The 144,179-nt window shown below is 35.4% G+C and overlaps 4 protein-coding genes across 9 annotated transcripts in view; 1 reads left to right on the plus strand and 3 right to left on the minus strand.

Moving 5' to 3' along the window:
- Positions 1 to 13,416: 13,416 nt before the first annotated feature.
- On the minus strand, positions 13,417 to 53,355 carry bahd1 (bromo adjacent homology domain containing 1). 3 transcript variants are annotated; one of them, XM_051133688.1, is made up of 7 exons: positions 53,143 to 53,355; positions 30,312 to 31,871; positions 19,234 to 19,607; positions 17,088 to 17,247; positions 16,933 to 17,012; positions 15,748 to 15,839; positions 13,417 to 15,653 (listed from the first exon to the last, which is right to left on the minus strand). In XM_051133688.1, exons 2-7 carry the CDS (start codon positions 31,849 to 31,851, stop codon positions 15,470 to 15,472), a joined length of 2,430 nt encoding a protein of 809 aa, XP_050989645.1. In that variant the 5' UTR covers positions 31,852 to 31,871; positions 53,143 to 53,355; the 3' UTR covers positions 13,417 to 15,469. The 3 variants fall into 3 exon arrangements, with proteins under 3 accessions (XP_050989645.1, XP_050989647.1, XP_050989646.1); XM_051133690.1 differs by lacking the exon at positions 53,143 to 53,355 and adding an exon at positions 36,601 to 36,803; XM_051133689.1 differs by lacking the exon at positions 53,143 to 53,355 and adding an exon at positions 36,439 to 36,594.
- A 2,969-nt stretch (positions 53,356 to 56,324) lies between these two features.
- ivd (isovaleryl-CoA dehydrogenase) lies at positions 56,325 to 74,112 on the minus strand. 3 transcript variants are annotated; one of them, XM_051132924.1, is made up of 13 exons: positions 73,996 to 74,112; positions 68,927 to 69,072; positions 65,442 to 65,531; positions 65,290 to 65,341; positions 65,016 to 65,185; positions 63,924 to 64,017; positions 61,998 to 62,128; positions 61,733 to 61,829; positions 61,553 to 61,646; positions 61,384 to 61,465; positions 57,715 to 57,819; positions 57,512 to 57,584; positions 56,325 to 57,068 (listed from the first exon to the last, which is right to left on the minus strand). In XM_051132924.1, the coding sequence occupies exons 1-13, from the start codon at positions 74,072 to 74,074 to the stop codon at positions 56,935 to 56,937; spliced, it is 1,347 nt and encodes a 448-aa protein (XP_050988881.1). In that variant the 5' UTR covers positions 74,075 to 74,112; the 3' UTR covers positions 56,325 to 56,934. The 3 variants fall into 3 exon arrangements, with proteins under 3 accessions (XP_050988881.1, XP_050988880.1, XP_050988882.1); XM_051132923.1 differs by lacking the exon at positions 73,996 to 74,112 and adding an exon at positions 71,538 to 71,667; XM_051132925.1 differs by lacking the exon at positions 73,996 to 74,112 and adding an exon at positions 69,171 to 69,239.
- On the plus strand, positions 71,707 to 90,093 carry itpka (inositol-trisphosphate 3-kinase A). Its single transcript, XM_051132926.1, has 7 exons — positions 71,707 to 72,419; positions 78,099 to 78,198; positions 78,886 to 79,099; positions 83,060 to 83,264; positions 85,166 to 85,264; positions 86,582 to 86,653; positions 88,835 to 90,093. The coding sequence occupies exons 1-7, from the start codon at positions 71,973 to 71,975 to the stop codon at positions 89,036 to 89,038; spliced, it is 1,341 nt and encodes a 446-aa protein (XP_050988883.1). The 5' UTR covers positions 71,707 to 71,972; the 3' UTR covers positions 89,039 to 90,093.
- A 5,253-nt stretch (positions 90,094 to 95,346) lies between these two features.
- ltk (leukocyte receptor tyrosine kinase) overlaps positions 95,347 to 144,179 on the minus strand; it is a 72,556-nt gene continuing 23,723 nt past the window's right edge. Inside the window, exons 2-29 of one of the 2 annotated variants that reach the window (XM_051133958.1) lie at positions 138,485 to 138,571; positions 135,181 to 135,330; positions 134,841 to 135,066; positions 130,361 to 130,500; positions 130,003 to 130,143; positions 125,952 to 126,101; positions 125,177 to 125,277; positions 123,935 to 124,095; positions 122,320 to 122,414; positions 121,176 to 121,256; positions 120,766 to 120,940; positions 116,756 to 116,906; positions 116,517 to 116,648; positions 116,096 to 116,252; positions 115,330 to 115,512; positions 112,595 to 112,693; positions 111,509 to 111,661; positions 111,312 to 111,425; positions 104,671 to 104,857; positions 103,241 to 103,331; positions 103,083 to 103,147; positions 100,862 to 100,991; positions 100,012 to 100,109; positions 99,758 to 99,850; positions 99,563 to 99,664; positions 99,292 to 99,426; positions 98,567 to 98,657; positions 95,347 to 96,338 (exon numbers count right to left, since the gene is read on the minus strand). In XM_051133958.1, coding sequence (XP_050989915.1) covers positions 95,370 to 96,338; positions 98,567 to 98,657; positions 99,292 to 99,426; positions 99,563 to 99,664; positions 99,758 to 99,850; positions 100,012 to 100,109; positions 100,862 to 100,991; positions 103,083 to 103,147; positions 103,241 to 103,331; positions 104,671 to 104,857; positions 111,312 to 111,425; positions 111,509 to 111,661; positions 112,595 to 112,693; positions 115,330 to 115,512; positions 116,096 to 116,252; positions 116,517 to 116,648; positions 116,756 to 116,906; positions 120,766 to 120,940; positions 121,176 to 121,256; positions 122,320 to 122,414; positions 123,935 to 124,095; positions 125,177 to 125,277; positions 125,952 to 126,101; positions 130,003 to 130,143; positions 130,361 to 130,500; positions 134,841 to 135,066; positions 135,181 to 135,330; positions 138,485 to 138,571 — 4,457 coding nt within the window. In that variant the 3' untranslated portion in view covers positions 95,347 to 95,369. Of the gene's footprint in view, positions 96,339 to 98,566; positions 98,658 to 99,291; positions 99,427 to 99,562; positions 99,665 to 99,757; positions 99,851 to 100,011; positions 100,110 to 100,861; positions 100,992 to 103,082; positions 103,148 to 103,240; positions 103,332 to 104,670; positions 104,858 to 111,311; positions 111,426 to 111,508; positions 111,662 to 112,594; positions 112,694 to 115,329; positions 115,513 to 116,095; positions 116,253 to 116,516; positions 116,649 to 116,755; positions 116,907 to 120,765; positions 120,941 to 121,175; positions 121,257 to 122,319; positions 122,415 to 123,934; positions 124,096 to 125,176; positions 125,278 to 125,951; positions 126,102 to 130,002; positions 130,144 to 130,360; positions 130,501 to 134,840; positions 135,067 to 135,180; positions 135,331 to 138,478; positions 138,572 to 144,179 lie in introns of both variants that reach the window. The other variant, XM_051133957.1, reaches the window with a different exon arrangement.

Raw genomic sequence — 144,179 nt, forward strand, 5'->3', positions numbered from 1 at the left:
CAGGTACACTTCAGAAGAAATGAGAACCGAACTTCACATCAAAATGGCACGTTTATGGATGAATATTCAAAGGGAGTGTGGGCTGAATATTGAGTGCAGGGAAAAATTGATTCAAAGCTAATTACAAGAAAACAGAGGAGGTCCTCGTGGGCTTTTTGTAGAGCCTGGCTAGTTTAAAAGATGAAAAGTAAATTGGCATCTGACAAAGTGAAGAACAAGCCTCTCAACAAAGATGCTCACCAGCAAAGGGCATCAATTATGGTCCATCTAAAGCGCTCTCTCTCTCTTCACCCCCAAGTTTCCTGTCTCTCGATCTCCTGCAACATGTATTTGGAGCTTGCCCTACACATACTAATACCGGGTCTTTTTGCAGCATAAGCTGTGCTAGATTGCTAGTGTCAACATAGTGATTATACAGCTGTCTGCATGAGTATGATTTTAACAATAGTCAAAACTGAATAAGGAGCTTGAACTCCAAATCTTTTTTACATTCTTTCTCTGAACTGCTGAATCATGGACTTCAAGGATGTTTTTACAATTTTCCGAAATATAGTGCTGGATTTGACAGAACTGAGTAAAATTTGGATAATTGGATGAATAACCAGTAATTGCAGTACATTCATGTTCATTTCCACATGGATGGACAAGCAATCAAAGATTCATGGGTGCCGACTTTGCCTTAATCAGTGCAAGCTGAAACAGCTATTTGCTTGTTTATCCATGCAGAAAAAGAAAAAAGACCAAACCACTGCAATGGTTTATTCATTTTTCAAATGGTTTATTCATTTTCTATTTTCAGTCTACTTAGTATGACACATCATAAGAAGAAACAAGAGTAACTAAATTACTTCCTGACATTAAACATAATACACATCATATGGGCTCTTCCTTTACTGTCAAAAGTAATTGGCTTTGGAGAAGATGATGCTAAATGGAAGTGTTTTCCTTGGGTCATTTCTACTATGCACTACTTCACATCTTATATTTCTTAATATAAAGATGGAAACTATTTTAATACAGGAGAATTAGGAGAACATAACAGTGTTTTTAATTTTATTATTATTATTTTTAAATCAGTTATTATTTTGTTATCTCTACATAGTCACATCATTATTTAACATCCTTCACATTGCCAGAGAAAATTGCAGTTAATTTGTAACTTTTGTTACATTTTTTCTAAGAAGTTTCAAGGTCATTTTATAAATTTTATAAAAATAAGTTTACCAAGAGCCATTCTTTTCTGTATATTGAAATTACCCTGGTATTACAGGTGGAATGTAAAGACGTAATTATCTATAAAATTACAACAGAAACCTTTTTTCGTTCAAAATGTAGGTGACTGCATAACAAGACCCTATAGCGCCCATACAGTAAGTGCACTGATTCAGTCCATTCTCATGTCAGCTAAATGTTACACTCTGCTAGACAAAATGCATTACTGTCCTTCTTTTTTGTTCCACCCAATTCACTGTCCATTTGAGAGACAGAGGCCACTCCCTGCAAATTCCCATATGCAAATGAGGCCATCAGTGCGCTTCAGAAAGTCATTTCAACGTCCATTTCTGACCAGCCCCGTTTTGTCTGCAGTGTCAGGCGGCTTTTATTAACATGTTTCGTTCCTGCTTCACAGGCTTTAGCCTTGATGAATCCCTTCTCATACCAATTACAATGATTTCACTTGGCAGTCAGTCCCTGAGATTGAAGAAAAGGTCTCCATAATGGCTTCAGATTAAGACCTGATCTGTAGGAAAAGCAACGAGTGGCTGAGCTCCAGTGGCTAACCCATTTATGTCGACTCGTTATCTGCGACGGCTGGAGGCTGCTCTAATGACTAGTCTACAGTTGGCGGGGAGAACGAGGGAGTGACCAAAGGCAGGAGGCAATGCTTATCAATCAACACTTATTTGAATTAGTCACTAGCAGAGCGACAGAGGTGATACTTTAAAGCATGCAATGCCACATGAGCTCTACCATATTTTCTGGAAAATAAGTCACACCTGACTAAAGTCACACTGGGTTAAAACTGTAATTGTTGAGAGAGTAAAAAAAAGTTGCATTGGTAAGTCACATTTTATTAATACATGTTTACAAACAGTAGAAACACCATATACATGTATTTTATGGTATGTTGAAGTCATTTTGAAAAGTTTACGATCATAATTACACTATCTGATCTCATGACGAAAACGTGGAAAGTTTTCCGCAAGGCGCAAAATACGTACCAATATGTACATATCACTGCAGATTCCATCAGAAATTAAAGGAGTAGTTCACTTCCAGAACAAAAATGTGCAGATAATGTACTCACTCCTTTGTCATCCAAGACGTTCATGTCTTTCTTTCTTCAGTTGTAAAGAAATTATGTTTTATGAGGAAAACATTCAGGATTTCTTTCCATATAGTGGACTTCTACGGTGCCCGTGAGTTTGAACTTCCAAAATGCAGTTTAAATGCAGCTTTAAAAGGCTCTAAATGATCCCAGCCGAGGAAGAAGGGCCATATCTAGTGAAACGATCAGTCATTTTCTAAAAATAATTACAACTTGTATACTTTTTAACCTCAAATGCTCATCTTGTCTAGGTCTGCATGAACTCTGTTTTTTCTGTTTCAATACAGTTAGGGTATGTCGAGAAACTCCTATCTCATTTTCTCCTCCAACTTCAAAATCGTCGTACATCGCTGTTTTACCTTTTTTTGTAAAGGGCGTTTGACCTTTTTTGCATGTTCACTTCGGAAAACACTGGGTTGGCTATAACGATTTAGGAGGACGATTTTGAAGTTGGAGTAGAAAATGAGATGGGAGTTTTTCAACATACCCTAACTGTCTTGAAGGAAAAAACAGAGTTCACACAGACCTAGACAAGATGAGCGTTTGAGGTTAAAATGTACAGAAATTGTAATTAAAAGAAAAAAAAACGATTGTTTCACTAGACCCTTCTTCCTCAGCTGGGATTGTTTAGAGCCCTTTGAAGCTGCAATTAAACTGCATTTTGGAAGTTCAAACTCAGGGGCACCATTGAAGTCCAGTATATGGAGAAAAATCCTGAAATCTTTTCCTCAAAAAACATTTTTTTTTACCACTGAAGAAAGAAAGACATGAACATCTTGGATGACAAGGGGGTGAGTACATTATCTGTACATTTTTGTTTTGAACGTCAACTATTTCTTTAACACTGGAGGCAGCAAAACAGCAAGCACTTGTGATCGTTTTCGTTCAGGGTTACAGCTCCATATGTTTCACTTGCTCGGTAGCTCAGCAGGCACGGAATTAGACTTAGGATGCAAAATCCTTGGGTACGAATCCTGTGAAAAACATGACAAAACATTCAGCTGAAAGAGCTGAAAGATGAGAGATCAAAAAACAAGCTAAAACGGGAAGAGTTATAGCACCACTCAACAGACATTTCAAATCAGAACTGTGGTGACACGTACAAAACCAATGTCACATAAAACGTAACATATGTATGTTCATCTGTTCCAGGGGAAAAAAACAAACACTCTTTTAGCATCACTCAGTGGACATTTTACATAGAATATGTCACGAAACTTACATGGTGCTACGTATTTTGCTTCTTAAAAAAAAGTTCCCACAGGTAGGTTTTCATCATGAGATGGAGCTGTAATTATGAATTTGTCGTGGCGTTCATGTGCTATAAAGTCCTATACGATTTTTCATACTTAAGTCCAGAGTTTCCAAACTGGTGTTTTAATATACAGTTTTATGCCAAAGTTTGGGAGCCCTTGCAGAATTTGTGAATAATTTTAACGAAATAAGAGAGATCATACAAAATGCATGTTATTTTTTTATTTAGTACTGTCATGAGTAAAATATTTGACATAAAAATGTTTACATATAGTCCACAAGACCAAACTAAGAACCCTTGGTTCTTAATATTGTGTGGTTACCTGGATGATCTACGACTTTTTTTTTGTTTTGTTATGGTTGTTCATGAGTCCCTTGTTTGTCCTGAACAGTTAAACTGAGCACTGTTCTTCAGAAAAAAAACAGCAGTTTTCCAGCATCTTTTGTATATTTGAACCCTTTCCAGCAGTGACTGTATGGTTTTGAGATCCATCTTTTCACACTGAGGACAATTGAGGGACTATTTAACTATTTAACTAATATTTAACTATTAAAAAAGGTTCAAACATTCACTGATGCTCCAGAAGGAAACACAATGCATTAAACTTTTTGAATTTGAAGATCAAGGTAAACTGTACTTAATTTTGTCTTTTGGGAAACATGCAAGTATTTTCTGTTGCTTCTTTTTGGAATTTTTGGACACCTTCATCATGTTTTCACCCCCGGCTCTTAATGAATTGTGTTTCCTTCTGGAGCATTACTGAATGTTTAAACCTTTTTTAATAGTTGTGTCCCACAGTTGGCCTCAGTGTGAAAAGACGGATCTCAAAATCAAACAGTCACTGCTGGAAAGCGTTCAACATTGTCCAACATTGTTTTACCTTTTTTTTGTAAAGGGTGTTTGACTTTCTTTGCACGTTCACTTTGTAAACACTGGGTCGGTACTTCTGGCCTACGTCATGTATGATCCTTTCCAACATGATTACATAATGCGTGACGCCGAGCTAGTGTATATAATAAGTATACAAATTTTTATTTTTTATAGAAAATAACCGATCGTTTCACTAGGTAGGACCCTTATTCCTCGGCTGGGATCATGTAGAGCCCTTTAAAGCTGCATTAAAACTGCATTTTGAATCCTTCAACCCACTGATCCCCACTGAAGTCCACTAGAAAAATCCTAGAACGTTTTCCTCAAAAACCTTAATTTCTTTTTTGTAGAAGTAGTAGTTTAAAAATCTGATTTTTTTTTTTTACAGACAAGGTACATCGCCATCAGACTCAAAGCCCAAATGACACAAACTCACCTAATGTCATAATTATGACTTCCTAACTCAAATACAAACTTTCCAGAAAGAATCACTACGGAATAGTCCAGTCGCAGTTCGCTTCAGATAAAAATCTGTCTAAAATATGGTAGTTTTTAAAACACTGACTCATGAAAATCAGAGAATGATGGAGAAGTTGAGTCTATTATACAAGCATTAAGAGGATTTTTCATTTAAAATGCACAAATGGAGTTCAACAACCGAGCATCTATGACACAGCAGTGGTTAAGTAGCATTGAGAGCATTGATGGATAAGGTATTGTCCCCTCTTTCTGATCAACAGCAGGGTAAAGTAAAACGAAATGAAAAAGGCCTGTTAGTATTTCATTACTATGCAAATGCGTGACTCATAAGAGTTCAGTGACCTCCAGCACTAGCAGCTCATGTTCAAGGTAGAGTTGCTACTAGATGGAGATCTCATTTTCATGCAGCACCAGAAAACTGTGTCTGGTTTACAAACACTCCGGTCACTCTCAGCCGCACTGGATGAGGTAAGAAGAAGCCAGCAGGGAAAAAGGCTTCAAATGCATTTTTCAGAAAAAACAGACAGTTTCTCCTCGACTGGAGATGACAAATAAAAACAATGATTTGAGGAAACAGCTCTACACAGGTGCTATCATCTGAAAGTCAAGAACTGCTCTTGGGTGTTGTTCTTTTTCCTTTTTTTCACTAAACAATAACAATGTAGACGAATGAATGATTTGAGTGGAATTTATTTTACAGTTGTATCAGTATTTTATATTAAAAGGATAGTTCACCCAAAAATGAAAAATCTGTCATTAATTACTCCCCCTCATGTCATTCCAAACATGTAAGCCCTTCATCTTCAGAACATAAATTGAGATATTTTTAATGAAATCCGACAGCTTTCTGACCCTCCATAGACAGCAACGCAAATACCAAGTTCAAGGCTTAGAAAGGTAGGACATTGTTAAAATAGTCCATGTGACATCTGTGTTTCAATCATAATTTTTAAAGCTACTTTAAATAAAGTAAATCCAGTACTTCAGTAAATCCAGCATAGATGTGTATTGTGTTGTATATCTAGTAATTATATGCATACTTACAGTACATCATGTTGTATGTGTTCAGATGAACAGTGGGCCACTTTCAGTTTTATCTCACTATTAGTCATTAGTATGACTTTCATGCATCATGCTTCAAAACTAAGACAGGTGCAGTATATCTAGAGTAAAACAGCTGCAAGTCATTTCCTCCCTGGCAACATCCATCATTTTGCTCAATGACACTCTCAAGCTATCAGAAGCATACTGATTTTCCCCACTTAGAGATATATCACTCTGTTCCTCTATGCTTTCTGAACATTTATGGTAGCGCTGAAAGATGCAGTACTTCTGTATAGCCAAATTCAAACCATACGTAAAATGAAAATATGTATTTTTATATTTTTAAATATAGAGAGCTTTATCTATTGAACATTTTTGAATTGTTAAAATTCATTATAAAACCATACACTTGTCTGTTTGGGGGAAATGCTGCTCAAACTTTTAACCATTGGTTTTGCCTCAAACGGGGAAGCGAGTTCTGTGATCGAATGGACCCGGGAATGCGCTTTTCACGTGGTCAGTCACATGATTGTCTGCTGTAAATAAAATAGCGCTGAAACTCTATTATAATTGTTAGAATGGTCACGGATCACCAATCTCCATGTAAAACTGATTGTGCAGACCAAATCGTAAGTCATAGAGACTTGAAACTTGAAGGGATTGTAGTACTCACACCATCAACAAAGTGACCAAGGATCACCCCAAGTGGCCTGACGGAGGCGCTACAGTGAACAAAAGTACGAAATCACTCATAACTCCTAAACCGTCAGTCGCAGGCTCGAGTTTCTTATGTTGTCGGAATCCTTGGCGTACGTTGGACAAAACACCTCAGATTCAATCGTGAGCCTGGCGAAATTTTCGGGTATTTTGGATTTTTTTAAAAATTGTTTTTTGTGAACTAGTCCAAGGTTTTCCGCCCGATCGGAACCAATATCAGTAGTTACCAAAAAGAAAAAAAAATGTAGCTTTCGACTCACCGTCGCAAAGGACCGCCAAAACATTTGAAAGGGGCCCTATAACTCCTGAACGGAATGAGATATCTCCGTCAAACATTTTTTTCAGAAAAAAATTGCGGAGCTTGGCCACTTGGTGGCGCTACAAGAGGGGAAAACAAACCTAAAAAAAACGGCTGTAACTGCGTAACTATTTGTCCTACTAAACGAAAATTGCTGTGCACAGTCTTGGTCCAAAGTGCCACAAGTGTCTATAAGGACATTTGCATATCTTAAAAAACATGGCCGTCATTGGTCAACGAAGTTTAAGACTAGGTTAACGGAGGCCAGTCGTAACGAAACTCGTTGGGCCTGTTCGACTCACGGCCACAGAGGTCTGAGAGAAATTTGAAAGAAATCTGCCACTGGGGGACAATATCGCATTTTTCAAGGGCGTCAACTATTATATGCCACACAGTTTTTCGCACATACACATGATATTCATATCATACGATAAAACTCCTCATTCTGGACAACTTTGGACAACCACTGCTATCAATCAAATCGCTTGTTAAATAACTGAGAAGATGTAAAAAAAAAAAAAACAAACAAACAAAAAAAAAATCTACTTTTGCAAACTAGTCCTAGGTTTTTCACTCAATCTGGAAAAAAACACTGCAGTATAATTCTCTGGACTCTCTAGGTCAATAATTATCAAACAAATGTTGAAATTTACCCTTTGGGAAGCTATCACAAGGTCGTTTAGAAAAGGGGTCTGCCCAAATTTACCCAAAATCCTATAAAACCTAAAAGAAAACTCAAAACTTCACAAAACCTGCTGAACACATGCAACAGGTGATTTTAAACAAGCATGCAAAGTTTTAAGAGTATTGTACCACAGCTGGCCCAAAAATAGTCATAACAATTAAAAAAACATCATATTTCTATAGCATATCGGGATTTACCATAAATGCTTTTTAAATAATTGACTAATGCAGCTATATTTTATTCTTATTATTGTGTAAAATTTAGTTAAACGTATTTGCTTATTTTATATTATACAGGCCTAATCCTATTTATTGATTTAAATCTTCTGTTTAAAAATAGGAAGAAAGCCACACGGGTTGTATAATTACACACAATATAGTTACATATATAATTGTATATAATACATATTTTTAATATTATTCAAATTGTACTTCATACCTGCAATAATAAAGACCCATTTCTAATGTTTACGTGCTTTTCTTCTCTTCAGGATTGTCGAGTCTGTTGTTTTTCAAGCGGAATTTGGCTACTGTTGCTTTTTTTTCCCGGGTGACCACCTCAGGAACGCATTAGGGCTAGTTTTGGTCTAGTTTTGAGTAGCAACTTGGGCGGGTTTTGTTATGAAAACCTCGCAAACCTGACTCCCACTCACAGTGGTGGAGCAGTTATGAAATATTGTTCTTATAAATACGATTCAAACAGTGAATTTTGAATCAATTTCTTCTTGTAAACTCAAAGACGTGGATTCGGATGGCAATTAAATTACCACATGACCTTGGTGTTTGTCAGAAAACAGTAGGTAATTCGGCCGGGGATTTTTACGTGGGTGGTGAGAGATAAACACTGACATTCTTGATTCGGACAGCAATAAATTCACAGATCTCCTCTGTAAATTCGTTCCTATGAGAAACAAAAAACGTTCGACTAGGGCTCATGTTTACACATTCTACCCAACCTATCAGGATGTTTTCCTCTTTTACAGCATACATTTTAACTAACAGGTGGGGACAAGTGACTCTTCTTATTCGTTCATTCATTCATTATTAATTTATTCAAAAACACTGAGAAACAAAACATACCTTCACACTGCCCTGAAGGCGCAGACAAGTGGCAGCAGACATGTTTGTCAGATTCGTGTTACCCCAGTCTCTTGGCGCTGGTCTGCACTTTTTTGCCGATTAAACATGTTCAGCTGATTCACTCAAAAACACCACTTTATTCCGAAACGAAACACCATACTGTGGGTTGCTAGGAGACACAAAATGGTTGATTCTTCTTTGACTCCGTTGACAGAGCAAAAATAGACTAAATGGGCTACCATACTGAGTGTAAAATATAATTTACTCAGTATTAACTACCTGTTTACTGAACTGTTGCATAAAAACTATATTTAATTTTTTTTTATTTTAAAAATACATATTCTAGAATGTTTTTTTTTGTATATATAGGGTTTCAAACCAGTGTGACTACTGTATATTTATAGAAGTTCCAGTTAAAATTTGTTTACAGAGGAATAAAAAGCACATGAAAAAGCATTTTTGTCCTTATGCATCTGTTGTCTCTCTGAGATACTGACACTGAAAGATCAAGAAAGGAATGAAGATACTCTGCTGAAAAAAAAAAGACAGAAAAATGCATATAAATGTATTTTGTGTGAACGTAAATAGCCTGTAAAGCAGAACAGTCAGAGGTAATACTGGAAACACTACTCCTTTATGATTTCATTTACTCTCTCACCCATTTATAAAGCTGCTGATGTGAGCAATGGAGATATTTTTCGCTTCTCATATTCAGAGCCTCTTTTTTTTTTCTTTTTTTTCTTTTTTTGAGGCAGTCACTGATCTCATTTGGGGGGGACTGAGCAAAAGGTTCACCATTCGAGACTCTCACAACGATACGTGAGATGGAATACAAAAACTGATAAGCGAATAAATCAGATGCCTCATGAATATTTATAATGCTGCTTACCTGCTCAATTAACTTACAGATTTAAATGCCATGGAAACATTTTGAATCTCTAGCTGTGTGCATTTGGTTGATAAGGGATGAGTTGCAAAATTTGATTTTGTTTTCTTTCGTGTTCTTTTATTATCTAAGATTTGATTACAGCTCTGAAATGGTTTGTAAATACGTTATGGGTTTGTATGCACTGGACTGTGAATAAATAATACAGCTGTGTTAGTTATGCATGTTAAACATCTGCATTTTATAATCATTTGTTTGCTTGCTATGAAGTCAGTTCACGTGTATTTACACATATGCCTAAGAACATTTTATTGTTGAAATGTATTAAATATTTGCTGCATCTCCAGATCCAAATACAGCATTAACATGTCTATATGCTTTCAGATCAGTTAGTAAACAGACTAGATTGAAATGATTAAAATAGATAGCAACTGTTGCTCTTTAGGGTAAACAGCAATTATTCTGTAAGAACCAATGAAAGCATTTGTTCATTGGACAGATGGCAACATCAAAATGTGCTTATCTTACGACATTAGCATAACTGAAAACCAAAACATCATTATTGCTTCCCAGACATCAAAATCATTTTTCACATGGATCATTAATAATGCAAACAAAAGACTGCAGAAGAATCTAATTTAGCTCATGGTGTGAACTCCATTCAGTCTGTGCGCTGCGCTCAGGTATATTAATGAACAAAAACCCATACTGAATTCACTAGAAGTACACGTATATTTGTACTCGGAATACATAGCCAATGCTGTTGCCAATAATGTCAGCAACATGGAGATCTGATTTAGTAAAATCATTTAAGATGCACCTGTAGAACAAAGCATGATAAACAAAAGCCTTTCTGGCCTAAAACCAGTATAAGGAAATAAATAAAACAGCTAGCAAATTTTTCCATCTGCTTGGACATACATTTAAAACTGGTCACCATGAGGATTGAAGAATCCAGGTAAGAAAATAAATCCACAAGTGTATTACACTGTGGTTGAAGGGCACTGAGAGTCTATTTCAAAGAGGAAAATTCATTTCAGAAGTCATAAAAATGGACAGCTTCAGTAGGCTACTATTATGACTATTAAAGAAACAGTTCAATCAAAAGTGAAAATTAGCTGAAAATTCACTCAACGTCAGGCCATCCCAGATGAAGACCAGTTTGTTTCTTTATCTGAAAAGATTGAGAAATTTACTTTAGCATTACATCACTTGTTCACCAGTGGATCCAGTGTAGTGAATGGGTGCTGTCAAAATGAGAGTCCAAACAGCTGATAAAAACACTAATCCACATGACTCCACTCCACTAACATCTTGTGAGGCGAAAAGCTTCAAACAAGTCCTCTATACAGTACGTAAGATTGCTTTCTTTCTCTGAAAGAAGTTGTCTCTAAACAAATCTAGAATCTACAAAATGTTAATTATTTTACCAAAATTGGGGTATATTTTTTATAATATTTTTTATTTAGTACTGACCAGAATAAGATATTTCACATAAGAGGTGGTTTACATATGAAGAGTTTAGATGCAAAACCAGCTAAAAGCCATCTTGGTCAAAAATGAGATAATGATACTGAGTGAATGCTCCTGACACATATTATACATCCATCAAATACTTTTACTTCAAACTTGCTAAAATACCAGCCTCAGCCCAATCAGAAGTACCGGTACTTACATAGAAACCTATACATCTGAGCCTGATAAAAATGCATTTTTTAAAGAAAGACGTCAGATGGATTTAGCTGGTTTTGCATCTTAACTCTTCATATACTCAGGAGAAAATAATAGTTGAATTTATATTTAAAAAAAATGACCCTGTTCAAAAGGTTACACTTGATTCTTAATACTTTGTTGTTACCTGAATGATCCACTGGTGTGTTTTTTATTTATAGTTCATGAGTCTCTTGTTTGTTTTGAACAGTTAAACTGCCTGCTGTTCTTCAGGTCCCACAAATTCTTTGGTTTTTCAGCATTTTTGTATATTTGAACCCTTTCCAACAATGACCGTGTGATTTTGAGATCCTTATTTTCACACTGAGGACAACTGAGGGACTCATATGCAACTATTACAGGTGGTTCAAAAGCTCATTGATGCTTCAGACGGAAAAACGATGCATTTAAGAGCCGAAAACTTTTGAATGGAATGAAGCTGTGCAAATTTCTCTTCTTTTTGCCTAAATCATATTTTTTCCATTTAGTACTGCCCTTCAGAAGCTACAGAAGATACTTACATGTTTCCCAGAAAACAAATCTTTAAATTCAAAAAGTTTTCACCCCTGGCTCTTAATGCATCATTTTTCCTTCTGGAGCATCAGTGAGCATTTGAATGGTTGCATGAGTCCCTCAGTTGTCCTCAGTGTGAAAAGATGGATCTCAAAATCATACAGTCATTGTTGGAAAGAGTTCAAACACACAAAAATGCTGAAAAACCAAAGAATTTGTGGGACCTGAAGAATTTTTCTGAAGAACAACAGGCAGTTTAACTGTTCAACTGTTGTATGATCCCTCTTATTTTGGTAAAATAATTTACATTTTGCAGATTCTGCAAGGTGTATGTAACCTTTTGACCCTTAACTGTATTTTGTATTATGGATTTTGATGCGAGTGGAAAACAAGGAATAGACTTTTCCACTCTAGGAAGCCTTGTTATGGATTATGGACTAGTACTTTAGCCAGATGCAAAGGCTTAAAGTTAAAAACATTTTAATGATAGATTTGTTTCCAATAAATATGCAGCTTTTCATTTCACAATACATTAACTGATAGACTGAAGTTGTGTGGATTACCTGTGGATAATTGTGATGTTTTTAATCAGATGTTTGGACTCTCATTCTGACAGGATCCATTCACTGCAGAGGATTCATTGATGAGCAAGTGATGTAATGCTACATTTCTCCAAATCTGATCTGATGAAGAAACAAACTCATCTACATCTTAGATGGCCTGAGTGTGTGTAAACGTTCATAAAATTTAGATTTTTGGCTGAACTACTGTTCTAAAAACAGTTAAGCATCTCTAAAACAGTGAATGGTCACATTAACATTAAAGTGCTTAAATGCTTTCCTGTAGCTCAACTAGTAGATGGGTTCAATTTTAAGGGAATGTAAATGCAAACCATGAATGCACTGTAAATCACTTTGGATAAAAGCCAAATGCATAAATGTAAATACATCATCTTACAACCAATCATTTGAAATTAAAATGCACAGCATTTATATGGCAAAAACAAGTGTTTTTGTTGATCTGCATTAAAAGAAAACATGGAAATGGTGGATGTTACTCAGTTATTATAAAGTATTTGCAACATCTCATTTCTCTCATAAGACCAAGTTAGTGCTGTCGGGCAAAAGAGGGTCAAGGTAGGTTCAGCATGACACCCTGTGGTAACTCTGTACCAGTGCAGCTTGTGTTGTCTTAACTATATAAAAATATACACCCAAAATGACACTGTCAATTAAAAATTAAAAAGCTGTTCTCCATCAAGTTTTAGTCTTAAATATTCATCTAATACTATTAGTAATGAGGTCTACAATGATTTAATGTAGATTACAGCACACAACAAAGCCTTCAGGAAAAATATGCACACAACTGAGAAAACCTTCATTATGTAACATGGATTTTTTATGAAGCTTTCTGACATAGTTGCCTCAGGACAACTTTGAGAAGCTGTTAACATCTCACAATCAGTGTTAAATATGTAATTATGTGCTTTATGCTTAATTTGGATCGATGTCAACACATCAGAAGTCAAAGAACTAAACAAACGAGACAAGTTGATGCTCATATATTATTTATTCCTTTTAAATATTTTCCTCTTATAATATACATTTCTATCTTAAATAATACAAATGCGCTGTGCTAGATCTATTATTTCAAAGAATGCCCAGTACTTCCATGCTGCACTGAAATATATATATTTGTATAGACACGCTCGCCCACATACACACAAACAGCCATTCATCAAAGGAGCAAAGAGCTTGGAATTCATGGTCAGTTTTGTATACAGAGGAATGAACATAATCCTCTCCTTCTCTCCTTATTTTGGTGCGCAACATGTTGCCATCCAGAACATTCTGCTAGAGAAGTATACATTTCAAAAATACATAATTTTCACACAAACAGCAACCATTAAGGAGTCTACTCAACCACACCGCCAACCAAAGCAAAACGAGCTCTGCTTAAATGTTCCGCGAAACCGCTATGGCATTAACACGTCTAAACTGGCATATCTGACGCTAGGAGATGACACTTACTGCGATAACTGAGAAAAAAAACAGAATGGAAGATCAAGACGAGATTATTTTACTTCTGTTTTTTGTATATTTTGGTCAACACTACTGAAGTTGGGCATGATATATATTTATATATATATATATATAGGCTATGCAAAGGGAGTATAACTATTAAACGACAAAAATCATATCTTCATCACAATGACAAAATTACTTCTGAGTCCGACTGATTAATATTCACTCAATAACGTGAAAGGAATGGATTCAAGAATACCTTAAAGGGTATGTCTTTATGTAAAAAAAAAAACAATCAGGTCAGAGTTGAACCTTTTTTGAGACCCTGTGAGTACTTGAACTCTTCCATCTCCTCAATAAAGAAAAAGTCCAAAACAAGGAAGTGTGACGGTCAGCATATAGTGCGATCAGACAATCATACTGATGCTTTTTAGCACAGATAACAACGTGGTGCAAAACAAGCAGGCCAAAAACGTGAAGAGGCTTCAGGAAAAACAAAACCAATCAACCAACCAACCAGTATTTCTTCACATAGCAGACTGTTAACTATTTAAAGGCACAGACAGACCATATAAAACAGCTTTCTCATATCGTAATTAGCGATCTTGTAACAAAACTACCATGTAGGACGAGAAGCAAAGGGCACACGTTGAAAGCAGGCCTGTGCGCGCGAGATAAAGTTTGTCCATTCACATTTGTAACTGACAGTTAGCGAGTTCTCGTATCTCTTTGTACACGTACAACAAATACACAGTATTTTCCTGCATCGGAGATCAGTAGCAGGTGACATTTTGAACCGAGTCAGCATACGTTTTAGTGCAAACTAATGAAGTTGCGAAGGTGGATGTTAAGGAGTGGCGTGATAACCTTTGGTTTGCTGGGAAGGCAGAAAACGGGGAAACTCTGTGTCGGATATAAGGCAAGTCATGATGGGCGACGGGAGGACGAAAGCTCGTTACTCATTGGTCGATCGACAGAATGTTACGTTAACCAAATGCATTCTGGGATATTTGGTCCGCCACGATAAGTCTGTGATCCCCCACACCCTGTTACGATGATTAATGAATGATCGGCCGTTGAACTGATTGGTGCCTCCTAAAAGACGGAGCTTGTGTTCAATTCATCGAAAAATAAATATTTTAACCTTCAATCTCGATTAGTAGGTTTAATAAGGGTGCGTTTACTACCAAAGAGAGAATATTAGAGCTCTATTCCATAATTCAAGGTCATTCTTAATGTACCTGCATTAATTTCTTCGTCTTTTTTACACTCACTCAGCAAATATAAAAGATAACTGCAAAAATAAATACTCAAATTCATGGAGTGAAAAATCACATTTTGGCGATCGGTACCTTTGAACTCAAGGTATTTGTGCTCAGAATGCCGTTCTACAAAGTCACACGGGATATAACAGTTGAAGCTTTTTCACTTTTTCAGAAGTGCTACGCCGAGAGCATTTATCCTAAAGGGAAAACGGAAAACAACAACTCCCTAAAGACTTGTGGCCATCCAGTTGATCGGGCTTTGATTGTGTCACAACGTTTTGGATTCTGGTTTCAGTGTATGGCTCCATTCAGACCTACTGCAGGTTTTTCAGCAGACGACCGTAGCGGAAGTCGTAAACGTGACGGCAGACGAACACCAAGTCGGGGTCGATGTCGTTGGGCACGCAACGATGAGCTGGAATTACATAGCTGGAAGGAGGGACCAGGGAGCTACGTCTGGGAAAGCCCTCCTCACGACACTTCACCAAGGCACAAAATCTGAAACATTCAAAATCACATTCGATTTATATCAAGGATACGACGTGATGATACATTTGACACTTGCAATGAGCTGACAAATATGACTGCTCACCTACAGTACTGTGCTAATGTCAACACATAGCACTTATCCTCGATACATGCCACACTGTTTTCATCCTGATGCCGAGATGCGAAAATCTCATTCTGGAAAAAGTCACACACCATCAATATTTTATATTCAACTTAAGGCAATCCATGCTATAAATCTATTGCAACGAGAAATAAAAGAAAAAACTTTTACGTCTTTTAAAACGTAATAAATCAAATATTGATGCTGAAAGATGCAGGCGTGTATAAATATTCCCTTTATGAATTACAATACATACAGTTGAGGTCAGAAGTTTACATACACCTTGCAGTATCTGCAAAATGCTCTTTTTTTTTTTACCAAATAAGAGGAATCATACAAAATGCATGTTATTTTTTATTTAGTACTGACCTGAATAAGATATTTCACACACAGATGTTTACACATAGTCATTTTTTTATTTTGTTTAGTGATAGTTGTTCATGAGTCCCTTGTTTGTCCTGAACAGATAAACGGTCCACTGTTCTTCAGGAAAAATCCTTCAGTTCTGACAAATTCTTTGGTTTTTCAGCATTTTTGTGTATTTGCATCCTTTTTACAATAATGACTGTATGATTTTGAGATCCATCATTTCACACTGAGGACAACTGAGGGACTCATATGCAACTATTATACAAAGGTTCAAACGCTCACTGATGCTTTAGAAGAAAGCATGATGCATTAGGAGGGGGGTGAAAACTTTTTAAATTTGAAGATCAGGGTAAATGTAACTTGTTTTGTCTTCATGTTATATCTTCTGTAGCCTCTGAAGCACCAGTGAGCGTTTGAACCTTCTGTAATAGTTGCAAATGAGTCCCTCGGCTGTTCTCAATGTGAAAAGATGGATCTCAAAATCATACAGTCATTGTTAGAAAGGGTTCAATTGTTAACCATGCATTTTGTATGATCCCTCCTATTTGGTAAAATAATTTACATTTTGCAGATTCTGCAAGGTGTATGTGAAGTTTTGACCTCAACTGTATACAGTGTTCATAACGTGTTTGAGAGTACTGGGAGTCATTTGTTTGTCCATTTCAGTGGTTTACTTGAACACAGGAAACTTGTGCTGCCTACTTCCTCTATGAAACTCATAATCAAAGGAAGTCAAATGTTGACACTGCTAGTCCCCAGAGGACCACATTGCTGTGCCATGAACAGTTCTAAACTCACCTCACAGTGCATGCTGGGATTGCGACCCCCCTGAGTGTGTTCTGGGCGGTAGTACCAAAACAAGCTCATCATCAGCTCTCCTGAAAGTAGGTATAACATATTATGAGCTCTTCTGTGACTTTCATTGAGAAAACAGTATTTAGAGTAGAACTGACCTGACTCAGGGTCTTCCCAGAAGGCAGAGACTTTGGCCACGTAAGGCAAGGACTTCTTCCTGGGACCTGAGCGCAGTAGCACTGTGTCTCTGACCCTGATCACTTCTCCATCTCTCTGCACTCCTTCATAGCACCTGCGCAGGGATGTGGAGTCCTCACCCTTAAACGAAATGAAAAATATAGTTACACATTGTATAGTATGACTTAAGGCCACGACACACAAAGCCAACTTCAAAGAACTAGCAGTGACGAAAGCCGACGGTGTTGTCACCACACGTCGGCAACGTCTGGACCAAAAAACTGTGCTTGAACACACCGCACAGACTACAGCCGACTGCAAAATAACACATGCATTCTGCGCCTGCAATATATATGCATCATTGAAAAGGAGAAAGCGAAAAAAGGATATACTCTATATATGAAACGTAAACAAAGCAGTGCTTGATTACCATTTTGAATAACAGTTGAATATGTTGATAACTTTATTCATTTAAAACAGCTCATGTTGTTATGAAAAAATGCACATTGTGGAATGCCTGGGTAAGATCACAGCCTTCTGTTTGTGCCGCTGTCATTTACATGCTCGTTTTCATACCCTTTCGCTTTAATTCTCGGGCTAAACTGAACATCCAATCAGAGCTCTCACTCTTTATGATGGCCTTGATGGGGATTGACAAACTGCCACGATGTGTGGAACAATTTTTGTGGTAACCATGACAGCATTTTATTTTTAATAGAATTTTTTGTAACATAAATGTTTTTTTACTGTTACTTTTGATCAGTTTAATTAATCCTTGCTGACTGAACTGATTTCTTACAAAAAAATCTTCCTGACCCCAAACCTTTGAAAGGTGTGTGTAGGCCTATATTAAAATTTTGCACAAATATACTATGTGATACTATGGGGTGGGGGGGTTTGCTGTAGTGTGTCTGTAGGAAATATCAATTTACAATTCCAAACATTCCTTTTGCCATTAATTGTAATAATCCAGTAAGATTTTTGTATGGACAAGGAGTCTGACAACAGCCAGTTGTCAAATCGGAATCAAAAAAAAAAAAAAAAATCGAATCAAATCGGAGTAATATTAAAAATGATGCTGGCACTTCCAAGCTTTAGAACGACATAGGTGTGTGTTTCTCTTCATCAGTCCAAAACAGTGTGAGGCACTTTTTATTTTGGATGGATGCATTTTATTGGACTTGTTTTGGACTGATGAAGAGAAACTCTCGCCTATGCTGTTCTAAAGCTTGGAAGTGCCAGGATCATTTTTAATATTACTCCGATTAGATTCATCTGTAAGAAGGAAGTCATATACACCTATGATCCCTGGACAGTGAGTAAATAATGGGCTAATTTAAATTTTTGGGTGAACTAACCCTTTAATAGAAAAACTGAGAGACAGACTAAATCCAGAAGAACTGGAATATTACAATTAATGGCAAAAAGAATGTTTGAAAATGTAAACTGATATTTCCTACAGACACACTACAGCAAAAGACAGAAAAAAACTAGTTTAAAACCTTTTGTTTTTACTGGTGAAATACTAACAGCCTAAGACTTTTGCACATTAGTGTGTGTAAATATATGTTTACCAAGATTAGTATACTCTTTCTTTTTTTGTTTTTAGTACTCTATTTGACAAGGCTAGGACAAGGACTAGTATCCAAATGCCTAAAGAGCAGCACAAAGACGTAGTAAATGCATGAGTCAGCAGCGTTCTAGACTAAATAGATTGTCTGCTGAATCCTGAAGTGTTGTGTATAAACATTTCAGAAACTCTCAATTTAATACAGATGTTCTAGCTCATAAAAACACTAAAACGGAGAAATAAATAAAGCAGCATGATGCAAACATTTTTAAAACACAACTGCTCATTGTCTGAGGTTTGCCTACTGGCTATTTAAAATATGAAATATGTTTAAAAGCACCTCACTGGAATTTAATAATAATTCATTTCCAATGAATTCAATGTTTACTAATGTCATTTTGCAAGGGCTGTTCTAAGGAAAACACCCGGGGCATCAAGTCATTCATCAGATATAAACGCAAATGCTTTCAATGAACTGCCCTTTAAGTCATGCTCTAGGCACCGAAATGTCTTTTTGTGCTGACACCATCCCAGGACAGCGCAACTCGAGTACGTACCACAATGAACACTTCCTTTTCTGTTGCCACACCAACAGGCAGCCAGCCGTTTGTTGCCCGGCGACGGCTGATCTTAGACTGCTTGGCAGCGCCGCTGCCATGGCCCGCTCCCAGCTGGCCATCCTTAATGTGGGGGCAAACAGCAGAGTCCCGCACCCCAGAGCGAGAACCGCTGGGCGGCTTGGCCCTCTGAGGGCATTCCCGTCCCACTCTAATCTGCACCTGGGGTCGACCGGCATCGGGAAGAGGCGTCTGCAGGTGGGGCACTGACTGGGTGGGTGGAGGCACACTGGATATGGGGCAGATGGACAGAGGCAGGGCAGAAGGCATCGTGATGGATGAGCTGTGGTCATCCAGGGGGTAGGAGTAGTCTTCTACAGGAGCAGAGGAAGCAGAAATCATTGGTTCATAAAATTCTCAACATGCATTTACGATCATAAACAAACACCATATTGCATGTAATACAACACGGCAGACTAATGCAGTCATAAATGAGTCAGTGTGCCAGATGCTGCGTGGTCAGATGCAAAACTAGAGGGAGCCTCTAACCACAATTACATACAACCTTGAGGGGATTGGATTTTATGACAGGAACTACATATCAATTTGGAAATGTGATAATTAATACATAATTGAACTTCCAACATAACAATGACAGTGCATTATCAGTCTCCTAACATCAAATTGCTGGGTGCCGTAAGGTTTGTGTAGGCATCTGAGAAACACACATGACCAAATTGGTGGATGAGCCAATCTTGGGAAACCTCCTGTCAATTGCTTATGCGGTTCCCATAGTGATGAGGAAATTCGAGGTGCGAGCCTGGTAATACATGGAAAAGGGACAGGAAACATGCATTTTAGGGTCTGTATCTTGGCTCAGAAATTAAATATCTACCACTACCACTAGGACTGGCCGATAAAACGATATCGATAATTATTGCGATTTAATTTTTATCAATAAACCGATTACACGAGTTTGATAAATGTTCAATATAATGTTTAAAGTGGAACGGAACAGCGCTGCTCATTTAAACCGAAACCATTCAAACAGAAGCGTGACACTAAACAGAGCTATGAGATCCAGTATGAAGTGCTTGAATTTAGCGAAGAACACAAACGACGATTTAAACTAGTTTAACGTCATATGAAACAGTGCTGAAAAACAGCACTGATACTGTCAGAAGGCTTTTCAGTCTATAAATCGTCATCATTTACCATGGATTTATTGTGGTAACACTAAATGCACCATGGTATTGTGACAGAAATATGAGCTATTCATATAGAATTTTGTTACATTACTAATGCAGACATGTATTAAATGTACTAAAGGAGTAATAGAATGTAATTACAGTATTTTTTGAGAATAAGCTGGAGAGTTTGTGCATTTATATTAAATGTATTTAGATTACTGTTTTTTATACAAATTCTTAGAAACCATATATGCACATTTTACCATGGTATTGAGGTGCTGTATGTGTGGTTTTAACTGTGGTTATCATGATCTAAATGTATGCAGCTATGGATGACCAATGGATAATTTTAACAAAACTCAAACAGTAAGAATAATTACATTTCACCATATAAAAATTATGTTGTTACAATTTTTACAGATGTCACTGTTTTTTGATTATGAACAAATCTACATCTGCATCCTAACTCAAGGTACTAATACTGTCAACTCAAGCTGCTGTCAAATGTGCATTTTTTATGAGTCAATAAAAGTAATATTAATACTGAAGTCAAGTTATGCTTCAAAGCCAGGCAACACAAATCGGTTTCATGATTTGAAACAACATAACTAGAAAAATTGTATTGTGATCATTTTTTTGCCATATCGCCCAGCGATATTACGTACTCACTTCATGCTGTTGTAAAGCTGTACTGTGTCCTAATGTTTATTCATGAAGCACAAAAGGATATCTGTTCACACCTATATTTTTTATATACAATGACAAGTTCATTGTGACCACAGACTGTCAAGTTCCAAAAGGCAAAAAACGCACTATAACAGCACAAAGGAGTCCATACAGTATGTGTCATGCACTAAAGTATTCTTGCATATGCATTTCACATGAGGGTGAGTAAACAATGACAGATTGTATTTCATCACTGGTTGAACTACAGATTCACCTCACTTAGAAATGCATATTTCTTACGTAATGTGTTACTCAGGAGAATATATCTTTGGGTGAACCATTTCTTTAAACTGCCTAAATGTGGGGACAAACTGTGGGAAATGCAACTGTGCAATTTTAAGAAATCAAAAGTGCATAGTTGGGAACTGTCAAATTAGGAGGAAAAAAAGATTTAATTTGAATACCATTTTAAGTTTTACAGCTCATAAACAGACCTTTAAAACTTTAAAATGTACTCATTAAAATGTACTCACCCTAAGGCCATCCAAGATGTAGATGAGTTTGTTTAGCATTACATCACTTGCTCACCAAGAGTTAGAGAAATGGTGCCATCAGAATAAGAGTCAAAACAGCTTTTGTCTTGTGAAGTGAAAAACTGTGCGCAAGTGTTTTGATAAAGAAGCAAACTCATCGAAATCTTGGGTGGCCTGAGGGTGAGTACATTTTCATTTTTGGGTGAACTAGTCCTTTAAAATGTTTTCTAAATAAAACCAAAATAATTCAATTTTTAAACTAGAAAGTGAGCCAAGAAAAACTTTAAGTTGGCTTGAGAAAGCCGGACCAGAAACTTTTAAGTTCGGATGATTTTCTGTTTGAAGTTTAAAGTAGTTTTAAAAGGTTAAAGTTTGAATGCAGTCTGTCAGATAGCTAGATGGATAGATAGATATCAGAGATAGCACATTTTTAACATGATTAACAAGTTGTTAACATGTTGCTAGTTTGTTTCTAGCATGATTAACATGTTACTAGCATGTTGCTAGCATGATTAACAAGTTGTTAGCATGTTTTAACATAATTAGCAGGTTGTTAACATGTTGCTAGCAAGTTTCTAACATGATTAGCAATTTGCTAGCATGTTTCTAGCATGATTAGTGGGTTGTTAGCATGTTTCTAGCATGATTAGCCAGTTACTAGCATGTTTCTAGCATAATTAGCCAGTTAACATGTTGCTAGTATGTTTCTAACATGATTAGCAAGTTGCATGTTTCTAGCATGATTAACAGGTTGTTAGCATGTTTGTAGCATAATTAGCAAGTTGTTAACATGTTGCTAGTTTGTTTCTAGCATGATTAACATGTTACTAGCATGTTGCTAGCATGATTAACAAGTTGTTAGCATGTTTTAACATAATTAGCAGGTTGTTAACATGTTGCTAGCAAGTTTCTAACATGATTAGCAATTTGCTAGCATGTTTCTAGCATGATTAGTGGGTTGTTAGCATGTTTCTAGCATGATTAGCCAGTTACTAGCATGTTTCTAGCATAATTAGCCAGTTAACATGTTGCTAGTATGTTTCTAACATGATTAGCAAGTTGCATGTTTCTAGCATGATTAACAGGTTGTTAGCATGTTTGTAGCATAATTAGCAAGTTGTTAGCATGTTTCTAGCATAATTAGCAAGTTGTTAGCATGTTATTAGCATGGTTAGCAAATTATTAGCATGTTGCTAGCATGATTTTAACATATATAACATGTCGTTAGTATGTTTAAACTTGATTAGCATGTTGTTAACATGTTACTAGCATGATTAGCCAGTTACTAGCATGTTGCTAGCATGATTAACATTTCGTTAGCATGTTTCAAGCATGCTTAGCAAAGTTACTAGCATGTTGCTAGTCTGTTTCTAGTATGATTAGCATGTTGTTAACATGTTACTAACATGATTAGCCAGTTACTAGCATGTTTATAACATGATTAGCATGTTGTTAGCACGTTTAGAACATGATTAGCAATTTGCTAGCAGGTTTCTAGCATGATTAGCAGGTTGTTAGCATGTTTCTAGTATGATTAGCCAGTTACTAGCATGTTTATAACATGATTAGCATGTTGTTAGCACGTTTAGAACATGATTAGCAATTTGCTAGCAAGTTTCTAGCATGATTAGCATGTTGTTAACATGTTACTAGCATGATTAGCCAGTTACTAGCATGTTGCTAGCATGATTAACATTTCGTTAGCATGTTTCAAGCATGCTTAGCAAAGTTACTAGCATGTTGCTAGTCTGTTTCTAGTATGATTAGCATGTTGTTAACATGTTACTAACATGATTAGCCAGTTACTAGCATGTTTATAACATGATTAGCATGTTGTTAGCACGTTTAGAACATGATTAGCAATTTGCTAGCAGGTTTCTAGCATGATTAGCAGGTTGTTAGCATGTTTCTAGTATGATTAGCCAGTTACTAGCATGTTTATAACATGATTAGCATGTTGTTAGCACGTTTAGAACATGATTAGCAATTTGCTAGCAAGTTTCTAGCATGATTAGCAGGTTGTTAACATGTTGCTAGTATGTTTCTAGCATGATTAACAAGTTGCTAGCATGTTTCTAGCATGATTAGCAGGTTGTTAACATGTTTGTAACATAATTAACAAGTTGTTAGATGTTTCTAGTATAATTAACAAGTTGTTAGCATGTTGCTAGCATGTTTCTAGCATGATTAGCAAGTTGCTAGAATGTTTCTAGCATGATTAGCATGTTATTAGCATGGTTAACAAGTTATTAACATGTTGCTAGCATGATTTTACCATAATTAACATGTCGTTAGCATGTTTAAACATGATTAGCATGATGCTAGCATGTTTCTAACATGATTACCATGTTGTTAACATGTTACTAGCATGATTAGCCAGTTACTAGCATGATTAGCATTTCGTTAACATGTTTCAAGCATGATTAGCCAGTTACTAGCATGTTTATAACATGATTAGCATGTTGTTAGCATGTTTAAAACATGATTAGCAATTTGCTAGCAGGTTTCTAGCATGATTAGCAGGTTGTTAGCTTGTTTCTAGTATGATTAGCCAGTTACTAGCATGTTTCTAACATAATTAGCCAGTTGTTAACATGTTGCTAGTATGTTTCTAGCATGATTAACAAGTTGTTAACATGTTTGTGGCATTATTAGCAAGTTGTTAGATGTTTCTAGCATAATTAGCAAGTTGTTAGCATGTTGCTAGCATGTTTCTAGCATGATTAACAAGTTGCTAGAATGTTTCTAGCATGATTAGCAAGTTCTTAGCATGTTGCAAGCACGTTTCTAGTATGATTAGCATGTTGTTAACATGTTACTAGCATGATTAGCCAGTTATTAGCATGTTTATAACATGATTAGCATGTTGTTAACATGTTTAAAACATGATTAGTATGTTGTTAGCATGATTAACAAGTTACTAGCATGTTGCTAGCATGTTTCTAACATGGTTAACAAGCTACTAGCATGACTTTAGTTGCTAGGCTTGGCTAGTGATAGATGTAGTTGGAGTTTAACTAGTTTTGGCTCATTTGAACATTCCGTCAATGTAAGTCTATGGGATTTTTCCCAATTTTAATCGTCATTTTTAGGAAAACCGTAAGTCTGATCAGTTAGAAAAAATATAGCACACCCGGTCAGATCAGTCTGAAGATCTGGGCTGAGTTTGGAGTTTGTAGAGTTAAAGCTCTAGGACGAGTTAGAGTTTATCCTTTTAGTCTCAGAAGAATAAAAACTATAAGTTTAAGTCGGCTTTCCCAAGCCAACGTAATTAAACTAGAAATCTGGTGAGGCTGCCGAGTTTCAGTCATTTTAAAAGCCGTTCAGTCTAAATGTGAAGTCAAATCGGTACAGGGTTGGAGGTCAGTGAGTGGAAGCACTGAGTGACTTTTCTAAAATTATTTCAATTATCTTTTTTTAATTACTTTGTTACTGCCCCACTGAAAAGACAGAAGAAGAATGACTTTAAAATAGCTGATTAACCTGTTGTTGATTTTAACCTGCAGCAGGACGGTCTCCCTCAGGGACCTCTCTAATGCAAAAGATCAGGTACGCAAGACAGGTCTATCAGCGCTATCACACTACCAATCCCCCAGAGTTTTGACATCAATGAATAGCAAACGCAGAAATTTCATTACAATCTGGAATCCTGAAAATCCAACAAATGCAACAAGCGTAAATTGAACACCAATTCTGAACAAATCAAACAGCCCTCATATGCAATGCACACAATGACATGCGGTTGGAGCGGTAATCACCCTCTGTCTATACAAATAAAGGATAATAATACATAAGATAACCCTGTTCACAGTGTTTAGCCTCTGTGGACAGAGATCGCTTTTAGGGAATAATGCAGTCATTGTAGCTTCAATCAAGCATGAAGCGTTATTGGAAGAAAACTTCACTTCTCCCTATAGTATATGGACCGCTTTAATCAATTTGCACTCTCCAGCTTTTAGTACGCACAGTATTGAATTGTTCAATACGGCAGATTGTGTATTTCAAGTGTAGAGCTTTGCACTTTAAAAATGCCACAATTTGCACATTCACTTAATAGCAAAGCATATGTACCAGCTTTAAAGTATTTATATTAAAAATGCTTCTGCTTTGCTTGTTTGTCTTGTCACGGTAAAGTCATGCTGTACCTAAAGAGAAACCCACCGAGAGTCAGATTACTGTCTCATTAGCGGAGATTACGGAGAGTGAAAAATTACATTGTATAACCCAGCCGAGTGGTTAAAAACCAACAAGGGAGCATGTCTGCATAGGTCTCTGCCTGTGCCGGGGTTCGCAAGCGGCTGCGAGACCACAGCTGCCACCTCACAATGAACAGACAGTTCAAGTCTCCTGCCAACAAAAATAACCAGCACCCTCCCCACCTGTGGCAATTACTCACATTCGAACCAGCAGCAAACAGACTGCAGGGAACATGTAGCTACAATGACATGGCTGGGGAAGGGAATTTCATTTCATTTGACTCCTATTCAAGCCGATATTTTTTTTGTTTAAGTCCTTGACGCGACCTCAATGGGGTTTCTCTTGACATCTCTTAAAGGAGAAGCCAACTTCCAAAACCAAGATTCACATATAATGTACTCACCTCCTTGTCATCCAAGATGTTCATGCATACATTTCAGCATTTTTCGCCATATAATGGACTGATATGGTGCCTCGCTTCTGAACTTCCAAACTGCAGTTTAAATGCGGCTTCAAACGATCCCAAATGTGGTTGTAAACAATCCCAGCCGAGAAAGAAGGGTCTTATCTAGCGAAACGATCGGTTATTTAAATAAAAATAATATAATTTATATGCTTTTTAATCCCAAACGCTTGTCTTGTCTTACTCTGCCTGGACTGTTTTTTTCTGGTTCATGACAGTTAGGGTATGTCTGAAAAACTCCCATCTCATGTTCTCCCTTAACCTCAAAATCATCCCATATTTTGCTGTTTTACCTTTTTTGTTAAGGGTGTTTGATCTTCTTTGCATGTTCACTTTGCAAAGACTGGGTCGGTACTTCTGCAGCGATGTAGGATGATTTTGAAATGATTTTTGAAGTTGAGGGAGAAAATACGATTGGAGTTTTTTGACATACACTAACTGTCTTGAGCCAGAATACACAGAGTTCAGTGAGAGAAAGGCAAGACGAGCGTTTGAGATTAAAAATTATTTAAAAATTTTTAATAAAAATAACCAATCGTTTCGCTAGATAAGACCCTTCTTCCTCAGCTGGGGTCGTTTACAACCGCATTTGGGATCGTCTGAAACCGCATTTAACTGCATTTTGGAATTTCAAAAGCGGGGTACCGTATCAGTCCATTATATGGAGAAAAGTGCTGAAATGTTTTCCTCAAAAAACATAATTTCTTTAGACTGAAGAAAGAAAGACATGAACATCTTGGATGACAAGGGGGTGAGTACATTATATGTGAATCTTTGTTTTGGAAGTGGACTTCTCCATGTCACTGTATTTGTTGTGTACAACTTTAGATCAATCACTTTAGAGACTGCGTGAGCTCATTCACAAAGACGTCTCAGTCAAGGTTGAGGATACAAACATGGTATAGAATGATGAATGTGGAAATCAGTCCATCCACATCAGAGTAAGAGTTTCTCTACAATTCAGTCATTCATTATTTTATATATTAAAGTGACTTTTAAATAAAATAAGTCTACACATTTTTCTAATCTTTAAACTATCATTACAATATATTTTTCATTTTGTTTATTTAATTTATAATAATCACAATAAAATCATGATGATTATTATTGAATTAGTCAAAAACAGTGGGGATGTGATGTGGCCTATTAAAGCTTTTTTTAAAAAAAAAAAAAAAAAAAACACTGAAATGGTTACTGAAAGAGGTGTCTTGTAAGGGAGTTAGATCTTGCAAAAAACAAATATAAACACACAATTTCCCCCTCCCCCCCCCACAAATTTCACAAAAATCTTCTCTCCAGCAAAATCACCCCACTAACCTCAGAATGATTAATTATTTCCAAATATAGCTATTCAGGTCTAGCAAACCTAGTGAAAAATTCTGTATTTTTTCATAAACAATACATATTGGAGAAAAACAAAAATTTTGGTGTTTAAGAAACAATTTTTATTATTATCAGTGGGGAAATAAGTATTTCTTTGTATTTTTTGATGAATATAAAGTTCAAAAAACACCTCAAAGCGTAGAAATCTTTATTGTCACTTTTAACCAATTTTGTAAATCCTTGCTGAATAAAATAATTAATTATTCCATTATAAATTTAAATTATATCCATATAAATATTAATCTTACTGACCCTGAAATTTTGAATGGCAGTGTATATATTATATATAAAAAATGTTAATATCCCACCTAACATTAGTTTTTAAATATACTTTTACATTGCAATATTTTTGCATTCAATCTTCAAATTAATGTAGAAACAAGAAAGACAGTATATTTTTAATATTTGTTTAATTTCTTTTTTTTTTTTTTATGACTGAAGGTCAATATTACTGATGTCTATAGGAAATTGTTCTTTTTTTGTAATATTTAACCAATGACTATAGTCATTCAACATTACAGTATATTTTATTTATATTTAATTTTATTTATTTATATTTAATTTAATTAGACTAAAAAATAACTTTAAAAAATAGCAACTTTCACATAAACTTATTATTTACCTGTGCCCTTCAGCAAGTAGGAAATATACAAGTAATAAAAACACTAAATTCTAAATTAAACACTGGTGAATCCTTAAAGCTACAAAAGTTATTGATTTCTTATTTTTTTTTTTCTTTTGTTCTTTGATTAACAGACATCACAACAGCTGGGTTATTAGCTTATCTGGCTGCTATTACTTTAAGAGCTGCCACCACTAAACGTGATGCAGATCTGACACTTATGCTCGTAGTTTCATTCACGCTACAGCACGCGCCGCCACATTCGTGCGTGCCAGTGCTTGAAGTGGGCTGGTATGCACCGGTACGCAGTACCGGCACTTCTGTTTTTTAGCCTTTTGCGTACTGGCACTTTTTCGTGCGTACCGGCATTTTGACATGTTTCTGGTACTTACAGTCAAAGCGTCATTACAAATAACACTACATAAATCACACTACCAAGAGGGGTCATCTCTCATCTCGACAAATCACGTGAATGAATGCAAGCGGAGTCTTGGCTCCCTCAGGGGTTGTCAGCAGATCTCATGAAAGTGCATATCTATAGCACGATTTTCTGTTTCTATTTGGCGTTCGCTACTTTGTATCCGCAGAAATTGACTTTGGCATATGATACGCAATAAGTAGGACTGGGTAGGTGTGGGGTAGATGCGTATCATATGCACACGAAAATTGTGTATTATATACACATCAAACACATGCACATCATATGCACACCAAAGTCCATTTCTGCATATGAATAGCAATTATTGATTGATTGATTGAGGCACTATACATAGATTGTGAATTATGAATTTCCCACTTCAAGCACTGGTGCGTGCAATTTAAGTGCACATGCCACGAGCACAGTATAACGGCTGACAGGACAGATAAATCCGTTTTACTGACATATGGCCTGACAACATCTCATCTGACGTAATTCACTGTTCAGAAGCTCCCTCGTCACCTGTAGTTTCCTGCTCATCTGATGAGCACCTTACGCTGAAGTGAAGTTGGAGTAAATGACTGAAAAGTCTCCTGTTTGATGTGGTCGTAAAGACCAGTGTCTAAATAAATGCAATTCTTGTCAAAAAAAAAAAAAGAGGAGACAGAAGCAGCAGTTATGAGTGTGGTGGCCAACCCTAGCTCCGCCCCTGCATTAACGGTGTAAAATATTTTTGAAGGAGAAGTCCAATTCCAGAACAAAAATTTACAGATAATGTATTCACCCCCTTGTCATCCAAGATTTTCATGTCTTTGTTTCTTCAGTCATAAAGAAAAGTTGAGGGAAAAAACACGATTGGAGTTTTTCGACATACCCTAACCGTCTTGAACCATAATACACAGAGTTCAGGCAGAGCAAAACAAGACGAGCGTTTGAGATTAAAAAGTATTTAAATAGTATTTTGTTAATGAAAATAACCAATCGTTTTGCTAGATAAGACCCTTCTTAGTCGGCTGGGATCATTTAAAACTGCCACTGGGATCATTTGAAGCCACATTTAAACTGCATTTTGGACGTTCAATCTCGGGGGACCATGGAAGTCCATTATATGGAGGAAAATCCTGAAATGTTTTCCTCAAAAAACATAATTTCTTTACGAATGAAGAAAGAAAGACATGAACATCTTGGATGACAAGGTATATGTAAATTTTTATTCTGAAAGTGGACTTTTCCTTTAATGCCATTAAACTGGAAAGATTTAAATGAAAAAAAGTTTAAATATGGGCCATTTTAAACCTGAACTTAGCATTTAATATTACAACAAAACAAATATATTAGTTTACCTTTGTTGCACTTTGTCTGCTTGGCACACACATGCACGCTTTATGAAATGCTTCTTGCTTATTTTTTTTTTCAGTTGTATCAGATAAAGCACTACTTAAATATAAAATGTGGGACAGTTCGCCTACTACCACTTTCTCCTCTGTACTTCAATCATAATCACAAGAATCAGAGTTAACAGCAAGCAATCTCTTTCAAGCTCAAAGGCTCAAACTTCCTTATAAAGTTACAGTTTTTCAAACTTTCATTTCATTTTCCATCCTACCTGTTTCCATTTTGTGCATGCAGCTGGAGCATCCCGCGTTGTACGAGCAGCCCCTGTTAGCGATGGGTTGCGTGGGTCTGTAGGCATAGCTGCTGAGCCTGCAGGCCTCTCCGTAACAGGTGCCCACAGAGTTACAGTACGCCGGATGAGGGATCCCCGTAGGATGGGACACCGACGAGGGCAGCAGTTTGGGTCTCTGGACCCCGCTAGCACACATAGTCAGCGGGGGTACGGACGAGGGCGTGTGGCTCCCTGGATTTGAGGGAGTCCCGTGATGGGCGATGTGGACGTAGTACCCGGGGTAACAAGGATAAGGATGGGCACCGATGGGCATTGCTGGATGCGTCAGGGTGTGAGGAGAAGGGAGAAATCCTTTTAGAGAATGCTCATCGGTTTCCGGAAAGGTTTTCTGGTTGAGGAACAGGGCTAGTCTATGGCAGTACTCCACTGATCTCTCCTGGGAGCAGCAGTAATAAGATTTCACATCAGTCTCTGTTTTCTCTTCCTTCACAGGCTTGAGGGGATAGCCAAGCATGGATCTGCACTGATATCCGGGGCTAATAAAGCCATGGCTTCCTGTGCTACCGTCCCACAATGCCTCAGTGTGGAGGGCTTGCTTCTCGCAGAAGCTGCAGCATTGCTGCGATACATTCAACTTGGACTGACAGGCCAAGTTGTGTTGCTGTTTACGTGATTTCAGCGGTAGCTGTTTCCCTCGCACAGCTCCGCCGCTCGGTTTGCCGTCCGTTTTACCCCTGCGCTTCACTCCCGAGGATGTGCTGGTCAGCTTGAGGAGTGCGGCCGCATTCAAACCCGCCAGACGTTTGGGAGCAGGACTGTTTAAAGTCTGCAGATCAATAGCGTCAGACTCCGTCTTTGCTTTTTTGGCGTTTCGACATTGTTCGGGCTCTCCGGTGCAAGCGCGCTTCCGGTTGTCTTGGCCTTTTCTGCAACAATCGTTATCTTTTGTTGTGTCTTTAGAGAGTGAAGTGTCTCCTTTTGTCTGTTGCTGCTTCTTTGAGGGTTTTGATGTCTGCTGGGGGTCCTCTCTGTCCAACAGCAGACTGTTAACGGCTTCTGCGTTTAAAGAGGCCAGCCGCCTTTGGCGAGGTTCGAGAATGAATTCTGTGCATAAGGCAGATTTATCAGGTTTCACTTTGCTTTTTGGTTCAGGCGCTGACCGGCAAGTCTTACAGGCTTTCTTGCGGCACTTGCAGATTTTCGCCTTCCCCTGCATTTCCTTCACCTGGGCCTTCATGGCAAGTTTCCTACTCGTTTCGCTCTCATCCAAGCGCGTCAACACGACACAGCAGTTAAGCGTGCTCACTTCACCCAATCCATGTCGTCCCCTGAGAGGGTACAGCTTCCGGTCTCTCCCAGTAGTCTTTCCTTTGATCTCCTTACCTTTTCCTCTTTGGGTGGAACATCTTTTAGCCTTCTTTTCTGGCCAAGTTCTGTCCATAGTTGCCTGACAGCTCACCTGGTCCGCAGATTCACTCTTGTATCCACATAAAGAGTTCCTCTGCCGTGCATGGGTCATCACACTCTGCCATGCAAAACCTATAAAGGAAATATCAAGCATTGTTAATTTGTAATTTCAAAGCTGTAACCGCTATGATTAAATATATGGTGTGTACAGAAGCCAGTACGACTTTCATAACCTTCACTAATTAATATTAATGCGACCGGCGATGTGAACTAATGTGAAAAATCAGCACAAATGTGGCCTTATGTGCCACCTTAATCAGGTCGCTGGTCTGGCAAGAGTTTAAAGAATTTTAATTGGGCAGGGACAAACACGGGCACTAAACTGTAAACTTGCGTAGGTGTAATAAACATAATTTTTTAATGAGCAGATGCTGTTTTGGCCTTTTGTAACCAAAATCTTTTAACTTGAATACATAAATGCATTAATAATCTCTTACATTCCTGGGATTTAACCTCAATGCACATACTGACATCACGGCTCAAGAACTGATTACATTCATCTCTAACAGACCTGGAAGACTGCCATAATTAGCCTATGCTCATTTCTCAAGTGAATGATGATATAATTGCTAAAACATATACAGAGAGACTGCAAAACATAATATTATGACATTGCATGTAAGTATGATTGATGTGAAAGTACCACAAAGACTAAAACTTAGGTCAGCTATTCCTATTTACACTATGACGTTCAGTGTAATTTAAAAGTATAGTCCACCCAAAAAATGAACAATCTGCCATTGTTCACTCACCCTTGTGTTGTTTCAAAGTAAGCCATATTGCTTTATTTCTTCTGAAAACTACAAAAAGGGAAATGTTGAAAATGTCCATTTCCAAATACAGCTGAAGTAAAAAGTTTACGTACACCTTGTAGAATCTGCAAAATGTTAATCATTTTACCAAAATAAAAGGCATTATACAAAATGCATGTTATTTTTTTTATTTAGTACTGACACGAATAAGATATTTCACATAAAAGACATTTACATACAGTCCAAAAGAGAAAATAAGTGTTGAATTTATAAAAATGACCCCGCTCAAAAGTTTACATATACTTGATTCTTAACACTTTGTTGTTACCTGAATGATCCACAGATTTTTTTTGTTGTTGTTGTTTAGTGATAGTTGTTCATGAGTCCTTTGTTTGTCCTGAACAGTTAAACTGCCCACTGTTCTTTAGAAAAATCCTTCAGGTCCCACAAATTCTTTGGTTTTTGTGTATTTAAACCATTTCCAACCATGGCTGTATGATTTTGAGATCCATCTTTTCATACTAAGGACAACTGAGGGACTCATATGCATCTATTACAGAAAGTTTAAACACTCACTGATGCTTCAGAAGGAAAAACGATGCATTAAGAGCCAGGGGCGTAAACTTTTTGAATTTTAAGATCAGGGTAAATTTTACTTATTTTTTTCTTCTGGGAAAAATGTAAGTATCTTCTGTAGCTTCTGACGGGAAGTACAAAATGAAAAAAATATGATATTTCAGCAAAATAAGAAAAATATACACATCCTGATTCTGTTAAAAAGTTAACACCCCTGGCACTTAGTGCATCGTTTTTCCTTCTGAAGCATCGAGTTTTTAAAAAAATAAAATAATAATAAAAATGATTCAGGTAACGACACAGAATTAAGAATCAAGTGTACGTAAACTTTTGAACAGGGCCGTTTTTATAACTTCAACTATTATTTTCTCTTGTGGACTATAAATGTCTTTTATGTGAAATACCATATTCTAGTCAATACTAAATAATAAATAATATGCATTTGTATGATCCCTCTTATTTTGGTCAGATAGTTAACATTTTGTGTTTGTAAACTTTTGACAGTGAGCAAACAATGACACACTTTTCATTTTTTTGGAATTCCTTTAAGAGACAGTTGAACAGAGACAGCTGATTGGTAAAAATAACGTAGTCTGAGTGCCTCTAGTTTCTTAAGTGCCATTTAAATTGCTGCTCTCCAGAGAAAAAGTCTTTGATTTGCAATTTTTATGGGACATTAAGGTAGAATTCCTTTAAACTTGCAGATGAGAAATAAAAGTGCTATTCAAGGACATTCATCAATATCTCCTTGCGACGACATTTGCAAGGAGATATTGATGAAAGGCAAGTCAGGGGTCAAACACACACCAAGACATACGACAGTAATTGGGCTCCATACGAAACTTAACACTAACTGACACAAAACACTAACTGCTTTGACCTATTGACAAGTTCCTCTTCCTTTAAAAGGAACAGAAGTCTTTGCGGCTTTCCAGCTGACTCTGAAGTTTGACCTAGCAGCTATTATTATTCGTCAAAGACATCTTTTAATGTTTGATGCAGTAATTTCAGATATGCTTTTGCGTTTTATGTTCTGTATTATTAGTATCACTGTGCTCCACCATGAAGACAGAACAGCTTTGAAAAAGTATGAATGCTACAGGCTTGCTTGGATTGTGTGAATAGATTCATTTATTCATGTGCTCGGTTATTAAGTTTGACAGCTGCTGTATTTGAAACTCCATCTGTCAAATAAAAGAGGTCATCATAACCATCAGTCAACCTCAGACGCATGCAGCGCTCTCCTTTACAACGCGCAGAGCAAGTTCAGCACCCGTGAAAGAAACACTTTTATGCACATTCCTAAAACCAAACACTGAAATATGGACACAAAAAGGCATCCAGCATAATTGACAACTGTAGCATTCTCTCATTTCAGCAACAATCCTCTTCAGCTGTCCTACTGCTCTCTACCATTTAAAATCATTCAGCCATGCCAGATAAAGAGAGGAATCATTCTGCGGTTCAACTAACCACAAAAGTGACTATTTTAAAAATAGTTTGCAAATAGACCAACCCTTATACTAAAAGCAAAATAACTAAAAATCAACGATTACAGTAAAGATCAATATTTGTGATCCTGGACCACAAAACCAGTCTTAAGTTGCACATGTGTATTTGTAGCAATAGCCAAAAATACACTGTATGGGTCAAAATGATCAATCGTTCTTTTATGCCAAAAACCATTAGGATAGTATAGATCATGTTCCATGAAGATATTTTGCTAAATTCCTACCGTAAATATATAAAAACGTAATTTTTGATTAGAAAAAGAACTTAATTTGGATAACTTTAAAGGCAATTTTCCTCAATATTTTGATTTTGCACCCTCAGATTCCAGATTTCAAATAGTTGTATCTCTGCCAAATACTGTCCTATCTTAACAAACCATACATCAACGGAAAGCTTATTTATTCAGCTTGACACATTTATCATTTTATGCTCACATCTATCATTTATCACATTTAGAATGTAAGGTTTTTTTGGTGGTGGTCCAATGATTGTTACAACTGCGCCAAAAAAGTGCATTAAAAATGCTTAAACATTGGATTTCCATTGGTTATCAATATGAAAAAAACATTTTCACACTACCATTAAATAAAATTCTTTCTCGAAAGCCTATTACTTCACTTCTATTGCTCGTATAAAGACCATTACCGCAAATTAATCCTACAGTGTGAGTTCACAAATGTGAAAAGCTTTAAATAAACTTTCCAAAGTGCCACTAAAAACTAAACCAACAGTCTGTAATTCGGTGAATGTCACAAGTTATTGATCTGGAAAGATATGGGGCTCATAAAATAATAGACTAACTGCTGGTCACGTACAATTGAGTGACACAACACAAACTCTCCAACGAAAGGTAGCTGGAGGATGAATTGTTGGCACTATATTGTGGAAAATTAGAGGTTCCCTTTCTGGTTTCAGGAAGGGTGAAGGGAAATGGGCTGCTGCCCATAATTTACCAGCGTTCCGGGTGTTTTTTCGGGTTGAGGTATCAGCCCATGACTTTCTGGCAAATAACCGGATAGCCATCTGGCGTTTCGGGCGTAAAACGAAAACATTCGGAAAAATGCGTCCAGTCTGCGCTTTAATAGACGGGAATGCGGTTTAACGTGATATCTGACGTTTAGAAGTTGCTTTTTCCTTCGTGCAATCTGGAATTTACCCCTCACTCAGTGTGTACACAAATAGATGTTGTTCTTTTCCTCCTACACTGCAGATATGGAGAACGGGAAGGTGTGGACTGAAAGAAAAGAAAGAATGAAACACATCTGAGTGAAATGTACAGCGCGATTAAAGTAATCCGGGATAAAGGCGGCAAACGCGTGCTGGAGGTGTATGATGATGAGAGGAGCTCGCATGGCTCATAGGGCGTATCACACAAACACACACACACGCATACACACACACACACACACACACACTAAAAAAACAGCGCTGTTCGACTCACACCCTACGGTTTCTGCCACCGCATACCTCCCAACTGCGAAACCGAACCAGCACGACCAACTCGAACCCGAGCAATAATGTCAGTGCTGAATATGACACTAAACGGCCAACCGTGAGAATCCAACGCCGAAGCGGAAAGCGCTCGGTCGGTCCCTGCCGAAATTTCCGAGCTTCGCGATGGTATCCTGAGCACGATGAAAGAACAGTTTCACAAGTGTAACTACAAAGCGCCTCTCGAATCGAATTCGTACAGCAGCGATTGCGGATCATGTCATGTTTCGGGCTATTTCCCCACCGAGAGCGAGCGCCAGAGAAAAGCGCAGAACCAAGATAAAACAGATTAGTAATCCTTCATTTACCTCGTCATCCACTCACTCCGCTGTATTCCCGATCAAATAATCACATTCCGCGAGCAACGAGGGTCCTGTTGTTGGGCTATTACAATGATATCGATGTTCAACAGTGAAATGAAACGAGGGGAGCACACACAGCTGACAAGACACGTTTAATCGGTGACCTACTTCCGAAGTAGCGTGCTGCTCGAGATAATATTCATGCGCTGCATTCGCGAAAGCCGCTGCTGCGCTGGGACGAGGTCTCGTTGGCATCACTCAGGTAGTTGAGTGATGAAAAATGCAAAAATGACAGCCGTCGGCTGAGGTTTAGACCCCACCGCTCCGTCAAACTCACTGTTGGTCAGTGCTTGATCGCATGCAGTGAGCAAGTGCCTTGCTTGGATCAACAGCTATTACATAATGGACTGCCTTGGACTATCTGATCATCAGCAATACTCAGAAACTGGATAATGAAATAACTGCCCAAGGATAAAAGTTTGCATGAGGTTATCAGAGCTGTCTAGGCACGAGTTTTAGTTTTAAAAGATGTATAATTGCTCACGTACAGCCATACTGAACTCCCAGTGCTTCCAGGAACAAACCCTACTTCCCTTATTCAAATCTAATTCAAACAACTAGTTGGTTTTTGACGAGGTCATTACAGAATGCTAGTCAAGCTTAGGTCCTTGTCTCTTTAATGCATGTGAAAACACTCAGGCTAATATGAGCATTCATAAACAAATCACACTGGAAAAGAAGTGCAAGTCAATGATTTAGTGTTCCTATATAAATATCAAAGGGAAATGAGTACTGTTAAGCCTTTCATTTGCATGCTACATTGTTAAGTTAGGTTTACACTACCAGTCAAAATGAACATTTTTAATGTTTTTTTAAAGAAGTCTCTTCTGCTCACCAAGCCTGCGTTTACTTGATCCAACGTACAGCAAAAACAGTAACATTTTGACATATTTGTACTGTTTAAAATAACTGTTTTTTATTATTATTTTAATATGTTTTAAAATGTCATTTATTACCGTGATTAAAGCTACATTTTTCAGCATCATTACTCCAGTCTTTAGTGTCACATGATTCTTCAGAAATCATTCTAATATGTTGATTTGCTGTTCAGGAAACATTATTATTGTTATCAATATTTAAAACATTTGAGTACTTTTTTTTAGGATTCTTTGATGAATAGAAAGATTTTTTGGGGGGGGGAAGAAATGATAGAAATGCTTTAAATTGATCAGAAGTGATGATTTCTATTTCAGATAAATGCTGTTCTTCTGAACTTTCTATTCATCAAAGAAACCTGAGTTTCTTTCTACTTTAAAAGTTCTACTTTTCAACATCATAATAACAATAAATGTTTTTTGAGCAGCAAATCAGAATATTAGAATCATTTCTATGTGACTGAAGTAATGACGCTCAAAATTCAGCTGTGAAATCACAGGAATAAATTACACTTTAAAATATATTCAAATAGAAAATAGTTATTTTAAATAGTAAAAACACTTAAAAACTGTACCGTTTTTGCTGTACTTTGAATCAAATAAATGCAGACTTGGGGACCAGAAAAGACTTATTTAAAAAAACACTCAAAATCGTACTGTTCAAAAACGTTTGACTGGTAGTGTATGTTGCTATGGATTTCTTTTATTTTTCTTTAAAAAGTGTTGTTTGTACAACTGAATATAGTTTGTGCAATGAACTTAAGGAAAACCTGTCCACACAATTTGTTTAGGTTTGTAAAAAAAGACTAGAAGTTCATTTAAACAATTTCATTGTCATTGAACAAACCTGACAGATATTTCCTGTGTGCAATATAGAAACTGCATAGCATGGGATAAACAAAAAGAAACTATTCTCAGTCTTTATAAGCTGAAGCAACACATCCCACATCCTAAAAAGAAGTGCCACTCTTCAGCCCAATGGTAACCACAAAACTCAAAAAAGAAAAAAACATAATAGAATCTCTTCTAAATCTCCAACATAAACCAAAAGTCTGAAACAATGCACCTTGTTAACATGAAGGAATTTTATATACTGATTTTTCAGTTGTTTATCCATATTTTGAATTACGCATTGCACTGTGTCAAGTTATAGGGTTGAAGGAAAAAGTACTAGTCATTTTATGCCAGGACGCTATATTTTTCCAGCAATTTTTTTCTTATAGTGTACTTTTCCTAATTTAAACTGAGCCGTAGAGTCTGTATAAATATCTTGAAACAACATATAACAGGTGGATGCTGTTAAAAACTGCTTAAGAAATACTGTAGATGTTGGTTTTGCTTTGTCTTTACATTATAAATTACACAGCCAATAATAGAGAAACAGAGGAAAATAGGGCACTTGAGTATGAGGAACGCACTGTAAATCGATGGGAAGTATATCACGTTTTACAGCTGCAGCCTGATCTCCTTGTTTAACTAAATACTAGTTTTCTATTGCCAAATTTATACTTCAAAGGTGACACAGAAGTGGCTGTGAGGTGGCATTTAGATGTATTTCCACAGATTGTTCAATGCTGCTCAGAGGTGGAATAAATGCATTCACACAGCAATTGCAACTTTATAGTTTTCATATTAGAGGCTACAGTGGGTGAGAGCAGGCATAATTTAGTCTGGCCTTTATTTGGCATTGTGTATTTACACTGAGCAGACATAGACCAGCCTTTAAGATGCCTTAGACGCCTTTAAGATAACCCATACCCCAAAGTGTGATTGTGATGGAGATATGATGTTTTAGAAAAATGTGGATAAATAACCACACAGGTTGCATGTAGTTAAGAATACACCTGGGTTCTGGTGTATGAAACTAAAAACTAAGTAGATACCCTTGAGAATGCTTTGAGTAATTCATAATGATAATCATGTACAGTGATACCCAACAGTATCGCAGATACAACAAAAGTCCTGCAAAGGCTAATCTGAGAGAAATGCCCGCAAAATACAATTTTTTTTTAATATATAAAATGATGCGTTTAATACCATTCGAAAATATGACATTTAATTTAGGAAAAATGAATGGAATTTGCATACTTAGAGCAATAAGCTCAACAGATCAAATGGATAAGCACTTACAAATCTTCACAAAACTTGCTTAAGGCCAGATCTTAACACACACAATGAAACATTAACTAGGATCTAATGCTCGAAGATTCTTCCTCTGAGGCTGCAGTGTCTCAGATAAGAGTATCAAATAGAGATGTGTAATGAATGATCCCTAAAATGACTGCCATCCTGGTGATTACGCCGTTTTAATCAGGGAGCCTTTAAAATGCACATCGTGTGTGGCAGGATGGCAAACACACCCTGAGCTATTGCATAAATCTTAGCAATAAAGTGGGTGGAAATATAAAACCCTTCTATCAAGCATCTGAGTCCATTAGTATCTCGAGTCGAAAAAGCTTTAGAAAATGAAACAATGATTTTCTGCTTTATGAACCAATCATGATAAAAGCTGCGCAAATGTCTGTTGTCGTCTCAAATTTCCATCTGACTTTTAAATCAGTAGAACAGTCTAACAAAAAACAAATGAACAGAGGTAACAATTAGCACTGCAAGCAAAGCTCATTTTACACTGACAAGCTCATAGTATAAGCCTCAAAGTAAAGATGTTTTTTCCAGCAGATCAACCTTCAGCTTAGCCTTCTCCTACCTGAAATGTGTTTCCTTGCTGTTTTAATGAGAAAAAGACATTTGAAATAGGCTATTTAACTCACATAATTCAGCCTCATTTAACATATGCTCACTGCCTTTGATAGATCAGATGGTAAAGCAAAGGAGTACATTAAAGCTTGGTCGTCATTATGTTGTCGGCGCCAATAAGGCGGATATTACTCTTTTGAATTTCCCTATGGAGATCAATAAATTTCGGCTTATTAGTATGGAAAATCAGTAAACAAAATTCAAACAGCAAAAAGAAAATACTCAAGAAAACCCACCCAATTGCTACACTACCCCAAAACTAGCCCTATCATGTTTCAGTGGGGGTACCCCAGTAAACAACATTTACAAAGTTAAAGTAGCCTGATTCCGGGGAAAAACACTGGTAAAAGCCCTCATGTCTTTCCAAACCCATATAACCTTCGTTCAGCTTCGAAACACAAATTAAGATATTTTGGATGAAATCTGACAGCTTTCTGACCCTGCATAGACAGAAACGCAACTACCACATTCAAGGCACAGAAAGGACATTGTTAAAATAGTCCATGTGACATCAGTGGTTTAACCGTAATGTTATGAAGCTACAAGAGTACTTTTTGTGCACAAAGAAAACAAAAATAACTACTTAATTCAACATTTTTTTTTTCTCTTAAAGGGGTCATCGGATGCAAAGTTCACTTTTTCATGTTGTTTGAATATTAATGTGTGTTGGCAGTGTATGTACAAATCTACCCTATAATGATAAAAATCCATGCAGTGGTTTTTAATTAATCTGTAAAAATAATGTCCCCTTTTTCAAATCGAGCCGTTTTCGGATGCCTCTCGTTGAGCCGTCACACCCACAGAGGCCGCTCCCACAATAGTTGATTGACATGAGCATCTTACCTCAGACCAGCTGTCACAGTCCAGTAACTTTCCTTGTTTCGATGCCGAAGCAGGGATGTAAATTAGACAAGAATATCTCAAATTGAGAGATTGAGGTGTTGTGTTGCTGGATGTAATAATGAACATAATGGTCGTCATTTACTCCCGACATCTGAGCAGCTGAAGATGCAGTGGATTACATTTGTTTGTGAATGGAATGCGCCTCCCGATCTACATATATCCGTCTATGTTCACGCGAATAATTCGTGACCCAGCTTCACTTACAGCAGAAGTGAGTATAAGCATTTTTTTATGAATCTTTGCGATCGCCTTTCCTTATAACGTGGTAGTTAGGAAGTTTAGCGGCTAAACGCGGCTAAAGTAAACAAGATCGTCATTCCACAGAGAGAAGAGAGGGGTGGGGCGAGCAGAGCTCATTTGCATTTAAAGGAACAACCACTTAGAATGAGATGATTTTTGCAGAGCTCATTTTGACAAGGTAAAAAGGGTGTTGTTTTACAAAACAATTGAGAATTTTTAATCAAAGTATATTAGAGACTTTTCATTAAGACCCTAAAGAATCATATCAACTTGTGGAAAATGGGCATCTGATGACCCCTTTAATTGAACGTCCATCTCTCTTAGATCATCGTCTGTATATTCTGGTTCAAATAAGTAAGGCTGGGCAAAAAATTGCATCCTTTCTGTTGAAATCTTCAGACATGTTTACAAAGACCAATTTATGTACATCGTGTTCTTCATCTGTTTGTAAACAGGACGCAGTGCATCCGGGTTCTATGACAGATGCCGGCTCCTGTGATACTCTCATGAACACAAAGACTAACACAGAAGAGAAGAAACTGTTAAAGTTGTTATTTTTGTTTTCTTTGTGCACAAAAAGTATTCTTGTAGCTTCAACCTCTGATGTCACATGGACTATTTTAACCATGTCCTTACTACCCTTCTGGACCTTGAATGTAGGAATGGACAATTAATCAAAAAGTAATCAAAACCAGAACTTCTAACTAACATTAATTTTCCCATGTTGGTTATTTAGTTTTTTTAATCCTGTTAATACTTTCCCATTAAAAACATATTACAGTGTGACCGTTGTGTTTGCGTTTTTTGCACCATCTCGCAAGCGAGTTGCGTTTAAGACTCCCTGTCAAGTTAACAGAATTTACACTTTAACACCCAATGTTGCTAATGGATGACCATCTGGACCAACCAGAAGACCACGGAGGTGGGGCAAACATAGCGAGCTTTTGTTTACAGTAGCAGGTTGGCATGGCAACTTTTGTATTTGAAGGCAATATCCACCTTTTTCTAAACGTGGAAGTCTCGCCCAAATGGTGCTTTACATTTCCGGTCTCTGTGTTTTTAGTCAAATTAACATTTTCCAAGCCGATAATATAGCGTTAAACCTGTGCACATTTTTACATTTAGTTCAATTGAAAAAAAAAAAACAAGATTGCTTAGAGGAAGATTCACATCTATAACTAGGGGAAAAAACAAAGAAATAAAGAAAAATAATAATACTACAATAAAAATAATCATTCATTAATTATAATTGAGGTAAAACGTTTAATTGAGTGAAGTTTTGAATTTAAATCATATCATCCAGTCCTACTTGAACATGGTAGTTGAGTTGCTGTCTATGCAGGGTCAGAAAACGTTCGGATTTCAGCAAAAATATCTTAATTTGTGTTCTGGGGCCAGTTGCATAAACTTAGCCTCTATGTTAAGACAGTGTCTTAAGAGCTAGTTTGACCAGCTAGCAGTTAGCCAAAGGGTAATCAGTCTTATTTTTTGGATTCAACTTAGACTAATCTACATTTTTATGTAACTGAATTTAAATAATGACGACCAGCTTTAAAGAAAAAAAATAGCTGGCTTACTTTTAAGACTAGTCTTAACCTTTTATGCAACTGGCCCCTGAAGATGAATTAAGGTTTGGAAAAACATGAGGGTGAGTAATTAATGACAGAAATTTCATTTTTTGCTGAACTATCGCTTTAAAAAGTCATCCTGTCTGAATTTTGAGTGAAATATGCACAGATCAAGCACCATTTACAAGCAAAGACAGTTTTATTATGTCTTTGGACTTTGATGTGAGAAGATGAGGGTGGACTTTTTCACTGCAGGAAGCGTCATTATGGATTTCGGCCAGAAAAAACGGTTTTCAGTTAAAGCATCTTAATGAGGGTTTTATTTCTTACAAACATGCAGCTTTTCACTTTAAAAGACATAAACTGATGCACTGGAGTAATGTGCATTACTTGTGGATTATTATGATGTTTTTAATCAGCTGTTTGAACTCTCATTCTGATGGCAGAGGATTCACTAGCGAACAAGTCATATAATTCTAAATTTCTCAAGGTCTGTTCTGATGAAGAAACAAACTAATTTATATCTTGGATGACCTGAGGGTGAATAAACTTGCAGCAAATTTTCATTCTGAGGCGATTTTGCAATAAGCACTGCTGGGTTTTTACTTAAGTACTATTACACATCTGCCTATATCCAAATTCAAACTACTGACTGACATTATCCTTGTTTTTCAAATGATAGGAATTACACACCAGCTGTTACGAGAACCACAAAAATGCTCAGAAGTACCAGAAAAATGAAGCTTTATCAGCTCAGGTGGCCATGAGCACACTGGTGCCATGGGTTCATTTGCAAACTGGCATTTGAAAAGCAGAGAATTCACAGAGAAGAGGCTGAAAAGCGTTAATGTTAACCCACTGCGTCATCACACCAAGAGTGCAGCGGCACAGTCTGATACTGACACTAACACATTGTCCAAGAGTTCACTGTCCACTGCGCGACCTTCTGCCAGTTTAGTGACTCAGAGTAATCACTTTACTCCATTTCAGTGCACTAAAGTGAAGCTTTCGGACAAATTGTCTCCTAAAATTGCTCTTCTCTGACAGCTTCCCATTAAATGCTAGATTAGTCTACTTTATACGCTGTATAGTGGTAATCAAAGAACAAATTGAACTGTCATGAACTGCCATACGTACATAGCAACACTTTGTTCATTCCAGAACAAAAGCCGCAAAACATTTATTTATGGGACATTTTTCATGCAGGCCTTGTAAAATAAACAATTTCAAAAGACATGCACAATTAAATAAGAGAAATGCTTGTTTATCAAAATTCAAAAGAGTTTCACTTCTCCATTAGAGATTGACCTATAAAGCCAAAACCAATTTTGCTTATAACAACAATCATTAGAGAAACAAGCACTTTCAGATTAATTGATTGAACCAGAAGAAAGGCAAAGTGAACACTTTGCTTTCAAGGTTTTCTACCTGGTTGCAATTGCTGGTGGATCTCCTGTTGAGGCCTTTTGTAAAGACAATTCTGTTTCGTTTTGTTTACTTTTTAGCTAATAACCATTATCAGTGTTCATTACTGCAGACTTCAAAATCATGTTTAATCAACAAACCAATAAAACAACAGAGCGGCTCCTGAACACACATACTGCTTACATTCTGAAATAATGTGAGCTTCTTTTCTTTAATGCTATCCGTGTAGCTGTCCTAGAGTCAAAGTACACACTGACTGCCATTTGAGGCCGTATACAGTTCTGGCCAACAAGATTTTCCTCTATATTTGACACATTTATCATTTACAAACATCCTAATGCCAATCTTCACAATGTGACATCTGTGTATGTGACTCAGCATGAAGGCAAACCGAACAAAAGGAACATAAATAGGAGGAATGGCTTCACAAGACAACCACTTAAATAAAATCTAATAAGATCAAATCTTCATATTAATATATAATCACACTTAAATGAGAATCGCTGATGAAGGGTCCTAATAAAGGGATGCCATTTAGCTCTCCAACTACTCTTCTTCATTACTGATGTGAAAAATAAGCAAGCTTTAACATCAGTGGCTTTAATAGTTTGGCTCTTCAATGTAATAACCTCCCGCTGATGCTACACAAGTTTTGTAATCCTTTAAGTTCAATTTTTACAGTAAAACCTTGCTTACAGGTTAACTATATGTCACTTTATATCATATGAAAAACACTAAATAATGTAACTGAATTATATGTAATTTTCTTCATGTCCCATTGCGAGACAAGAAGTCGCAATTTTGAGAAAAAAATCAAGATAAAACTCACAATTTTGAGAAAAGGTCAGAATTGTGAATTTCTCTTTATGTCTCACAATGGACCTTTATCTCACCGGAATTGAACACCGGAAGCGCTTGTCGAAGCAGTGTATCGATTCTTCCGGTTATGTATATATTATTCAATATGCTGTATTCACTACTTGAATAAAAGCCTGTTAAAATGAGCATCTGCAGGTTGAAAAATCCACACATTTTCAGAGACAGGCGAAGAAATATTCTGATGATTACTGTGCACATAATTTTCCAAACGCAACGGAACTTGTAGTTTTAATCCAACGTACCGATCTGAGAAACCCATGGCTCGTAAACATGCCTGATTTCACCACACTGCGTCAGTGCGTGCAGTGTGTGTGAGACCTGATGAATAAAATCAGAATCAACATATTTATTTATTTATTTGTATTAAATTTTAGTCTTTATTCTGTCATTTTTCATTCACAGTCATTTCACTGTATGTAATTCACGTTTATGCCAAAATTCTTAAATAATACTCAAATCACACTGTCAACGTGTTATACTGACTAGATTAATTAGCTAAAATGTTCAACATTGTTATTTCTTTAAGGCAACGCCCGTGCATTCATTCATCTATTTTAATACCGCTCTTATGAAAATTAACCATGGTATGTGTAGTAAAACTATGGCAATACAATTGGAAATCAGTCAGCGGAAAAAAATAAAAATATAACATGGTTAGTACATTTACTATAGTAAATCCTTGGTTAATTTAGTAAGGGTGTTTATTTATAATGTATTTTGATGTAAACAGGTATAAAATATGATGAGAAAAACATTGTTAATGAGAAGACGAAATTAACTGCAGCAGGTTAAATTTATTATACAGAATGCACATTTGGAAGAGAAATATATTAATAGGAACATTTCAGCAGGTGATATGAGATGTAGGCCTAAACATCCTCAGTTTCAAAATGCATACTCCACACGAACGTGCTCCCCGCGTAATATTTTAGAAGGACCTTAATTCATCCCACGCATCTCATCTGTGATGTGTCAGAAATCGTGAAAACTGAGGCAGTGTGTCATTGTTTAGAATAAAAGCAGCCAAACACACTGCAGTAACACCGGCGAAAGAAAGGAAAGAGAGGATTCTCCCATTAGTTTTCATTGTGTTGCGATGGGACCGGAAGTGGGGATACACTGCTTCGCTTACCGGATATAGGAAGTGAGATAAAGTTCCATTCTGACTTCATAACTCGCATTTGAGAGTTATGAAGTCATTGACAGTTTGTATCACAATTCTGAGAAAAAAGTCAGAATTGTGAGTTTCACTTTATTTCTCAGAATTGTGACTACGTCTCGCAATTCTGACTTTATAACTTACAAATACAAGTTTATATCACGCAATTCTGAGAAAAGTCAGAATTGTGAGTTTATATATATTTTATATCTCACAATTCTGACTTCATAATTGGCAATAGCGAGTTTTTAATCACACAGTTCTGAGAAAAAAAGTCAATTGTGAGTTTGTATCACGCAATTCTGACTTTTTCTCAGAATCGCGTGATACAGTCAGAGTTTGTATTATGCAATTCTGAGAAAAAAAAAGTCAGAACTGTAAGATGTAAACTCTCCAACTGCGAGAAAAAAATCAGAACTGTGAGATAAAAAGTCACAATTACCTTTATTTATTTATTCAGTGGCGGAAGTGGGATTAATAAAGGGGTAATTTAGCCAAAAAAAATAATTATAAATTCAATAACAACCAAAAACAAAGAATTCTATCATGTTGTTTCAAATCTGTATGACACTCTTTTTTTAAGGAACATAAAAGAATCTCATTTAAATTTATGTTATGCGAAAGAAACAACACTGAGGTTTAAAACAACATGAGGGTGAGTAAATGACCACAGAATTTTCATTTTTAGGTGAACTATCCCGTTAAGTAAACCCATCCCCACAATTAATTTGAGTTGTTTGATTTAAGGTGTCTCTTTAGTTGAACATAAATGGTTATGTGCAGCTATACCTATAGTCTGAAAAGAGTGTTAAAGATCTTTCAAAACATCTAAAGAAAGAGTAAAGAGATTCTGGATGTACACAGCATGTTAATTTGTTTGCTGGTGTTAGTTCAGACTCTCAGATGACAGTTTGTTGCCACTGAACTGACAGAACACAGGAAGTCAAACTCTTGTTAGTTGTTAAAGAGTCTGCCTTCAAAGGCATGAAAGACGCAGGGCAAAGTGCCCAGGAAAGCGCAGGGGATGTTTTTTTTTCCTCATACACTCGTATGACAAATCTTGTTAAGATTACAGTGAAAGAATCGACTCCTTTAGATGCTTTCAGCATTCTGAGCGAAAAACCAACAATAGTTTGACTGGGTTTCCAGCTGTGTAGTAACGACCAGCACAAACAACAGAGGCTCAATCTTGTGTTCTCACATGCTGGTGTTGCCATCTGTGATTTTGAAGACCATGTGCTCCACAAGCTTCAGGGGAAGCCTGAGGACTGGCTTGGAAGATTTTCGAGCGGCTCATGAATAGGCTTTACCGTCCTTTTAGCGTAAACATCTTAGCAGCGATAATAGACCAGGAGAGCTTCAACTCCTTCACGTCCACCACAGCTGCAAACCCGCAAACAGCTGAATCTGGTTTCGGTGGCCACTCTTACCCCCCCCAAACACACCAGTAAATTTCACAGCTGTGACTCTGGCGCGGGACCAGGCCGTGTCTGATGGGTTTAAGATTAGCCACATGAAACGTCTCTTCCCCGTCAAGCATATGCGCGAGCTAGAAATCTCAGGGACATATGTCCTCAAGGTAACAAAGAACATTCCACAGTGTCTTCATTCGAATAGAAATACTGTAATCGAAGTACTTTTGATGCATCTTGAAGAAAGTCTTGCCTTTGGGGGTTTCTGGGATAAAAAGAAGGGACATTTGAGTCTGTAACTCACAACCCCACTCACTGTAACCCCAATCTCACCCTAAATTATCTTAATAAAAATGACATGTTTGTTCCATATAGTGTCACCAGTGAGATACGGCGTCTCTATAGGCTTCCAAGAACCGCTTTCAGTACATTGCCGTCAAGGGAAAACAACAATTAGTCATCACTGATTAGTCAGCTGACATTTGGTACACATTTTGGTACATGTAATAATTCAAAGCACCGTTTGGAAATGAATCCTTAAATATGCATGAGGAATGAGATGATTCAAATATTTAAAACGGAGCAAGAAGAGCTGGTTTATCTGGTCGGTTTATATTTTTTCAGTGCAAAAATAAATTTTTTAGGGGCCTATGACTTCCGCCATGTGGAAAAGGCAGACGGAATCGCGGAATCCAATCATAAAAATAGAATTTACTTTATCCATAATGTCACAGAATTTGGGCCGCAACAATACTATTTAAATACGAACCTGTATGTTCTGTCTGTCTGTGTAAATGAATAGCCCAGACGTGCGGTTTTGTTTACTACACACATACTGAAGTGCGTGTGACGCTTACAGCGTTTTCAGCCCCTGCCGCCTCAATATACGAGTACATGAACACATGAACATCATCTATATAATATGTACATACAAAAACTTAATGGTCTTTACACAAACCCGTCAAAAAAATTCGGTTTAACTTGAAGAAACTGTGACATAAATTGTGTATTTCAGTTAATGAGACATGCTTTTTGAGTAATATTTTTTCATTTAACCATTAAAACAGAGTCTAGAAAAATTACAATTGAAAAAAAAAATAATAATAATAAAATAAAATAAAATAAAATATCCAGGGAAATTAAAACTGAAAAATTTGGAAAAAAAAATAAAACGTATTTGGGAAAAAATAAAACTGATAAATTAAAAAAACTAAAAAATTAAATTTTTTATTTAACCACAAAAACAGAGTCTAGACAAATTAAAACTGGCAAGAAAAAAATGAATCCAGAGAAATTAAAACAGAAAAAAAAAATTGAAAAAAAAAATGTATTTGGGAAAAATAAAATTGATAAATTGTGTATTTCAGTTAATGAGACATGCTTTTTGATTAATATTTATTATTTTAACCATTAAAACAGAGTCTAGAAAAAAAAAACATCCAGAGAAAGAAATTAAAACAGAAAAAAAAAAAAAAATGTACTTATAGGAAGAAATAAAACTGATTTCATAAGGCCATACTTTTTTTTTAATGGGAAAAGATGAGAAGACTATCAACAAGTCTGAGATTTCATGGTCAAAGAACATGTTACATACATTTTGTGTAGAATTATTAAAACTATCTGAGATTTACTTAAGATTTAACAGTAAAGCGTAAATCTTTAAGTGAGCGTCAGATGACGCGAAGGTAATCTTAACGTAAAAATACAAGAAATCGGCATGTGCAAGTCAATATACAATAACTAAATTATAATAATTAAACTAATCTCTAATACTAGCAAGTAACTGATATGCTACCTACATATACATATATATATACTGGCAATCATGCCAAAAAAAATGGATTTGTGCATCACAGGAATTGGGAGGCTTTGCTTGGTTCAAATTCTGCAAGTGTCTTTGTCCTTTAGATTCACTGGAAGACATTTATATTAGCTCTGGCAGATCAGCAGCAAAGCAACTTTATTGAATCAATACAGGCTATTATTTTATATCTTGTTTGTATCAGCAAAAGAATCAATGCTCTAAAGATAAACTAGCACATACCCTGTACCTTCACTTGTAATACATATCAATACAGTGAGGCCGTTGTGTAATTGTTACAACTTTGTCTTTTTAAATCCAATTCTCCATGTCAAATTTTTAGATTTGATGTGCAACGAGTGGAGACGAGGCGGCCCTGTTATACTCCATGTTGTACAAATTTGGTAAAAGGGGTTATGGACCATTAATCTAAAAGTCAATTTGCTGCACATAAGCTGCCGTCTGTAATGGGATATCACTGATGATCTGCTCAGTGAAAAATCCTAATCATGCATACATGTTTGATGGATTTCTTTTTCCCAAGAGGTGATAATTCATGTTAAACATGAGCTGAATTGATTCAGTGAGAGACTGAGCTGTACTAAGCGCATTTGACAAGGAAAATAGGATGAGCTCAAAAGAAAACTGTTTCTTTATCTGAGAACTGTTTGATATTTAATTATGATATATCTGAATCTGTCAATATTGAACGCATACATTTAGATTAGTTTAATGGTCAGAAATTAATCTTTTGTTGAAAATAGTCATTTCTGTTAATTGTAATCTTTGCAATAATTTTCTAGAAGCACATAATATATATATATATATATATACACACACACACACACACATAAGTTTCAACATTAGACCAATACTTTCATCATTATTCGTGAAAACATGAAAACATTCTCTATCCAACTGTTTATGAGGGTCTCATATAAATATAAATAATTGACACCAAATGCTTTGCAGTAAAACACCTGCTGTTGTTTCCACTTTCTAATCATTTTAAGGCCATAAACATTGCTTCCTATATACCAATCTAACTATTTACAAGGAAGGTAATACACTTGAGGACCACAATAAATATCATGGACCCTGAAGCACTAAAGAGGAAATAAAACCCTTTTGAAATTTTATTCATACTGCTTGTTTCTTTTCCTTCAGCTTCAGCCTTTCCATCTACGTAATACCATAATTACTGTCACTTTATATTCAGCAGACCTGTGTGCTATTTATATCCTCTCTTGATAGTAGCATTTAGACTGTAGGTTATATTTTACCTTGTCGGTTTAGTCAAAACATTTCACCTTAAGCTGACTGTTTTGGATGGTTAGTGGGAAATGTTTTGGAGAACACTGCCTTGTAAGTGTAGATTTTCAACTTACAAACCACATTTACTTTTATGAAGACCTTTAGCTCAAACAAAACCAATGAAACGTAAAAAACAAAACAATTCGAGATGAACACGTAGTCATTATTTTAGAATTCAGCCACTTAAAAAGGGCAGCCAAAAGGAATGTGAATTAAACCGCATTGAACATCATTTAGAAATCCTATAATTGGATCAGAAAATAGGACAACAGAACATACGCTTGCTTCTCAAACATGGCAACAGTATGAAAGGAGGTTCTGGATAATAATGGCCATAGAGAATTAAACCAACCAATCTAACTGGATGTTCAAAAAACATGAGAAATATTACAAACAAAAGCTTACCCATCAGTTTCAGTCATGTGGCCTAAAGTATATTTTCATATCAGCTTGTCATGCGTGTCTTCGGTGTGTTTATATATATATATATTTAGATGTCAGAAATAAAGCCTGTGCTTTAATCACTTTGAGAAGGACTGTTAGTGAAAGCATAAAATACAATACATATATTCAAAATACGTGGTAGTTAGGAAGTATAGCAGCTAAAGTAAGCAAGCTCATCACTCCACAGAGAGAAGAGAGGGGCGGGGTGAGCAGAGCTCATTTGCATGTAAAGGAACAACCCCTTAGAATGAGACGATTTTTGCAGAGCTCATTTTGACAAGGTAAAAATGGTGTTGTTTTACAAAACCATTGAGAATTTTTAATCAAAGTATATTAGAGACTTTTCATTAAGACGCTAAAGAATCATATCAACTTGTGGAAAATGGGCATCCGATGACCCCTTTAAAGAAGTTTGATCCAAAAACAGTAAAATTCTGAAATATTTTTACTGTTTAAAATAACTGTTTTCTATTTTAATATATTTTAAAATGTAATGATTTGTAAATCATAAAATGTAAAATGTAGTGATTTCAAAGCTGAATTTTTAGCATCATTACTCCAGTCACACGATCCTTCAGAAATTATTCTAATATTCTGATTTGCTGCTCAAAAACATTTATTATTATGATGTTGAAAGTAGATTTTTTAGTTTTTTTTTTTTTTTTTTTTTTTAGAAAGAACAGCATTCATCTGAAACAGATATCTTTTATAACATTAGAAATGTCTTTATCATCACTTTAAAGCATCCTTGCTAAATAAAAGTATTAATTTATATAATATCTTTCCAAAAAATTACTGTTTTAAATACTGATAATAACAATAAATGTTTCTTGAACAGCAAACCAGCATATTAGAATGATTTCTGAAAGATCATGTGACAGAAGACTGGAGTAATGATGCTGAAAATTTAGCTTTGATCACAGGAATAAATTACAATTTAAAATATATTCAAATAGAAAGCAGTTATTTTATATAGTAAAAATATTTCACAATATTCCTGCTTTCGCTGTATTTTGGACCAAATAAATGCAGGATTGGTGAGCAACGTTTTAAAAATAAATAAATAAATAAATAAATATTAAACATCTTACTGTTCAAAAAAATTGACTGGTTGTGTATATCACTCAAAAGATTCAAAATGCTCTTCCTCATGTCTAACATCAACATTAACATAATCTTAATGACACTAATGTATTTCAAGTAAACATTTTACTAGAAAAAACAAAATTGTTAAGAAATTCTTTAACTTAGGAATTTTCTAAAAAAGGTCAAAATGCTTTTGTTAAGTGACATCAGCCTCAGTTTACCAGTTTAAACTAAAGCTTTTTAATATCCAAATCTAAAAGACAAATATCAACGTAAATGCATTAACATAATTTTCCAAACTTCACTTTTCACTTTTCCAAACTTTAAAAAATTTGACTTATCTACTCGAATAAAAGTCACACAAGGTGAAGTGAAGCAAACATGTCAGTTCCAGTGCTTTCGCCAGGGAACAACCAGTGTAAAGACTACAACCCGTGATTGCGTTACTAACAAACAAAAGATTAGACAAACAACGCATCACCCACACGCGACGCGACAAACTCGAACGCTCCCTTCATAATGTAAGAACATTCGGAAAACTCGCCGATTATAATGAGAGCGTTCTAGTTTTGACGCGTCGCGTCGGAATGTGATGTAGATAGATGAGCTGTCACTACGAATAACGAAACTAAACGATGACGTAGACTTCTTGTCTAAATGCGCTCTTAATTGGCCAACTTCATAGTGTGACGGGCTTAAATTAAACTTAATGCTGGAGGACAGCACGCGAAAAATATCGACTTGTGCCTAAAACTTCATTCTTTTAAACGCACAAGCTGTCTCTTACCTTGAGTGGTGGCGTGGATTTAAATGACAGAGTTTATTGGTAACACGCACTGCTGGTCCGGTGTCGCTTCTTTCTTGGATACATGGGAAGAGGAGCTCATTGTACTGTCATCCTGAGGAGAACACCTGGAATAGAGCAGACTCATGCAGAACTGACACAAACACTTTTGCCATGGAGTTTACGTAACACCACCATCCGCTGTTAATGGAGGTGTCGCAAAATCTAACACGCTGCCTACATAGACTGCATGTTTAGATGTCATAGACAACTGAATAGACTCACTACGCGTCTTTGATTTTTTAAACCACACTGCACGCATTTATAATGCGTAAAGATGCGGGTTAAGAACGCGCCTGTGATGTCTGTTATGCTGTCTAGGTAGGCAGCTCACTAGGTTTTGTAACACGGCATTCGTATTGACGTATGGCATGCTGGGACAACATGGAGTTTCTTAAAGGGCTATGGGCACATGTGAAACATTAAACCCCATTATTAATATAGTGACCCTAAAAAGCATTTGGACAGTTTATGAATCTTACTTGAGCTTATATATCTAACACGTGAAATCAGCAAATGAATAATGCTAGAGCTTTCCACAGCACTGAGAATGTATAATTACTTAAGTGGATTTATGATGTTGGTTCCCCTCAACATCACACAGGTGTAGTTCAGCATTGACAGTTTATGGACATATATCTGACTAGTAGAAAGTATCAGAATACACTGTCATAAACCATATTGTCTTTTCTCTACAGTGTTTTTATGCTTGTGCCTAGTTCTTATTGAATTAATAAAATAATATTTTGTGAATTCAACAACCCCTTCAAACAAATGCAATACTGACATTATTTTGAAACTGCACTCAGATGCAGAAATATATTTGTTTCTATATGTTGTCACAAACGAATAATGCAATGAACTGTTTACAAAGATATATTTTTTAAAAGGTAACAACTGATCTATAATAGTTTTATTTCTCACAATAGTGTATGAATTTTAAGTATAAGACAATAAAGTATAGGCCTGTCCTAAAACTGGGAATAGATCACATGGGGTTATATTTTTATTTTGATCAAAGAACACAAAACGAAAAACAACCAAGCGCTTTTTTTGGGTTGTTTTGACCCAGCGATTGGGTTAAATGCTTAACCCAACCAGTTGTTTTATTAAACTCGAATATTGTGTTAAAAATGCTATATGCTTAAAATTGACCCGAAATAGTTTGTAAATTAAAAGCATTTTTTAAAATGTTTATTATCTCATTTTCTATGTATTCAACTAAAGGTTAATTTATTAAACATATTAATAAATGTTCATTTCCGACCTATTTTGGGTTCATTTTAAGCATGAAATATAGTCATTTTTAAGCAATAGCTGTGTTCAGTAAAACTACACAGAAGGCTGGGTTTGTCCATATTTTACCCAGTGCTGGATTGTTTTTAACCCAGCATTTTTTCACACATGCTCAAAGAATAAACCAGGTGGTTAATATATGTGACCCTGGACCACAAAACCAGTCTTAAGTCGCTGGGGTATATTTGTAGCAATAGCCAAAAAAACATTGTATGGTTCAAAATTATTGATTTTTGTTTTATGGCAAAAATCATTAGGATATTAAGTAAAGATCATGTTCAGTAAGATATTCTGTAAAATTTCTACTGTAAATATATCAAAACGTAATTTTGGTTAGTAATATGCATTGCTAAGAGCTTCATTTGACAATTTTAAAGGTGATTTTCTCAATATTTAGATTTTTTGCACCCTCAAATTCCAGATTTTCAAATAGTTGTATCTCGGCCAAATATTGGTCTATTATAGCAAACCATACATCAATGGAAAGTGTATTTATTCAGCTTTCAGATGATGTATAAATCTCAATTTGGAAAAATTGACCCTTATGACTGGTTTTGTGGTCCAGGGTCACATATGTGCTATAAAACAAAAAATAAAAGTAAATAAATGTCAATGTTGTGTAAAAGATCTCAACTATTTTAAATTTTAACAATTAAATAAATGTACTGATAACAGCAATAGTGAACATCTTTGAGACATCTTATTCCAGAAAATAATAGGCTGTATATTACAGTGTTGATACTGTTAACTAAAACTTAAAACTGAAATTAATCTGAAATAAAATGTGGCTACGTTCACACTGTCAGTTTTGGGATTGACAACCGCATTTACTTACTGGTGTGAGTCTCGAAATGTCCCGTTCACACAGCAGTTTATCCACCTTATTTTTGCCGTAAGAGTGGGAGTGGCCGTTTGTAAATTTAATGTATCTGGCTTCCGGTCTCATCCGGGTCCAGCTATGTTTATCTGTACAAAACAGCTCGTTTTGCTGCTTGCTATTGCAAACTGGTGTGTCTTACCATATTATTTTAATGTATTATCTTAATTATGAACACAATAGTTTGTAGTGCAAACTGTTTTACTGTGTACGGCACTTCAATATTCTTCTCCTTATTTCTCTATGGCTTATGATTAAATTATGAACAAGAAGTCTACACATTACCAGAAAACAGCTTACTTCCGCATTGAAAAATAAGGTGGATAGAAGCGTCTGGAGTGTGAACTTACAACGGGAGTCAAGACTGTATTCCTTACTTGTAGCCTTAGCAACACTGACCAAATTAATAAAGATGGCGACGTCCATAAAACTGAAAGTTTGATCACTTTCTGACACGATTTAAGTCCAACTGAGCATCGAGTTCATTCATCAAACCTTCATTAACCGTATTCGTGACCCTGGATCACAAAACAAGGATCAATTTTAAATAAGCTTTCCACTGATATATGAATTGTTAAGAGAGTACAATATTTGTGGAACACTTACTTACTTAATATCCTAATGATTTTTGGCATAAAAGAAAAATCGATCATTTTGACCCATACAATATATTGTTGGCTATTGCTACAAATATACCCATGCTACTTACGACTAGTTTTATGGTCCAGGGTCACATATAAATATTGCTTGACAACTAATTGAAATTAAATAATTTTTAGACAAATTACAACACTAAACCTTAAGAAAAATATTTTTTAAAATATGAAAATAAAAGCTAAAATATTAATACATACTGTAATGTACACATAAATAACACTACTAAATGAAGAAATTTCGTAACTAAAAATCTAAGAAAGTGCAACTGACAAAATAGAAATTCAATACAAGCGGATGAAAGGTAGAATACATTTATTCTAAACAATTATTTACTTCAAAAACATGAAGTGATTATTCAGAAAGGCAGGATTCTGAAAACCCAAAGACACGATGGGTCAATACAACAGCTTATTTCAAAAATGTGCTACTTCTTTTGAATCATAAGATTGAACAATCTTAAAATAAAAAGAAATGAAAGAGGAAAAGAATGTCTGAATAAATATCCTCTATAAAGAAACCTTTTTGTTCACATCAAATGGAAATGCTGTACAGGTATCATGTGCCATGTCACATAACAAAGGCTCATGGAAGAAATTAATTGCTCTGGCTGTTTCCATCATCATAAGTATTTTAATTCAGGGAATTTGCATTTTGAATTTTTGAATTCAGTCTGTCCTCTTAAAATGATTACTGCATTAGTTTTTGTATGCTAGATGCCATGTATGTATTATTACAGAACATCATATAAACAGCTTTTGACATCCAAAGAAAACACCAGGAGATAGAGTTTTGCATTACTGTTCTTGAAACTGATTAGCAATTACACTTCACATTGATAAAGGTGTTAAAATCAGGATGCCAGACGTGATACTCAGACACAGATGCTCATTCGGTAAGAGCTGTTTTTATTTGAACATGGCATTGAAGGCTCTGCCAATGACCATCCTTCTAACCTCACTGGTTCCAGCTCCAATCTCATAAAGTTTAGCGTCTCTTAAGAAGCGGCCCATTGGGTAGTCATTAATGTAACCGTTTCCACCTGTGAACAGACGCAAACGTGAGTCAACAAGAACTTGAGTCATAAGACCTGGGCTTATTGAATTAGGAGTTAATTTGCTGACGATTTGACAATTCTGAATTGCTCCATTTCTGAGCTCATCTCAGAGTTGTTGTCATAGCAACAGGACCAATCTAACATTAGCTGTCCAAACTGTTGGATCAATATATAAGCGTTTGCAATCAATCAACACATGAGTGCTTAATTATCTCAGGTAAAACTAATTTGCATGTATGTTCAAAAACCAAAGCATCTATGGCAACCGGTAAATACAAGTTTGACTTGTTTGCCGTTCATCCACCCAGTAATTTCATGCTATGGAAAGAATGAATAAAGGCAGAAGGGTTTGGCCTTGACCTCTCTGTCTTAGGTACGTTGGGAGTTATTTCTTACAGTTTTTGCTGTGCTAACTATTAGGCACTCACCCAAGCATTGAATTCCATCCAAGGCAACTTGAGTCGCATTCTCAGCACAATAAAGGATTACCCCAGCACAGTCCTACAATAACATCACAAATCAATACTGCTACTACATACACTGCAAGCACCGTATGCATCATTTCCAGGCTGATATGTACCAATTTAAAACAAAGCAGTCAAATAACAAAAAGTGGGTATGGAGCTCTTACCTTAGCACTGAAATGGCCTTTATCACAAGCACGGGCAACGTTGTATAAATACTGTCGGCATGAACTAAGCCGTGTGTACATATCAGCCATTTTTCCTTGCATTAGCTAGTCGTTGGGGAAAAATACATTTAAATCATGTTATTGGCAAGGGAACACAACTTTTCATAATTGTACTTAAATACATACATAAAATGATGTTTAAACACTGTTGTTTCAAAGTCCTGATAGAACTCTTCTTTTATTTAATCAAATATACAGCAAATAGTAATACTGTGAAATATTATTACGATTTAAAATATCATTTTTGTATTTTAATTTATTTAAAAAAAAATGTAATTTATTCCTCTTTGCCATTTCTTCCAGGCTTCAGTGTCACATGATCCTTCAGAAATCATTCTAATATGCTGATTTAATGCTCAAGAAAGATTTCTTAACATCACAATTTGAAAAGGCTGTGCAACGGTTTCCACATAAATATTAAGCCGCACTTTTTTTCAGGATTGCCTGATGAATACAAAGCAAAAAACAGCATTTATGTGAAATAGTAACCTTTTGTGAGAATGGAAAAGTCTGTCGTTGTTGATTAGTCCTTGACAAATAAGGATTAGTTCACCCACAGAACAAAAATTTCCTGATAATTTACTCATCCCCCCATGTCATCCAAAATAGTCATGATGTTCTTTCTTCAGCTGAAAAGAAACCAAGATTTTTAAGGGAAACATTCCAGTGGTCTGAAGATAACATTAATGTGTGTTGGCAATGTATGTACACGTCTACCCTATAATGATAAAAATCCATGAAGTGGTTTTTATTAAATTTGTAAAAATAATATCCACTTTTTCAAATCAAGCCGTTCTCAGATGCCTGTTGGTGACGTCACACCAACAGAGGCTGCTCCCACGATAGTTGATTGACATGAGCGTCTTACCTCAGACCTGCCCTAAATCAGCTGTAACAGTCCGATCTTCACTGTTTTCGATGCTGGAGCAGGGATGCAAGTTAGACAAGAATATCTCCGATTGAGAGATTGAGGTGTTGTGTTGCTGGATGTAATAATGAACATAGTGGTCGTCATTTACTCCTGACATCTGAGCCACTGAAGATGCAGTGGATTACGTTTGTTTGTGAAGGGAATGTGCCTCCTGATCTACATAAAAGCATCTATGTTCACGCAAATCATTCATGATCTAGCTTCACCTACAGCAGAATTGAGTATAAGGGTTTTTTTATGATGAGATCACCTTTCCTAATAACGTGCTAGTTAGCAAGTTTCATGGCTAAAGTAAACAATCTCTCCGAGCAGCTCGCCACTCCACAGAGAGAAGAGGGGCGGGGCGAGCAGAGCTCATTTGCATTTAAAAGAACAATCCATCAGAATGAGTTGATTTTTGCAGAGCTCTTTTTGACAAGGTAAAAAGGGTGTTGTTTTACACTACAATTGAGAATTTTTAACCAAAGTATATTATAGACTTTTCATTGAGATCCTAAAGAATCATATCAACTTGAGGAAAATGGGCATCCGATGACCCCTTTAAAGGGCTCCGCATGATCCCAGACAAGGAATTAGGGTCTTATCCAGTGAAACAGTCATTTTCTTAAAAAATAAAAATAAATAAATAAATAAAAATAATTTAAATACTTTTTAACCACAAATGCCCTTCTTGGACTAGTTAGACTTTGCATATTAATCATGTTGGAAAAGTGACGCATGATGCAGGTGGAAGTACAGACCCAGTGTTTACAATGCATAGGTGCAAAGAAAGTCAAACGCCCTTTACAAAAAAAGGTAAAACAACGTCTGACAATTTTTAAGTTGGAGGAGTTGACCTTTCCAACATGACTACATAATGCATGAGTCGTTGACGCAAAACTGGTGCAAGACGAGCATTTCTGGTTTAAATGTATGTACATTTTTATTATTATTTTTTGTTTTTTTAGAAAATGACAGATCGCTTCACTAGATAAGACCCTTATTCCTCGGCTGGGATCATGTAGAGCCCTTTGAAGCTGCATTGAAACTGCAATTTGGACCTTCAACCCGGCCCCATTGAAGTCTACTATATGGAGAAAAATCCTGGAATGTTTTCCTCAAAAACCTTAATTACATTTTGACTGAAGAAAGAAAGGATGACATAAGGGTGAGTAAATGATCAGGAAATTTTTATTTTGAAAGTAAACTACTCCTTTCATTTCTTTCAAATGGTGAAAAACATTCCATTCAAAACCAGTTTTACCTTTATTCAGTATTTTCATTTGTTGGACATTAACGGGTTGTTGAGCAAACATCTGCGTTCATTTTGTCAGCTATTTTTTAAAATCAGTCTTAGACTTAGTCTGGTGTCAAATGTAACTTGTATTTATGTATTCTGTAACTATGCATTTAGTCAACTTGTGCTGTTTCAGTTGCACTGATTGCTCTTAAAACATGCCAGTGCCCTTGTTTTTTCTTGAAATGCACACCAGTAAAAAAAAAATTTCTAAGGCACATTTATAAAAATTACTTAAATGTCTGAATTGAACTATGGCCTAATCCTGGCTTAGCCATGTCTGTGAAACCTGAGCAAATGTCTGAGAATTTTAGTCTAGTTTTAGTCAGTGGAAACTTACACATTTTCATCATATTTTCGTCTTACTGTATAATGGTTAAAATGCTAAAAAAAATATTATTTTGCTCCAATTTAATTGCAATGATTATTTTAATTTGGAAAATAAATTTGTACATTTCATCAGAAGTTGCACTATCACCAGTATGCACAAATCAATAGAATATTGACTTGTATGCATGGTTTATTTTACCTCATCTGGTGTACAGATTTATAACAGGATATCAACTAGAGGCTAAATAAACACGAACGATTTTAGATAGGCTTTAACTCGCCCTGTCTGTTATGAAAACTGGTGTAACAAAAACCTACTCTCAAATAATAAAACAGAGAATTTCCTAATAGTAATTCCAATAATTCCAAATTGCATTAATGTTTCACTTCTAAAACAACAGCAAAAAAGACTGAGGTTGCGTAAACAACCTTACAATCAGCAACCACAATACAGTCGAGATCAATGAAAGAACACAAACTGGCTAAATTACACTTTCATTTAAGCAGAATACCTCATATAGTAACAGTAACGTACTATATGTCAGTGTTTTCTGTGAGAGAGCGTATGATTGGTTGCCAGACCGCATAAAGCAAAAAGCCGGACAAGGAAGCCTACAGATCCGATTAACAGAAAAGCTCTGATTGGGGCATTTGAGCTCATGATATCTGGCACCTTGTATAGCAGTCTGACATGTTTTGGCTCCACTTTTTCAACAAAAATAAAAAAGTTTTGGTAAAGTTTTTGTCTTTTAACTACACTTTAGTTTCATCTTTTTAGTCAACAATATTGCATGTTGATATAGTCTCAGTTATCGTTTAACGACCTTATTAGGGTCTCATTTTAGTCAGGTGAAAAACATCTTTTGTCAAAGATTTCATTAACAAAATTCACACTAGCACACATACAGTGCAACACTTCTAAAGAGTGGGAAACATCTCATATCAAAATAAATGAACTGAGAAATACCATAGCTGAGTGTTTGCTGGCAAACAGTAATTTCATCTAATAGTAGACAAGAATAAAACATATTGAACAAACAAATCCTTGCATATTTTAGAGTGTAAAGCATACCTGGAAGGTGCCGATTTTCTGTCCAAAGGCTTCACGAACATGTAAGTAAGGAATCGCATGGTCAAGCACAGCTTGCATGATGCTGAGGGAATGCATAAAATGGTCAAAAATAACTATTTGACAAATTACATGTCTAAGTATGCTAGAAAATGAACAGAGCAACAATTACCCAACAGGTCCAGCAGACAGGACGAGTCTCTCTAGGTCCAGGCCACTCATCAAAACATACACGCCTTTATTTAACGGGCCCAATATGTTTTCCTCTGAAAGCACAACAGAGCGTCTTAAACTGTTGTTTGGACCGCCAACATATTCAGACTCACAAATATGCATAATAGGCTTCACACACCAGGGACCTTGCAGTCTTCAAAGATGAGTTCACAGGTGTTAGATCCTCTCATTCCCAGTTTATCCAGCTTCTGCGCTGTGCTAAATCCTGGCATGCCCTTCAAGAACACAAGCACAATGACTATGATACGCTTATCTATTGAAGCTGCTGCCTTCCTGATCAACAGATTAAAAATGAAACATTCAATCAGATTCTCAACGCTACGTGTAATATGATTTCAGACTGAACAGTAAACCATAATCAATCATTCAACAGGACATCTAACCTTCTCTACGATGAAAGCAGTGATGCCACGGGCTGCTGCCTCTGGGTCTGTTTTAGCATACACAATCAAAACATCTGCGTCTGGTCCGTTCGTAATCCAGAACTTATTACCGTTTAACACGTAATGATCCCCTTAAAGATGACAGATCAAAGGGAAAAGAAGGTTATAATACAGGCAAACATGCACTGTCAGGTTTTTTCTGGTTAGCAATACACATTTAGCCTTTATGGTACAGTAGATGCCTCAACTACACTACTCTAGGAGCTAGATTATTTAGCCAATTAAAAGCAAATATGTATTTTGATGAAATCCTTTCTTTTTTCCGCAAACAATATACAGGAAAATCACTAATACGTCATTACATTATAGTGACACATTTATTTGAAAGGCCTCGCATTGGTATAAACAAGCATCACAAACCTACATTACAAACACTAATCAGTAGCAATGCACAATATATCAATTACATTTTATTATATTGTTTTTTTTTAATTGGAAGATACTAGAAAATTATCAGCCAATGTTGATTATTTATCTGTTATATATTTATAGTAATAACTGAACAGAGCTGTTTAATCTTTACTAAATGCCAAAATTAATACTTTGCATTGTAATGCTATGATGTCTAAGTGACTGATTTCTGTTTTTAATTGTTTTTTTGTTTTTTTCTTTTTATTTAGACAAAATAGTGTACACTTTTAATGTCAGCCACAACAAAATTATTGGTTTATTAGAATTATTTAAACATTGGTGCATTCCGACTAATAAGATAAATTACTACATACACAACCGTTCAAAAGTTTGGGATCAGTAAGATTTTTAAATGTTTTTGAATGATAAAAATGAAATAAAAATACAGTAAAAGCAGTAATACTGTGAAATATTATTGCAACTTAAAAGAACTGTTTTCTATTTTAATATACTTTCAAATATAATTTATTTCTGTGAAGCAAAGCTGAATTTTTAGCATAATTACTCCAGTCTTCAGGGTCACATGATCCTTCAGAAATCATTCTAATATACTGATTTATAATTAATGCTGGAAACAATTGTGCTGCTTAATATTGGGACCTGTGATATTTTTTTCATTATTTTTTTGATAAATAAAAAGTTAAAAAGAACAGTGTTTATTCAATATAGAAATTTAGTGTTACAATATACACTAATTAATACTTTTATTCAGCAAGGATGTGTTAAATGGATAAAAAAAAAGTGACAGTAGAGACTTACATTGTAAGAAAAGATTTCTATTTTGAACTGTTCTTTTAAACTTTTTATTCCAAGAATCAAAGAAAAAAGTATCTCAGATTCCAGAAAAATATTAAGCAGCACAACAGTTTTAACACTGATAATAAATCAGCATATTAGAATGATTTCTGAAGGATCATGTGAAACTGAAGGCTGAAGTAATGGCTGCTGAAAATTCAGCGCTGCATTACAGGAATAAATTATATTTTAAAGTATATTAAAATTGGACAGTTGAACAGTCTTCAGTGTCACATGATCCTTCAGAAATCATTTTAATATGCTGATTTGCAGCTCATGAAACATTTCTTATTATTATCAATGTTCAAAACACTTGATGCTTTTTGTGAAAACTGTTGTAAATTTTTTAGGGATTCTTTGATAAATAAAACAGTATTTATATGAAATCTTTTATAACATTATTTCCTATCACATTTTACTAACTTCACTTTATATTTCTTAACAAAAGTAATAATTCATTTCAAAATAAAATCCTGACACCAAACTTTTGAATGGTCGTATATATCAAAGGAGAAATATATCTAACAAACCAGCCAATAACATGCATGTATATCTAACCAGTTCTGACATCTCCATGGCACTGAAATAACAGCGCCTATTATAGCAACCGACAGCAGAGACTAACAGAGCAGCACAGAGCGATAACAGAAGGCCAGTCACCTTGTTTTTTCGCTGTCAGTTTCATGGACACCGCATCAGAGCCAGAGTTGGGCTCACTCATGGCCAAGGCACCCACATGTTCCCCTGTAATCAACTGAAGCACAAACATACAATAATTGTGAAAAACAACTGAAACCACAAAAATCCATGAATAACCTAAATGCATTTAATTAGTCTGTGTTTACACTGTGAAAAAACAGTGCGTTTTTCCCTAATGCATCATGTCATGGGTTGGTTTTAGTTAAAGGAGACACTCCTCTTCCAGAACAACAATTTACAAATAATGTACTCACCCCCTTGTCATCCAAGATGTTTGTGTCTTTCTTTCTTCAGTCGTAAAGAAATTATGTTTTTTGAGGAAAACATTTCAGCATTTTTTTTTTTCATATAATGGACTGATATGGTGCCCCGAATTTGAACTTCCAAACTGCAGTTTAACTGCGGCTTCAAACGATCCCAGATGCGGTTGTAAACGATCCCAGCCGAGAAAGAAGGGTCTTATCTAGTGTAACGATCGGTTATTTAAAAAAAAACAAAAAAAAACAAACAATTTATATACTTGTTAATGCCAAACGCTCATCTTGTCTTACTCTGCCTGGACTGTTTTCCTGTTCATGACAGTTAGGGTATGTCGAAAAACTCCCATCTCATGTTCTCCCTCAACCTCAAAATCGTCCTGTATCACTGTTTTACCTTTTTTGTTGAGGGCGTTTGATCTTATTTACATGTTTGCTTTGCAAAGACTGGGTCAGAACTTCTGCAGCAATGTAGGGTGCTTTTGAAATTATTTTTGAACTTGAGGGAGAAAATATGATTGTTTGAAGCCGTATTTAAACTGTATTTTGGAAGTTTAAAATTGGGGCACCATACCGGTCCATTATATGGAGGAAAAATGCAGAAATGTTTTCCTCAAAAAACAATTTCTTTACAACTGAGGACAGAAAGACATGAACATCTTGGATGACAAGAGGGTGAGTACATTATATGTGAATCTTTGTTTTGGAAGTGGACTTCTCCTTTAAGCTAGTTAAATAGAAAATGTAACAGACTGCACTTTCATTCTGCTAAATGAACAAAAGTCTTGACTCACACCTTTGGCATGTACTTTTCTTTCTGTTTCTGATTAGCATGTCGCACCAACTGATTTACACACAAGTTGGAGTGCGCGCCATAGCTGAGAGCAATAGCTCCTGACGCACGGGAGATCTCCTCCATAACAATCACATGATCAAGGTAGCCCAATCCCGTTCCACCGTACTCCACTGCACACATGGATAAAAACATAACTTTATGTTTTCCAAAGACAATCCTATCAGCTTCAGCAGCAGTTTTGTCATTAACTATATTCTTTGAAATATTCTCCAACCTGGGGCAGTAACTCCAAGCAGTCCAAGCTCACCCATCTCCTTCCAAAACTCCTAGTTGGGGGAAAAAAAAAAAAAAGAAGATCAGGATTCATTATTATTCAGGATTATTTCAGAGATACTCCTGAGATACCTGTCATGTACAGGAACTCACCCTCATGCGGGGGAACTCGTTTTTCTTGTCAATCTCATTAGCATAGGGAGTGAGTTTCTCCTGGCAGAATCTCTGGACTGTCTGTCTGAGCTGGTGTTTAAAAGAAAGATGTATGATAAACACAGAGCAGACTGTCCACAAATAATATGAGCTGCCAAAAACCTCAACAAAACAATTCCATGACACTAAATGTACACTTTTAGCATTAAGCCCCTTACAATAATAATAATAATAATAATAATTACAGTGGCAGTAATATCATGATATAGTATTTGCGCAGTAGGATTAAGATATTCCTACACTATGGCAGGGTCAGAAATGAACGAGAGCTTGTGGCAAAAATGCCCTATAAATTAAAGACAAAGGGGCAAAAAATTCCCCTGCACAATTAAACAATGTACTATAGCTTTCGCGATTAAAATGAAATATGAAAATGAATGCCTTATAACCAATCAAACACGTTTCTGTTGAACTTGGGAATGCACTGACCAATCAGAGGTGCTTAGATTAGTCAGTGCTAAAAACACTGGAGCTTTGTTTGAGTGTGCACATTTGCAAATTCCCTCATCATAAACAACACAGTGCAGATACGATGTAAAGTAAAAGACTAATTTTGTAGCATAAAAGATTATAACCAGAGTTCTTGCATACTTGTGTTACTAACATCACGGAGAGACATGTTTGTCTATAAAGCCAGAATATGAACATGCCCAAAATGAAACAAAATGTTTTATATAGTTTTCTATATTGATATTAATAATAATTATTACAATATAAAGAGAAATAATCTACAATTTTGATCTTTGTCATAATATTGCAGCCCTACAATCCTGTTTTTTTTTTACATGTATAATTTAGATACAGTTTTAAAAAGTCTACTGTTACTGAAAAACAAGTAATAAGTAATAAGTACTATATTAAGTTATTTTTGATAATTCACAGAAGCCAAACACAGTTAGTGCTAAAAAAATAAATAAAATAAAAATATATTGAGGTGACTTCATTATAATAAAATGCATTTTTTGTTTTTGTCACATGCTCCTACAGAAATTATTCTAATAATATGCTGATTTGCTGCTCAAGAAATATTACAATATTTACATTACAATATTTAAAATAGATCTGCTGTATTTTTTTACAGGGCTCTTGAGGAACAGCATTTAAAAGAACAGCACGTTTAAAACAGAAACCTTTGTAACATTATAAATGTATTTCTTTTACCTTTTCTGAATATACACTGCCTTTCAAAAGTTTGGGATTAGTACGATTTTTAATGTTTTTTTAAAGAAGTCTCTTAGTCTCAAAAAGTCCATTTATTTGATCAAAAATACAGTAAAAAGTAATATTATGAAATATTATTGCAATTTAAAATAACAGTTTTCTATTTTAATATACTTTAGAACTTTCTAAAAATTTCTGTGATGCAAAGCTGAATTTTCATCAGACATTACTCCAGTCTTCAGTGTCACATGATCCTTCAGAAATCATACTAATATGCTGATTTATAATCTATGCTGGAAACAGTTGTGCTGCTTAATACTTTTTTGGAACCTGTGATTCTTTTTCAGGATTCTTTTAATGAATAAAAAGTTAAACAGCATTTGTTCAAAATAGAAATCTTTTCTAACAATAAGACTTTATGATCACTTTTTTTGCAATTTAACATCCTTGCTGAACAAAAAAGTATAAAAGTATTAAATAAAAAAGTATAATAGAATAAAAATCATAATAAAAAGTATTAATTTGTACATTTATATATATATATATATATATATATATATATATACACACACTACCGTTCAAAAGTTTGGGGTCAGTACATTTTTATTGTTTTTTTTTTTTTTTTTTTTTTTTTAAGAAATTTTTTTATTCAAAGAATTATTAATAATTAAAAGTTTATTAAAAGTTTAATAAATTTTACACTGTTATAAAATATTTATATTTTGAATAAACACTGTACTTTTTAAACTTGTTATTCATGAAAGAATCCTGAAAAAAAAAAATTACAGGTTCCAAAAAATATTTGGCAGCACAACTGTTGATATTATCCAACATTGATCATTCTAATAATAAATCCGCATATTAGAATGATTTCTGAAGGATCATGTGACACTTAAAACTGGAGTAACAGCTGATAAAAAAAAAATCAGCTTTTCATCATAGGAATAAATTCTATTTTAAAGTATGTTAAAATAAAAAACATTATTTTATATTGTAAAAACATTTTGCAATATTACTGTTTTTTTTTTTTTTTTTTTTTTTTTTTTTCAATCAAATAAATGCAGCCTTGATGAGCATAAGAGACTACTTTAAAGACTATTACAAGTCTTACTGACCCCAAACTTTTGAACAGTAGTGTATATATATATATATATATATATATATATATATAAAATAATAATAATAATAATAATAATAATAATAATTAAGCAGCACAACTGTTTTCCACATTTATAATAAACCAGCATATTGATTTCTGACGGATCATTTGATACTGACGACTGGAGTAATGATGCTGAAAATTCAGGAAAAAAAATCTATTTTAAAGTAAACCACTATTTTGAATTGCAATAATATTTTCACAATATTACATTTTATTCTGTATTTTTAATCAAATAAATGCAGCCTTGATAAGCAGACAATTCATCTTTAAAAAAACATAAAAAATCTTATTGATCCTAAACACTTGAAAAGCAGTGTAAGCATTTATTCCTTTAAAAAGTACTAAACTTTAGAGTTTTGAATGTTAGTGTCTATAATCAAATCCACTTTTTATTTTCTTGGGTATTGTAAAGAAATGGGTTATGCCATACACATTTAACCTGGACACCACTGTACAGAACTGGATCATTCATTTATATCAGACTAAGAGGGGCATTTGCCTCCTGATTTCAGAAGACCACCACATGACACTGACACACATCCAAAACACCATTAGAGAGCCAAGTCCAAACTTAAGCACTATGATCAATCGCAGATTTCTATAAGTGGTGTTATGACTTTCCTATTAAAGCTAATAAAGGTTATATAAAATGATCCTGTCCAATCAAAACGCTCCGTCCGCTCACACCCACACAACATGACCATTTAGCACAGGCACCATTTAAAAAAAAAAATCTCAGTGTATCATATATTAAAACCTTAAAAATATGCAACTTTTAAGTTAACTTCTGACTAATTTAAATATTTTAATATCAAGGTTAGATTTGTATTTCGCATTTCGTTTTTCAAGTCAGGTCACGAACATGACAGTAACAGTTTCTTTGCCAGCATGAATGATGCTTTCTTTAAAAATTAACATAACTGCGTGCGTTATACTGATAAATGCCTGGATACTAAACACATACAGTCTGAAGTTCCCAGAATTGTGTCAAAGGTCATCACGTATGCTAGCACAGCAAACTAGCTCATCCCTACCAAAATTAAACAGTGACATTTTACGAGCTTTGGCTCCAAGTTACGTAACCCGCTGGTGTGTGGGATACCTGGATCTGCTCCTCGGTAAGACCGTTCACGACGTCGTCCACTGGAACAGCTCCAGCGCATCCACGACGCGAAACACTGACATATGCCACTCGCTGACAAACGCGCAGTGCTCTTCTGACAGCCAACATTTTGGAAACTGCAGTGACTGCAGAATGAAAGCAGAACACAACTGTGTTGAGTTAATAATGTAATTGCACTCGGACAGGTGATGAGTGCAGGGAAACAGTTCCGAACTTCACTAACATGCTCTGGAAAGAATTGCGTTCTTCTTCTCGTGTTGTGCGCGTGACCTCTACCTGCCACTAGACCTTTACTGCCACCTACTGTGAGGAAGTCCAAACTACAGCACAGTGCTATGACAACCATCACAAAACAATGTAAAAGGGGGCATTAAAATGCTACAATAAAAACTTGTAATTGGTTAACTGTAAGGGGCATTAAAAAACTACTGTAAAAACTTGTAATTGGTTAACTGTACGTTACCTTAACATATACGGTAAAAATAAGTAAAAAACATATTTAATAATCCTTAACTGGAAAGATCCCACTCTGTTAAAAAACAATTGCTTACATTTTACTTCAAAATATTTTCTAGTTTTCTAATGTTTAGAAGCAAAATAGTAACAATTACTTTCTAGCTTCGAGGGGGAAATTACATTATATTTAACAAATCAATGTGGTTAAGGGTAAAATATTGTTGACTACAATGTTTTTGAAATACAGATTGTATGCGTGCATTATAATTTAAGGTGAAATGGCCACTCGGAACTTTCTGATTGTTTTTGTTATTGGTTTTGTACATTGGAATGGTTTATGTTGTTTAGTTTGATGCTTATTTCATTATTTTATGCTGTGTGTTATATGTGTTTTTATGACTTCAGTTACTGCAGGCAATTCTGATGAATTTCAAGTCATCATGTGATCTTTCATTATACAGGTGTTTTATTATACGTAGGCTACATTTTACAGTAACAACACGATCCAAAAGAGTGGTAGTGTTATACACTACCAGTCAAAAGTATTTGAACAGTAAGATTTATAATGTTTTTAAAGAAATCTCTTCTGCTCACCAAGTCTGCATTTATTTGATCTAAAACATAGCAAAAGCAGTAATTTTGTGAAATATTTTTACTATTTAAAATAACCACTTTCTATTTCCATATATTTTAATTTTAGATTTTATTCCTGTAATAAAAGCTACATTTTCAGCATAATTGCTCCGGTTTTCAGTATCACATGATCCTTCAGAAATCATTCTAATATGATTTGGTGTTCAAGAAACATTATTATTATTATCAATATTTAAAACAGTTGAGTACATTTTTTTTTCAGGACTCTTCGTTGATTTTTTTTTGGGGGGGGGAGAAATTATATAAATGAATACATTTATTTAGCAAGGATGCTTTAAAATGATCAAAAGTGATGATAAAGACATTTATAATGTTACAAAAGATTTCTATTTCAGATAAATGCTATTCTTCTGAACTTCCTATTCATCAAGGAAACTTGAAAAAAATCTTGCACAGCTGTTTTCAACATAATAATAATAATAAATGTTTTATGAGCAGCTAATCAAAATATCAGAATGATTTCTGAAGAATCATGTGACTGGAGTAATGATGCTAAAAATCCAGCTTTGAAATCACAGGAATAAATGACATCTTAACATACACTACCTTCAAAAGTTTGGGGTCAGTAAGACTTGTTCTTTAAAGAAGTCTCTTATGCTCATCAAGGCTGCATTTATGTGATTAAAAATATAGAAAAAAAACAGTAATTTTGCAAAATGTTTTTACAATATAAAATAATGTTTTTTATTTTAACATACTTTAAAATAGAATTTATTCCTGTGATGAAAAGCTGAATTTTTATCAGCTGTTACTCCAGTCTAAAGTGTCACATGATCCTTCAGAAATCATTCTAATATGTGGATTTATTATTAGAATGATCAATGTTGGATAATATCAACAGTTGTGCTGCCAAATATTTTTTGGAACCTGTAATTTTTTTTTTCAGGATTCTTTCATGAATAACAAGTTTAAAAAGTACAGTGTTTATTCAAAATATAAATATTTTGTAACAATGTAAATTATTTATTATTAACTTTTAATAAACTTTTAATTATTAACTTAACACATCCTTGGTGAATAAAAGTATTAATTTCTTAAAAAAAAAAAAAAAAAAGAAACAATAAAAATGTACTGACCCCAAACTTTTGAACTTTTGTAGTGTATATTCAAATACAAAACAGATATTTTAAATAGTAAAACTATTTCAAAATTGTACTGTTTTTGCTGTACTTTGGATCAAACAAATGCAGGCTTGGAGAGCAGAAGAGACTTCTTTTAAAAGCATTAAAAATCTTCTGACCGCTAGTGTACAATTCTCACAACCTCAACATTTATGAACGAATTACAGGATTAAAAAGCATACTAAACTTAAATGAGACAGATTAAATAGTATTTAATCTGTTTTTGACATCTATTTTTTGCATCCCCCTCTATTTCCTAATGTGATTTAACATAAATCTGATAATCACTTTGTAACAGGCTAAGGGATGCTTTATAATATTGAAATCACAGCAATTCATGTGACTTTGAACAACTTTACCTTTACTTTGACTACATTTATAAGCCCCCTCTTTAGGTTCAGATGGACAGAGTGAAGGTTTACCTCGACAGCTACGCGAGCGCACAATAAACAGCAGTGTGCTCGAATTCTGCATTGAATAAGGAAATGCGCTATCAAGCAAAAGTCGAGCAAATTAAAAGTCAGGAAGAGCGGGGAAACGTTTCAAACGCGGAAGATGTGTGTTCGCGCAGCTCGAGCGCTGTTTACTGGGGCTCCCTGGCTGTGAATGTACGTCCACGGACTCGCGTCGCCAAGCCAAACAAAGTTATCTGGATGGAGATCGTTTGTTACATAATTTACTGGAAATATAGTGTCTGACAGGCTGGATTAATTTCAGCGGCTCGCCACACTCAGTATCGCAGCGTGTGGCCCCTCGGACAGAGGTGGGATAATCTGAGCCCTCCTGGCACCTCGATGCCCAAACAGAGGCGGAGGTCCCTGAGAGAGGCGGTGTTCTCCCGTTCGTCTCCGGTTTGCGACGGATCAAGGAGAGGTGGAGGAGGAGGAGGAGGAGGCGCAGGAAACTTTTCATCCACAGAGATTTGTGATGATCAAGCACAGATGGCGGAACAGTACAGCGGGCAAGCAGGCTTTCTCTCCGACGCTAACCCGGGGAGAGGGTGCCTAGTGCCGCAGGTGACCATCACGTCTGATGGGGACTCACGGGAGATCACTGAGGAGGATCTGGACGAGGTGGTGAACGGACGGCTGCGCCGTAAACTCTCCAACTCCTCCATCTCCTCCAACGGCTCCTCCACGGCGTTTGACGAGTCGGAGGATGACATCCTCAGCGACAACGAGACCAAAAGCAAAGGCATCGTGACTCTCGAGCATTTCGGGGACTCGGTAGACTCGGGAGAGGTAGGTCATGCAGACATTCACCTACTATAATCAATAAGAAAAGGCAAAAACTACTGTCGCACTTTTTGCGCTTGTGAATATTTTTTTTCAGTCAACATTTCTGATTGTAGCTCTGGCTGCAGAAAGCTATTGTAGATTTCCACCGTTACTGCACAGGAAAAAATTGAGTTCATTAAACAGATGTTGAGCTTTTATGATAACCTGGTGCAATGGTAGATCATGTTATTAGTCTAAACGGGGCATGTTGTCACTTTTGAACCTGACATTTAACATCCTGCAAAAAGCTAAAAAACACAAGAGATTTAATGAAACACCAAAAATATAAACATTGTCTTCGTCAACAATTATTGTAACTAATGCTAAAATATTTATATTTGACTATCTATATTTTAAAGCTAATTATGCGTTTAATTTGGAACAAAAATTATATTTTCCAATCAAAACTAGGGCTTTGACCTAATTACGACAGGTGTTTAAAACCCACATATAAAACCACTTTTAGAGCAACACGTATTTGTGTAAGTGGACTTGACTCAACCTTACTGAGATATAGTTTTTGGGACTTGCATGTGTGACAACAATAAGAAATAGTTATACATATTATGTTTTATGATTAATTTATTATGGTAAATCTGCAAACGCTTGGGGTGAATCATGGGCTCTTCATTCTTACAGAGCTCTTCTTAAAAAAAAAAAAAAAAGGCAGACGATTCGAAACCCGTCATGAGACTAGTAATGAGGAACTGTCTTGTTGTAAAGTTATGAAACTCTTTTTTTATCTGTTCTTGAGTAGCCAATTGGATCTTAGCTCACCTATCGTTGCATCTTGAGGAGTTTCATTTGTACTTATACAGTAACTAAGGTATTAGAAACATTCTGTTTGAAATCTGCAGATCCAGTGACGGCTTTGTGTTAAAGCATTAGTTGTAAAGATCTGATGTGAAGTCATGATTTTGGTATGCCTGTGTGGGTGCCTGTTTGTCTGTACTTGCTTCTAATTGTGAAAGCATGTGTGTTCACTTTGTTGCCAGTTCAAAACTACTGACACAACACATGGCATTTGTGGCTAGATTTGTATCAGGTAGCTCTTGTGTGTTCTTTGTAAAGAAATATTTGGAGTAAGTTGCTAAAAACATAACGGAAATATCTATCCATCCATAGCAGATCAATATGTTTCTCCCTCACTGTTTACAAAGTAGGCTGTTCGGCGTTTTTATCAGAATTGTTTATTTTTTGTTTGCATTGAACGTCTTCAGTGTCGTATGAGTTGAGCAAATATCACAGGCGTGCAGCTTCAATAACCTGGCAGCACTTTAAGTGTTAAAATAACAAGCTCAACAGGCCTAACCACTATGTGCCAAGGTTTTTTTTTTTTTCTTCATATATATATACTCACATGCTGGTAATTTCTGTAACAGAGGTAAATCCAAAGTGATGACTTGTTTACTTTGAAAATATTAAAACTCACTTCAGATAGAGCTAGAAGAATCTGCCAAATGCATGAATGTAAGTGTGAATGTAAATTAAAGGACTATAAAAAGAAGAGCAAATAAAAATGTACAAGCAATATACTTACCACAGTGCTTAATAGATAAATCTATCCAATCATCTGTTTTGTTTCTCACTTCTGTGATTATTCTGAATGGATGTCTCATGTTTTGTGGTCCTCAGGCTCATTCGCAGCCATAGAAGGCTTTCGCTGTCATTGTACTTTAAACATTTTGCCTGGACGCCATGTCTGCGTAGTATCTACTCGTTCTTTTTCGGAAAGTTACACATCTTGCACTGAACGAACTGATCAATGTTCATCTTCCTAGGCCCAATAAAAGTCAAGCTCGATGACACTGTAAAAAGCCATTCAGAGCTTTTAAATTGAACGTCTGAGCCAAGCTATTGCAGACGTCTATTCTGAGAGAGCAAACACGTACAGTGACAAACACTTCATTTTATCAGTCTATATCAAAACATAAACTCATTGCCGTTTGACATTTAAGCAGAAGCCACAGTGTCACAAATAAGTTTCCACCCGCAGTTCGATGGTGGAGCATCTAAGGTCAGTTTTATAAACTCTTGTGATTACAACACATTTGAAATTATTCTTTTTTTGCTGTATACCAAGGTAGTTTTTCAAGTTCTGAAGCACATTTTCACTATAAAAGAGTTTTTTTTGTCTAACTAGTACATAAAAGATACCAAAGATGTCATGTTTAGTTTTTGCCTCTTTAGTCATAAATTCCTTGTTTTTATTACAAATTCAAAATTTTGCTACTAAAATGAAATTTTAGAAAAGAGAAAATAGATGTTTATTGAAGGTCTTATGTTTTCATAGATACATGTCACACTTTTCTAAAACGTGATTGGTAGTTGTTTGAGAGTTGGCACCACTATGTTTGAATTGTTTGCATGACTGTCCAGTTCAATATTTAGTTATGGGTGTGTTAAAAATGTGTGTATGCACAGCTCCACAAAGTGCAGGGCATACCCTTTGGTTTATGGCTTTTCTCAGTATTTATACAGGGGCGTACGCAGTCTGCTTGACTTAAAATATGGTGTGCTCTCTGGATCGTATCCAACCGCCCAAAGCAAAGTTTTAAGTACTACATCCATTTTAAAGGCTCGATAATAATTGCTGCACGCTAAAGAAGGTTTTCCATTCAGCTTTTGTACCTGAAGGTGAATTCAACACATGTTGGCAAACTTCACTCATCAGCACATCAGCAGAGGTGGAACGTAACAATGTTTCTTTCCATATCAAGTGGAAGAACAAACAAAGCACTTCAGCTTCACCCTTAGCATTTCAACACCTGCAGTATCCATGTTTTCTCAAGTTTTTTTTACTTACATTTTGTGTATGCAATTTCTGGAAAATAATTGTGTTTTATTTAAACTTATTTAAATAAGGTTTTAAGGACTTTACTGCCATACAAATGCTAAATGCAGTAATTAGATCAACAAACAAAGAGCACTGTAAGCATTTCTTTTTTATTTTGTACTGCTGTTAAATACATTTCATATTTATTAAGTAACAAAAATACGAGGAAATTGTAGTGATTGGTATTTAAGTAAGGTACAGTACATGATGATGTTAAAGTATAATGATGATCTTTATATCAAAACTAGCAACTTAAAGTTGGCATGAAATTGAAATTCACCATATTTTTTAAATGCATGTTATTGCAATCAAGCAATCAATCAAATATATTTTTTTTTTCAGTTACAATTTTGGCTCCCAAAGTTTCTGAAAACAATATAATCAATATATATAAATAATTATAATACATAATTTATTGCTGTAGTTTTCATCAGCATTTACTTTAATGTTAAGAAAACAAATTTGTAATACCTTTTCATAACTTAAATATATCAATACATACACAAAATTATGTGTATAAATATTACTATTCAAAAGTCTCTTTTTATTTGATCAAAAATACAGCAAACAGTAATATTGTGAAATGTTATTACAATTTAAAATATAATGTTTCTATTTTAAAATGTAATTTATTCTTGTGATTGCAAAGCTGAATTTTTCTCAGCCATATCTCCAGTCTTCAGTGTCACACGATCCTTCAGAAATCATTTTAATATGCTGATTTCATTATCAATTTTGGAAACGGTTGTGCTGCTTAATATTTTTTTTGGAACCTCTGATACTTTTTTCAGGATTATTTAGTTAATAAAAAGTTTAAAAGAACAGCATTTATTCAAAATAGAAATCTTTTCTAACAATATAAGTCTTTACAATCACTTTATTTATCAATTTAACACATCCTTGCTGAATAAAATTATTAATTTCTCTCTCAAAAAAAAAAAAAGAAAAAAAAAACAACCTTTTGACTGGCAGTGTATATTGTTACAAAAGATTTTTATTTGGATTTTTTTTTTTTTTTACTTTTTATTCAGCAAAAAATGTATAAAAATATTCATATCAATTTAATACATCTTTGCTAAAAATGTATTAAATTCTCTCAACAAAAAGAAAGAAAAAAAAAAAAGACTGACCCCAAACTTTTGACTGGTAGTGTATATAGTTACAAGAGATTTCTATATGACATAAATGCTGCTCTTTTTTTAACTTTTTAGTCATCAAATATATATATATATATATAATCCAAAGGTTTGTAAACACCCCTGGAAAAGTGTGGTTTTGGACGATATCAGCATAAATCCTTATGTTTTGGTGCAAATACATTAAAGTAACTTGACATTATCATTAAAGACCAGCAATAATAATTCTCATTTTGATTACATAATAATGGCAATATATTCATGTCAAAGTCAGACATGCCCCTTTGCCAGCTGTGATGCCTGCTTACTGGTTTAAATGTGGCCCAGGTTTTTAAAAGATTTTTGGGTCAGCACACCTTAATATCTTCAACAACTGATTGCCAGTTAAGTTTAGAATACAATGAATTTAGGCCCAGATTATGCAGAGCTGTAATAGCTGCTAATGGTGGATATTTTGATGAATTGAGAATTTAAGTTTTTTCAGTGTATAAACTGTTCATGTAATAAAATATGTTTTTGTAGTTTGTGTTGTCATTATCAGTGCAAAATTATCACAAATTAAAAAGGATTCATGCCAGTATTGTCCCAAACCCTACTTTTCTAGGGCATTTCCAAACATTTGGAGGGCAGTATATATATATATATATATATATATATATGACAGTTTAGACAATTTATTGATCAAAAATACAGGAAAAAATGAAATATTGTGAAATATTATTGCAATTCAAAAATAATGGTTTTCTATTTTAATATACTTTAAAATGTAATTTATTCCTGTGATGCAAAGTTGAAGCAAAATTATATATATATATATATAATTTTTTTCTGTATTTCTGATCAAATAAATTGTCTAAACTGTCTTATATAAAGATGTTTTTTTTACCATAATCGAGCATATCATTGTGAACAAATCATCCATGAATTAATTGTTTGTTTTTTTTTACTTCATAAATTTCATTCAAAATGTCATGGCTCAATTTTCCAGTAAAACAACTTTTACAATCACGACTACAAGGTTATATTTAGAACTGCCTCCATCCAGTCAACAAGCAATAGATAGAGCCAAGTCCTGCCCTGTATTCTTTCTTTTCCACTGATCTGTTTTAATCCATTTTACGTCACAATATAAAAGATAAGATCTGTCGCCACTTCTGTTACATCATGACTGTAACATCAAAATTAAATCAGAATTGACTGATTTGGAAGTGGATACAATTGGATCTCCTGGTACACTGGTTCACCTGGTTCAATTGGAAGTATGTCGCATTATTCAAGTAAAAGGCGTTGTGCCTGTCAATTCACTTTGATTCACAGAGACAGCATGCAATGCAAATGTTACTCCTTAAATCAACAAAAATGTTTTCCAGAATGCTTATTTGAAATGGGCAGCAAACCAGACGTCTATGTTATGGGCTGAAGTGCTAGATTACAGAGCTTCACAGCTCCAACCGAGACCATGTGTGTATGACTCAGTCTCACACACTTAAGGAACATTGTGCAGTGTTTAAAAAACACTGTCAGTTGGTTTTCGGTCACTGGTCATATTTCGTTTATCTCAGACTTATTGTCCGGTGCTCAGGGGTTGACTTTTATTCACAGCAGAGGATTTGAAATACTTAATGCACTTATTTCATAGTCACGGATGATTGTGTTTTCATCTTTTTCCAGCAAATAAATGCCTGGTGGAAACTGAAAACTATTGTCAATTGCCCTTTACTGACCTCACAGCGAAGACGACTGTCCTGGGTTCAGCTAGCAGGCCATAAAGGTAAACCTCCCCCCAAAAATGTAAATTCATGTTTCAGTTCCATATTTACACAGTTTGCACAGTTTCCAGGGTATGGGACGGCAATTTGCAATGTTTGTGACTGTCTTCAGTGTCAATATTTATATTAGAATTTTTTAAAACAAATTATTATTATAATCATTAAATTATTAACCTCAAGTTTTTTTGTGCTAGTTAATTATTTTAAAAAGCAATCATTAAAACCATAACCAAATATATAAACCATCAAATCTGCAGACGACGTGCTGCCCTGGCAAAAACGCCCCTGATTTTAGCCCATGCCTTCTGACTGTTTAATTGTAAACAACACTTTTTTTTAAAAAAATACATGAGGAAGTACAGTCATTTGATACCATTTTAGGGAAGTGGTCATGAGTAGTGTTATGTGATGACACTTGACTCATGCCATATTCACATGGCAAAAACCATGAAGGCGTACGTATAAACTTATTTTCCTCAACACATCTGATGTGTCGCTAAACACATGCAGATATCAAACATAAATTATTTACCCCTTTTAACATTATGAATGTGTGCACAGTCACTTGTAATACTAATAGATGATGAAGGCGCACATTCTGACTAAGATCTGGCTGACTGGCTCAGTGTTGATTATATGTGCTCCAGTGACTCTAGTCAGCTTTTGTCTGTGGTTGTGTTTCTGCCCAGGCAGCTTTAAAGCAGGGGATGAGGGCTCCATACTGAAGAAGTTCTCAGAGAATGAGAAGCTGTGTTTCGAGAAGCTGAAAGAGGATGCTTTACATTCTTTCGTGCCCAGCTACTACGGAGTGGTTGAGAGAGACGGAGAGCATTTTCTCAAAATGAAAGACCTATTGGCCAAGTTTGATTTGCCCAACGTCATGGACTGCAAGATGGGAGTGAGGTAGAGTAATGGGTTTATTTATTTATTTCTTGCCAAAGAAAGGAATTTACTTTATATTTTGGGTGTCATTTGTTAGTTTTCCAATACTTAAGTTTTTATGATGTATTTGTATAGTGACCCTGGACCACAAAATCAGTCTTAAGTAGCATGGGTATATTTATAGCAATAGCCAAAAATACATTGCATGGGTCAAAATTATTCATTTTTCTTTTATGCCAAATCATTAGGATATTAAGTAAGATCATGTTCCTACCCTAAATAGATAAAAACTTCATTTTTGATTAGTGACATGCAATGCTAGTACATTCATTTAAAGGTGATTTTCTCAATATTTTGAGTTTTTTGCACCATCAGATTCCAGATTTTTAAATAGTTGTCTCTCGGCCAACTATTGTCCTATCCTAACAAACCATACATCAATGGAAAGTTTATTTATTCAGCTTTCAAACTGACCAAATTCCAAAAATTGACCCTTATGACTGGTTACAAGTGACACAGGGAATGCATGTGAGAAAAAACACATTTAGAGCTTCATGAGTTTTACTTTTTCTGTATGAGCAATCAAAACAAGTTTGAACTACTGGTTACATTTTAAAAGAGTAGTCACAGAACCAGTCAATCAAATGCAATGTAAGAAAGATTAATTATGCAAATCACTTAAGACTTAACTACCTAAGATTTAAAAAATAATATTTATGTTTATTAATAAAATGAATGATATGCAGTATCAGTAGTTTAGGGTTGGTAAGATTTTTAAGTGTTTTAAATGCTGTATTTTTTTAAATACAGTAACATTTTTTTAATATTAATATATGTCATTACAGTTTAAAACGACTGTTTGCTAATTTAATATATTGTAAAATGTAATTAATTCCTGTGATGCAATGCTGAATTTTCAGCAGCTATTATTGCAGTCTTCAGTGTCACATGATCCTTCAGAAATTAATCTATTATGCTGATGGTGTGTATTATCAATACTGCAAACAATTGTGCTTCTTAAAGAGAGAGTTCACCCCAAAAATGAAAATTCTGTTATTAATTACTTACCCTCATGTTGTTCCAAACCCGTAAGACCTTTGTTCATCATCGGAGCACAAATTAGGATATTTTTGATGAAATCTAAGAGGTTTCTGACCCTGCATAGACAGCAATGCAACTGACACATTTAAGGCCCAGACAGGACATAGTTAAATTGTATGCGTCATGGTACTCTCATGAACGTGCGCTGAAGACTGACACCGAAGAGAAGAAATTGTAGAATAAAGTCATTATTTTGAATTGAAATTTTCAGTTGAATTTAATTAAAATTTATCTGACAAGTTTATAAACTGTATCCCATACACTTCAAAAAACCATCAAGGATAAAAACACAATAAAGCCTTTGGCTTATTTCCATTGCCGCCCTCAATGTTAATATAAAAAGTAAGGTTGTGTACAAAATAGACAAAACGACAGAATCTCCTAATCAAATACCAATTTCAAAAAACTTGTACACCCAACAGCCATCTTTTTACCAATCTTTTAAAACTCAAAAAATCTTTTACTTCCTTCACTGACACTGGTAATTTATTCCATGCAATAGCACTAGTATTAAACAGGGTTGGAACCATATTATTAAAGGAGAAGTCCACTTTCAGAACAACAATTTAGAGATAATGTACTCACCCCTTTGTCATCCAAGATGTTCATGTCTTTCTTTCTTCAGTTGTAAGGAAATTATGTTTTTTGAGGAAAACATTTCAGTTTAAATGCGGCTTCAAACGATCCCAAATGTGGTTGTAAACAATCCCTGCCAAGGAAGAAGGGTCTTATCTAGCGAAACGATCAGTTATTTTCATAAAAATAATACAATTTATATACTTTTTAATGTCAAACACTCATCTTGTCTTGCTCTGCCTGAATTCTGTGTATTCTGGCTCAAGACAGTTAGGGTATGTCGCAAAACTCCAATCGTATTTTCTCCCTCAACTTCAAAATCGTCCTATATCGCTGTTTTACCTTTTTTGTTAAGGGTATTTGATCTTTTTTGCATGTTCACTTTGCAAAGACTGGGCCGGTACTTCTACATCAGTGTAGGATAATTTTGAAATGACAAAATACGGTTGAGTTTTGATAAGAGTTTTTTGACATACCCTAACTGTCTTGAGTCAGAATACACAGAGTTCAGGGAGAGCAAGACAAGATGAGTATTTGACATTAAAAAGTATATAAATTGTATTTTTTAAATGAAAATTTTGCCAGATAAGACCCTTCTTCCTCGACTGGGATTGTTTACAACCACATTTGGGGTCGTTTGAAGCCACATTTAAAGTACATTTTGAAAGTTCAAAATCGGGGCACCACATCAGTCCATTATATGGAGAAAAATCCTGAAATGCTTTCCTCAAAAAACACAATTTCTTTACGACTGAAGAAAGAAGAACATAAACATCTTGGATGACAAGGAGGTGAGTACATTATCTGTAAATTGTTGTTCATGTGGAAGTGGACTTCTCCTTTAACAATTCTATACGTCACACCCAATTTTAAAAACAGCAGCCTTTTTTTCAGTGTCAATAAACCCAACTCCTTAAAACTTTCACTTTTTAAAAGAGATCAACAGTGCACTTTTAAAATGATCCTAACTAATTTATTTAGAGCCTTTTAGCAATTCATTTTTCATAACTTGAGAACAATTACTATACCAAAAGGAGGTACCATAATCAAAATGAGACCAGCCAATCATTTTAAGGAGCAAACATCCAATAAATCCACTTACTTCGCTAAAAACCTAATTTTACCATTATTATATTACATTATCACATATTTTTGTAAATACCCGTTAGTTTATTGTCTATTAAACAACCAAAATAATTTACAAAATTTTTGCCTCTATTGCCATATCGTTAATCTTAACCAAATGGCCTCAGTTTTATCTGCATGTAAGGAAAGTTTATTATCTAGAAACCATTTAGACATCACTTGAAGCTGCAACGTCATAGTTTCCTCTAGGACCCCCTTATCCCGATCAAACACTAAAACTGCTGCATACTCAGCATAAAGAAAAGGTTTTCTTTGCACATGAAGATTACTGATGTCACATAGACTATTTTAGCAATAACAAATTTTCTTTACTACCTTTGGGCCTTGAAAATGTAAGTTGTGTTGCAGAAGGGTCAGAAAGCTCTGGAATTTCATCAAAAATATCTTAATTTGTGTTCCGAAGATGAACAAAGTCTAACCGTTTGGAGCGACATAAGGGAGAATAATTAATGACAGAATTTTCTATTTTGGATGAACTGTCACTTCAATATTTTTGTGCAAACCAAGATACATTTTGTCAGGATTCTTTCATTAATAGAAAGTTCACAGCATTTATTTAAAATAGAAAGTGCAAATATTTAAATATATACTATTAATTATATTAATATGATGTTCTATTTAATATAGTGATAGTATATTAAAATTATTGTTATTAAATAGAAGGTATTACTTGTTTTGCTAATGTGTAATTTTATAGTCGTGCTAATATATAGTGCATGGTAGGTTTACTCTGCTTGCTGAAACACCTGTTCTGGTTGTTGGCCTGCATCCTGTCAGGGTAATGGGTGGAGCTCATGAGGAGAGAGAGAGAGAGGCCCTCGCACAACAATAATAACCACTTCCTGTGCACATGCAGTGACAACTTAGATGCACGCTCAGCGAGGCAGACACAGGGCGTCCCTGAGGGCTTCCTTCTCACACACACTTCACGCATTCTTTTTACACATCGAGAGACATTTTGTGCAAGGAGTTCCTTGGTGACTTCCTCTTCTCACACAGGAAGTCAAGTAAAGTTCAAGCATGCAAAAAATAAAAACGGCAGATGACTGAATTAACATTTCAGGCATGATTAATTGACCTTTCCATTAGGTTATTTAAAAGGTTAAACCTAAGGTTTATGTTATTTTTTCTTTCTGTTTCTTTCTGTCTGTCTTTTAGGACGTATCTGGAGGATGAGTTGGTGCGGGCAAGGGTGAAGCCAAAGCTGCGTGAAGACTTGTATAATAAGATGCTGGAGGTGGACAACGAGGCTCCTACGGCGGAGGAGAAGAAACAGAAGGCTGTTACCAAACCACGCTATATGCAGTGGAGAGAAAGTCTCAGCTCTACAAACACTCTGGGCTTCCGCATTGAGGGTATCAAGGTAGCCACAGTGACTGAAAATCACAGCCTGCTTCATAACAAGTAAAATTGGAGTTCAGCAGAAAAACAGGATAGAAGAACTTGTACTAAGGTTACACTGTTAAATAAATGCATTTAACAAACCCATTAATATCAACTATAAATATTATATAATAATCTTATTGGTTATACCTAATAATAATAAATAACAATAAAATTAGTAATATGAAATTATTAATATAAATAAATACATTTGCATTTAGCAATGCCATTACTATTATATTTTAATAAATAAAAAAAAAAAACATTACTATTATATATTAATAAATAAATCTAAACATATTCGTAGTAAACTAATAAATATGTACATAAATACAATTAATATTAATTATTAATTCTATAATATTAATTAATTTATTCTATAATATTAATACTAGTAAATAATAATAATAATCAATTTTCATTTACTATATTGAATATTACATATTAAACTATTAAATGGGTAAAGAACTAAAACAATACAATTATTATTATTCTATGTTAGTAAAACTGATAACAATACAAACATATATATATATATATATATATATATGTGTGTGTGTGTGTGTGTGTTTTTTTTTTTATTATTATTTATTGTTTTTGTATTAATTACTAACACAAATCAGTTCAAGATAATTTAATAAATATAAACATATTCATAGTAAACTATTAAATATGTACATACATACAATTTTTAATATGAATTATTAATATTCTATAGCATTAATAATAAAAAATAAATAATAGTAATACATTTTCATATTAAACTATTAAATGCATAAAAAAACAATACAATTATTATTATTCTGTTAGTAAAACTGATAACAATACAAATATATATATAATGTATTTATTATTATTTATTGTTTTTGTATTAATTACTAACACAAATCAGTTCAAGATAATTTATAAATCATTTTAAACACTATTAAATATGCTAGAATTAATGTATTAACATATTTTGTACACTCAGAAAAAAAGGTCCAAAAGCTGTCACTGGGGCAGAAGCTTTTCAAAAAGGTACACTTTTGTACCTGAAGGGTCCATATTGGTACCTTATAGGCAGTGTTTGGGGGATTACTTTGGAAATGTAATAGGTTACGGATTAAACATTACGCTATTTAAAATGTAATTTTAAAAGTAGTGTAACTATTTTAATTACTTTATTAAAGTAATGTAATTGATGACATTTGATGGCTTTTCTAAATTTACATTTCTTAATTCTTCTAAACTGTTAATACTTTCCAAACATTTAAAGCAGGCAGGGTTAACAGGAGTACTCATTACTGTCTGACTTCATTACTTTAAGATTATAATAATTTATTTTTAAAGCACATCTACCACAAAATTAGATTTTAGCACCTCTTTAGTTTCGGAAAGAAATCAATCAAATCTGTGTGTGTGTGTGTGTGTGTGTGTGTGAAAATATTCAGATGTAACCCCCCTCTATAATCGTTAACATTTTCACAAGTAACTACAATTTAATTATGCTTTTTTAATTTTAATTATGCTCAGTAACCGTAACAGATTATAGTTACATTTATTTTGTAATTAAATACGCAATTACGTACATGTAATTAGCTGCTCCTTAACACCACCTAAAGGTACATATTACTACCTAAAGTGAAGATAATAGTACCTTAAAGGTACAAAAGTGTACCTTTTAAAAAGATTACAACCCCAGAGACATCTTTTGTACCTTTTCTGAGAGTGTACTGACATTACCAACGTTCCCACTCACTTCAAAATGTTCTGCTTTTTCCATGTTTTTCTTTGACTGTGGGAACACTCTATTATCCTCAACCTGCTGTTTTTGTCAGTAAAAGCTCTTCATCTGACTTTTTCCTTTTACATTTAATACAATACGTTGTTTTCTTTTTTCAGAGAGGGGAAACCTGCAACACAGACTTCAAAAAGACCCGTTCAAAGGAAGACGTCATTCAAGTCTTTAAGGATTTCGTTGAAGGCAATAAAAACATAATTGTACGTGAGTTCTTGAGAACTTGACCGACCTGTTCTGTGACATAATGCATGCACACCTACATTTCAATGGAACAATGTTCTCTTTGTGGCTTAATGAACACCTTAAGTACTCTGTATCCAGGATGTATATGTCTGATGTAAAACGGTCAGATATCTTTAATGCTCCCATTAGGCAGTTGAAAGTATCATAAAAGCTGTATGGGGTCTGTATGGTTTAAAATCATTACATTACAGTTTTTCTCAATTGCTTAAACACAACATTTGTTGTCCTCTGTCTATATATGCTATCCAATCGAAGGTTCATGAGATGTTGAGATGTAACTTTGAGCTATTTCAGAGAACTGCTTTATCATTGGTTGATCTGTAGTCTCTACATTAGTGAAAGTCAATATTCACATAAACAATTCATGGCAAATTTACAAAAAGTCTAATAGAAATGTGTAGAATATGCCTGTCAGTTTATGACAACTAGATCAAAAATTTAGCATTTACTTCAAAGACATATACGATAAGCTAATGACTTAATGTTTTGAGGGGTAAGACTATAGCAACATGACAATAGGAACTGATAATGTAGGAAACCACAGACAAATCAGTTGCATAATCAGTTGCATGAACGTACCAAAGCAAACGCAACTTGTTCAAAAAAATTAGAAACATTTTATGATGTGCACAAGTGACTAGATGGTGTGAAGGTTGAACAAGTTTTGAGAATTTCATTTCTGATCTGAGAAATGCACCAAACTGTAAGGTGACTTTGGCCCTTTTATCGCCATCAAAGGTTCTGATTGATGTGTGATAAATTTTGACTCCTAATGTTTCCACTTGGGTAACTGTATGCTAATTGAGCTCAAACTTTGTAGACTTGAGTGAATAATATTGAATGCTAGTGCTTTCTAAATTATCACATGGTGTAAGCACTGAGAAATGTAGGGATTTGTGTATAGAGTTTTGCAGTAACAGTTCACCAAATCTGACTCATGTGTTAAAGCAGGGGAATAGTGTTTATAGTTCAGGGAAATGGGTGTGCTTTTTGAAAAATGGCATTATGATTTTGAAATTTTAGTTCAAAAGATTGGTTATAGTGTTTTAGCAATTGAGAAAAACTGTAAAAGGATATATTTATTACAGCCAAGCACAGTAAAATATAATGCCTCAACAGAAAAGAAAACCTAAAACAAATTAACTGCACTTACAAGGTGTCTTTGTGTAATTGAAGCTTCACTTGAGTGAATACTGAAAAAATAACTTCTAGCATAATTATAGTTGAATTACTGATTCATGCTGTGCTTTTTTTCCCCTTCACCAACCTAACAGAAGTCCTATATTACAAGACTTGAAGATATTAAAAAGGCACTGAAGGTCTCAGAGTTCTTCAAGAAACATGAGGTAAAATACAAGATTTCTTTTAGTAATGTGTTTTATCTTAATTCTTTCCGAGTTGAGCAATGTTTCAATTTTCAAATTTTTATAAAATTAATGTCTAACCAGAATATATACTATATATTTGCGTACAAATGAGATTTTGCTAATTTGTAAGCAAATTCTGCTTCTTCTGCTTCTGCTTCTTCCTCACCATTGTTTCTGATTGGGAGATGAGAGATCTGGATTCATTCAGATGTCGTGTTCAGGAGACAGCGCTCGAGCGTATAACAGTGAAAAGCTGGAAAATTTTGTGTTTGGCGGGGAAGCGTTGTCTCAGAAATAACGGAAAATTATGGGTTTGACGTGGAAGCGTTGTCTCATAAATAACGTAAAATTCTGTAATTAGTGTTGTCTCATAAACAACGGAAAATACAGTGTTTGGTGGGGAAGAGTTGTCTCAGAAATAACAAAAAATTACACATTTGGCCGGGAAGTGTTGTGTCATAAATAATGGAAAATACTGTGATTGATGGGAAAGCATCTCAGAAATAATGGAAAATTCCATGTTTGGCAGGGAAGCGTTGTCTCATAAATAACGGAAAATTGCACATTTGGCAGGGAAGCGGTGTCTCAGAAATAACAGAAAATACTATGTTTGGTGTCAAAGCGTCTCAGAAATAATGGAAAATTCTGTGTTTGGCAGGGAAGCGTTGTCTCACAAATAACGGAAAATTCCATGTTTGGTGGGGAAGCGTTATCTTATAAATAACGGAAAATTACACATTTGGCGGGGAAGTGTTGGATCATAAATAACGGAAAATTGCACATTTGGTGGGGAAGCGTTGTCTCAGAAATAACGGAAAATACTACGTTTGCCATCAAACCGTCTCATAAATAACGGAAAATTTTGTGTTTGGCAGGGAAGCGTTGTCTCACAAATAACGGAAAATTCCATGTTTGGCGGAGAGCGTTGTGTCATAAATAACAGAAATATCTGTTTGTTGGGGAAGCGTTGTCTCATAAGTAACAGAAAATTGCACATTTGGCGGGGAAGCGTTGTCTCATAAGTAATGGAAAATTGCACGCTTGGCGGGGAAGCGTTGTCTCAGAAATAATGGAAAATTGCACAATTGGCGGGGAAGCGTTGTCTTATAAGTAACGGAAAATTGCACATTTGGCGGGGAAGCGTTGTCTCATAAGTAACGGAAAATTGCACATTTGGCAGGGAAGCGTTGTCTCAGAAATAACGGAAAATACTACTTTTGCCGTCAAACCGTCTCATAAATAACGTAAAATTTTGTGTTTGGCGGGGAAGCGTTGTCTCATAAATAATGGAAAATTGCACATTTGGTGGGGAAGCGCTGTCTCATAAGTAACGGAAAATTGCACGTTTGGCGGGGAAACATTGTCTCAGAAATAACGGAAAATACTACGTTTGCCGTCAAACCGTCTCATAAATAACGGAAAATTTTGTGTTTGGTAGGGAAGCACTATCTCATAAATAACGGAAAATTACATGTTTGGTGGGGAAGCGTTGTCTCAGAAATAACGGAAAATACTACTTTTGCCGTCAAACCGTCTCATAAATAACGGAAAATTGCACATTTGGCGGGGAAGCGTTGTCTCATAAGTAATGGAAAATTGCACATTTGGCGGGGAAGCGCTGTCTCATAAGTAACGGAAAATTGCACGCTTGGTGAGGAAGCGTTGTCTCATAAATAACGGAAAATACAGCAAGGAAGCGTTAAATTTAAGTCACAGCAAATACATTTATAATGTTTCACAAGTTTTCTATTTCAAATAAATGCTGTTCTTTTGAGCGTTTATACATATGGTTTATACAAAGATATTGAGCAACACAATTGTTTTCAACATTGAATATAATAAGAAATGTTTCTTGAACAGTAAATCAGCAAATTAGAATGATTTCTAAAGAATTACGTGACACTGAAGACTGAAGTAATGACTGCTGAAAATTCAGCTTTTTCATCACAGGAATAAATTACATTTTAAAATATAAAACAGTTACAAATAGTAAAAATATTTCACAATATGACTGTTTTTACTGTATGTTGATAAAATAAAAGCTGCCTTTCTGAGTGTAGGAGACTGCTTTCAAAACCATTAAAAAATGTTACAGAAATGTTCAAAAGTTTTTTCATACATATGATATTGCCCACCTCAAACTTTTTCATGTCTTTAAAGGTAATTGGGAGTTCGCTTCTCTTCATTCACGACCACACAGAGAGAGCTGAAGTCTGGCTCATAGATTTTGGCAAGACCACACCTCTCCCAGAAGGACAGAACCTGGATCACTACAGACCCTGGGAGGAGGGCAACCGAGAAGACGGATACTTATGGGGTCTGGACAACCTGCTGCAAACCCTTTCCTCATTAGCCAGGGAGTGACCTTCCTACTGCGAACTTCTCACAGTCTGAGTGACAGCAACAGCATGCTGATAGACACTTATAAACCTTCTGCAGAGCATTATAGGAAGGCGACCAGTGACAAAGTCCATTACTTTACAGTATTATGCTGTAAAAGCATTTCATGATGATCATGGTTTTAAAAAATGCAAATCTGTCATCATCATGAATTATGGCAAAGTCCAAAAAAAGGTTGAAAACAACATTTAGTTTAGCCTACAAAATGAATTTCAAGCACTTAGGCATAGATCTTTTAATCAACGTTTTTAAGATCATAAGGAACAAAATCAGTCACGTTTGTCCAATTTTTTGGCTGGGTTTGCATGCTGGTATCTAATAAAATCAACTGTTCATTTCTTCACGCTTCATATAAGACAAAATCAAAGCTAGTTGCAGGTTAGTAAGCCCAGCAAACACTAGTCAAACAATGGATGTTGCACAACTGACTGTTTCTTAAAGTACCATCAAACTAAAGTGTGCAGCACATGCATTGAAGTGTGTTATGTAGAACGCATATACAATGTGAATGATGCACAACACTAGTGCTTTTATAGTCCAATAGGATGATATTAATCGCTTTGAATGCAGTGGTCAATCAAGGGTGGTCTTATAAATTCTCAGATGATTTCATGGATATATTCTATTGGTTTTATGGTTTAAGAACCTGGGTTGTTATTTTCTATACCTGCACACCACTGAAAGTGTTTCATTATTAGACAAACTTAACCTTGTGACACTATTTTGTTTAGGGGGGCAGGTGAATTTTGTTACAGTGTTCCCTGTGCAGTATGTTTATGACAAATAAAACATCTGCTCAAATCATTCTAGATTTCTGACAGTCATTTTAGGCTTTCATCTCAGGATTATAGTCAAAATTGATTTATTTAGGGTTTGCTATTACGCAGCAATGTCCATCTTTTAACATAAAAAAAATACAGGTAGTACAAGTAACGTTAAAATTCACTTTATGTGATGGTATTCATTTCTAGAAATGAACCCCTGCAAAGTCTTCCATAAAAAACAAGACACATGCAGAACATTGGCAGTGATAACCTCAACAAAAATAATAATAATAACAACAATAAAACAGCAGTAAAACTGAGATTAAATATTACAGCTACATATCATAAGGGTTAGTTCAGTGTAAAAGGAATATTAATCCAAGAATACAGCACTCATTTTCCTTCCTAAAGTTGAAGTATTTCTACCCTTCTATCCAGTATTCTACAAAAAGAGCAAGCTCTTTAAATGTGAAACGTTTAAATGGTTAAACAAGACAAAAATAAACTTAAGATTGTGCTAATACACTTCAGTCTCATTGGTCTGTAAATTTGCATAAGGCTTTTCTCAGCAGTCCCTGACTAAACTAATAAAAGCACGCACAAAGAAATCCAGTCACGTGAAGAACAGTATTAACCTAATAAATACAATGGCTAATAAAATATTTGAGAATAATTAGTAATAATATCTAAGAATAATCTCAAAACCAAACTTCGCATGCATCATATTACACACACTGAGGTGTTATGCGGTTTGTGATTGTGTTTGCTGTAATGCTTGGTGATCTACATAGTCACAGTTCACATGGGTAGCTAAAGATTAAACGCACTTCTTTTACTTATTTTTCAGGGAAAGGTACTAAAAAATAGACTGCAAAAATGTCTTTTGACAGCTCCCTAGAGGAGTGCATTGAGGTGTAAATCAATACAATCTCCGCAGCAGCCACGACAATTACACCCCGCGTCACATGCCTCATTTGCTTCTAACACCTTGTGAAGCCCTCACAATTATCTCAGCGTTTCGCACACAAAACACACTCTCAGTGAAAAGGCGACATACTGTTTGTAAACTAACAGCAGACAAAACAAAGAACAAAACACTAAATCAAGTCTACATAAATGGTGCTTAATGCTACTTTCTAGTCTAAACACCCTGTAAAGTCCACCTGATCTAAGATTAAAGGTGCTTTCTGTCAGCATTACTTTATTACTAATATTTTTAAAAACACTATCACCTTTTTATTGTACCTCCGAGTTACTAGTGCTAAGTTTTAAAGGGACAGTTTACCCCCAAAAAGAAAAAAAAAGTCATTATTTATTCATCCCCATGTTGTTTCCTTATCTATATGACTTACTTTCTCCTGGAGAACACAAAAGAAGATGCTTTGAAAAGAGTTTCAATGGACCTCTTTCACATTCCCAGGGTTTCTCAGAAGCTGAAGTCGTCATACAGTAGTTTGTGGTGAATATCAAAAGAAAGAAAAAATCCATGATAGTGTTTCCACGACTTTCTAAAGAGGAAAAAATACAGACAGATCGACTATGGCAGTCTAAAGCAACACAACTTTCATTGTATGAAAAAAAACACTCACCTTATTAGACTTTTTTGACCCTGGACCACAAAACCAGTCTTAAGTCGCTGGGCTATATTTGTAGCAATAGCCAAAATTACAGTGTATGGGTCAAAATTATAGATTTTTCTTTTATGCCAAAAATCGTTAGGAAATTATATAAAGATCATGTTCCATGAAGATATTTTGTAAATTTCCTACTGTAAATATATCAAAACTTAATTTTTGATTAGTAATATGCATTGCAAAGAACTTAATTTGGACAACTTTAAAGGAGATTTTCTCGATATTTTGATTTTTTTGCACCCTCAGATTGCATATACTGAAATAGTTGTATCTCAGCCAAATATTGTTCTATCCTAACAAACCATACATCGATGGAAAGCTTATTTATTCAGCTTTCAGATGATGTATGAAGCTCAATTTTGAAAAATTGACACTTATGACTGGTTTTGTGGTCCAGGGTCACATTTTTGAAAGAAAGAATGTCATACAGGTTTTGAACAAATTGAGGTTAAAGGTAACGCCGGGTATTAAGACTTGTATGGCTTAATATAACTACATTTATATCTTTTACAGAAATATGTAGTAGAAACCCCACGAAAGTAGGGCTATCACAATATCTCAATTCAGTTCGAGTACTTAAAAAAATCTACTCGTGTAACCGACAAAATACCGGAAATGGCACGAAAAAAGCTAACCGTTCATCGCGAAGGGGCCTTTCTCACATTTCCTGGTTTCTCACAGAGGAAGTAGTGAATGGGAGAGTAACGTTACCACAAATATATTTTTTTGCATTCCCATTTGCTCAAATAGCAAAAGAGAAACTGCACGATAGTGTTTTCACGACTTTCAATCAAAGGAAAAAATTGAGAGAGACTGATATCGGCAGTCAAAAGGGAAAACAATGTCAAATTTACCGTCCCTCCCATAGACTCGGCATTAGAAACACCCTCGCATAGCGTTAACTAGTTTTTTTGTAACTTGATGAAAAGGTGATATAATACAAAGTATAGTGTTATAAATACACATACATATTTTTAAAAATCAAAATATAAAAAGTTTAAAGGATTTATGTTGATGATGACCGTTAAAACGCGTCATCACAGGCTTGTGAAAAGGATCCATTTCAAAATAAAAGCTTAAACCCTCACTCTGAGTTTACACTTTTTAATGTACACATATTCATGAGTTGCCCTGGCTGTAGCATTTCTGTCATAAGGAAATGACCCAATATTAAAGGTTAAGTGGACATTTGAATTTAATGTAGCTGAGTCAATATTAAACAATGATTAGATCGCGCAGTAACGTGTAAAAACCATTGTCAGGTTGTTGGCGCCCATGCAGGCATTTGTTATAATGCATAACGTTAGCTCTATTGTCTATAAAACATTACGTATTTTATCAGTTTGGTTCAATGAAACCATACGATTACTTGCTTTGATACTTTGTTATTATTGCCTCATTGCTATTATATATGTATTTTAAGTAATTTAAAGGCTATTGTTTACTTCAGTCTGTTTCTATTAGCACAAAGAGAGCCTAATTATCAGATTACTCAATAAATCATTAGAATAATCGACTGATTACTCGAATACCAAAATAATAGTTTGTGACAGCCCTATATTAAAGATTTACGTTATTTTGGACTATGCTGTTTTTATTTTGATTTCGATTACGAGAAATGTTTGCACTCATTAAATTACTGTCCTGGTGAAAAAAAACAGCATATGCTGGTAGGCATGTTTTGATGCTGGGATGCTGGTTAGTTATGTTTTGGTGCTGGTTTATGCTGGTCCTTTGCTGGTTTATGCTGGTCCTTAGCTGGTTTATGCTGGTTCTTTGCTGGTTGATGCTGGTCCTTGACCAGCAACATGACCAGCGTAAACCAGCAAAGGACCAGCATAAACCAGCTAAGGACCAGCTTAAACCAGCATCAAAACATAACTAACCAGCATCAAAACATACCTACCAACATATGTTGTTTTTTTCACCAGGGTGGTGAAACCTGTTGCTATTTCATTGCAACACGACTCACAATACATAACTCGGGAAATAAACTACTAATACGATGCCACATTGTGTGGCTTTGGCTTGTAATTTTCAGTTTTCACTGCTTTCCTAGCACTAAAAATGAATGGGAAGATGCCTGTGGACAAAACATCCTAAAGACCTGTGTCTTTGTTCTCTCCACTTTATCCCTGATGCCTTTGAGGCTTTTAATAGACCACAGCTACTGAAAAAGCTTACAAACAGCAGAGACAAGAAATGCTAGATGCCGTCCTGGCAGGATGTAAACATGTGGACGCTTGTCATGACGCTGCAGCCACTGAAAGAGTTTTTTAGTGTGGATTTCACCTGATATCCGGGGGTTTAGAGACTCCTTGTGGGAAAAATCAATTGCACGCCTTTTGGTTTAAGCTTACGCATATATCCATCGCCACCTGTAAGCTCTTTCAGTAGGTGTGGTCATCGTATCAGTATTTTATTTTCAGAGTTGTATTGTGGTAAAAATAGCATAGGGTAACGCCAGTAGATCACCGAGTGCAACTTTTCACAGAATCAAAATAAAGGCGCCCCCCCATAGACCAAAATATGTATAAAACAATGTTGATTTTTTTAAAACAATATAAATCTTTCATGGGTTTTCTACTACATATTTCAGTAAAAGACATCATTTATGTTATATTAAGACATACAAGACATAATTCCCGGGGTTCCCTTTAAGTAAATACTGAAAAACTGTCCCTTTTTTTGACAAATGTTTTTGCGTTTCTTATAAAGTTTGTCAAGTCACTCAACTTAAAAAGGCCATTGAAACAAATCAGTTCAATTTTACTAGATTTCGTGACTGATCATTATGTGGCATGGAGTACGATTTTCCAGTTGTGGTCTGAACAAGGTCTGAACATGCTTTGTTCTTCTTATAATATACTTAAAACCAGCTGCAAATTCGTAAGAGACATATTAACCCACATATATATTCATTGCTAATTATGACTAATCAGTAGAAAAGGACTTCTCATTTAATGTGGTCCTTAAAGTGAACGTCATGTGTTTTCACAGTGTTGACAGTAGATGAGAATCCAGTGTAAAAGGGCTGCTATTAGCCAAGTGGAAGTTTCCATAGAAACCATCAGCCATTTACAGGAGAACCTCTTAATGGCAAATTAGCTACGACTCCTCATGTCTTTGGTACCACACAGCAAAAATAAGTAGTCTCTCGCACATAGTTTCCACCTGGCAGTAATTAAAGGGTGGAATACACTACACAACCTTTTCCCAGATCTTTGCCCTGATTCGCTGCCTGGACGAGGATGACACAAATTACCGTAAATCTGCAGATTTTGGCAGTCACAGACTGATAGCTTCAGACTATGATACCATCTACTTCCCGTAATATTTCCACACTCAGTCAGTTGTTCTCCACGCTCAAGCAGCTGTAGCAACAACAACGTCTCGTAAGCAATGCAGATGTTTTGTAGTTGGATGTAAAAGTGAACATAAGAGTCTTCATTTTCTCCCGACATCAGAGCCACTGAGGACGCAGTTGATTAGTTTTGTTTTAGATGATAACACGCAAAAAAAAAATACACAAAAAACTGAACAGATGGACGAGGGTGAGCAATAGCTCATTATCATTTAAAGAGACAGGCACCGAAACTGTGAACAGAGCTGTTTTTGACAAGGTAAAAAGGTGTTGTTTTACATGACCACTGAAGAATTTTAACCAAAGTATGTTGAAGACGTTTAATGAATACCTAAAAAAAAATCATAAGTTGTGAAAAATGGGCATCCGATGTCCCCATTAAAACCAGCAAGTGTATAGTGTATTCCAGCATTAACCTGCCATTCTGCCTGTAGTTGATCCACTGCAGTTACTGCAGTAAAATACCTTTTGTGCCAAAAACAAAATAACCCTAAAAAAATAAGGTGTTTTCTCAGTCGGACCATTCTTCAATGCTACACTGGGGTGACACTGAGGTCTTCAGACAAGGAAAAGCCAGAATCCCTGTCCCTCGTGGGCTTCTCAGACTGAGTGTACCTCCTTACATCCTCATGTCCGTAGCTAGCATGGCGCTTCACCAGCGGTTTGTGGGAAAAAGTCGTAGCTAGGCCGAGGGCAGCCAGTGAAGATGTGGCTGAAGAGCTGGTGCTGGGCTCCGCAGATTTGGACACAACAACAGGCAAACTCTCAGTCTCATAGCTCTGCTCGTCGTACGCATAGTTTACGTTGCCACACGGGAAGCTTTGGAGTTTCGCCAAGTCCATAACTGCAGCGAGCGAGCCGCCCGTAGCTCCTGTTGGACTCTTCCGGGAGGAAGTCCCTGTAGGACTGAACGTGGTCTGGGAGGATGCAGCAGACAAAGGTGGGGATGTTGAGACATTTGCGTTAACTTCTACTCCAGGGTCAATGCACTCCGAGGTAGAGGACGGGACAGACACGGATGTGGGGTTGCAAGACAGAGGCATTGACTGGGTGTGGCACAGGGTCGTCTTCCCTCGTCCAAAGCTCTCCAGGACCCAGGAACCGTAGGTGGGGTTCCAAAGGTTTTTAGTCTTGTTCTTTAGCTTCTGGCTGCCTGATGACGAACTGCTCCTGGAGCACGGCCGGTGCTCTGGGACCTGAAGCCATTGTCCTGGACAGACTCCAGGAGTAGGAGCTGGCTCGGCCCAACACGGCTCTAGTGTTTCTCTGTACGTGCCCACCTCCTGCGCGAGATGGATTGGTCTTTGTAGTTTTGTAGGTCTGAGGGCCTGTGGGGCTGCACCAGTGATGCCCGGTCGAGGGGAAGCATCCTGGGACATGGAGTGAGCCACTAGAAGAGGGGTCATACTGCTTGATCCTTCAGGGCGGATCACAGTGCCACCTTCTTCTTCGACGGGTGGACCGTACTCCACTGGAAGAGGGGTGTTGATGACATCAGGGTCCTGACAGGTCATAGGATGTGTGATGAGGAGTGATGGAGAAAAAGGTGACAGAAAAGTCAGAAAGGGTCAACACTAGTCAGGGGTTTTAATTGTTATTCATAATAATTGTGATTTTTTCATTCTGTTGATATCTCAAGTTTTTAAAATTAGGAAATAAAAAACATTTTAGTTTTGCAGTTTTGTGAAGAAAAAGACGTATTTTTAGTTTCTCTTCGCCACTGCGGGTTATAAGCAGTGTTGTTAACATTACAGATAAATAAAAGTATTAAAAATCATTTTAAATAAGTAAAAATAAAGCTGAAATTAAATAAAAATCTGAATATTAGATAACTAAAATACATGTTTAATTTGAAGTACTGTACTACAAGTACTAAATAGAAATAAACATAAACTAACAAAATTATTACAACTTGAACTAAATGAAAATTAAAAATATAAAAATAAAAGCTATTTCAAATTATTATTAAATACTATAATGGTAGTATATACATAATACTAAAATAAAACTTGTTACAAGGCTATTTCACACTAATATTTATTTTAAAATATATGTTACACAAATACATTTTTACAAAAATTTAAAAGCTAATTATTTCATTTTGAAAACGTGTTTATAGTATCATGCTTAATATTTTCTGAAACAGTATACATAGGTGTTTATATGAAATAATTTAGTTTTAGGAAGGGTATCTACAGTGCCTTGCGAAAGTATTCATACCCCTTTGTTTTTTTCATGTTTTGTTGTGTTGCAGACTTATGTTAAAATGGTTTAAATTACTTTTTTCCCACATCAATCTGCACCATAATAACAAAGCACAAAACAGGTTTGTAACAATTCCATTCCATTGATTCCATTGCATAAGTATTCATACCCTTCATACCCTTCTCTGGGACACTTGCAAATGAGCTCAGGAGCATTCATATCACTTGTAGATGTTACTACACTACAAGTGGAGTTAACCTGTGGCAAATTCATATGAATGAGTATGATTTGGAAAGGCATATCAGAGTAAAAACCAAGCCCTGAGGTCAAAATAACTGCCTGTAGAGTTTAGAGACAGATTGCGTCAAGGAACAGATCTGGAGTTCAGGAAAAAAAAAAAAAAAAAAAAATCGCTGCATTGAAGCTTCACCGAAGCATGTGGCCTACATTATCCATAATGGAAGCAGTTTGGAACAACTAGGACACTTCCTAGAGTTGGCCTCCTGAATTGTTGGAGAAAAGCCTGGTTAGACAAGCAGACGGTCACTGTAGTTGAGCTCCAGGATCATATATGCACATAGGTGAAACCTTCAGAAGGACAAACATCACTGCAACACTCCATTGATCTTGACTTTATGGCGGTGTGGCCAAACTAAATCCTCTCCTCAGTGAAGACACATGAAAGCCCACTTGGAATTTGCAGAAAAGCACCTAAAGAACTCTGAGGCTGCGAAAAACAAGATTCTCTGGTCTGATAAACCTCATTTCTAAGCATCATGTTTGAAGGAAAAGGGGCGCTGCTCATCACCTGCTGTGTACCATCCCAAAAGTAAAGTTTGCTGGTAGCAGCCCATGGTGTGAAGCTTTTTTTCAGTGGCAGGGACTTGAGGGACTCGTCAGTAGAGAAGCTCAAAAACTAAAAAACTGAGTTAGCTTTAATGAAAACCCAGTCCAGAGCATTCAGAACTTCAGACTGGGCAGAAGGTTCACCTTCCAACAGGACAATGACCCTAAGCACACAGCAAGAGTAGCCTATAGACAACTCTGTGAATGTCCTTGAATGGCCCAGCCAGAGCCTGGGCTAGAACACAATCTAACATTTCTGGAGAAACCTGAAAATATCTGCTAGCCCCCATCCAAGCTGACAGAGCTTGAGAGGTAAAGAGAGGTGAGGTAAAGAATGGCAGATAACTGCCAAATGCTGATGTGCAAAGCTTGTTGCATCATACCCAGTAAGACCTGAGGCTGTACAGGTGCTACAGCTAAGTATTGAGTTAAGGGTATGAATACTTATGCAATGTACTTATTTCAGTGTTTTATTTTTTAATAAATTTGCAAAGTGGTCACAAACCTGTTTTGTGATTTGTCATTATGGTGTATGGAGTCTAGATTGATGTGGGAAAAAAAGTTATTTAAGCAGTGTAACATAAGGCTGCAACATAAAAGTTAAAAAATTAAGGGGTATGAATACTTTTGCAAGGCACTGTAAGTAAATGAAATAACTATAACACTGACTCTGTTATACCTGTGTACAGTAGTTGATCCTCTCTAAAATAGTTGAGAAGTTTGGTCTGTGTTCTGGACAGTGTTGCCAACACTGTGTCATGATGCGATAACTAAAACAGAACAAAATCCAACATCTCACTTTTATTTACAGTTTATAACAGTAAATTTTTAAAGGGATAGTTCAGCCAAAAATGAAAATTCTGTCATTAATTACACACCCTCCTGTTGTTCCAAACCTGTAAGACCTTCGTTCATCTAAAACACAAATTAAGATATTTTTGATGAAATCTGAGAGCTTTTTGACCCTGCATAGACGGCAACGCAACTGACATGTTCAAGGCCCAGAAAGGTAGCAATGACATCGTTAAAATAGTCCATTGAGACATAGTGGTTCATTTGTAATTATAGGAAGCTATGAGAATACTTTTTGAGCGCAAAGAAAACCAAAAGAAAAACAACTTTATTTAGTCCTTACTAACTTCCTGGGCCTTAAACGTGTCAGTTGTGTTGCTGTCTATGCAGGGTCAGAAAGCTCTAAGATATCATCAAAAATATCTTAATTTGTGTTCTTAAGATGAACGAAGGTCTTACGGGTTTAGAGTGACAAAGTGACATGAAGGTGAGTAATTAATGACAGAATTTAATTTTTGGATGAAGTATCCCTTCAAGTTGCATTTTTATATTTACATTTAGAAGTTCAGGTTAGGCCCGAGATTTATTCTCAAAGCTGTTATTGCTACTTACACAGGGCCTGGGCAGCTCTTAGGAGGATCCATACGACCACCACCTGTTACAAACTCCAGTACTTCCTGATTGGTCTTGCAGGGATAAGGCATGTATCCAAGAGAGAAAATCTCCCACAGCAGTACCCCGAAAGACCTGCAGATGGAGACAAATTGCATGTAATAACTACACTGTCTGGCCTCAGGTCTCTGCAGCACTGATCACTCATTCTTTACAACCATTACAATCTGAAATTGCTGATAAAAGAAAAGTAAAGCAAAACTGTTAGTACCAGGTATCAGTCTTGCATGTGAAAATGCCCTCTAGAAAGGCTTCAGGTGGCATCCATTTCACCGGCAACATGGCACGGCCACCCTTCCTATAGTAACTTGCCCTGGAATGCAAAGTATTTCTTTGTCAAAACTCATTGTGCTTGTTATTATACTTAACAGGCATTAAACCACAAAAAGATGTTTGATCAAAGCACCTGTAAATATCTCGAGCCATCCCAAAATCTCCAATCTTAGCCACTCTCTCTGGACCAGGACAGGTCAAAAGGCAGTTTCGTGCTGCAATGTCCCTGAAACATGCATGAGACATACACACTCGACTTGAGCGAGACATCAAGGTCAACGGCTGCAGCAAGTTAATTACATCTTCATAATTCAGTGAAGAACTATTTCCACTTATCAAGACAATATAGGGCAAAGTTCAGTCAGCGTTAGCTTTAAAAAAAATCACCTGTGGATGAAGTGGTTCTCTTCTAGATAGCGACATCCAAGTGCGATGTCTCTGGCCATATGCAGAAGCTCCAGCATACTTAGAGAAGACAGCTGATTCTGTGGAAAGCCAAAATGCTAATGTTTCTAAACCTATTATGCCTCTTTTTACAATATGTAATATACGTCTCAGGTGTCCCCTGAATGCGTTTCAGCTCAAAATACCCCACACATCATTTATTATACAATTCTGAAAATGCCTATTTTGAATGGAAGCAGAAACAAGCTCTTTCGTGCATGTATTTTTAAATGCAAATGAGCTGCTGCTGCTTAGAACAGGACTGTGCATTTACAGCTGGGACATCAAATACTCATCACGTTTTAAACCATATTAGTTTAAACTTCTGATTTAGGTTTTTCTGAGCGTGCACATTCGAGCACGTACACAAAAAGCGTCTGTTACGTGGTACATGAGTACTAAATTAAGTTCTCTTTCATCTCTTATTGCGCTTAAACTGTCAAATGCACACAAGTTTATGGTAAAAACACAAGAGTTACAAAAACAGTCAGTTAAGTCTGTGAAAGTTTATAGTAGATCTGCGCAGCACCGGCGTAATATAAACACAGAAAAAGTCTGATTTTCATGATATGTCACCTTCAAAGTTCTTTAGAGAATTGTTTTGCATTAAAATTGTGTTTATCTTACCTCTCTTCATAATAAACGGAATTTATTACTCATAATTATGTTTTTTTCTTTTGCAAAGTATGCTCCACACAAGTTGGCAAACCAACAAATGACAGCAAAAATGAGCGCTAACTGACAAACAGATGATAGTATGATATCTATACACTCAAACACACAAAACGCTCACAGTTCTGGGTCGGTTTAGTCTGAGGAAAGTCTTCATATCTCCTCCTGTCATGAGCTCCAGCAGTATGAAGCGAGGCAGGATCTGCAGACTGACGCCAATACAGCGCACAATGTTCTGATGGCTGAACTTACTGCAGGCACAAAAGAGGCAAGGAATAAACCCAAATGAACTACTCAGAAAGGTCAACTTGACACAACAGCACAACATGTCAGTATAGAAGTGAGTGATTAGATCATCTTAATTTTGTTGATCTCAAGGGATAGTTCACCCTAAAATGAAAACTCATGTTGTTCCAAACCCGTAAGACTTTCGTTCATTGCCAGAACACAAATTAAGATGTTTTTGATGAGATCCGAGAGCTTTCTGACAATTATTATGTTCAAAGCTCAGAAAAGTAGCAAGGACATCAATACAAATCTTTATTCAACAAGAACTTTATTCAACAATTTCTTCTCTTGCCCAAAATTGCAAGCCATCCTCTCTGTTGATGCTGTATTTTATGAACACATTGGCGTATCATTATGAAACTTGGTATGTGTTTTCGGCACCATGCTCTGACAGGATTAAACAAAATTAACGGCCAAAAGTTATTAAAAAAATTGCAAAAATGCTAATAACATTTGAACAAATTGGCCTATTGTAATGAAAGATCTCACTATATTACTTGGGTCATGCCGAGAACATAGATACCAATTTTGACATAGTCAGCCGAACTTCCTGTCCTCCACTTTGATTTATGCCGAAAACCTACTTTTTCAAACTCCTCCTAGACCATTGGTCCAATTTTCACCAAATTTGACTCAGAGCATCTTCAAACCATGCTGGAGAAACATTATGGATTTCATGTTGCTATACGAAACGGTTTTCGTTTAACACATCAACGAATCTGCTGGAATCATGCCAAACTGCATCTGAGGTAGTATCTTTGCAAAGGTTTGACATATTGACATCAAACTTTGGATGTATCATTGTCACCTCACACTGACCACACCACATCAATTCAGTAACAGCGCTACCTGTTGGTCAAAAGTGGTAAACCATTCATTCCACAAATGCTAATAACTTTGATTGCATTAGCCTTTCGTAATGAAACTGGTCTCGAAATATTCCTTGGGTCATGGCGACAACACATTTCATATTGATAGACAAAACCATTTTTTGTATAGCAATGCAACAAATTTGAGGCATGTTCCCAGACTACGTCTGAGGCTGTATCTCTGAAAAGCTTTGATGTATTGACACCAAACTTTGTGTGTGCCATTGTCACCTCACACAGAACACACCACACTGATTTGATAACAGCGCCACCTATTGATCAAAAGTGATAAGTCATTAAATCATATTTACTAGTGGTTGTTTTAGTGATTTTTCAGCCATTTTAACTAAAATCATCTTTAAATGGCTTCAATTACTCATTGCTGCAGTTGGTCTAATGCTTGCTGCCATGCATGCTTCTGTAGTGCTTGGCTCCTTAAATCCTGCTTGCAGCTTATTTACTTTTTGTTTTCTTTGCGTACAAAAAGTATTCTTGTAGCTTCATAACATTACGGTTGAACCACTAATGTCACATGGACTATTTTATTAATGTCCTTAGTACCTTTGTGGGCCTTGAACGTGGTAGTTGCGTTGCTGTCTGTGCAGGGTCAGAAAGCTCTTGGATTTCATCAAAAACATCTTAAATTGTGTTCCAAAGCTTTTTTGGGTGAACTATTCCTTTAAGCACCTTAAAGCTTTAATGTTTTATTTTATAACGTTTATGTAAAGTTATTTACATGAGTTTATATTTTATATTACATTATTTTATGTAATACTATAAATTTTATATAACAAGTTATGTGCATGCATGATCAATTTTACAAAGCCAAATCAAAATCAAAATATCCGCTGGTAAGGAATCACTGATCTAACCAATGCAAATTAAAGTATGAAGGATATGTTTATTACAGTTAATAAACAGAGCATGGTTTGCTCAGAAGACTATGAATCGCTAAAAAACATCTGCTGCTTGACTAAAGAGGATGCCATAACCTCAAAAACAAACAACAGATGTGAACCTGTTAATTGCAACAAACGTTCAAAAAGAAAGGAACAGATTTCATAGCCTACAGTTAGTTTGACTGAGAGCAGAAGATTGGAATGACAATATCTGCCTTTTTTGCTGTCTGTCGCACACATGTGCGGCCATAGCACTGCTGTGAGCGTGTGCTACAGCCAAGCATACCTCATAATCAGAGCCTCCATTAGGAAATCCATCTCATCCTGCTCGGAACAGATTTCTGGAAGAGTCTGTCAGGGGGATGGAGAGAGATAAAACACAGAATCAATTAAGAGAAGCCAGAAACCAGTTTCAAAGACAAGGGCAGATCTGGGAACACTCACCTTTATAGCAACCTGCATGGCTGTGTTTTCTCCATTCATACCCAAAACCTGTCCTTCATACACTTCCCCAAAGGCACCGTGTCCCAATGCCCTACAGTTGAAAAAATCCCAGACAGGCGCCATTACTCACATATTTAAATGTGGAAATCATTTTCGGACGTTTGCATGTCATTGCAGAATATTAAAGGAACATTGTGGGTTGAGTGTGACACGTACTGCAGACTTCCAGAATAGGATTGTTTCAAGTTATGTAAAAGTCAACATTATTTTTTACTTGTTATTTAACAGCACGTCTCATGTGCTGTCAACAGAACTCAACTTGCATTTAACCCAGAGCTTATTTTAACAAATAACAGGATCAGTGCAACCTGGGGTTATATTTTCAGAATTAAACTTGGAATTAAATTTGTGAAACTTTGCAGAATGGATGTAAATGTGATAAAATGTGTTAAGTGGAGCTGAGAGCATTACCTTCCTTTTGGTGGTGGGTAGAATAAACACATTAGCCAAAATATAATGCACAGACATAAAGCAAACATACAATGTAGAGTGGATGTGTAGGACTTTAAATTCAAATTCTGCATTATTCAGAGAATGTAACATGGAATTCTATGCATGTATATTTTATTTTGGCTTGTGATGACTCACAGTTTGCTTATTTTAGCAACTGAAGTAGCAACATTTCAGGTACCATCTTTGAGCCTTAAAGAGACAGTTCACCCAAAAATGAAAATTTTGTCATCATTTACTAGCCCTCATGTTGTTCCAGACCTGTGTGAATTTCTTTGTTATGCTGAAAATAAAAGGAGATATTTTGAAGAATTATGGTAATCAAACAGTTTATGGTCCCTTACTGATTTACATAATATTTCTTTCCCTACTACGAAAGTCTGTGGGGACCAACAACAGTTTGGCTTTTCAACATTCTTTAAAATATCTTTCTTTGTGTTCAACAAAAGAAAGAAACTTTCTTATGAAACAGGTTTGGAACGGCATGAGGGTGAGTAAATGACAGTAAAATTTTAATTTCTGGGTTAACTATTCCTTTAACCACCTTAAAGGAACACTCCACTTTTTTTGAAAATAGGCTCATTTTCCAGCTGGCTCATATGTTTTAATTTCAGTACTGAATGGTTGTATGATCTTTAAATATTTTGCATTCAAAGTATGATATTATTTAAAGTGTACTTGCAATAGTTCCACTTCAGCACAATCAAATATACTTAAGTATATATTTAGTTGGGCTACAGCACTACTTCTGCACAATTTAGCAGACTTATATATAAAGTACAATTGCAGGGTATTTTTATTAAGTGCATAATATGTAAATGTATTTGTAGTAGAATTAACATGAAATAAATATATTTTAAATACATTTTAGTACATTTATCTTTAACTAGGAACAGTATGTATTGAGAGCATATAGATACCTGAGGAGGGTTATGTTCTTGCGTGGAACCTCCTTAAGCTCACTCAATGAGGCCGCCTTGCCAGCGAAGCAGTAGTTGGGGTTGTAGTCAGTCATTATGGTTGACGAGCGGATTTTGCTAAGCTTGTACTCTGGGCTCTGCAGTCGAATCCTGACCGCATGCAGGTGGTTCTTCTTCCGGTAATAGACTGCAAAACGACAAAAACACACCAGGAATCAGCAAAAGTGATCATGCTTTTAAGAAGCTCTCTTAAGGAATCATTTCACCTGTTTAATTTGCATAATTATTGGTCTCAGAGTCATTTGCGTAAGATGAAAGTGATGCATCCTAAAAGTGTCAACAGGCTTTCAGCGTGATGGTAATTTTCTCAAAGAAACAGAACAACCAAGTGCACTTATTTCTCCCCATGGAATTCTATCAAGATGACAAAACTGTGCATTTTACAACCAAAAAAGCCTCTCAGGTGAGGACTGAAGCTCTGGGCCTGTCAGCAAGCGATCGGGCAGGGTGGACTCACCCTCAGTGGAGGCTGCCCATGTCCCCGATGCAGGTTGGTAGTCTGCTGGGGAGGGCGCTGCGTGGAGGTGAGAGGTCCCCTTTTGCCGTCGGGCTGCTGGCGCAGTGGCGCGAAGCGAAGCCGGCAGGAAGTTGACCAGGTATTAGGGGTGAGAGAGGGGGAAACCCGAGCAAAGACTACCAACCTGCATGGGGGAGAGCTCAGGGGAAGACACACAATTAGCGTCCAGCGGAGCTCTGCTAACTAAGGACCCAGAGATCTTGCTCTGCGGTTTGCATTTGAATTCTGAGATGTTTTTGTGTGCATGTAAATTGCAGAAAATATGATGTGCAAAATATACAAAATAAAAAACTTTTCGAAAAACATGCTTTAAGAGGTCTGTTTCACTTTTCTTTTTGGGAATTTGTTATGACAAGTGTTTATTTATCTTAAAAATACATACAAAAGTCATGGCACAGCATTGTACAGTTAGTGCACAAGTCAAACAATATACGTTTAGAAATCAAAAATAAGGAGGATACATGATATTAAGCATGATCAATACAAAAATAAAGCATTTATAGTGATAAGAATCCATCGCATATACTGTACATAAAGTTAGAGCACGGTGACAGACTGTTGGTTTAAAAGCATTTCCTAAAAACATTTAATGCGCTTGGGAAATTGAGTTCTAGAAATGAATAGAACAGAAATGAATTTTTTTAGGAATGAAACAATGAAACGTAATCTTTTTTCTAACAATAACAAATAATTCTAAAACATTTTATTTTAGTTAATCAACAGAACTTCTTTATTTTCTGACATTGGCCAGATTAAGGTGATGAAAAAAGCCAATTCTTTCTTCTATTTAAGCAATATACTTTTTCCATGCCAAGTTTCTAATGCATATTATTACGTTTTAATGCCTAGTTTTGATGTAAGTATAACATTTTAAATTGTAATGTCAGGGGAAAAAACAAAACAGTATTTATTTATTATATCAACCTAATATGTGACCCTGGACCACAAAACCAGTCATAAATTGCATGGGTATATTTGTAGCAATAGCCAAAAATACATTGTATGGGTCAAATTTATCGATTTTTCTTTTATGCCAAAAATCATTAGGATATTTAGTAATGTTCATGTTCCATGAAGATTTTTTGTACATTTCCTACTGTAAATATATCAAAACTTAATTTTTTATTAGTAATATGCATTGCTAAGAACTTCATCTGGACAATTTTCTTAATATTTTGATTTATTTGCACCCTCAGAATCCCGATTTTCAAATAGTTTTATCTCGGCCAAACAAATAACAAATCATACATCAATGTAAAGCTTATTTATTAAAAAAAAATGGACCCTTATGGCTGGATTTGTGGTCCTGGGTCACATTTATGTTGTCATACTGTATCTTTTTTGTTTTCTTATCTATTCATAGCCAATAAAATATCCTAAGTGATTAAATGTAATAAAGTAATTATCAGCATAATCACAAATCTTGGTGCATTGCAAAGTCACTGCTTTTGACTTTTGATGTAAAACTTCTAAAAGGAATTTTTAAGTTTCCCTTAATGAGGGTTAAATTCAAAGGTCAGTATTTTGGACAGCCACCAGCACGATTAGTATTATGAAGTATTATGAATTATAAAGACATCCTTATTAATCCCACAAGATGCTCACATTTATAGGGACAGTGCATTATGACACCCTCAATATTCCCTCGCTGTCCTGAACTGGAAAATTAACCTTTTTTGAAGCCTAATATGCTGCAAAACACACAAGTTAAATAACAGCTCTTATAATTAAGATACTGGTCAGCACGCATTTACAAAAAAGCCCATCAGTGAGACTGCAGTTAGTTTTGAAAATGATTTGGCTTAATTGTTTATTTACACGCATTAATTTCAAAGCCTATGCTTTAAGGTTAATAGCAGTCTCTGTCTTAGTTCCCTCCTTGTTCCTTTAAGGGGTATTGTGCAACACTACATACAGTAGTTAGATTAAAAAAAACAAGCAAGCAATTTGTACAAATATTAAAAACGCTGTTTAAAATCTAGCATGAAAGATATATTAAAAGGAAATCTTTTTCATTCATTACATTGAGTGTGAAACTAACAGCATGATAAAAGCAATAGCAACCGCAGAATGATAGAAACTAGTGAAAATATAGTCATACTCATATTGCTGGAGGTCTAACTGGCAGTTAGCTTATTTAGCATGATTTAAAGCTTCTGTAATACATATTTTATAGTTTATAAAATTAAAAAAAGGGGGGTGAAGATTTATGTCATCCATATTAGCATGTGGTTCAAAAGTTTAGGGTTTGTATGATTTTTAAAGTTTTTGAAAGAAGTCTCTTATGCTCACCAAGGCTGCATTTATTTGATCAAAAATATGATAAGTAATATTGTGAAATATTATTACCATTTATATTTTAATATATTTGAAAATGTACTTTATTCCTGTGATGGTTAAGATGAATTTTTATTCCTGTCTTCAGAAATGCTGACTTAAAATATAATAGTTGTAACAATTGTCAGTGGTAAAAAACAGTATGTGCTGTAAAAAACCTTGATACGTTTTTTTTTTTTTTTGACGAACATGAAGTTCAACTGAACAGTTTTAATTGCATTATAAGTATTTTTACTGTAACGTTTGATCAATTTAATAACCCCTTGGTGAATAAAAGCATTAATTTTTACTATCAAGTATTTAAAAAAAACTTGTTGATGTCAAACTTTCAATCAGTAGTGTATATGTCAATTGTCATTGTTACTTGTGCCCTTTCCCACATAATTAAAGTGTTATATGAAATTTGACCACATAGTTTCCCTAGTGTTTTTTCATGTCACAGTTTTGTTCATGTCACATTTTTAAAGCCTTTTTTAGGTTTTTTGAAATGATGCAACACTAATGCCCAGTGGCTCCAATGTTTTTAAAGGGACAGTTTACCCAAAAATGAAAAATTACCCCATGATTTACTCACCTTCAAGCCATACTAGGTGTATGTGGCTTTCTTCTCAGAATACAGTCGGAGTTAAATAAAAAAAGGTCCAGGCTCTTCCAAACTTTTTATGGCAGTGAATGGGTGTTAAAATTTTGAAGTCCAATAAATTGCTTCAATCCATCATAAAAAGTACTCCACATGGCTCTGGAGGGTTAATAAAGGTCTTCTGAAGTGAATCAAAGTGTTTGTGTAAAAAAATATCCATATTTAAAACTGTATAAACTGTAATCTCTATCTTCTGCTAACTGTTGTATGTGTGCCCTTACGAAAGCAAGTTTATTCAAGTGTGCTATTAGTATACTTCTTTTTAAAATGACATTTAAGTATACTTATACATAGAAAAAGTCAAAATATTTGAGCTACACTTGCGCTCCTAGAATCTGTGTTTTCATTGTTATATGGTAGGGGGGACTAGTACGCATCTTCTGTACAGAATTTCCAAAAAACACAAGTGAAGAAGAAACTGAAACAACAGATGCTTCCACAAGTAATCTAACAGGATCATTAGACATAAAACAGCATCAGAACCGTGTTGGAACGTTATGGAAGAAAATGTCGACCAATAAAGAGGTAATAATGACTGTCAAGCTTTGGGGTATTGATCGACTCATCTACGTTTTGATTATATCATTCTGAATCCAATTCATAATTTTTTTGTTGTTTTTTTGTTCAAAATGTTGTTTATTTCTTTATTTTTTATTTATGAAACTTACATTCAAGTGAAAAAACGCATGAAGCTAGAATAAAATGTTTTTGTTTACAAGCAGTTACCCTGTTCTTTCTTTTGATGTTTTGTATGTTCAGAAATTCATAAAACAAAATCAATACAAATTAACACCTAGATAAGGACATAGTAGTATACTTAAAGTATGATCTAAAGTTCACTTAAAGAAAACTTATGAGTATACTTGCAGTATAAAACTACTAAACTAGTAGTTTACTGAGACTATACTTCAAAGCGTACTAAAATGCTACCACAAGTATTTAATTAGTAAACTATCAGTCTACCTATAAGTTTACTTTTAGTATAGTTGCAGTACAAGCTAAAAACATTGATGTAAACTAGTTGTGTACTCAAAGTTTACTACTGTTATACTTCAAGTATACTTAAAAGTATACTTTTATATACTAGAAAGTAGGGGTGTAAAGGTACACAGATGTCACGGTTCGGTACGTGCCTCGGTTCGAGGGTCACGGTTCGATACGATTTCGGTACAACAGAAAAAAAATCAAATCTACTATGCTAGATTTCATTTATTTTAAACAGACAGTAGTACAAATCACAATTTTTTCCACCTACATGTGGAAAAAATATTTAGTATTTAGTTAAAATACTAAATATTATATCAAATTAATGTCATACACAGGTTATAAAATCTGCAGTACATATACAAGGAATAAATACTTAAATTAGATTTAATTTAGTTAACTGATGGACAAGGGGAAAAAACTGTGCGACATATAACGTAGCCTATATTTGCTGAGTTTCAGTTCAGTTTTGTGACAGCAAGGAAACTCAAATTGCAGAAAGGGCATTCTATTTGTTTTTTAAGTTGATTTTGCTGGTATGAGGAAAGTTGAAGTAATCGTGCCGGCGCACACAAACACAAAAATAGTAGTTCCAGTCTTCTAGCATTGCTAACTTGACAGCGCAGTTGGTACTTTATCAAAATAAAACACAGTGAACAAAACATCAGCGCGCCCGCCTCACTGTGTCACCGTTAGAACGTGACTTAAGTACAAAGTCTAGAATTCACATAATAAATAATACTTTAGCATTTGAATACATCGCAAATATCGAAATATTATGAAATATTTGGATTTGTGCCGAATGAGAGAGGTAGGATACAAGAGCACAAATCACCATTTCGCAAACAGTTGAATGCGCAAGCCTTTAAAGTAATGTTATACGCGTTCAGAATCAGCACATGGTCACTGTCTAGTGGGCTTTGTTTTCAAGTGTGCAACTCTTGGCATTCGCTGTTCTTCTGTTGGCGGTTATCAAAGTTGTATTACTGCAGGCGCCCCCTTTTTAGATTGAGGGTGAATTGCCTGTATTCGTTGTAAGGCCTCATGCACCGAACCGAGATGCCCGTACCGTGACGGTTTGGTACGAATACACGTATCGTTACACCCCTATTAGAAAGCGGGCCAATTTAGTCCCAAGTACTGAAATAGAACAATTATAAGTATACTACTAGTACACTGATATTTGAATACTTACAACATAAAGTATACTAAAAATATACTTTAATTAAGTATACTTAATAAAATAAACTTGAAGTATACAACTTTTTGGTAAGGGTGTTTACAAGTGGCGTTTCAGCAGATGATGTAGGACATGGGAATATGTTAGTCTTGTGAGAACTAAGTTTCATTTACAGCAAAACAACATTTTTCTTTACAAATTCTTGTTTTGTCCTTGTATTTGTGACCAGTGTTTAGTCTTGCTTTCTCCTTTGCACTTCTCACTGGAGCTTACGCTATGTCTACGTCCTACGTCATCCACTGGAACGCCACTCTCTTGTAAACACATGTACAATGGTTAGAGGAAGCTAGAGATTACATTTTATAAAGTTTTAAATATGGATATTTTTCTTACAAAAATGCATTGATTCATTTCAGAGCCATGTAGGGTACGTTTTATGATGGATTAATGCACTTTATTAGACTTCAAAATCTCAACACCTATTCACCGCCATTATAAAGCTTGGAAAAGCCAGGACCTTTTTTTTATATAACTCCGATTGCAATCGTCTGAAAGAAGAAAGTCATATACAAATAGAATAAGTTGATGATGAGTAAACCAAGGGGTTATTTTCATTTCTGGGTGAACTATTTCTTTAAGTTATTTTTTGTATTTGAAAAATAATTGCAGGATGAAAAAAAAAAGAAAGAGAATGTCACTAGCTTTGTTTATAATACCCACTCTTACCTATTTTCCTCACAATTATTGTTCCTACCAGCTCTAAAAGCACTAATGTTGTACTTCCCTGAATTTGCTCTTCTAGAAAATGCAGTTTTACAAGACTAAAAATGTCCTGTAACGTCACAGGGAGATAAATGAGGCATATCAGAGACGATGGAATGTGGAGGGCACAGAGTTGACGCAGAACTGGAAGAGTCTCTTACTGAGCGTGAGGCTGGCACAGGTCAGAACGACACCCGTGACTACTGTGGACGCGATCACCGCCAGGATAAATATCAGGGATGGGGGTCCTTCAGCCAGGGAGCCCAATGGAACAACTGGCGGATGATATAAAAAGTGGTGAATTAGAAACAAATGCTTTTATAAACAAAGGGCAAATGGACACTGGCTGTTTAGGTACCTAGGCAGGTGACATTGTCTGGTGCCAGAACCTCGTCGCTGTCACACAGGCAGAGGATGAGTCTGGTATCTTCATCTCTCTTACAGCTCTGGGTCTGACAGTGGCTGCAATTTAGATACACTTCGATCTCAGCTTCCCCATGGCTCTCCATTGCTAGAACACATAGAAATACATCAGTACTGCACAGCACTGCTGCAAAACTTCTTGTATAAAAATGAAAAATTAAATAATGGGGGTGGGGGTTCTAGGAAAAAACAAGCAAGAAAACTATTGAACTAAGTTATGAGGAGTTTAAAGCCCCTATAAAATCTGAATAAAATCTGTTTGGCTTTGATACCATCTACTATATGCTAATATAAAGTTGCTGAAATAAACTTTTGGCTGTAAATTTAAAGTTTGAAACTTTAAACATTCTTAAATACTGTCAATGCCAAACAAACTGGTAGATAAACTAGCAACTAGCTGTCCTGATTTTTTTTTTTAAACTAATCTGTTAAGTATATTTTAATGTTTGTTAATGACTTAATAATGAAAGTTATCAAAACTCTGTGTTTGTCCTCACAAGCGACAGTCAGTCCGAGATCTGGCCATTTAACTCAAAACACACTTGCAGTAATAAACAGTGGCGCCAACGTCAATAAGTCACATAAGGTCTTCTATTATCTACCACGAGTTACATTTTCTCAATTTCATGTTTATTACTGAATCAGTGTGGATGTGTGCGTGGCCTGTTTTCTTAATACAGCCAAGGGCTATGTGAAAAACAGTGCTAAGTGTTAGTGCATATTCGGTGCATTGAAAAACAACTGGTGGATTTATTTCAGATTTTTTCTAGGCATGCATGTGTGTGTTTACATATTTGCAGAATTAGTGACTGTCTCTGAACTTGCGTAATAACACATTTTATTAAGAAATAAACACATGTAAACTTTTAAAAAAAGGGTTTTTTTATGATCTTATTTTTTAAGAAGCTATTTTTTATTTAAGATGTTAAAAATGCTAAACGTCTTATTGATGTAAGGGGTATGTATATTTAAGAGTACAACTGTACATCATTATAGCAGTCTGGATTAGATAAAGCCTGACCTGCAAGTGGTTGTAGAAATATCTTTCCCATGGGGTGAACAAAAGAGACACCATCTTGTCCATCTGCTGTGATGCCATCAAGAAGGGGCGCATCACCACCTGGGCAAAAAAAGATATATATATTATTAAATCAAACAATTTCCATTGAAAAAGTTGAAAAAACTTGGGCTGCAAATGCACATGTGATGATATAACAATGGCTTCGCAATAAGCTTGTTCTAAATGAAACATCTGGCTCTCAAAGCATGTCGTTCTTGGCGATAACTAACAGCAGATCTTTTTACAGTATGTGTCAGTGAAAACTCACAGCATGAGGCCAATAATAACTCACGGTCATTTCTGTAACTTTGGACAGAACTTCGAACTGCCATTTAAACCTTGTAGCTTTAGGCTTCTCCTATGTTTTCCATTATAATGTCAAAATATTTTGCTTTTGCATTTAAAATCAATTAAAAAAAAACAAGCTATTATACTCCATGTTAATAAAAAGTTAATATGTGACCCTGGACCACAAAACCAGTCTTAAGTCACTGGGGTATATTTGTAGCAATAGCCAAAAATACATTGTATGGGTCAAAATTATAGATTTTTCTTTTATGCCAAAAATCATTAGGAAATTAAGTAAAGATCATGTTCCATGAAGATATTTAGCAAAATTGTAAATATATCAAAACGTAATTTGATTAGTAACATGCATTATTAGGAATTTCATTTGGACAACTTTAAAGGTGATTTTCTCAATATTTTGAGAAACATATTGTCCTATCCTAATAAACCATACATCAATGGAAAGCTTATTTATTCAGCTTTCAGATGATGATGTATAAATCATCAATTTTTGTTGTCCAGGGTCACATATTATTTTCTATATTATATACAATTTAATTGGTAACACCTTACAATGAGGTGTCATTTGTTAACATTAGTTAATGTATTAACTAACATGAACAAACAATGAACAATACATTTATTAGTTTTTATTAATCTTTGTTAATGTTAGTTAATACAAATACAGTCGTTGTTAGTTCATGTTAGTTCACAGATCATTAACAAATGTTAACAAACACAACTTTTGTTTTTTAATAATGCATTAGTAAATGGTGAAATTAACATTAATTAGATTAATAAATGCTGTAGAAGTATTGTTCATTCTTAGCTCATATTAACTAATGTAGTTAACTAATGTTAACTAACCTTATTGTAAAGTTTTACCATTTAATTTATTAATTTTATTCGGCAAGCACAGATTAAATTGATTAAAACTGACAGTTTAGTCATTTCTTATGCTATATGATATATTTATAATGTTACAAATGATTTCTATTTCAAATAAATTCTGTACTTTTGAAAATATTAATGAGCACAACAATTATAACACTGATAATAATAAGAAAAGTTATTAATAATAAGCATATTAGAGTGAATTCTGAAGAATCATGTGACAATGAAGACTGGAGTAATGACTGCTAAAAAATTCACCTTTGCATCAACCAGTCAAAAGTTTTTGAACAGTAAGATTTTAATGCTTCTTTAATGTTTAGAGAAGCCACTTCTGCTTACCAAGCTTGCATTTTTTTGATCCAAAATGCAGCAAAAGTAGTAATATTGTGAAATATTTTTACTATTTAAAATAACAGCTTTCTATTTTAATATATTTTAAAATGTAATTTATTCATATAATCAAAGCTAAATTTTCAGCATCATTATTTCAGTCTTCAGTGTCACATGATCCTTCAGAAATCAGTATAATATGCTGATTTGCTGTTCAAGAAATTTTTTATTATTATTATTATCAATATTTACATTTTTTTTTCAGGATTCTTTGATGAATAGAAAGATCCAAAAATCAGCATTTATCTGAAATAAAAAGCTTTCGTAACACTATACACTGTACCATTCAAAACCTTCGAGTCAGTACAATTTTTTTTTTTTTTTTTTTTTTTTTTTTTTTTTTTTTGAGGGAAAGAAATAGTAAGAATAGAAATGAATACTTTTATTTAGCAAGGATGTTTTAAATGGATCAAAAGTGATGACAAAGACATTTATAATGTTACAAAAGATTTCCATTTCAAATAAGTGCTGTTCTTCTGAACTTTCTATTCATCAAAGAAACCTGAAAAAATTCTACTCAGCTGTTTTCAACATAATAATAATAATAATAATAATAATAATAATGCTTTTTGAGCAGCAAACCAGAATATTAGAATGATTTCTGAAGGATCATGTGACTGGAGTAATAATGCAAAAAATTAAGCTTTAAAATCACAGGAATAAATTACATTTTAAAATATATTTAAATAGAAAGCAGTTATTTTAAATAGAAAAACTATTTCAAAATTTTACTGTTTTTGCTGTAATTTGGATCAAAAAAATGCAAGCTTGGTGACCAGAAGTGACCTATTTTAAAAAAAGCATTAAAAATCTTATTGTTCAAAAACCTTTGACTGGTAGTATATATATATTTCTTTAAATTGTGATAATACTTTATAATATTACTGTTTTTTTCTGTTTTTTTCTTTGATCATATAAATCCAACCTCAGCGAACATAAAAGACCATTCATTTGAAAAACACCAAAATATTTCCAACCCAGAAATAACATAAAAATGATTTAAAAAAACAACAAAACGTTGACAGCTTAAAGAAAAGACTAACTCCAGACTTAAAACGCATAATTGTGTTTTTGTTTGGTTGTGATTATGACACATGCACAAGTGTTTTTAATCTAGCATTCACCTCTGTATCCTCCACCACCGCCTCCAGCAGTGCAAGCGCCCCCTCCGCCCCCAAACCCTCCAAATGTAGCCCATCCCAGCACTGTCAAGGCCTCAGGACAGGATGAGCCTCCTTGACCTCCCTCGACAAGAGATTTCCCTGCCCAGTGGAGAGAAGACAGGTCGCTCCACCCACCTCCTCCACCTAAACACACGCACAAAAATACAGACAAACACACATACACACATTAACTCAGTACTAGAAATTCCACAGAGAAATTCCTTTGGTTTGACGATATAGGATTGTAGGTACTAATTATTATTCATTGTCTGCTCTTCCTTTTTGTTTTTTTGGCCAGATATTGATATGTCTATTAGGTTAGAGCCCAGAAATGCTTACATATGACAGTTCTGGCTAAAAAAAAGCATCCTCCTTATGCCAATCCCACAAAACATCCGTCATTTTTTACAAGATTGTCATAAGATAATGTGATCCCGATGGCTAAACAGACAGTCTTGTATCGTGAAAAAGCTGGTTGGTAGTTAATGAAATTAAAGAGCCTATAAAACATTATAACTGGAATTTGCTGGAATAATGCTTGTCATTTATTCGAATCAAAACCACAGAGTAACTGTTAGCATTCAAAAAAAGTCATTTTAATATCATATCACAGTCTCTCATAAGGAAATAATAAGGGGCAAGGAAAGAGTAAGGAATTCTGATTCTTACAGATTAATTTGATTATCTGAAAAATAAAAGAATATAGATTTTTGTCTTGGAAGAACACCTGCTGCTCCGGATTTGCCATTGACGCCAAGGGCGGAGGTGTCATTCTCATATTGCTCCAGGAAAATCTGGTCCAGGCTGCTTTCAGGGTCCTCCAGGTAGGCCTTTCCTCCTCCTCCTGCTGCAATCAGCAAAGGCACCGGTTCCCCGTTCTCCATCTGCCCCCGGGCATCCCAAAAACAACATCAGAGTTATTTTACATTGAAGCAAAAAAAGAAAGCTTCCTATGACTTCAGACATGCCTTCACTTTCATCTGTGTTCCAATTCAGATGACTCCAAATTATTTCAGGATGTCTCAGAAATGCACGTCTAGACAGGCACTATCAGGCGGCGACTGCCGGCCACATGGCTTCCCTTAAGGGGACCCGCAAGGCTGTGATGTGTTTGAGACAACAAAACAAGAAGAAAAGCAAGATCTTACCCGATAAATGTATGTGGCTCCTCCACCACCACCTCCACCCCCTGCCCACTTCAAAGCCGAACCATCGCTGTCGAAACCATCTTCGATCACAGAAGACTCACCGAGACAAATTTTGTGGGTCAGGGGGTTTCTCTGTACATGTGTGAGGAAAACACAAAGATGCAAACAGAGAGCTATACATATACATTTGAAATAACATGGCAACCCAATGGCCAAGTCTGATTTTCTGCTTCACTTACTCCTGGACAGGCATCTTCTCCTTGGTGACCAATTAGGATGTAGAGTGTGTCACCTTTCTCAAGTGGGAAGATAGCTGAGATAATGACACCATGTGAGCGCTTGTTATGGTTTTTTGCTCCTTTGCCTCCTGCGGCTCCATAGGCTGAAATCCTATCAAATCAAATGAGGATGTTCCCTTAGTATTCCCAATGCACTGAACTAACAAACAAAAGACACACCTGCTATTCCTAAGTACTAATACCCATAAGGGTAGGAAATTATTTGAACAAAAAACAAATAAATCACAATCATCAAAGTCAAATATTACAGGAAATATAACAGCACATTATTTTGATTTAGAAACAACATTTTACACATGAAAATACAGCTGTCTTAAAGGGATAGTTCACCAAAAAAATGAAAATTACCCCATGATTTATTCACACTCAAACCATCCTGGGTGTTTATGACTTTCTTCTTTCAGACAAATACAATCAAAGTTATATTCAAAAATGTTCTGGTTCTTCCAAGTTTTATAATGCTAGTGAATGGCTGTTGAGATTTTGAAGTCCAGTAAAGTGCATCCATCCATCATAAAAAGTGTTTCACATGGCTCTGGATGGTTAATAAAGGCCTTCTGAAGTGAATATTTTTACCGGAGCTTACGCTACGCCTACGTCCCACGTCCTCCGCTGAAACGGCACTTTCTCATGAACGTGCGTACGACAGTTCGTGGAAGCTATAGATCATAGCTAAAGTTTTAAAAATGGATATTTTTCTTACACAAACGTATCAATTCACTTAAGGCGGCCTTTATTAAACCTTAAAAGCATACCTTGGGTCTTTAGCGACCCGAGACGTCATTTTCTACCCTCCTTAATTTTTTAAGTTTGACATCAGCTTTCTTAGTATTCCTCAATCTATTTATTATGAACAATAAAATAGGAAAAAAAGTAATAAAATATAAAAGAATGTCTGTTTTCTGATTAATTTTGTTTGTAAAAAGTGTATAGGGTCGCTAGAGACCCGAGGTGTGTAACAGTGTAAGTATATTTTTTGTGCGCAAACGTGTAAATATCAGATGACTAAATACATGCAATTCACCTTTAGTCCTCGAGGTGGCACTGTTTGATAGACAATAATGATAATTATCGCAGACATTAAAAAGAAAAGAATATCATCAGCAAAATTTGAATTGGTTTGAATGGCTTTACTGAAAAGCAATTACTGTATGCAATATAATATAAATGTCAATGTCATTTGAGGGTGAATAAGCTGCCAGCGATCAAAATAATGATTCTGAAGTCACTGAAACAATAATTTTGCAAATATGTTTGGGATGGTGAATATGAGCCAGATGCTGAATGTACTGACGATATCGGCGATGGTAAAATCATTTGCTCAAATTAAACCCTTCTAAGTTTCAAAAGGTAACGAAATATGCTTTATTTTATTCTTCTGTAATTGTTCTTCTGTAATTTTTGCTATTGCAGCAGTTAGAGATTCATTCATGCTGGATATATAGGTCCGGATTGCTAGAGACCCGAATATGTAATAATGATTGGCGAAACAGTCATGCATTTAAAGGATAACCCCCCGGAGCCATGTGGAGCACTTTTTATGATGGACGAATGCACTTTTTTCGATTTCAAAATCTCAACACCCATTCACTGCCATTATAAAGCTTGGAAGAGCCAGGACATTTCTTAAAATAACTCCGATGTTAAAGGGTGAGTAAATCAAGGGGAATTTTTCCTTTTTGGGTGAACTATCCCTTTAATATTTTGGTCCCTTGCAAGGATATCATCATACTTGAGGGACCTTGGCATCACACAGTCCCTGTGTGAAAATCCCTGTATTAATATAAACTATTAATATGCCAGTAGCATATTAAGCCATTCAGCCATAAGTAGGCCCGAAATGATCACTATTAGGCCTGTGATTATAAGATCATGTTAATATACAACCTTAGTTAATCCTAAAATGAAAAAGGAAAGACTTTAATTCCCTCACATTGCTAAGGAAGATAAAACTTCCTTTCTCAAGGCAAATACAATTTTTTTGTTATTAAAGCCAGTCAGTGCTTAGGGCACCAAAACAAAAGGATACAATATAAAATAATTCAGTTTCCAATGAGGGATAGCCCGAGTGCCAGACTAAACCTATATTTCAGGCCGGCACTCTAAATGCAATAATATCACAACATAGAGTTGTATAAGTTCATATGATAGTTATCTGCCATATTTTCCTGTCTCCTGCATCTCCTCTCCCGCATGCCCTTCTTTCGGAGACACTTTTGGAGTTGTTTTTAATGAGCTCCCATGACTAGCTTCTATAATCACTGTAAATCAGTTCAAAGGCTTGACTACACAGGGGCCAGATTAAGTAGAGTACAGGAAGAGATTTATCTGTGCCTACAGCCAGTGAGTCATGCCTCTCACTGCCCTTATAAAAAAAAAGTGTGAAAGAGCGAGAGAGGAGACACAGGAAAACAGTAACGAAATATTTCCTGTTATTGACATGCATCTCCTTGAAACTGAATTATGAGGGGAGAACCTCTGATTTTGAGACTATAAAGATTACATCGACAAAGCACAAGAAAAATGTAAAAAGTGTGCATCAAACATTTCACAGAAATACAGCTGAGGTCAAAAGTTTACATACACCTTGCAGAATCTGCAAGATGTTAATTATTTTACCAAAATAAGAGGGATCATACAAAATGCATGTTATTTTTTATTTAGTACTGACCTGAATAAGATATTTCACATAAAAGATGTTTACACATAGTCCACAAGAGAAAATAATAGTTGAATTTATAAAAATGACTTTGTTTAAAAGTTTACATACAATTGATTCTTAATACTGTGTTGTTACCTGAATAATCCACAGCTGTGTTTTTTTGTTTAGTGATAGTTGTTCACGAGTCCCTTGTTTGTCCTGAACAGTTAAACTGCCTGCTGTTCTTCAGAAAAATCCCTTAGGTCCAACAAATCTTTTGGTTTTTCAGCATTTTTGTGAATTTAAACCCTTTCCAACAATGACTGTATGACTTTGAGATCCATCTTTTCACATCCAGGACAAATGAGAGACTTATGCAACTATTACAGAAGGTTTGAATGCTCACTGATGCTTCAGAAGGAAACACAATGCATGAAGCGCGGGGGAATTCGACCTTTTGAATTTGAAGATCAGGGTAAATTTAACTTATTTTGTCTTCTGGGAAACATGTAAGTATCTTCTGTAGCTTCTAAAGGGCAGTAAAGATATTTAGGTAAAATAAGAAAAATGTACACCACTCCATTCTGTTCAAAAGTTTTCACCCCCGGGCTCTTGATCCATGATTTTTCCTACTAGACCATCAGTGAGCGTTTGAACCTTCTGTAATAGTTGCATATGAGTCCCTCAGTTGTCCTCAGTGTGAAAAGATGAACCTTAAAATTAAACAGTCCCTGTTGGAAAGGGTTCAAATACACAAAAATGTAGAAAAACCAAAGAATTTGTGAGACCTAAAGTACTTTTCTGAAGAACAGTGGGCAGTTTAACTGTTCAGGACAAACAAGGGACTCATGAACAACTATCACTAAACGAAACAACACAGCTGTGGATCATTCAGGTAACAACACAGTATTAGGAACCAAGCGTATGTAAACTTTTGAATGGGGTCATTTTTGTAAATTCAACTATTATTTACTCTTGTGGACTATATGTAAACGCCTTTACTAAACAAAAAATAACGTGTTTTGTATAATCCCTCTTATTTTGGTAAAAAAAATTACATTTTGCAGATTCTCCAAGGTGTATGTAAACTTTTAACCGCAACTCTATATTTGAATTTTATTCATTTTGGATGTTGGTCACAAGCATAAAATGAAGTCTGGTTAAGCCAGACTTCTGAACTTGCTTAACCAACAAGACTTTTTTCATCAAACAGCTTCTCCACAATGTCCATGTACAGTATCTGTACAGTACCTATTTCTGAATCCAAAAATGAATCTAAACCAGAATGATTTCAAGCTTTTGAATTTACTTGTACATATTGGTAGCTGGAACCCTCCACATCTGAACCCCTCTGAGAGGGCCCTCCTTCCCCACCACCACGCTGACGTTGCTGTTGCGGTAAGCACTGTCACACTGGGCTTGAGTCGGGCCTAGTGGTCCGCTTGCTCCACAGGACGTAAACCACCATGTTATTAGAGATGCCTCTGAAAATAAAAGACACTTTTTTTTGGTTTTGCAATGTTTTTCAACTTGTGGTTTGCCCATGACAGGAATAAATTACATTTTAAAATTAAAATAGAAAACAGTTGTCTAAAATTGTAATAATATTTCACAATATTACTGGGTTTATTGTATTTCTGATCAAATAAAACCAGCCTTGGTGAGACATCTTTCACAAACGTACTTTTGAACAGTTAATGTACAGGAGAGGAACCATACCTGACGCTGAGGGTTCTGGAAGAGGGCTGAAGGAGTCTAAATCATGCGGTAGTCCTTGTCCAAGAAGCAGTTCATTTAGTTCTTATAAACCAGATGTGGAAAGAGAACAAGGAACAAAAATGAAAGCATGACACTTGATATCAAACAATCCTTGTATTTGATGCTGGTTTCACCAAAAAAATCATCTTAATTCACCAGAATTTCTAAGACAATAATGCTGATATAGTTGATTCTTGCTAGTCTACCAGTCAGACAGCCACTAAACCAGCACATAGTGGACCAGTATGGACATATCTGCTGGTCTAAACTGATCCTGTCAACAGGGTTGATACAATGGGGTGACGATAGAGGATCTGAAAATGTCACAAGCCAGATTTCTACTGGCATTACCTACAAAACTACTAATCCAGAGTGTTTACATTTACAGTCTTTTACATGATTATTCTTTCGTCTTTATTTCAGCTTAACTAAAGATCAACAAACATTTAAAGTAAGAATCCATGAGTTATGAAGGTGTTGAGTGACCACAGACCGTGACAAAGATAATATGACAGCAAGAGAAAGCTAAAGATGATATTTAGCAAACAGATGGCTCTGGAATTTCTCAAAATCAACGATTCTCAGAAACGAAGTTAACGACAATAGTAAATCTCGACTTTCACAAGTCTCGTGCGTCAATTAACAGGCTCGTCAATTCCTGCGGTCAACCGTGGCATGGAAAGAAACCTTATAGGAGATCTATAAATGCTAGTTAGAAAAGCAGAAAGCCTATTGTTGGCATTTTTACGACATTTGCGGATTGCGAGATAGGAAGTCAGCTTATCGCTCTCTCTTCCTTCAAAACCAATCAAGTAGAGTCTATTTCAACCGCATTATGAGAACCATCTCCCACTGCTAACTGGAGACAGCGGTTAGAGGTCATGTGTATGCATCACATCTTAAATTCTCCATCTGTCTTACTAAATGCAACGTTTTTTGACAAGGGTCAATTGAGTGCATAGACACAATTGTGCAATTGTGGGTTTAAAACTGTAGTGTGGTCAATAAACTTTTACACCAGGGATGACCAAACGGACTATTATTCTATCAGAATTGAGTGTTTGTGTGCATACCTATGTGTACATGTGTGAGGCAGAAAGGTTACCTGTGTCAAAACATGCCGCACTTAATGAAATATCATCCAGTGCAATGTCTGCCTTAGATCCAGAAGCCCAGAAGGCCTGCACTTTAAGATGGAAGCTGTGCCCAAAACAAATTACAAATAATTTTAGAATAAGAGCAAAGGTGAAATCAGATTTGTTCAAGTTAATGTAGACATTTCAGTTAAATAAAATAACTCAAGTACAGAACAACAATTCTACTCTTAGCAGGGTTAGATATTTGAAGCATACCTTTTTTTTTTTTATTCTACTGTTATTTTACAGGATTAGTTCACTTCCAGAATAAAAATTTCCTGATAATTTACTACTTTGAGGAAAAAATTCCAGGGTTTTTCTCCATATAGTAGACTTCAATAGGACTCAGCAGGTTGAAGGTCCAAATTGTAATTTCAAAGCAGCTTCAAAGGGCTCTACACGATCCCAGTCGAGGAATAAGGGTCTTATCTAGTAAAACGATCAGGCATTTTCTAAAAGAATACAAATTTATATACTTTTTAACCACACATTCTCATCTTGCAGTCTGCAATGCACGTCTGTAACTTCAGCTCTTCATTTATGTACTTCGATTTAGAAGGGTAGGGTAGGGTGAAAAATCTTGTTTTTTCTTTCATCTTCAAAATTGTCCCAACATTGTTGTTTTATCTTTTGTTGTAAAGGGCATTTGACTTTCTTTACACGCTTGCTTTGTAAACACTGGGTCGGTACTTCTGCCTACGCCTGTGCAAGACAAGCATTTGTGGTCAAAAAGTATTTGTAGAGCCCTTTGAAGCTACACTGAAACTGCAATTTGTACATTCAACCCACTGATCCTCAATGAAGTCCACTATATGGAGAAAAATTCTGGAATTTTTCCTCAAAAACCTAATTACTTTTCGACTAAAGAAAGACATGAAAATCTTTGATGACGAGGGCGAGTAAATTATCAAGAAATTTTAATGGAGTGAACTAATCCTTTAAGAAACTCTTTGAAAGGGATTCTGTTGAATTATTTGTCAGGGATTCCCATCTCCTTTGACCTAAAATATTTACTTCAAGTACCACCAGATGTACCACTAAATGTTTCATCTTTTTTATAGTAAATGTTTTATTTTGATTGTTTGTATTTTAAAATGCCAGTGTCAATTGTATATTTTTTAGGATTCATTTTAGTTTAACTCACAAACCCCTCTGCAGTTCCCTCACAAATCCTGGACCAGGGGTCTGTGAACCCCACTTTGTAACTAAATGGGTACTGTAAAAACGCAAAATTTAATAATAAACAGTGTTTGATCTTGGGTGTTTACATCAATGCACTTTAAAAAAAAAAAAATCTAAAAAATGTCATTTAAAAAATAAGTAAATTAAGCCATTTTAAAGGTTAAATTAAATGATTAGATTACGATTCCATGAAAACCACAGGACAGCTTAGATAAGATGCCCCTGATGGTTTCTTTTGCAGAGAGAGGATCCTTTTAACCCAGCAATGCAACAGGATGGTCCCTTTATATGATTTTGTGCATACATGCTAAACATCTGAAATTCTTACAGAAAGTTCAAATTATATACGTTTATATTTAAAAAATTTTCCTGTCTGTTTACCCATCTATCCAATCATCTCACCCTTTTAGGATCTCTGTAATCGGCAGAGTGATCTCTTGCCAGGCGTCCTTCCAGTGTCCGGATCTTTCCCAAATCAGTGGAGATGCTGACATTCCCTTCTCCACCACTGACAGGAGCACGGTTCCATTGAAATCCCCATACAGGTACATAGAGAACTGCAACTGCACAGAAAACTTAGCAGTTGAGCGTCTGCTACAGGACCAGATGTCTTAGAATAATATCTTATCCATGAACAATCAAGTGTAAAATTGAAACTTTGGCTGCATGTGTTGTTACTCTGTGCAAGCTATTTGCAGATATGCTGTAGAGATCTGTCCCCATTTTTCATGGGCAATTAACTTGAAATCTGCCCATAAAGCAAAGTCTCTGAATCCAAATGTTGTGGCATAGAAAAACCACGGTTTTATGTGAACAGTCATACATACACTTCTGTTCATAAAGTTGGGGTCAGTAAGGTTTTAACAAGGATGCATTAAATTGATCAAAACATTTATAATGTTACAAAAGATTGATACTTTAAAGGGTTAGCTCACCCAAAAATGAACATTCCCTCATTAATTACTCACCCTCATATGGTTTCAAACCCGTAAGACCTTTGTTCATCTTTAGAACACAAATTATAATGTTTTAATGAAATTCGAGTGCTTTCTAACCCTGCATAGACAGCATTGCAACTGACACGTTCAAGGTCCAGAAAGGTAGAAAGGACATTATTAAAATAGTCCATGTGACGACAGTGGTTCAGCCGTAATTTTACAAAGCTAGAAGAATACTTCTTGGGTGCAAAGAAAACAACGACTTTATTTAGCAAATAACAGTTGAACCACTGGTGTCACATGGACTGTTTTAACAATGTTCTTACTACCTTTCTGGGTCTTGAATGTGTCAGTTGTGTTGCTGTCTATGTAGGGTCAGAAAGCTCTCAGATTTCATCAAAAATATCTTAATTTGTGTTCTGAAAATGAAAAAAGCACTTACAGATTTGGAATGACATGACAGTGAGAAATTAATGACAGAATTTTCATTTTTGGGTGTACTGTCCCTTTAAATAAATGCTGAAGACTAAAGTAACGGCTGCGGAAAATTCAGCAATGCCAGCATTTAAACATATTAAAATAGAAAACAGTTATTTTAAATTGTAATATTATTTCACTGCATTACTAGTTTTACTCTAGAAGGCATAAGAGCCTTCCTTCAAAAACATTTAAAAAACAAGTTTTTACTGGCAGCATAAACTCTTACCTGACAGTCCTGATTGGATATAGTTGAAGGTAGAGCTGGGCTTTGAACCAGCGCCTCACTTTCATCACCACGACCTCTGACCTTTAAGAAAAGAAAGTGCCCTGAGGCGAGAAAGGATCAGTACTCTATAGAGTGCTCAGATATGCTTACAAGACAAAAAACTTAACAGGCAAGGCTGGAAAACATCTTCAAAACGGGCTTTTAAAGTCTCCCAACGCAGTGCAGACAATTTTATAAAGAGGTAGAGTTTCTCACACACACACAAAAACAGTGTGTATTTTTTTTTTAAGAAGACATTTCAGTTTAGTGAGTTGGAATACAACTAGCCATAAAATAGACTTGGACACCTGTACTGTGTATTTGAGCGTTAGTCGTGCATCATTCTACAAATACATCACACTATAATATAGCACTGCTCTCCCACAGCCTGTAAATCATTACAGACTCCACCCAAAGATAACATTTATATCATGTTAAAATCAAGGGTGCCAGTAACACATCATGAAAATAGTTCTCCTTTGAATATTTTTGATTCCCATGTCATGAAAAATCCCTCTGCTGACATTCATAACTAAAAGGATTATGAAGAGATATTCAAAAGATGCTCTTTTTATACACATGGGCCTCCTATATGTCTCTGTCTCCAAGCTGTTGTATTAATCTGATGAGAATACAACAGTTTTGCCCAAAAAAAGTCACAAATCTATGCTATTTATTTTAATAGATGACCAATAACCAATACAATGACTGAAAGGAGGTGTGGTTTCACATTTACCTTGAGTGTTTTGCAAAGTTGTGCCCAGTAGATCTGTGTCTTCAGTCAGCTGTTGTCCACTAATTAGCCTCCAAGATGACTGTGAATCAGCCAATGACCATCCACAGGAGCCCAACTCAAATGAACAGTATGAGCCCAAAGGTAAGTCGTCTGCAAAGACATTAAGCAAATTATAATATGTCTGATAAACCTGTATCCACAAAATACAACTGTCTGTGTCTGCAAACATTAGCAGAGCTTTAAAAGCTCATCAAATATTACATTTCCTCCTTCCATTTATCCATTAAGTCCACTAAAATGTAGTTATCATGCAGCCTGAATTAACAAAGCTGGTTTGTTTGTTCAATTCAGTTTTAAGTCCAGGTATAAGACAAATAAAAAGCCTGTTTTTCAGCAATCTGATACAGTAATAAAACATATTCAAGTGTTACATAATTGCCATTTATTTCCAATAATAAGCAAACAACAGTTATGTTAACATGGGACAAGGACAGTTGGATTGTTTTTCAGGGATAGGTAGATTTGTTTGCTTGGTGAAAATACCAATTTTACATCCTGTGTGAATAGTGGCACATTAATGGCACACAAATCATTTTTAGTTTGTAACAACAAGAGCTACGGAACAATAACACATTCAGTGCAATCTAAAATGTATGGTTTTCATAGAGATGAATCAACATTCTTTTAGCCTAGATTTAGTTTTAGCCTAGATTTAGTTGACTATATATCGTAAGATTTGAATCGATTAAAGCTACAGTAGAAATAGTCGGCTAAAATTTAATGGGTTTAAAGCATTTATTAAGCATTTCTCTAAAATTACCAAATTCATTGTATAGGTTTGATATTAAGGTTTTATAACGATAGACACTGATGTAACTGCAGTGACACAACATGCCTTTATATTAAAATGAAATGAAACCACTTCTCATAAAGAACAAGAACCTGGTCTTCTTTTCAATGAAATACCAAGTGTTTTATAGGCTAATTATGCATATTAATAACAGCTTGTTTACCACATTCTTCATTCTTTCAAACAGACATATATATTACTATAAATAAATTTAATCTTTATTAAGGCTACCAAAGTGTGAGTGATTTTCTGTCTTACTTTTGTTGCTTTATTAACATCAATGCCACAGACAATAGCAACTAAATTAGGCTGCTTTTCCTTTAAAACCGGATACACGGATGCAATATATTGATACATGTCCGATATTCTCCCAACTGTTTACGTTACCTTAAGACAAAACCAAATATGTTTACTTGAATACAACTCAAACCGGACCATCAGACATCATTTTGTGTGTATTTCTCCACTCATGTGACGTGAATGAGTAATTGTGTGCTGTGTGAGAGGAGCTGCTTCAGTTTGTGTGCTCAGAAAACCGAAAGAGTTCTCTTTTACGTCGTCAAATTTATGCATATGTCTGCTCTTCTCTTACTCCCAGATACTGACATTTTTGAACGTTTTATGAGATGTGCACTAATTGTATGATAGCTTATGTCCCGCCGGATATATCAATAGGCTATGTTACAGTTCAAATGTACGCATCTAACCTCCAAACCACGCAGCAGATTCATTCTGAATCTGAAAAAATCTCTTCCCAAATCATTCCTCCCTAACATTTTCTTCTCGTTTTTATTCTTTTTACAGAAATGTCAATAGATTTCCATCATAGTTTTTGTCACTTAATATGAGTTTTTGTTTCGTTATCGTTTAGTTTTCATCAGTGAAAAAATGTTGTTGACGAAAATTATGACAAATTATTTCTCAATGAAATTAACACTGCACCTAAAATGGTCTCTGGATATTAAGTACAGGCAAGCATAGATTTAGCTACCATTTAACAACTACCTGACAGATTCATTATCCAGAGGACATGTTTTATAATGTCATGGATGTAATTAACAAGCTTAAACTTGGTGGGAGTTACTTTGATCATCTTCATTAGGATTCTGTCAGAGTTATTTGTCATATCCAACCCTTCACACAATATCAAAACAGGTTTCCATGTGTCTATTTTAGAGGAAGAATAAGGGCCACGACTCTCTTGTAGCAGCACTTCTGCATTACTCGTGTCTAGAACATTTAAAAGCAAAAATGTATACTGTATGCAAAATGTTTATAATTTAATTTATAAAATATATACACACTAAGTCTCACTACTAAGTCAGCATTTATTTGTACAGTAATAACTTAAAATATTGTTAAAATTTCTTCTATTTTACAATTTTTTGTATTTTAATATATCTTAAAATAGTATTTATTCCTGTGATGGATCCTTCAGATGTCTAAAATGCAGAGTCGCTGCTCAAGGAACGTTTATTATTATTATCAATTATTATTAAAAGTGCTAAACATATAAACTGAATTTAACCAAATTAAACAGTAAATTATTAATAGTGCTGGGCAAAAATTAATCGCGAGCAATCGCATGCTGTACTACCCTGGCCACAATATTGTAACTCAGTTTCAGGATGTTACTGAACCTCTTATAGCCTAGGCCATTTTGTGGAGAGCAACAATTCTAATTCTCAAATCTTCAGAGAGTTCTTTGCCATGAGGTGCCTTGTTGAACATCCAGTGGTCAGTATGAGAGAACTGTACTCAAAACACCAAATTTTAACTGCTCTAATACAAGATACACAACTTTGTATAGTCCTGTCAAGCAGACAAAAACATGAACATGATGAATAGGACATGTGGTTTTGCGTGGTTAAATGACATTGTCCTGTTATCACTGAGGGTGTACTCACTTTTTTTGCCAGCTATTTTGACAATAATTACTGTATGTTGAGTTATTTTCAGGGGACAGTAAATATATCCTGCTATACAAGCTGCACACTGACTACTCTAAAATATATCCAAGTTTCATTTCTATAGTATTGCCCCTTGAGAAGATATACTAAAATGATTGCTGAAATGTAAGGGGTGTACTCACTTTTGTGAGATACTATAAATACACACACATGCATGTATATATGTAAGAAAAAATATGTCAAAACATATACTTTTATTACGTAAAAGTATACTTTTACACTTTTATTATGTGCACAAAAACTTTTATTTTGGATGCAATTAATCGTGATTAATCGTTGCCCAGCACTAATTATTCATCAAATGCTGTTTATTTGAGTTTAAATTAATCATCTTCACATGGTTGTTACTGGCTTTTTTTCATGCTGAACAAATAGTTAATCAAACTTTCAGGGTTCTTTTGTTAATTCCAGAATAATTACCGCACTATTTATGCAATATGTGTAGCGGATAACTCTTTAATACATTTTAATAGACTTCCTATAAATATGGATTTCTTCTGAGTCTTTGTTCTCACCTTTTTTATTCTTGTGGATTACACTGTAAGTGATGTGTGCCAAATATTACCATCTACAAAGTTCCTTGTACACAGACAATAATTATAAACCATCTAAGCACTGTATAAATGTTAATGGAGATTAAATAAATCAATAAATATGCAAATAGTTTTCCTAGAGGAAAGCAAACACTCATGCATTTCAGGCCCTTTATGCAGCTCTTTACTCAGAGAAAAACTTTGAAAGAGCAGGTTTGCTAATCCAACGCCTCCAGTGAAAGGATTAGAAATTTATCATGGCCTTACGATTTAATACAGCTAATGTGAGTGACACACAGCCAGCCAGTTACTCAGCGGCAACCCTCTTATATCGCCCTGTCACGCTGCTGTTCATACTTTAATTGAACACTCTCAACCAAATGCAAATTGGCAAGAATGATCTCGCAAATCTTAAGGATTTGCAGCTTAAAGGCCACCTTTCAAAGAAATATTTCGATTATCATAAACCGAATTAATGGATTGGTGAGATGTAGCCCATTCTCTACATTTAAAATAACAAAATACTGTCTTATTTTAAAGACAGCTCCACACAAAGTAAATGCTCTGATGTGTGCAACAGCTATTACATTAAACTTCGAAAAGTGATCAGTGGAGCTCACAATTGCTGACAGACTGATAAACAGAAACTACGCATCTTCATGGCTTATGAAATATTTAAAATCTTTCATTTTACTCACTGCATACTAAGCCCTCATCTTCCCCTTGTGGACAGTCAGTATGAAAATCACACACTCTTCGTTTTTCAATGCAGCCTCCAGAATGACAGTGAAGTGATGAGTATTTCTCACAGTCTGAACCCAAATCAAAATAATCATCGCCTGCAGAAAACCACCGAAAACCAGAAAGATTTTGTGTCACATAAGGATAGAAGAATAATATTCAGTGCATTTATTTTAATATGGAATATTTAAAAAAACAACGGTATGGACACATTAAACAGTTTCCATTTCATAATGATGAAGTAGAAATGCAGATGGAAGTAATACATACAGTAACCTCAAAGGTAATATTTGAGAATAATTTATAAGCCATTACCCATGACACAATCCTTCAGCTCAAGCGAATCAAATGCCAAAAATCCAACTTCATGGCTGCTACAGGAAGAGTACTGCACTGTCACCTGGAAAGGCTCATCTAACTGGCCAATCACAGCCTCCAGCACCTCCCACTGTGACCTGGGACACACAAAAAGAAATGCTTTAACAATCATTTCAATTTTAGATCAAACCAAAGGATTCAAAACACAACGGACACACAAGGTCGAAATCATCTGTACGTCTGCTGAAAAAAAAAATGCAGATATATGCAAAATATATATAACCCCAATTCCAGAAAAGTTGGGAGGTTTCGTGAAATGCTATAAAATCAAGATTATGTTATCTGTTTATTCTCTTTAACAAAACTTTTTACAAAAGTACAGAAAAAAGAAAAAAATGTCCAATGTTTTTAGTGGCCAACTTGTTTTTGTAAATATAACCAAATTTTGATTTTCGTGGCTGCAACACACTCCCAAAAAGTTGGGACAGAGGCAAGGTGAAAAGGTTATAGAATATCCAAATTAAACTGTTTTGAAACGGTTCACAGTAAGCAGATGAAATGGTAATAGGTGAGTATATCATGTTTGGGTATGAAAGGAGCATTTCAGTCTTTGCAAGCGTCACTTTGTGGCAAATTTCATGACAAAAAAGTGTCAAACAAATCAAAAATCACATTTCTTGATAGACAATCACAGAATTTAGGTCTTTCACCAACCACCACATATGATATTGTGAAAAGATTCTGGAAATTCAGAGAAATGCCAGTCTGTGTAGGGCAAGGCAAGACACCTCAGGTGAATATTCATGACCTTTGAGCCCTCAGATGGCATTGCATAAGAAACGGCCATGCTGCGGTGTTAAATATAGCCACATGAGCTCAGGAGTACTTTGGAAAACTGCTGTCATTTAACACATTCTGCAGCTGCATCAATAAATGCAACTTAAATTTCTGTTATTCTAGCTGAAAGCTATACATCAGTTCTATGCAGTGTTGCTATGGGGTTCTCTGGGCCAGAGCTCATCTCAGATAGTCAAAAAGACACTGGAAATGTGTGCTGTTTTTAAACGAGTCCACGTTTCAGCTTGGACGTCGAGTTCTCAGTACCAAAGACCAAAGGGACCATCCAGATTTTCATCCGCAACAGATGCAAACATAAACAATGGGTATGGGGGTGCTGCAGAGCAAAAAAAAAAAATTGGTGGAGCATTGCTGACTAGAATATGTGCAAAGGTAAGGTGAAATGGAGGCATGTATTGGGATTGTACAGACACATATACTGCCTTTCTTGGGAAGTCCATGGTTGTTAGATCAAGACAATGCCAGGTCTCATTCTACATGTGCTACAACAGTGTGGTTTCATAGACACAGACTGAATGTGCTAGAATGGCCTGCCTGCAGTCCAGATCTGTCTCCTATTGAAAATGTATAACCAGTTATGAAAAGGAGAATCAGACATTGATGATCACAGACTGCTGAGCATCTGAGGTTTTTTATCAAGCCAGATTGGACAACAATTTTGCTTTAAAAAATATTAGTATCCTCAATTCCCAAACAATTAAACATTGTTATTAAAAGGAAAGTTGATGTGGCACAGTGTTTTTAACATGCCTTTTTTGGAGTGTGTTGCAGCCATGAAAATCAAAATCTGGTTATTTTTACAAAATAAAATTAAAAGTTGGCCACTGAAAACACTGGAAATATTTTCTTTGTACTTTAGTCAGTTAAATAAAGGTTAAAGAGAATGAACATATAACATATTCTTGATTTCATTGCATTTCATGAAACATCCCAACTTTTCTCGAATTGGGGTTGTGTAATGTTAGGAGGTCACCACACATTTCATAGAAAAGTAAGGAAGCATGTACTAGAACATAGCATATATCTGTGACCCGGGACCACAAAAACATGTGGGTAAATAAGGGTACATTTTTCGAAATTGAGGTTTATACATAATCTGAAAGCTAAATAAATAAATAAACTTTCCATTGATGTATGGTTTGTTAGTATAGGACAATATTTGGCCCGAGATACAACTATTTGAAAATCAGGAATCTGAGGGTGCAAAAAAATCTAAATATTAAGAAAAAATAAAGTTTGACGTTGTCCAAATGTAGTTCTTAGCAATGCATATTACTAATCAAAAATTAAGTTTTGATATATTTATGGTAGGAAATTTACAAAGTATCATCAAGGAACATGGATCTTTACTTACTACCCTAATGATTTTCGGTATAAAGGAAAAATCAATCATTTTGACCCATGCAATGTATTTTGGCTACTGCTACAAATATACCTGTGCTACTTAAGATTGGTTTTGTGGTCCAGGGTCACATTCATGTATCGCCATGTTTCAAGGTCACAGCATTGTGCTAACATTTTGTACAGTATAACCAAGAAAAACAGTCATAAAACATTTAAAAAAGGGAAAATGTTGAACCTTTTGGAAGTTCTTAATTGGAATGTTAGGAAAACATTCTTAGTTTACTGTAAGCTGGGTTAGAGATACATAACCTACAGTAACATTAAACCTTTTAAACAAGTGGGTCTAAAATTCCTAAATTATTGCATTTTGCATTTCATTCTATCTTCACATTGTCGCTTAGAACATACAAGCCTCAGATCAATTTAGTAATGTCTGATTATCGATCTAAATAATTACGAGAGAAAAGCTGGCTTCATGGAACTCGTATTACAAAACATGTCATTAAAAAATCACACATGACTCTCTCTGCTACATGTGAGAGTGCTTTATTAGATGTACAGGAGCTTAAGTACAGCGGAAAGCTAATGCATTCTGTACTAAACATAGATCTCTGAGTTGGACGGTATTATTAAGTATATGACTGATTTGTATAATACACCACACTCCATGCTGTAACCTCTATTAGGCTCAGATCCATACAGCCAAATGCAGAAAGTAAAAGTATATTAGCTACGTCATGGTCGCACTGGCTCGTTCCAAATTGCATTGCATCACCATCTATTCCTAGCTCTCTGTCAGAACCAATTACGCCAAAAGAAACATCAGGTCCTACTTTTAGAAACGAAATGCTTTCATCCATCTTCTACGTGATGTGCCCAGCATAAGAAAATCAATACCAACTCTCCATAACAAAAGTCTTTTGCTTGGCATTTGCCTCATGTGGGTACAGAATGCTGCTTTATAATATTCTAAGGAAAGTACATACTGTATGTCATTGCTCTTTTTTAAAAATACTTTCACAATTGGCACTGAAAATGTTCTCATTGTATGATCTGTCAATATAATGACATTGTATGCAGATATGGCTATATGATTTCCATGCTCCGCAATTACGAAACATCCCTTTTTCAGGATACTGTATTTTAAAGTTAATTCCGTAAAATCCAACTAAGCTTTACAGTTTAAACAATATTTTTTCATACTTGTTCAATAAACTAACAACAATTTTCACACATGCATCTACGGAACAGTCACAATTCTAATGATTAGGACAAAAGTTTTTGAACACTAAGTTTTTAATGTTTTTTAAAAAGTCCCTTCTGCATTTATTTGATCCAAAATAAACAAAACATTTAGGATTCTTTGATGAATAGAAAGATCCAAAGATCAGCATTTATCTCAAATAAAAAGCTTTTGTAACATTACAAATGTCTTATAAATAATCAAAAGTGATGATGAAGACATTTATGTTACAAAAGATTTCTGTTTCAGATTCAGTTTTTTTTCTGAATTTTCTGTTCATCAAAGAAACCTGAAATTCTACTCAGCAAGTCAGAATATTAGAATGATTTCTGAAGGATCACGTGACTGGAGTCAGCTTTGAAATAAATTAAATTTTAAATAGTTAGTTATTTTAAATAGTAAAAATATTTCAAAATTTTACTGTTTTTGCTGGACTTTGGGTCAAATAAATGCAGGCTTGGTGAGCAGAAGAGACTTTTAAAAAACATTAAAAATCTTACTGTTCAAAAACTTTTGACTGGAAGTGTATATATATAAATTTGGGGCAAACTTTTTTTTTATTGTGCAAGGAAAGGATGCATTAAATTGACCAAAATTGACAGTAAATTAAAAAAAAGGTTCTTAATAACTTCTATTCATCAAATAATTCAAAAAATAAATAAATAAAAATACATACAATAGCTTTCACAAAAATATAAAGCAGCACAATCGTTTTCAACTTTGTTTTTTCTGAGCCGCAAATCAGCACATTGTATGATTTCTAAAGGATCATGTGACACTGAAGACTGGAGTAATGACTGCTAAAAATTCAGCTTTGCTATCACAGAAATAAATTATATCATAAAATATATTAATATAGAAAACATTTTAAATTGTAATAATTTCGCAATATTACTGTTTCACTGTATTTTTGATTAAATAAATACAGCCTTGGTGAGAAGATGACAAAAATTTGGTGACTACTTTTCTAATTGCTTCAAGTTTGAGACAGTTCAATAAATTTATAGTTGAAGAACGGAAGATTTATCTCACCTGCCAGTTCCTTGTTCTTTGACTGTAAGTGCTATTGGTTTGATGATGGAGTGATCAGTGTGTTTCACAAAGGCAGATATGTTTCCTGTATGCGGTTCTGGTTGAAAGCGAGCAAGGCGAAGATGACACAGTGGCCCGCTGCTGAGCACTACAGGACTGGTCATGTGGAAACTACATCTGCCAGCAGCGAAATGAGTTGAGGTGGGTTTTAGTAACAGAAAATGACCTGTTGGAAGACAGAAAGAAAACTCTTAGACAACTGATCAATTGAAAAAACAGTCCTCCAATTATTGTTTAATCTGACTTGAGTGTCAAGATATAATGAAGTTATTATCAATACCTTCAGATTTTCCGGTGGAATAATCTTTGATTGGTTGGACACCCCATCTGTTGGATCTGTGTTGCTGTGGCGAGGTGACATACCAGTCCCCTCCAGTGCTGTGATTGGATAACGTCCAGGAGCATGGAGATTCAAAATCACAGAAGGAAACTGCAGAAGAATGAAGAAACTTTATATTAGTAGGTTAAAGGGACACAGTGGCAAAATAATGACTTTAATTTTAAAGGGATAGTTCTTCCAAAAATGAAAATTCCTTCATTAATTACTCATCCTCATGTCGTTCCAAACCTACGTCCTACGTTCCTCTTCAGAACACAAATTAAAATATTTTTGATGGAAAAAAAAAAAAAATAGAATGTAGAGATGATGAACTAAGAGAGATGGACGTTCAGAACTAAGCTCCTGGAAATTAAGATTAAATATCTTAATTTTTGTTTTGAAGATGAACACAGAACTTACGGGTTTGGAGGGTTGATGATGGTCAACATGAGGGTTAGTAATTAATGACAGAATTCTCATTTTTTGGTGAACTATCCTTTTAAACAGGTTATCGGATGCCCATTTTCCACAAGTTGATATGATTCTTTAGGGTCTTAATGAAAAGTCTATAATAAACTTTGGTTAAAAATTCTCAGTGGTTGTGTAAAACAACACTCTATTTACCTTGTCAAAATGAGCTCTGCAAAAATCATCCCATTCTGATGGATTGTTCCTTTAAATGAAAATGAGCTCTGAGCCCTGTCCCTCTCTACTCTCTGTGGAGTGACGTGCTGCTCTGAGAGATTGTTTACTTTTCTAGCGCATCAAAATTTAGTTGATGGAAATGCCATTTATCGATAAAATTTCTCAAGTGTCGACATGATTTTTTTCCGTTTAACGTTAACATAAATTCTGTATCGATAGTTTAAATGTAGTAAAAATTAGTTTGGAAACACTTTTTGTAGAGAAAAAGGGGTTTAACGCAAATAAATGTGGTGTCACATGACAGAATTAGCCTATAGGCAGCGTCCATGTTCATGGTGTTGTTCATGTCAAAGCATCGTTCTCTGTAGTTCAAAAGTGCATTAAATCATATTAATTTTATTAGATTGTATCTAAAATTATTTTATACATGCTAAGAAAAAGACAAGTTACCTTTCAAATGTGCATATCTTATCTTTGATGTTCCTTTCATTCGTTGCAAGTTTAAATGTATTAACTTTGTACAAAAAGTACAAAATTTTACATTAATTTGTTTTGGCTTATTAGCTTATATTTTCATTCTTATTTTGCTCTCAGTTCTGTTCTGCCGTTAAATTTAAAGGTTTTGTTGTGGAGTGAAAAGAAGTAAAATGGCATGGTTTTTCAATATGTTTGGCTGACTGTATTTTATAATGACAATGAACAGGCTGCGTTCTCAAGTTAGTAATGCTAATGCACGCCAGAGGCGCCAGCACGATCGCTTAATACCTCCCCTTTATAAAAATGGAAACAACTTACAATACTTCTTTTGTGGTTACATAAGAGTAAGACATTATTCAAAACTATTCTAAATATTTATTTTATTTGTACACATTCACAATAAAAACAAAACATTGTGCTCTTGTAAAATAAAGGAAACAAACATGATGCCAAAATGAAACAAAATTCTGCATATAGGCTGCTACTTGTTGCACCTTTTTTTTCTTTTGTTTTGTTAATTTATTAATTATCTAGAATATATTTAATATAAAATATATTTCGCCTATTAATTTATTTTACATATAGCTTTATTATGTTTTTCTCTGTTCGCAGAAGCGCTCCTATACACTGTAAAAAATAAAAAACACGATTTGTTGAGTCAGCTTAAAATAATTTGTTACCCTGCTGCCTTAAAATTTTAAGTTCAGTCAACTAAAATAAGTTTAGTCAACTTGAAATGTTAAGTTGTACTAAGTAACAACTTAGATTTTTGTGTTTGCTAAACTTAACAGATGGGTAAGTTACCCAGCGGCCTTAAAATTTTAAGTTGATTCAACTCAAATATCTAAGTTGTCACTTAATATAATTTAACATTTCAAGTTGAATAAACTTTTTTTGAGTTGACTGAACTTAAAATTTTAAGGCAGCCAGGTTAAAAATTATTTTAAGTTGACTCAACAAATTGTTTTTTACAGTGTACTGTTGTTCCTACTGCTTTTTGCGTGTATAAAATGAATCCCTGGAAAACAAATTGAGGCATTTAAATGGGTCGCAGCCACAAAATTTAATTGTAATTTAACATAATTTTGGTGACTAACGGTTAATAATGGCTTAACGACCATCGGTTGTCGGTTAGGAGAAATAAAATAACCAAAATGAACATTCCTATTTCCGATACAGTCTAATTAAAGTTAATCAGAAAAATAATAATAATACAACTGCACCTGTTTATGAATATTGCTTGATGCTCAAGTATGTAAATAGTATACAGGCCAACTAAGTACAAAAAAGACACTTGTTAATAAAAATAATGTTATGTAGGCCTATATTATTAAATAATAGCCTGTGTAATAAAGTTTTGTTTCAAATGGATGAAGAAAAGACTATTAGCGCAGTAGGTGAAATTATGAAAGGAAACAGCTCAAAGGCAACTTTTTTTTTGCAATACACCAAAACTTATGCGACAGTTCGTTTTTTAGGGATGATGTCATCACATACACCTTTTTATCTGTAAAAAGCCAGTTGGATAAAAACAGGCTGGAGAGAGCTTTTTTTTTTTTACGCATATTCTCTGTCGATAACAAAAAACTGAATGGAAACTTGGCTAGTGATGTGACATTGAATTCCTTAAAACTACCCTTTCAAATATTATCTGTCAGTAATTAAAATGGGTAAGAAAAAAGCAGCCTTGTTTGTAAACAGATTTAGGAAGAAACTGGGTTCAGTGGTAAGATCACACTGAAATGGCCTCAAGAGAAAGTAATTAAACTGTTTTTTACTCCCTGTTCCTCTGAAGTCCATCCAAAAATGCAAAACGTTGTAATAAAATTAAATAATAACGACAAGGGTATGTCAGTTTGGACAGGAGTAGGAATATCTTGAGGGCTTTCTGTTTGTCATCAGACATTCCAGTGGAAAAAAACAGACAAGTTGTCTTTAGAATCGTGTAAGGCTATTGATGAAGAGAGACCGCAATGAGGGAAACCACAAAACCCCTCTGACATTCGACCGAAACATCCCAACGGGAAGTGCCCTGGGTGGAATACTTAACCAGATCAATGACTCTTCTCTGTTCAATGTGGTGACTGCAATGACAAACTCGATTTAGGATAAACAAAAAGGAAGAAAACAACTTTACGCTCACTGTCTTCAGCTGGACTGGAGTCGAGAGGATTTGGATGCACTGGATCTTCTACTGCTCTTTCCAGCAGAGCACAACTGCTCCTGACAACTGAGGAAAGACGAGAAGAATAAAGGTCAAACACACCATCAGAGAAAGTCCTTGTTCCTTTATGACATGATTTAATAAATAACAGGACCAGTCAGTTTCAAGAACACTGGCTTCTAATAAAGCCTTCAGATGAAAGAACCAACATCTTTGACTGAAGACCACTGATTTTCAGGTTGATTATCTCTATGCTAGTAGTCAAAAAAGCTTTATGACATTTTATGATCTGCACAACACAGTTGTTGTGTTTTATCAATGAAGTATTTATTTAGAACAGCTGGATTCAGTGCTGAGCGCTCTAACAATCAGCAAACATTACATTTATCAGCTAACATTCATCATCAGCACCCACGGCTACACTGGTGTGTAAAATAAATAAATTAAATATAACTTTAGAAATTAAACATTTAGCAAGTCACATTAATATTAGATGTTTTTCATGTTTATTTTTTATAAATTATATACAACTTTTTGTTTTGCATAGGACCTTGGTGAAAAACCATCTTACTTTAGTCTGTAGTCTTTAAAGTTTGCCTTCTTAAAACAACAGAGCTGTTTCAAAAAGGTCTCGGATAAGAAAAATAATAAAATGTCAATGTTTCTTCTTGCAGACAGTGGCACATTCCAGAAAAAATATATGTATATATCCAAACAGGCATGAAGATGTTCAGCATTTTAAGGCATTTTACCACAATTTTACTTTAAGATCTAGAGAGGTTGCCATAGCAAAGTAAAAGAAAGAAAAGGGAAACTCAGTTCATTTCATTATTAAAACAAAAACATGTGATGAACGTTAATTATCACAGCAATGGCTCATTATAGTGTGCCAAAATCAGCTCTGCAATGAATATGCTTTGCCAATTATAACCCACACTTACACAGTCGCTGGTGTACAATATTCCTGTCATGTCCCGGACCTAAACCAGATCTGTTTGATGGGGTTTAAAATTAACTCCTCTCCCACTAAAATATTCCCTTGATTTCAATGGTGTCAACTGCGTTGAGTTAACAAGAAAAGCTTCTGACGGAATCCTAATGAAGATGGGAAGCCATGAAGCAGGGGTTACAAAAACATATCAATGACATTAATATTCAGATAAAGAATACTACACAAACCAAATACTGCACTATCAGCATTTTTGTGATGTTTATTATATTAAATAGAAGATAAGTTTGTCATATCAAATAAGGATGCCAATCTTTCTGTAAATCTCTGTTCATCTTAACAGCTGCCACAGTTATGTTTGGTAGCAGGCCCTGGATTTGAAATACTGAAATACTGTAAACATATTTTGGAGCATGTGAAAATTATTTCTAAAACCAATAAAATGTCAAGTGATTCATACAAAAACAAACTCCTTGACAAATCAATGGTCATGGCACATTCCGCACAAGAGCAAAACACTTCCAAAAAAGTGCCATTCTAAATCAAACCAATGACGTTATAACCAATGACATGAGTGACACAATGGCTTCCTTTTTATCTGAAAGTTTCAAGTATGAAAATAAACTGAGGCAGATTTTAGCAACAAAGATGACTAAAAGTGTGTGTGTGTGTGTGTGCGTAAGGACTCAAATGGTCAAAAGGTCAGGATTTACAAATGCTCAATCACAGACATATAGCCAATGGGGAATTTGCCATGCGATCAAATCATGTGATTTACTGCTAAATATATAAACAGACTGCAGCTGCAAAAAGAATCATTATGGGCAAGTTAGCTAAATTTCAAGCCTCATAAAATTAACTGCAAATTAACATCCTATTTCCAGTAAATGACACCAATGATCTTGCACAAAAAGGGAATATATTTACCAGATGTGTTAGTCGCGCTATCAGAAATATACTTAATATGCTGAAAGTAAATAAGTAGGTCTTTGTTTGAAGTGTAAAACAAAGAAAAAAAATCCAAGAAACCCCCAAAAACCTTAACCTTAACTAAACTAATAAAGATTGACTGCACTGCAAGTTGCAGTTTGGTGGTGTAAGTGCAATAGTTTCTATTAGTACTGCAAAAAACAAAGTTGTGTTTACAAGTTCTAGGCTGTTCCTGTAAAACAAACAGGTCAGATGAAGAAATTGTTGCTGGATTTGTCAAGTTCTGCCATGTCAGTGACACTGAATCTTCAAAAGATATTCTAGTGTTTAGTTCAAGCACAAATGTACACAACTATTCACTCCACTGAATATCAAAGTGGGTTTATTTTTGTCATTTTCTGTATAGACACATTAAGTCTACGAAAAAAGTATTGAACATTTCTACCATTGGCTAGGCCTACTTTACCGAAGTTTTTTGGCATTTTCGCATTTTTATCACCGTGCCTTCAAAACAATCCAGCTGAGGTGCGTAGACCAAAAAAGTTTCCCAAGAAGTGAAATACTTGAAAAAGTCCGTACACTCAAAAATCAAAAAGTCACAAGCGAGATGTGAGCAATGTGAGCGGTTTACTTAATAAAAACAAGGCAAACATTTCAGTCACACGTTGACCATTTCAATGCCAAGCTAACATTGTTGGAACTAGGTCACATGATAATTCAGAAGATCACATGATCAATCAGAACCAACACTAATCCACAAAAAAATAAATAAAAAATTACACACTAATTAATGCATTAGTGTTGGTTCTGGTTTTGGCATTGAAATGGTCAACATGTGACAAATGTTTGCCATGTTTTTATTCAGTAAACTACTCACATTGTTTGTGACTTTTTGATTTTTGACTGTGCAGACTTTTTCAAGTATTTTACTTGACAGGACAGTATAGCAATGACAGGAAACAAAGTGGGAGAGAGGGAGGGGGGTAGGATCAGGAAAGGTCCACGAGCTGGGACTCAAACTCGGGACGCCCAGAGCGGAACGGCGCTACATGTCGGCGCCTACCCTTTAATGAACATGTAATAGTGAGGGATGTTGTTACACATACACAATATGCAAGTTGCCACAGAACCCTACAACAGATGTTTCACCAATATTCACACAGTAAAACAATAACTTAAAAAAAATATAGCTGCAACCAGCAATTTCCGGTGTTCAAGCGCTTTAAGGCATTTAAGCAGATATGAAAAAATAAATTACATATTGTTTTGCAAGCCTGTAACCACCTGAATCAATGATTAAATAACAGTATTTTTGGCAAATACAGGCAATTTGCCTTAGAAATATGTTTTTTAAATGTTTATGACTGTTATAGTGCCAGCTGTGGTCCAATCTTCCTAAAACTTTGCATGCTTGTTTAGAATCACCTGTTGCTTTATTGGGTTTTGGGCAAATCTGGACAGGCCCCTTTTCTAAATGACCCCGTTACAGCTCGCCAAAGGGTAAATTTCACCATTTGTTTGACAATTATTGACTTAGAGAGTCTATAGAACTGCACTACAGTGTTTATTTCCAGAATGAGGGAAAAAAGATTTTTTACATTTTCTCAATCATTTTACAAACTAGTTTGATTAACAGCAGTGGTTCTAGAGGCAAAGTTGTTCGGAATGAGGGGTTCTAGCGTTTACGCCCTTGAAAAATCACGATATGGCCCCCAGTGGCGGATTTCTTTCAAATTTTGCACAGACCTTTAGAGCCATGTGTCAAACAGGCCCACAGAGTTTCATTCCAATCAACCTCTGTTAACCTTGTCTAATAGGTGCCCAATATTCATCGGCCTATGGTGGCCATGTTTTTTGAGATACGCAAATGTCTTTAAAGACGTCAATAGGACAAACGGTTGCGTAGTTATGGTTGTTTTATGTTTTTTTTCCTCTTATAGCGGCAACCAAGTAGCCAAGTTCCGCGACTTTTTTCACTTGACCTCAGATTGAGCTCTTACATACGCATTGTGATGTTGGCGAAGATACCTCGTTCCGTTCAAAAGTTATAGCCAATTTAATAAAGGCAGCCCTGCCCCTTTTGAAAGTTTTGGCGTCCCTTTGCGATGGAGGGTCGAAAGTTTACTTTTTTTTGATAATTATTGATATTCACTCTCCAGACAATCTTGGTGAAAAACCTAGGACTAGTTCACAAATGTTTTTAAAAAAATGCAAAATACCTGAAAATTTAGTACTTTTGATCACTGAAGCATCCCCGTCAGGCCAAATGGAGCGAGCCTTGGTGACGTTGTTGGCGGTGTGAGTACTACCATCGCCCCAAGTGTCACATTCTCTACAACTTAGAGTTTGCTCTGCCCAATCAGTTTTACGTGGAGATTGCTGATCCTTTGTCACTCTAACAATTACAATAGGGTTTCAGCACTACGCACTTGAACCCCTAAAAATAATTCATTAAACAGCAACAAAAAGTCAGTTTTAGGTCAGATTAAAGGCCATCATACATAAGGTTGATGTGGCCGTCTGTGAACATTAGGCCGCCAATGAGTGTCTGTCAGCACAGTTTTCAGTGTGTTTATGGCTGATTGAGCATGTTTAAATGAAACAGATCACTGATTGATTGTTCAGCTCAGCGAACCAGTGCGCGAGAAAAAAACTAAAGTGACGAAAGCGAGCAAATGAAATCAAGATGACACACAGAAGGATGTTCTAACTTTACATCATCTTACCTGAGCATTCTAATATGAGTCTACTTTCATAATGACACCCACTGATATGAACAGCTATTTCCTCTCACCTCTTTTGCAGCCACAGAACGTACATTGAAATAGAGTATTTTTACGGCGCGTCATCAATCGTCATTGGTGGCACTGAATGTGAACAATGCCCTCTGAACCGAACAAAATATATTTTGCTGATTATTGCTGCTGAAAACAGTCAGTTATTGTCATGTTTTGGGCTGTACTAATCAGTCAGACCAAGAAAAACATTTGAAGTAGTATAGACTCACAAAAGTTATATCAAATCAAGAAGAAGACTGAAAAAACTGAGGAACAAAGGGTGTTTGTTGTTGGCTAAACTGAACCAGGATTTCCAGGGCAAGAATTTTGACAACATTCATGTTTGTTCTTATCATTTCCCGTCAGGTAGGTGAAATATTAGGCTAATATCTTAATTAATACTGCTTGTACGTATCTTTACCACCTATAGTTTGTCTTTACCAACTTTAGTTTGTCAAAATATTGCACCCTTTCCTGCTTATGAAGTCATTCTCTATATGATTTAGCAGCATCCACACTTTTTTTTTGTGGTTTAGACACCATAAATTAGCAGAACAGTGTATTCCGTAATACATTAACCGTGCAATCCATGCTGTTCACATTCGAGTATCTGCAATATGGCCGCGCATCCAGGTAACTGACCACATCATGACGTAAGTGCAAACCCTCTATATAAAGTCTGTAAACGGCCGTTAACAGAGGCCAGAGACGCTGAAGACAGATGCAAAAAGAAAAATACTGTAGCAAGCAGAGCAAAAGTTTATTAAAAAAAACATAATAAGTACATTGCATAAGTATTAACTCAGAACTTAGTTGAAGCACCTTTACAGCCTCAAGTCTTTTTGGGTATGATACGACAAGCTTTGCACATCAGCATTTGGCAGTTATCTGCCATTTTTTGCCTCCCCTCTTTACCTCTCAAGCTCTGTCAGCTTGGATAGGGGCTGGCAGACATTTTCAGGTTTCTCCAGAAATATTTGATTGCGTTTAAGCCAAGGCTCTGGCTGAGCCACTCAAG

This window comes from Labeo rohita, chromosome 17 (assembly GCF_022985175.1).
Source record: "Labeo rohita strain BAU-BD-2019 chromosome 17, IGBB_LRoh.1.0, whole genome shotgun sequence".
Lineage (NCBI taxonomy): Eukaryota > Metazoa > Chordata > Actinopteri > Cypriniformes > Cyprinidae > Labeo > Labeo rohita.

Bases quoted from the DNA above. Each gene is read 5' to 3' on its own strand.
- bahd1 (XM_051133688.1), bottom strand. From the start codon at position 31,851: ATGACCCATGCACGGCAGAGGAACTCTTTATGTGGATACAAGAGTGAA. The intron at 17,013-17,087 runs GTCAGTTCTACT...ACCTACTTTCAG, and splicing joins CTGGGAAGACCCTGAGTCAG to GAGAGCTGATGATGAGCTTG. The intron at 15,840-16,932 runs GTGAGTTTAGAA...GACTTTTTCCAG, and splicing joins ATCCCAGCATGCACTGTGAG to AATGAGATTTTCGCATCTCG.
- ivd (XM_051132923.1), bottom strand. From the start codon at position 71,652: ATGCAGAATTCGAGCACACTGCTGTTTATTGTGCGCTCGCGTAGCTGT. The intron at 69,073-71,537 runs GTAAAGTTGTTC...TTCATTCTGCAG, and splicing joins TAAATGTAGTCAAAGTAAAG to TCACTGCAGTTTCCAAAATG. The intron at 61,466-61,552 runs GTAATTGTTGCT...GCATTCCCTCAG, and splicing joins CTGTCTGCTGGACCTGTTGG to CATCATGCAAGCTGTGCTTG.
- itpka (XM_051132926.1), top strand. From the start codon at position 71,973: ATGCCCAAACAGAGGCGGAGGTCCCTGAGAGAGGCGGTGTTCTCCCGT. The intron at 85,265-86,581 runs GTACGTGAGTTC...CCAACCTAACAG, and splicing joins AAGGCAATAAAAACATAATT to AAGTCCTATATTACAAGACT. The intron at 86,654-88,834 runs GTAAAATACAAG...ATGTCTTTAAAG, and splicing joins AGTTCTTCAAGAAACATGAG to GTAATTGGGAGTTCGCTTCT.